Below are 138,509 nucleotides of genomic sequence, written 5' to 3' on the forward strand. Positions count from 1 at the left end.
TCTAATCTCAGCTCGTTACATACAGTGAAGATACCAGGTAGCCTGACATCTGGCTGGTTGATAGGGGATCAAATAGTGATTTCACCCATTCCCACCACCCTTCTGAGTAATACCCCTCCCCACAAGCAGCCCATGGGGGTCGTTTAACTGGCCCATGGACCCCTGCCCCCCACTCGGGGACTCCCGCCTCCCACCTGGTCGGCTCCTGTGTGCCGCGCTAGACCAGCATGGAGCAGAGTGCCGACCGTCTTCCATGACGCTGGCCGGCTTGCCATTGGCTGCAGGAAGCTACTGCAGCCAATGAGAAGCTGTGCACGCCTCCTCTGTGCCAGAAGGAGCACCAGAAATAGCATTTGTGCATTTGGGACCGTAAACCGGCCCAAGCCACAAAAACTTTGCCAACCCCTTCTCTAGGGGGGGGGGGGCAAGCCTGTGGCGTGTGCCATGAAGGCCGTTGCTCTGGCCAGAGGGCTGAAGAGCAGTGAGATAGAATGATTTTTTTATATACTTTATATGTTTCTTTATTAGACCAGTAGTATAATTTGTAATATTGCAAGTTCAACAAATTCTTTAAGCAGAACAGAAATAGGTGAGCTGTTTATTCCCACATGGGAGATGCCCAACAGATGAGCTAAACTGAGGACGAAGATTCTTGAAGATTTGCTGGGTGACTCTGCTGAATTATAAAAGGTAAAGGTAAAGGGACCCCTGACCATGAGGTCCAGTCGTGGCCGACTCTGGAGTTGCGGCACTCATCTCACTTTCTTGGCTGAGGGAGCCGGCGTACAGCTTCCGGGTCATGTGGCCAGTATGACTAAGCCGCTTCTGGTGAACCAGAGCAGCGCACGGAAATGCCGTTTACCTTCCCGCCGGAGTGGTACCTATTTATCTACTTGCACTTTGACATGCTTTCGAACTGCTAGGTTGGCAGGAGCAGGGATCGAGCAACGGGAGCTCACCCCGTCGCGGGGATTCGAACTGCTGACCTTCTGATCGGCAAGTCCTAGGCTGTGTGGTTTAACCCACAGCGCCACACGCGTCCCCTGCTGACTTATAAGGAACCCCAAAGGGAAGAAATGCCACCAGCAGGGCAATGGTCTGGGATGACACAGCTTTGTTCCATCTGAAGGTCTACAGAGATCGTTCATCCTTGGCTCACAGGGGAAGGTGCTCTTGCACTCAGTCCTACTTCCAGGATTCCCATGGGAACATCTAGTTGGCCATTGTGAGAGCAGTAAGTGGACCATGATCTAGTGGGGCACTAAAAAGGTACAGCTGGAAAGGCAGGGCTGGGGGACCTCAGCAACTAAGTGGGATAGAAGCCTCTTGGGTTTGATGGAGTCATCCAGGGGCAGAGATGAGGTCACGGACCCCAACACTCTGGCTTATGCTCACAAACGTAGGACACAACGTATGGGCAACGGTCAGTTCTAAATTTCTGAAAACCTGGAAAGAGAAAGAGAAACAAGCTTAGTCAGAGTCAACACTTGTCCTGAGCACATCCAGCCCAAGGAAAACAAACAGGTGGCAGTTCAGTTCTTTTTGGCAAAACACTCGGATCACAGCAAGGTATTTTGAGCAGCACGTCCTCCTTAGGTAAAGGTAAAGGGACCTCTGACCATTAGGTCCAGTCGTGACCGACTCTGGGGTTGCGACGCTCATCTCACTTTATCGGCCAAGGGAGCCGGCGTACAGCTTCTGGGTCATGTGGCCAGCATGACTAAGCTGCTTCTGGTGAACCAGAGCAGCACACGGAAATGCCGTTTACCTTCCCGCCAGAGTGGTACCTATTTATCTACTTGCACTTTGACATGCTTTCGAACTGCTAGGTTGGCAGGAGCAGGGACCGAGCAACGGGAGCTCACCCCGTCGCGGGGATTCAAAGCGCCAACCTTCTGATCGGCAAGTCCTAGGCTGTGTGGTTTAACCCACAGCGCCACCCGCATCCCCTGCTGACTTATAAGGAACCCCAAAGGGAACAAATGCCACCAGCAGGGCAATGCTCTGGGATGACACAGCTTTGTTCCATCTGAAGGTCTACAGAGATCGTTCATCCTTGGCTCACCGGGGAAGGTGCTCTTGCACTCAGTCCTACTTCCAGGATTCCCATGGGAACATCTAGTTGGCCATTGTGAGAGCAGTAAGTGGACCATGATCTAGTGGGGCACTAAAAAGGTACAGCTGGAAAGGCAGGGCTGGGGGACCTCAGCAACTAAGTGGGATGGAAGCCTCTTGGGTTGAAGGAGTCATCCAGGGGCAGAGATGAGGTCATGGACCCCAACACTCTGGCTTATGCTCACAAACGTAGGACACAACGTATGGGCAACGGTCAGTTCTAAATTTCTGAAAACCTGGAAAGAGAAAGAGAAACAAGCTTAGTCAGAGTCAATACTTGTCCTGAGCACATCCAGCCCAAGGAAAACAAACAGGTGGCAGTTCAGTTCTTTTTAGCAAAACACTCGGATCACAGCAAGGTATTTTGAGCAGCACGTCCTCCTTAGGTAATAGAGTTGGAAGAGACCACAAGGGCCATTGAGTCCAACCCCCTGCCAAGCAGGAAACACCATCAGAGCACTCCTGACATATGGTTGTCAAGCCTCTGCTTAAAGACCTCCAAAGAAGGAGACTCCACCACACTCCTTGGCAGCAAATTCCACTGTCGAACAGCTCTTACTGTCAGGAAGTTCTTCCTAATGTTTAGGTGGAATCTTCTTTCTTGTAGTTTGGATCCATTGCTCCGTGTCCGCTTCTCTGGAGCAGCAGAAAACAACCTTTCTCCCTCCTCTATGTGACATCCTTTTATATATTTGAACATGGCTATCATATCACCCCTTAACCTCCTCTTCTCCAGGCTAAACATGCCCAGCTCCCTTAGCCGTTCCTCATAAGGCATTGTTTCCAGGCCTTTGACCATTTTGGTTGCCCTCCTCTGTACACGTTCTAGTTTGTCAGTGTCCTTCTTGAACTGTGGTGCCCAGAACTGGACACAGTACTCCAGGTGAGGTCTGACCAGAGCAGAATACAGTGGCACTATTACTTCCCTTGATCTAGATGCTATACTCCTATTTATGCAGCCCAGAATTGCACTGGCTTTTTTAGCTGCCGCGTCACACTGTTGGCTCATGTCAAGTTTGTTGTCAACCAAGACTCCTAGATCCTTTTCACATGTACTGCTCTCAAGCCAGGTGTCACCCATCTTGTATTTGTGCCTCTCATTTTTTTTGCCCAAGTGCAATACTTTACATTTCTCCCTGTTAAAGTTCATCTTGTTTGTTTTGGCCCAGTTCTCTAATCTGTCAAGGTCGTTTTGAAGTGTGATCCTGTCCTCTGGGGTGTTAGCCACCCCTCTCAGTTTGGTGTCATCTGCAAATTTGATCAGGATGCCCTTGAGTCCATCATCCAAGTCGTTGATAAAGATGTTAAATAAGACTGGGCCCAAGACAGAACCCTGTGGCACCCCACTAGTCACTCTTCTCCAGGATGAAGAGGAACCATTGATGAGCATCCTTTGGGTCCGGTCAGTCAGCCATTTACAAATCCACTGAGTGGTAGCATAGTCAAGACCACATTTTATGAGCTTCTTTACAAGAATATCATGGGGCACCTTGTCAAATGCCTTGTTGAAATCAAGGTAGGCTACATCCACTGCGTTCCCTTCATCTACCAGGCTTGTAATTCTGTCAAAAAACGAGATCAGGTTAGTCTGACATGACTTATTTTTCAGAAATCCATGCTGACTATTGGTGATCACAGCATTCCTTTCTAGGTGCTCACAGACTGTTTGCTTAATGGTCTGCTCCAGAATCTTCCCTGGTATTGATGTCAGACTGACTGGGCGGTAATTATTTGGGTCCTCTCTTTTCCCCTTTTTGAAAATAGGGACAACATTTGCCCTCCTCCAGTCTGCCAGGACTTCGCCTGTTCTCCAGGAATTCTCAAAGATGAGTGCCAGTGGTTCTGAGATCACATCTGCCAGTTCTTTTAATACTCTTGGATGCAGTTCATCTGGCCCTGGAGACTTGAATACATCTAAACTAGCCAGGTATTCTTGTACTATCTCCTTAGTTATTCTGGGCTGTGTTTCCTCTGCTGAATCATTTGCTCCAAATTCTTCAGGTCGGGCATTGTTTTCTTTCAATGCAAAGAAGGCATTGAGGAGTTCAGCCCTTTCTGTGTCCCCTGTTTGCATTTCACCATCTTCTCCTCTGAGTGACCCCACTGTTTCTTTGTTCTTCCTTTTGCTACGAACATACCCATAAAAGCCTTTTTTGTTGCTTTTAACCTCTCTAGCAAGCCTGAGTTCATTCTGTGCTTTAACTTTTCTGACTTTGTGTCTACACGTGCTGGCTATTTGTTTGAATTCCTCTTTGGTGGTTTCCCCCCTTTTCCATTTTTTGTACACATCCTTTTTTAATCTTAACCGCTCTGAACCCAGTCTTGGCTTGGGAGAGCAGGGTATAAATAAAAATTATTATTATTATTATTATTATTATTATTATTATTATTATTATTATGCAAAGGAATGTGATCTTTCATGCCCTGTCTCCTCTGTTGATGGAGAATGGATTCCTCTTGATGATGCCAACTGAGTTGCAAGAACATTAGTTGATGGTGACCACATGCGGGAAAATTTGTGCCAGTCTTATGCACTTGTGCATTTGTGGCAGAAGAGGATAGCAAGGAAGGAGGATAGCATGAAGGAAGGTGGCACTAAACTTTAAATAAGGTTAAAAGGAGAATGTCTAGCTGCCCCAGAAGGTTGGAAGAGGGAGAAATGTTCAGCCTTCATGTTAGGAGAGAGGACCGCCTGTCCTTTTCTCACAGTGTGAGAGATAGGAAAGATAAGAGACCAGCCAGGGCCGCCGTTCCTCATCTTTCCTTAATTCAAATGTTTTCCAACTCCTAACGATATCTAGTGGAACATAAACTCTCCTGGGCCATCTCAACCAGATTGCCTCACTCTGAAAGACGGACCACTCACTTAGGGTGAGGGAAAGGGGTGGGGGGCTTCATTAGCTGGAGCAAATTATTCAAAATAAGAGGAGAGGGGAGAGAATCAGCAATGACCACATTTTGCAAAATGGGTGGGCAGATCCAACAGGACTCTTTCCACCTTCTTCCTTTCTCCTCATCTGCGATGGCTCTCCTCCTCTTTGCTCCGTGTTGTATATTTCACAATCCGTGGCAGCTTTCAGATGAAATAGATCTCTGAGTTTTTTCATGTTCAGATGCAAAAGATCTTGGTGTATGTTTGGGTTGAACTATCAGGCTTCCCTTGTCCTACCAAGTGTCTCCCACCACATGCCATTGCCCACCTATCAGGCTGTATATAACTGACGAACACCAGTTTTCTACCCTGGAGTTGTTCCACAGTCATCACTTTGAATAAGGAAGAATCATCAGCTCAGAGAGAGAGAGAGTGATAAACCAGGCGAGTTATCTTCCCCCTTCTGATCTCTTTGACTCTCCATGCTGGCCTTTGGATCACAGCTACATTTCTAAGGTAAGCAGCGCACTAACAATGGTGTACCTTTGCATATCATGACCCTGCTCCCCAGCAAATGAAAGAGTTGATTAATCTATAAAGTAAAATGATTTGAACTTGAGTATGTGTAGCTCCTGGAGGAGACTCTTGAGAGTCCCATGGACTGCAAGAAGATCAAACCTCTCCATTCTGAAGGAAATCAGCCCTGAGTGCTCACTGGAAGGACAGATCCTGAAGCTGAGGCTCCAAGAAGAAGAAGAAGAAGAAGAGTTTGGATTTGATATCCCGCCTTTCACTCCCTTTAAGGAGTCTCAAAGCGGCTAACAATCTCCTTTCCCTTCCTCCCCCACAACAAACACTCTGTGAGGTGAGTGGGGCTGAGAGACTTCAAAGAAGTGTGACTGGCCCAAGGTCACCCAGCAGCTGCATGTGGAGGAGCGGAGACGCGAACCCGGTTCACCAAATTACGAGACTACCGCTCTTAACCAGTGCACCACACTGGCTCACCAGACTTTGGCCACCTCATGAGAAGAGAGGACTCCCTGGAAAAGACCATGATGTTGGGAAAGATGGAGGGCACAAGGAGAAGGGGACGACAGAGGACAAGATGATTGGACAGTGTTCTCGAAGCTACCAGCATGAGTCTGACCAAACTGCGGGAGGCAGTGGAAGACAGGAGTGCCTGGCGTGCTCTGGTCCAGGGGGTCACAAAGAGTCGGACAAGACTAAACGACTAAACAGCAATGTGTAGCTCCTCACTTCTCTGTTCTCTGTGGGTGAAATAGGTGCGCATTGTCCTGCTGGAAAGAAAGAGAATGCCTTGTCTTTTCACCGATGAATACAGAAAACTCAGCCTAGCAATTGTGTGTTTTGTGTTTTCTGTCTCCAGGAACAGATGCAGCCTTCCTCTGACCCCAGGCTCAGACTCCTTTGCACCAGCCTTGTTCTGATATGTCAGCTCTCCCTTGTCTTAAACAGAGAAATAGTTGGCGACACCGGCGTCTACTCCCCAGAGACGGTGTAGCCTTTCTAGGCCCTTTAAAATGGATAGGAAAATGTTGCACCCAAGCAGGGACGAAAGGAGCCAAACGACGCCAAGGGGTTAAATCCAGAGACAGAGCTTTTATTCTGCCATGGGGGGGGGGGGAGCAGAGGCACCTGTGTGATTGAGTTCACAAAAGACAGGCCGCAGCAAAAAGCATTTTACATCAGGTTCTTATCCTGTTCCCCAAACCCCGCTTCTTCCCTCTCCCCCTTCACAGGTTTACATAGAAATGTTTCTTTTCGTTCTCTGGCTCTGCTCCCGGAAGTATGTTGCAAGTCAAATGTGCCAGAACAAGGGAAGCAAAAAACTTTGGATCTGGGAAGCAAAAAACTTTGCTGTTCTCAGCTCAGCTTTTTGTTACAGCTTTTTTGTTACAGCAGAGGAATGCTTAGCTAATGCTTTTTGTCTTAGAGGAAAATGCAGTTTTAAAAATGCTTGAGGCGAGGCTTTAAGACTTGGCTGGGGGGGATTCACAAACAGTTTTAGGGCTTTTTGGGGTAACCCTAACTGTTCCCCTTCAGTATCTTCTTTTTTGCTTTTTGGCAAAACTTGAGGTTTGACTTTTAGTCAAAGGAAACGAAAAGGTGTCTTTTCCTTCCTCACACGGATCATCCCCTTGCTGTCCTTCAGCACTGTCTTCCTCTGCTACTGTATCCACCCCCTCAGGATTAGGTGACTGTGGGCTCCCTTTTGCTCTGGTAACTATGAAAGTACTCTGCACATGTTCTAAAATGTCCCAACCAATGAGCACAGGGGCGGGAATTTCTTCCGAAAGGGCTACCTGCCTCTTCCCTGCCCAGTTTTTGAACCCGACATCTATTTCCGCCACCTTTAGGATCTCTGCCTGTTTCTTTTTTTTTTTTTAATGATATTTTATTATTTTTACAATCAATAAACAGACAATACAAACAAACAGATACAAAAAAGAAAATAAAAACACAGACAATATAAAGTACAATGTAAAAGAAAAAATAAAAGAAAAAGTTAAAAACAATCATTGTGTCTTTGCATTATTTAACATTAACCTGGGTCTGCGACTTCCCCAGACCTTCCCACTCTGTATTCTAGATCTTATATTCTGACAGTAAATTCTTTCCCTCTGGCTTATCTTTAGTTCAACTTAATCTTAATATCTTAGCATAATTACATTTCCATATGTCTTAAAACATTAGTCTTTCTTAATCATTAAGTTTTTATGCTAATATTCTTTTAAATTCAGTCTGATGTCATCAAACATTCTTTATCTTATAATGTTTCTGTAAATAGTCTTTAAACTTCCTCCAATCTTCCTTCACCGTCTCTTCTCCCTGGTGTCTGATTCTGCCAGTCAAGAATCTCTGCCTGTTTCAAAATTCCTTTTAATTTCATTACTTTTCCTGGAATTATAGCCTCATCCCTGATTATTTCCTGGTGGACTATAGTGACTTGCGATCCCGTGTCCTTTAATCCGAGATATCTTTTCCTGTCTAACCAGATATACTCTCCAGCGTTCTTTAGCAAGAGATTATCTTGTTGAATCACATAACAATGCACGACTTCGGCCTCTACTACCTCAGCAGGCTCGGGCCTAGTTGGCATGGCCGTTCCCTTGACAACCTGACTAGTTGGGCCCTGCTCCACAGGCTGCATACAATATGTCTGTTTCTGTGTGGTGCTATAACTAGATGTTTCTTTTCCTGGCTTACAATCAAAACTTTTATGACCTAATTTTCCACATCTCCAGCATGAGATGTCTTCGGGTCCTGCATAACTTGTTTTATTGACTTTTCCCTCAGAAAACTCTGTATGGGTGTGTGCCTTCTCATGTGGGCTTTCTGATGAGGGGCTGCTTCTCTTATCGGTTTCTGAGGTAATCTTTCCTTTGGTTTGCTGAAATTTATTCTTGTTTGTTTCCCATTATCTCCCACCAAATTTTGGCCCATCAAATCCATGATCTCTGATTTCATTTATTTTATCAGCTAAACCCGCTGCTTCCTCTATTGTCTTGGGGTTGCTTTCTTTTATTGGCCCCAGACACACTGACCAGATGTTTGGAAGCTGTGGCTGGATGGTTACATGGGAGCCAGTTGAAGATAAATCCTTCGAAGACAGAGGTCCTGTGGCTGGGACGGGACAATATGGGATTGGGGGGGCAACTCCCATTTCTTGCGGGGGCGCAATTTGTGCCAGCACCGTCCATTAAGAGTTTGGGTGTAATCTTCAACACCTCCCTCTCCATGGAGGCGCAGATTGCAGCTACAACAAAGGCGGCATTTTTTCATCTCCGCCAAGCTAAGCAGTTGGCTCCTTTCCTCTCTCGCCCTGATCTCGCCACTGTGATCCACATGACGGTCACCTCCAGACTGGATTATTGTAACTCGCTCTACGTGGGGCTGCCCTTGAGACTGACCCAGAAACTCCAGAGGGTGCAGAATGCCGCAGCGAGACTCCTTATGGGGTCTTCGCTGCGAGATCACATTCATCCAGTACTATACCAGCTGCACTGGCTCCCGGTGGAGTACAGGATCAGGTTTAAGGTGCTGGTTTTAACCTTTAAGGCCCTATATGGCCTAGGACCCTTGTACCTATGGGACCGCCTCTCCTGGTATGTCCCACGGAGGACCTTACGGTCTTCAAATAAAAACATCTTGGCGGTCCCGGGTCACAGAGAAGTTAGGCTGGCTTCAACTAGAGCCAGGGCTTTCTCGGCTGTGGCTCCAGTCTGGTGGAACGCTCTGTCACAAGAGACTAGGGCCCTGCGGGACTTGACATCTTTCGGCAGGGCCTGCAAGACGGAGCTGTTCTGCCCGGCCTTTGGTCGGGGTTCAGTCTGACTCCCTCCCCCCTTTCATAAGAACTTGCATGAAAGTGGCCTCCCAATTTTTTCTCACAGGCCCATATAAGTTTAGCACAAACAGTTGGGCCTGGTGAGCATTTAAGGTCCATGACCCTAATCTGCGGGTTGCCATCCGATTGGATTTTATTCTGATCCTGATCTGATTTGATGATGTATTTTAATTGATTGTCTGATTTTATGTTAATGTATTATACATTTGATGTTAGCCGCTCTGAGCCCGGCTTCGGCTGGGGAGGGCGGGATATAAATAAAAATTATTATTATTATTATTATTATTATTATTATTATTATTATTATTATTATCATCATCATCATCATTATTATCAGGTACTTCAATTGGCCATTTATTGTGTCGTAAAATTGCTCCAACGCTGTCACTTCTCTAATCTTAGGTACCATGTCTGCATTCTCTTGCTCTTGTGAGGTAAGTTTTTATCTTTGCACCCATCTGTGCATAGGTTTCCTCCCTCACCTTTGTCACACTTCTAAATTTTTTCCTCAACTGCTCTGAGGTAATCCCAAACCATGTATATACTAACTGCTTGTACACCTCAAAATTTCGGGATTGTTCCTCAGTCATTTGAGCGTATAATTCGGCTAGAGGACCGCTTATTCTAGCCCTCAAGATCATCATTTTTTCTTCCTCTCTCACTTGAAAATCGTGACAGGCCCTCTCGAAGGATACTAGAAATGCTTCTGGGCTATCCTTATCTCTAAACTCAGGAAAGTGTTTTAAATCTATCTTCATTTGATTCTGCCCATCGGTGTTATTACTATTATTACGATTTTCTAAAACCGTTAATTCCAACCGTCTCATCTCTAACTGAAACCGCTGCTGTTCCCTTTCCTGCTCAGTCCTCAATTTTTCTTTTTCCCATTCTTGCTCAAGCCTAAATTGCTCAATTTCTTGCTCAGCTCTCAATTGTTCAGCCCTCAATTTTTTTTTTCTAATTCCTGCTCCAGCCTAAATTTTTCTTGCTCAGTTCTATTTTTCTCAAGCTCTAATTTCAGGTTATATTCTTGAACTCATTTCCACTTTTCAAAATCCTCTGAAAACTGTGGAACTTCTACTTCAGCTGGGGTTTTAGTCATCTCTTCTATTCTGGTTTCTTCCCCCTGGGGATTCCCATTCTCTTCTCCCGAGCTTTCATGTGGGATTTCTCTCACGGGGTGCTTCGTCTTCTTGGTTGAGTCAGTATTTTGCACTAATTAAATAAGAGACTTTCACTCTCAGCACTGTTCCTCCAGGCTTGGCTTTCCAAGACCCTGGTCCTCAAAGTATAGCTTTAGGTTTTTTCCCCTCTAACCTTTCAAGCTTCCTTCCTCTGACCCTGAGCCTAAGCCTCCGCCAGAACAGTCTTTTGAGATCTCTTGCTCTTATTGTTATCTCGGCCACACGGCAATCTGTGGTTTATCCTCAATCACACCCTCGAGCCAGGTAATCTCTTCACCGATTTGCCCTGCCCCTCTCCAGGTGTATTGCTTCCCCTCACAGGCTCTTAGGCTTATCAAATCCCGCCGCTGCCGCCAATTTTGTGGCGTTTGTACGGAGCCCCCGGTCGTCTCACGGACTATTGACCCGTACACCACTAATCCGCTGCCACCAACCAGGTCCTCCCTGGTAAAATCACTTCACTCTCAGTCAGCTTCTCAATTCATAAAGAAGAGTGTATTTTATTTCGGACTTAAAACAAAACTATTACAGCATTCCAAACAGTGTTCCTCTTTACTTTCTTATTCTTATGTTCCTCTCTCTATCTCTGCTACCTCCCCACACTCAAGGACCAACTGCCCTAACTGTCTCTCTATTACCAACTGCCTTTCCCAACCAGCCAACCCATGAAACCCAACCAACTACCCACCAACAACTCCCAACAAACTAACTTCCACAACTCCTCCCAGAACTCCTTCCCAAGACAACTCATATTGACTGCAAAGACCATAGCGTCCACTAGCACCAATTTAATGTTGGCTGGGTGGCTGGGCCTTTTCTGAATGAGGAGATTCTTTGTGGCAACGATGGGGTGGGGATGCATGTGTGTGTTTTGGGGTGTGGGGTCCCACTGGCAGCAACATGCCATGGAGCCCCTGGTGTCTGCTGTTGACTCTCCCTGAGCTCGTTTCTCTTTTTCTTTACAGGTTATATGCTATTTAGAGCTCAGCAATGTGATAAAAAATATGGTTACATTTGTGAACATGAGCCAAAGTCTGAGCCCGAGTAACCTCTTCACTCTCTCTGACTGACCCCATCAAATCTCAGAGGCTTCCATCCAACACTGTCTTTCTACCTGTGCCTTTTTCAGAATATGACAACGTCAGAGGTGCCCTTCTGCCCCATTCCAGTAGCCCATGTATTCCAGCGTCCTACTCTCACTGTAGCGTGCAATAGATCTAATTGGATCCTGCAAGTAGCAAGAGCCCCCTTCCCTGGGAGCCCAGGATGAAGAACCTTTGTGGCCTTTCAGATGTTCCTTGAGCACCACTAGCATCATCCTAGACAACTGGCCACGATGAGTGGGGATGATGAGAGTGGGAGTCCACCAACGTCAGGAGGACAACAGTCTCCCCATCCCTAATAGATGCCTCAGCCCACTGTGAATTTAAACACATGCCCCTGAAACAAGAACCAATTACTTCCCTTTATTTACTTCTCCCCACTCGCTTCCCCCTCTGTCTCTTGTACCTTTTTTCAGATTGTAAGCTGTTTGGGATACGGAACTGGTCTCTTTTACTCTGCAATGAACCTGAAATATACTCAGAGTCGCAAAGTGATTTCATGCTCTTTATTCAGCTCATAGTGGTGAGGAGGAATGAATGAATGTCCCCTCAAAGTATCTGCTTTATATACATTATTTACACAATGGGCTGCACGTGATTGGCTAATTCTGGAATTCTACTGTAAGCCAATCAGGTTGTGGATTCATTTATATCTGGAGCATGATTGGGTGGTTTCTGCAAACCAATCATACTGCTGCATTGTTCTAGGACCAATCAGACTGATGCATTCTGAATCCTATTGTTCTAGGACCAATCAGACTGCTGCAATTTGGATCCTATTGTTCTAGGACCAATCAGACTGCTGCAGTTTGGATCCTATTCAACTTAGTACATAACAGAACCAATGCACTTTTGTGGCAATGCCCTGGGAAACCAGTTGGGCTGGATCCAACCTCCCCCACCAAGTATGTGAAGATGTGGAATTGAGTTGCTGAAAGCAAGCCCTTTGCAGAGAAGAAAAGTCTGTTTGCAGGTGTGGCTTGAATTGAAACCACACCTGCAAAAAGACAAAGTGGGACTTGCGGCCAGCCCCTTTGCAGCTGTGCTCTCAGCACAAACCAGCTGATTGTTGCTGAAAGGGTGTCTCCAAAGGGGCTGGGGTCCAGCACTAGTTAGATGAGAGCAAGCCCCCCCCCCCCTTGGCGGCAGTAGGACGTTCCCAATGGGGTTTGCTCTTAGCACCGATCAGTGGTAAAGAGGAGATGCACTTTCAAATCTGTAAGAGAAATCTATGGGGGGAAATCTGTAATGCAACCAATTCAAGGAGTGCTTGCTGTCCCCATTCCTGTCTGCAAAGGATTAATTAGGAGCTCACGTTCAGCTCCCAATTGTCCCATTGTCCACACCTAATGTTACACAACTGGGACGCGGGTGGCACTGTGGGTTAAACCACAGAGCCTAGGACTTGCCGATCAGAAGGTCGGCGGTTTGAATCCCCGTGACGGGGTGAGCTCCCGTTGCTCGGTCCCTGCTCCTGCCAACCTAGCAGTTCAAAAGCACGTCAAAGTGCAAGTAGATAAATAGCTCCGGCGGGAAGGTAAACGGCGTTTCCGTGTGCTGCTCTGGTTCACCAGAAGCAGCTTAGTCATGCCGGCCATATGACCTGGAAGCTGTACGTTGGCTCCCTCGGCCAATAAAGCGAGATGAGCGCCGCAACCCCAGAGTCGGCCATGACTGGACCTAATGGTCAGGGGTCCCTTTACCTTTACCTAATGTTACACAGAACCATAAAATTGTGGAAGTGGAAGGAACCCTGAGGGTCATCTTGGCCAATCCCCCTGCAATGCAGGAATCACAACAAAAGCATCCCTGTCAGACAGTCATCCAACATCTGCTTTGAAACTTCCAAGGAAGGAGAATTCACCACCTTCTGAGGGAGTCCATTCCACTGTCAAATAATTCTTACACTCAGAAAGTTCTTCTTTGTGTTTAGCTGGAATCTCCTTTCTTTCAACTTGAATCCAAGGTGCCCCATCCCTCGTATAATATATATAAGATGATAGGGACTGAGGTGAGATGCCAAGAGTTCTACTGGACAACGAGCAGATCCCTGACCTTTTTGTCATTCAGATAGGGAAGCATAACTTTTCAAATATGTACATGCCTCTACATATATGCTTCATTAATAAATGCTCCTATATTACATCAGCCTCAGTGGCTTCTCTGTCATGTGTGCACCCGCTTCAAAGTGCTGGCTGAGACCTTTGACACGTTGGCAATATGGTGCTGTCAGGGAACTGCCATCAGCTCCGAGGCGAGAGGTGGAAGGGCAGCTGGATTACAGAGAGCCTCCAAAGATCGTGGGAAGCAGCACTTCCTCAGCGGAGGAGGGAGGTCCCGCCTCTAGTGGGGAAGAGCTGCAGGGCTCGGAGGATGCAAGTAAGAGCCAAGGCACCATGCCTGAGCAAAGCGGGGAGGAGGGAGTCCCCCTTTACCCAAGCCTTCCCTGCGCAGTAGGTTTTCGCCCAGAGAGGGGAGGCGTCAGATGGGGGTCAAGAGACTACTCTGCTAGGGAAAGTTTAAGGACCGCCCACTCTCAGAGTCTGCTAGTGACTGAATCAGACATGGAATAGAGGCGTTCTGCATTGTAAATGTTTTTGCACCAATAATAAAGCCTTTGAAAAGACCAGTGAGGGATCTTGCCTGTTCGCTCTCGAGCAACCACACTGATAGGCATAACAGGTGCCTTGAGGGCAATCAACTCCTCTATAAGCTTTGATATTCTTGGAGGCATCTCAGGGAGTCTCCCCTTCAAGTATACCTGAAACCCTCCAAACAAGACGCATGGCAAAAAAGAGGCTAATCTGGAGTTCTGCGTCAGATTCCCAGCTATTTTCTGTGTCAGAAGTGGTGAGGAAACACACAAATTTACAGTACCAAAGAATGCAGAGGCCTATAACCAAGCATTAATGGCAAATAGTCTCCCAGGTGGAGCTACCAATTGAGCACAAGAAGATTTTTATTTTTCATAACAACACACAAGTTCAATATGCAGACTGTAAGAGATGATTGGAATAAAGTACTGGAACTTTCATTATTACCCAGACATTGGGGAAATGTATTAGCTCCAATACCTAAGGTGTTATTAGATTTAAAATTAGGACTAATACAACAGAAAATAATATTTAGTGTTTATTGGACCCCTTTATGGTTGCATAAAAAAGGGTCAGCTAAGATAGCTCATTGTTGTAGATGTGGCAAGGACAAAGAAAAGACTGGAAATTTTGGAAGAGATAAAGGAAAATGAAAAAGATTTATGCCAAACTCCAGGAAATGTGAAAGCAAAACAAAACATTTAAACTTTACAAACTCAGATTTCAATACTCTTGAACCAGGAAATTGAATGGAAAATAAAAATGTCAAAACAAAGAAACTTTGAATTCTCTAATAAACCGGGAAGAATGTTAGCTTGGCAATTAAGGAAAAAACAAAAATAAAAGGCGATAAACAAATTCAAAGATAGGGGAAAATTATTGATGATCCAAAGGAAATAACTAAAAAAATTGAAAACTGCTTTAGGGAATTGTATCAAGAAGGGAAAGAAAACCAAGACAAAACAGAAAAATACTTATGTCAAAATAATTTCCCAAAGATACCGGATGAGAAAATTAAATAGTTAAATTCTCCAGTTACTATGATGGAAATTCAGCAGGCAATTTCAAATGCAAAACTTGGGAAAACACCAGGCCCAGATGGTTTACCTGCTTCTTTTTATAAAAAATTGGAAGAATCCCTAGCACAACCACTTAAGGAGGTTATGAATGAGATATTATGTAAAGGGAAATTGCCAGAATTGTGACAAGATGCATTCATAACACTAATCCCAAAGCAAGGTACAGAATCAGCAACAGTTCAAAATTATAGACCAATATCCCTCTTAAATAATGATTATAAACTCTTTGCACATATTCTGGCAAATAGATTGAAAAGTATACTAAAAGACAAAATAAATGAAGATAAAACAGGTTTCCTACTGGGACACCAAATGAAAGATAACATAAGAACTATAATTGACATATTGGAGTACTTGGAGACAAGAAGTGACAAACAGCCAATATTAATTGTCTAGAACAAACTTAGTTGGTCCCTAAGGTGCTACTGGACAATTTTTTATTTATTTTGACTGCATCAGACCAACAAGGCTACCACCTGAAGCCGGTATTAATGTTTGTCAATGTGCAAAAGGCATTTGACAATGTGTCATGGAATTTTATGAAAAAACGATAAAATCAACGGGCCTAGGGAAGTCTTTTAGCAGGGGCACAGACACCATTTATGGGAATAAAAAAGCCAAACTGATTATCAACAATGGAATAACAGAAAGCTTTAAAATAACTAAAGGAACAAGACAGGACCGTGCACTGTCCCCATTACTGTTTATTTTGATCTTAGAAATGTTGAAAAGGAGGATAAGAGCAGGTGAAGGCATAAAGGGGATAGTGGTGGTGGGGAAATAATTTAACCTAAAAACTTTTGCAGATGATCTTATAAGAACAAGAGTCAGACACGACTAAACGACTAAACAACAACAACCTTGAAAACAAGATGTGGCCTTTGAATTGCACTGTTGGGGGTGTGAACACTCTGTACCTCTGCTGCAGAACACCAGGGGCAGTTCTTCTGAAACTAACACCCCCTTCCCCCAAGTATATCAGGATGTGCTCATAACAGCGCACAAACTGCATCAGCTGGTGGGCAGGATTTCAATATTCTGATTAGGCAAAGGAATGTGATGTTTCATGCCTTGTCTTATCTGCTGGTGGAGAATGGATTCCTCTTGATGATGCCAACTGAGTTGCAAGAACATTTGCTGATGTTGACGACCACGCAGCCCTGCCATTCCACTTCAGTTGCACCCTGCGCAGAAGGTGATATTTCCCCCAATTCCAGATCAGGAAACTGAGTGGACAAAAATCTCACCCAGCTATTCATGACCACTCTGGAGATGTGTTTGTGGTAGAGCAGACACTCTCCTTGTCCATCTCAACCAGATCTGAAGAAGGACCCCCTTTTTCTTCCTTAAAGTGAGGGAATGAGGTGGGGCTTCATTAGCTAACACAATACACTCAAAGTAAGAGGCACTGTGGAGAGAAGAATCAATGGCCACATTTTGTAAAACGGGTGGGCAGAACCATCAGCACTCTTCATACCTTCTTACTTTCTCCTTGCCTAACATGACTCCTCTTCCTCCTTGCTAATTTCCACTTCATAGAAGTTGGATATTTTTTAATCCACAGTGGCTTTCAGGTGAAAGAGATCTTTCTGTACTTCTGTGTTCTGATGCAAAAGATCTCGGTCTATGTTTGTGTTGAACCATTAGGCTTCCCTTGTGCTGCCAAGTGTCTCTCACCACATGCCATTGCCTACCTATCAGACTATAAATGGCACATAAACACCAGCTTCCCACCCAGGCGTAGCTCAACTGGAACACTTGAATAAGGAAGAATCAGCAGCTCAGAGAGAGAGAGAGAGAAGCTGAAAAAACAGGTGAGTTATCTCCCCCCTTCTGATCTCCTTGACTCTCCATGCTGGCCTTTGGATGGCAGCTATATCTCCAAAGTCCTATGCGGCCTAGGACCCTTGTACCTATGGGACCGCCTCTCCTGGTATGCCCCGCAGAGGACCTTAAAGTCCACAAATAACAACACTTTGGAAGTCCCAAGTCGCAAGGTGGTTAGATTGGTCTCAACTAGGACCAGGGCCTTTTCAATACTGGCCCCGACTTGGTGGAACGCTCTGTCCCAAGAGACTAGGGCCCTGCGGGACTTGACATCTTTCCGCAGGGCCTGCAAGACAGAGCTGTTCCGCCTGGCCTTTGGTTTGGCCTCAGTCTGACCCTTATGTTTCCCTCCCCTTATGGTTTTGATTTATGGGCTACTATTAAAAACGAGGCTGCATTTTTAATTGTATTTTAACCCGTATTTTAATAAACTGGTTTTTGTTTGTTTTTTGTTTGTTTTCCCCTATTATATTTAATTGTAATTTTATTGGTGTTAGCAGCCCTGAGCCCGGCTCTGGCAAGGGAGAGTGGGCTATAAATAAAACTTTATTATTATTTATTATTATTTATTAAAATGAGCAGCACACTAACAATGGGGTACCTTTGCATCTCATGGACCAGCCCCCCAACAAATCAAAGAGTTGATAAATCTATAAAGTGAAATGATTTGATCTTGAGGATTAGTAACTCCTTCCTTTGTTCTATCACCGCGACGGAGTGAGCTCCCGTTGCTCGGTCACTGTTCCTGCCAACCTAGCAGTTCAAAGCACATCAAAGTGGAAGTAGATAAATAGGTACCACTCTGGGGGGAAGGTAAATGGCGTTTCCGTGCGCTGCTCTGGTTCGCCAGAAGCAGCTTAGTCATGCTGGCCACATGACCCGGAAGCTCTACGCCAGCTCCCTCAGCCAGTAAAGCAAGATAAGCGCCGCAACCCCAGAGTCAGGGGGTCCCTTTACCTTTACCTTTACTTGATTCTATCTGGGTGAGATAATGAGTGTTTTTTCTGTTAGAAAGAAAGACAAAGCCTCGCCTCCTGACTGATGAATGCAGGAAACTCAGCCTAGCAATTGTGTGTTTTGTGTTTTCTGTCTCCAGAAGCAGATGCGGCCTTCCTCTGTCCCCAGGCTCAGCCTCCTTTTCACATGCCTTGTTCTGATATGGCAGCTCTCCTTTGGCTTCGCAATGAAAATAAAAAAAGCAGACAACCTCTACGGTCCCACTGGTAAGGTATCATTTCATCTCGGAGGTGGTTGATGTCTCCTTAGAGAAAGAGAAGCTTCTGGCAGCATTAGAAAGCCAAGTGTAGATCCATTGGCTGTTTGGTAGATCAAGTGTAGATCCATTGGCTGACAGAATCCTGTTCTGTTTACAGCACGCAGCTTGAATAGCACTTAGATCATACCAGTTTTAATGTCTCCCAGTGCACTTCAACGTGCTGACTTTAACCTTCAGGCCCCTGAATGGGATGGACCTATGAAATCTGTGGACTTGTTTGTGCCTGTATCCTCTTCCTTGCACACGGACGTTCCAGATGGATACTGGTTTGTCCACCATCTTCATCTGTCAGTTGAGCTATCACCAATAGAGGGGGTCTTTTCTGTGGTGACCCCACCCCAAGTATAGTTGCAGTGAACAGCTACACTTTTCAGAAGGCCTTAAAGAGCCAAAGAGCCTTCCCATGAATCATTTTTGGTTTGGTAGTATTTATTTCCTAGTGGTTTTTATTATTGGTTGAAATAAGATTATCTATTGCAGTTAGTCCCCTTAGCTTCCCTTGGCTGGAAACTAGGCAGGTAAATAATTTAATACAATACAATGAAAATATTATATGTCATATTAGACACCAAGAAAGTGGTGAACCCCGTGACCTGGGACGTCTTTGAGGCTGTTCAATTTCCCTTTGACTTTTATGGCACCCCAAAGATACCGTATTTTTAGGTGTATAAGATGAGCTGGTGGTGCTGTGGGTTAAACCACAGAGGCTAGGACTTGCCGATCAGAAGGTCGGTGGTTTGAATCCCCGCGACGGGGTGAGCTCCCGCTGCTTGGTCCCTGCTCCTGCCAACCTAGCAGTTCGGAAGCACGTCAAAGTGCAAGTAGATAAATAGGTATCTCTCTGGCGGGAAGGTAAACAGCATTTCCATGCACTGCTCTGGTTCGCCAGAAGCGGCTTAGTCATGCTAGTCACATGACCCGGAAGCTGTACGCAGCTCCCTCTGCCAATAAAGTGAGATGAGCACCGCAACCCCAGAGTGGGTCACGACTAGACCTAATGGTCAGGGGTCCTTTTACCTTTACCTTTATTAACCCAAAAATGAGGTTCAAAATTTAGGCTTGTCTTATACATGGGTAGTGCTGAGGGGGAAATCCTGAAAATCTCTCACCCGCTGGAACACAGCACACAACCACTCACATCGTAGCTGCCTGATTGCCACCATTAGCCCTCCTGCTTGCTGCTGTGGCAGCCAGAAGACAGCTGCCCTTGTCACAGCAAGCGGGAGCATGATTGGCGGCCACTGGCCACGGTGCAGAAACCACCTATCAGCTCCCTTATTGCTGCCAGCGGCCGCCAATCACGCTCCTGCTTCCTGCGACAAGGGCAGCTGTCTACTGGGTGCCACAGTGGCAAGCAGGAGAGCTAATGGCAGCGATCAGGCAGCTGCAATGTGAGCGGTTGTGTGCTCCATTCCAGTGCGCAAGCGATTTTCGGGATTCCCCCCACCCACAACAATCAGGTGGCCAATGCCGGAAATTGCTCACCTGCCAGACCGAAGCCTTTTTAAGCGGCGATTAGCCACTTGATTGTTGGGGAGAAGATACCAAAAATCACTCACTCGTCGGAACGAAGTGTGAGCCCAAGATTGTAAGCAGCAATTGTAAGCAACACGAGTGGTTGTGTGCTGTGTTCTGGTGGGTGGGCGATTTTCGGCATTCCCCCCAAATAATCCCCCCAAAAGCTCATTCCCCCCCTTTTCTCTCAATTTTCAGGCCCCAAAAGTCTTATAGATAGAAGAATACAGGTATTTTATTTCCACTGTTTCCTGCGCTGACATGACCATGTTGAATGCTAATGTTCTCCCTCTCTGTTACCTCAAGGCTGCCTCCGGGGCTGGACCAGAATAAAGGGAAACTGCTATCGAATCTTTTCTGACCCTTTGAGATGGCACGAGGCAATGGTAAGAGTGGCCTCTAGGTGCTTTGAGTGGGTCCAGAAAGAGCAAGGGCACAAACCACAAGATATTCTTGAGAGTCTCTGCAGAAGACCTGTTATGAATCTCAATCCCATGGCCATGTTTTTTATCCCAGGAGGCCATCTTTTGCATCTCAAGAGCTGATGAGATGTCATTTAGGCATCTGAAGTGAGGCCTTGGGCAACCAGTAGGCCTTGGGCAGCTCAGTTCATCAGTTTATCGTTCTTCTCAGATTCAGATGAGGCTGAGGAAGCTCAGGACCATTGCCTGGAACCCTAGGGGGCTGGATGAAGGCCACTGAAACTCAATCCTGGAAAGGTTGTGTGGGATAGTGATTTGATAGATACGCTGTTCATAGGCTGGAAGTAGGCAGGCCTTCTTTAAGATGGCTTGAGATGGTGGGCTCATCATCCCAGAAAAGACCCATTGGCCCCAAAGGTTGGAGTACTTACTCAGGTTTGATGAAGGCTCCAACATGTTCTGCTTTCAAGTGAGCCCCCAGGGACAGGTAGGTTCATAAATGATGCCCATTTGTTGGGAATAGCATGGAGAACCCAAAGTACGTTAGAGAGAGTCAGAACAGCTTATGCAATAAGGGATGAGGCAAGCAAGATCCACAACAGCCACTGAACACACATTTGAAGAACATGGCATTCCCCTAAGAGTCCAGGGAGCTGTAGTTGCTGTCACAGGGCTACAGTTCCCATGGTCCTTGGGTATAAGCTACATGTTTATTAAAGGTGCTTGAAATGTGTGGTGTGGGAGTCATTGAAGCCCACCAGGAAAATAACAGCCGTGTGAGCACCCTGAGGGACGCCATCTGATGCACCAGCTAGCTGGCTTGCTCAGCTCTGACCTCAAGGCTGCCCTCTCTAAATAAATAGCAATGATGTTCCTGCTATGGTAGGGCACATCCCTGGCATTCTCCTACCATGTCCTGATTAGCCAAGCTCATCCGAATAGAATGGGTATTTTGCCAGGTACTGTTCCTCCTTCGGGGAAGGAATATATTAACAGATCAACACAGCTACCTGCACTTTTTCATTCTTTCAAGGTAAGGCTTTTAGCTCTCCTTGGGGAGAGGTTGGCTGTTGTGTCCAGCTTCTGCACAAACATAAAATGACCACTACGTCACCAGACATTGCCCAAGCATGCTGCATGATGGATCTGGCAGCCTTAAAAGTGCACATGTAATTCAGTAGATGGGCATGATGGGGGGAAATTTGGCTTTGAAGCACATTTTAATGAGAGCAACTCGATTTGGCATGTCCTGAAATAACACACATCAAAACAGAGGCATCATTTGAAATTTCGTTCTCCCCAAAAATATTTGGAACAAACATACATACACTTCACACGACATGCAGTGTACGTGAGTAAGATAAGCATGTTAGGAGGCATGCACGCACAGACACCACAGAATTTTGAGGGGCCCCGGGCACATCCTTGAAGATTTGTGGGGCTCTTGGCCCCCTGCCCAGCAGTTGGCGCCACGGTATTAGAGGAAATTGTGGGTAAAGTGTATTCTTGAAAATAACACCCAAAGCTGCAGTATATGAGGTGAAATTGCAAACAAATGTTTTTATACTGGGGCAACGTACACTCAAATGCTGCTCAGTTCTCCTGAGAACTTTTCTTTTTATAAACAAAATCACAAACTGAAAGTGGAGAATGTAATAAAAAAATCAGACAATGAAGAAACTGAGCGAGACACAAATGGGGGTATTGCACCATGCTGGATCTCAGTTGGCCGAACAAAGCTTGCATTTCAGTCAGTCACATGTCCGGAGCTAGATTTCCACGTATTGCGACTGCACTATTCAACCTTGAGCCTGACTTTGAGGAGAATTCAAAGGTAAGTGTAGTTGCATAAAACTCATTCTTTTTTCCACCTCTCAGAAAACCTGCCGTGTATTTGACCCGACTTCTGAGCTTGCCTCTTTCCATGATATGAAAGAACTGCGTTCAGTGTCTGACATGCTTCTAATTCCAAAGGTACTACGTGTCTGGATTGGATTGTCAGTCAAGGATCAGGTGAGTCTCCAAGGCCTCCTCCTCCTCCTCCGTCAGCACTGTTGGAGCTGATAGTAAATGAATTCAGTGGGAAGATTCTTCTATGGGGCTTCCCCAGCTGATGAAATGCTACGAGAAGGTTTTCTGGACTCAACATACTGGAGGCCAATACAGTCATGGTGGGCTCCTGGCTGATGTCTTACAACTCAAATAATGCTGTCTGTGGTTCTTTTGGGTGGAATCATCAAGGAGTGTGCTGTGTCTTGGAAGTGTCTCCTTGTGATCTGTTCTTTCTAAAGAGCATACCAACTCTCTTGTCCCTGCAGGATGGAAATTGGGAGTGGACAGATGGCTCTGTTCCTGAGTTCCTACCGTGGACTAAGGGAGAACCTATGAGTAGTGGCATCAACTCATGTGTCTACTTGTTTCGTGCGGACGGTAAGGAGTCCGCTCTCAGGGCTGGTACTTTGGAGCTGCCATGCTCAAAGCAATGCGGGTTGCAGTATTTTCTTGATTTCTACTGCGGGTGTGCGATGTGCTCCTTGCCTGCTCTTAGGCCAAGAGTGAAGGACTTCCTTTAGAGCCCTTTCATCTGTTTGGTAGAGATATTCCCAAGCTTCCTTACAAGAATCTAGCCTTCCCAAAGGGCCTCAGACTGACAGGGAACACCATCCTAATCCACTTTTGCTTTCCACTCAAGGTCCTCCCCATAGATCCCACCACCCGCCTTGGCCAATTTAATATTGGATGGGTGGCTGGGTTTCTTCTGAATGGGAGAAGAAGAAAAGACATTCTTTGCAGGCACCATGGGGTGTGGGGGTGCATGTGTTTTGAGGGTTGGGGGTCCCAGCAGCAGCAGCATGCCAAGGAGCCGCTGATGTCACTCTCCCTAAGCTCATTTCTCTTTCTCTTCCCAGTTTTTTTGAGATTTAGAGCGGAGGATTGCCTATATGAAGAATCCTATATTTGTGAACATGAGCCAGCAACTGCATCCTTCTGACCTCTTCACTCTCTCTGGCTGACCCCATCAAATCTCAGAAGCTTCCATCCAACGCTGTCTTTCTACCTGCGCCTTTTTCAGAATATGAAAAGGTCAGAGGTGCCCTTCTGCCCCATTCCAGTGGTCCATCTCTTCCAGCATCCTACTCTCACTGTAGCCTGCAATATATCTAATTGGATCCTGCAAGTAGCAAGAGCCCCCTTCTCTGGGAGCCCAGGATGAAGAACCTTTGGGGTCCACCAACGTCAGGACGACAACAGTCTCCCCTTCCCTAATAGATGCCTCAGCCCATTGTGAATTTAAACACATGCCCCTGAAACAAGAACCAATTACTTCCCTTTGTTACTTCCTGCCCCTCCCAACTCACATGTCTCCAATATCCTGATTCATATTGCATTTAGGACATTCAACTGGTCTCTTTCCCTGTGCAAAGAACCAATGCACTTTTATGGCAGTGTCTTCTAGAGCCCTGGGAAGGGTGAGGCCTTAATGATAGCAATCGCTCTGCAGAGGAGAAATGACTGTTTGCAGGTGCGGCTTGATTCCAAACCACACCTGCAAAAAGACAAAGTGGGACTTGCAGCCAGCCCCCTTGCAGCTGTGCTCTCAGCACAAACCAGCTGTTTGTTGCTGAAAGGGTGTCTCCAAAGGGGCTTTGGTCCAGCACTAATTAGATGAGAGCAAGCCCCCCCCCCTTGGCGGCAGTAGGACATTCCCAATGGGGCTTGCTCTTAGCACTGGTCAGTGGTGAAGAGGAAGGCCTCTGAGGTGCACTTTCCAATCTGTAAGAGAAATCTATGGGGGGAAATCTGTAATGCAACCAATTCAAGGAGTGTTTGCTGTCCCCATTCCTGCTTGCAAGGATTAATTAGGAGCTCACTTTCAGCTCCCAATTGTCCTGTTGTCCACCCCTAATGTTACACAGAACCATAAAATTGTGGAAGTGGAAGGGACCCTGAGGGTCATCTAGGCCAATCCTCCTGCAATGCAGGAATCACAACGAAAACATCCCTGGCAGGCTGTCATCCCACCTCTGCTTTCAAACCTCCAAGGAAGGAGAATTCACCACCTTCTGAGGGAGTCCATGCCACTGTCAATAGCTCTTACACTCAGAAAGTTCATCCTTGTGTTTAGCTGGAATCTCCTTTCTTTTAACTTGAATCCATTGAGGATATAGTTGGGAGGGGAACAGCCTTGCAGGTGCCCCATCCCTCGTATAATAAGTATAAGATGATGGGGACTGAAGGCAACAGAGGCACTTGCAGAAAGAAATGTCACAACCATTTTGAGATGCCAAGAGATCTACTGGGCAATGGGCAGAAGAAGGAATCCTCCTTCAGTGCAGATCCCTGACCTTTTTGTCATTCTGATGGGGAAGTATAACTTTTATAATATGTACATGCCTCTACAAATATGCTGCAGAAATAAATACTGCTATATTGCATCAGCCTCAGCAGCTTCTCTGTCATTTATGCACCCACTTCAAAGACCTTTGACACGTTCGCAATATGGTGCCTTGAGGGCAATCAACTCCTCTATAAGCTTTGATACTGAGATGGAGGCATCTCGGGGAGTCTTCCCTTTACTTCCTGGTGCAATTGGACTTCTCCGTGACCCTTCCCTTCTGCAGGCAGGTGAGACTGATTTGGATGGTCTGCCCCCACCACTTAATGGATCCAAGTTGTTTCCAGAGAGTGGTAGGGGGTGTATTATTCCCATGTTGATGGTCTTTCAGCTGATTCCCTGGTGGCCCACTGGAATGCGGAGTTAACCAGGACTATTGACTGTCTAGCTCTGATGCGCCCTCTCCGATTGCATTATATATATATATATGTAGCTGATCACTGACTGATGTTGATACAAAGATTTTAACAGCAACCTTAGCAAACAGAATCCACCAAGCCATAGCGTCAGTTGCTAAGAATGACCAAACTAGTTTTATAAAAATGAGACAAGCAGCAGATTATATCAGATTACTATGGCTTTGATAGAATTAAACAAAAGTAAATATCAATTTCTAACTGTATCATTAGATGCTGAAAGGGAACAGTGTATGAAGGCAGCTTTCAGTAGATTTGGATTTCCTTTGGACTTTAAAAACCAATTGAAATATTGCGTGACTCGCCTACATCTACAATGAAAGTGAATGAATGGGACTTCCGGGTCGAGCGCCATCGGTAATGGCGGCTTCCCTCTGATCTGTGGAGGGAGAGCTCCAGAGAAGCCAGGGTTCTACCGCTACGGCGACGTGGTGAACCCTTGAAACTGTAGGCAGAGGAAGGCTATGACCGTGGGACTCGGCGGGCACCATTCACACGCCCCCAAAACGTTTTAGGAGTCCGGTACGGGCTCCGGAGCGTGGTGGGGTTGTGGCGCGGTGCTGAGAGTCGATCGCTACTTCCTCGGAGCGACGTCGCACAGCTGTTACCGGAGAGCGCCGGCTTTTTCCTGGGACAATTTGGATTACAAAAAAGAAGCACCCGTGAGTAGGGGAAATATTAAAGTTAAAGAAAACAAGGATTATAAATTCGGAATTGAATGGGACTCAAAGTAAAAGAAATAATTAATTGGAAACCGAAGCGGTAAGGTCTAAACAGGAAGTCAGCCTTCCGCTCTGTAAATAGTTTAAAGCAAAGACTCTGCAAGCTAAAACCTTTAAAGACGTCTTTGAAAGGAGCAAACCCGATGTCTAGAGAAAGATTCCCCCCCCCCCGGTAGCAGGGAAGGAGGGGGGAAGGACTGAAAGATATCTTGCCTGTTTGAAAAGACTTTTATGAGCAGAGGAGAAATGACTGTTTGCAGGTGCGGCTTGAATCCAAACCACACCTGCAAAAAGACAAAGTGGCACTTGCAGCCAGCCCCCTTGCAGCTGTGCTCTCAGCGCAAACCAGCTGCTTGTTGCTGAAATGGTGTCTCCAAAGGGGCTTGGGTCCAGCACTAATTAGATGAGAGCAAGCCCCCCCCCCTTGGCGGCAGTAGAACGTTCCCAATGGGGCTTGCTCTTAGCACTGATCAGTGGTGAAGAGGAAGGCTTCTGAGGTGCACTTTCCAATCTGTGAGAGAAATCTATGGGGGGAAATCTGTAATGCAACCAATTCAAGGAGTGTTTGCTGTCCCCATTCCTGCTTGCAAGGATTCATCATGTCTGCTACTTTCCCACTGTCTAGAGAAACAAGACAAGGATGTCCACTTTCACCTTTGTTTTTTAATATTTGACTAGATCCCATGGCCTCTGCTATTAGACAACATTGTGAGATCTATGGAGCAGATCACAACATAGCTGTCAACTTTTCCCTTTTCTTGCAAGGAATCCTATTGAGAATAAGGGAATTTCCCTTAAAAAAAGGAAAACGTTGACAGCTATGGATCACAATTGGTTTTATTTGCCGATGACACACTTTTGCTTATTTCGAAACCTCAGACTGCTGTTCCTATGTTGATAAAAACAGTAGATGCCTTTGGTAAAATATCAGGGAATTCTATTAATTGGTCCAAGTTGGAATTCGTGCCAATTGGTGAACATTTGATGACGCCCTCTGCTGTGTGGGACTATGGCACCACACTCACCTCCACCTCAGATCCCTTGCACCACCTTCCCCCCTGTAAGGTGTACAGCCCTGAGGTTATTTAATTACATATACCTTGAAAAGCAAGATGTGGGCTTTGAAATGCACTGTGTGGGGGGAGTGAACACTCTGTACCTCTGCTACGGAAGACTGGGGGCAGTTCTTCTGAAACCAAACTCCTGCTGGGTATATCAGGATGTGCTCATAGCAGCCCACAAACAGCATTAGCTGGTGGGCAGGATTTCAATCTGTACTCTGATTAGGCAAAGGAACATGGTGTTTCATGCCCTGTCTTATCAGATGATGGAGAATGGATTCCTCTTGGTGATGCCAACTGAGTTGCAAGAACATTTCCTGATGATGACGACATGTGGGAAAGTATGCGCCAGTCATGCATTTGTGCATTTGGATCAGAAGAGGATAGCAAGGACCGACACCTTGGGCCAGGAACAGTTTTCATGCCAGAGTGATGAAGTTCCGAAGAACAGATCTCACTCCTTCGTGTTTGGTTGATGCACGGCTACATCTGGCTCTGAAAGGAAGCAGCTCTCCAGGCTTCTAGCCCTACTGGAAGAGGGTGGGGAAACAAATCTGGAGTCTTCTGTCTCCAAAAGCAGAAGCTCCACCACAGAGTTATGCCAACCCCGGAAAGGATTTCTCACCAGTGGCTTGCCCTGAGCATGTGAGAGCTCCCTGCCTTTGATCAAGCAAGAGGTGATCACAGACACTGCTGTTATAGCAAGCACCTCACCTTTAAGGCAAGCTCTGACCACTGTCCCACAATCCCAGAGACCCAGTGGATCAGGGGACCACACAGCCCTGCCGTTCCACTTCAGTTGCACCCTGCACAGAAGTTGATCTCCTCCCTCCCATTCCAGATCAGGATACTTGACAAAATCTCACCCAGCCATTCATGATCACCCTGGAGATGTGGAACAGACACTCTCCTTGTCCATCTCAACCGGATTGTCTCACTCTGAAGAAAGAAAGATACACACATACACCACTTTTCTTTACTGGAGTGTCTTGCCGGTTCCTCCTCCAGGTGGATCACGTTTGGTCAAAACTCTCCACTATGACCTGTCCATCTTGGTGGCTCTGCACAGCATAGCTCATACATTCTCTGAGTTATTCAAGCCCCTTCGCCACGGCAAAGCAGTGATCCATGAAGGATCCATGGTGACAGCAGCCACGAAATTAAAAGACGCCTGCTTCTTGGGAGAAAAGCAATGACAAACCTAGACAGCATCTTAAAAAGCAGAGAAATCACCTTGCCAACAAAGGTCCGTATAGTGAGTGTTGGCAGTTGGAGGCAGTTGGAGGATGGATGGGGGCTAACAGATTGAGGTTGAGTCCTGACAAGACAGAAGTACTGTTTTGGGGGGACAGGAGGCGGGCAGGTGTGGAGGATTCCCTGGTCCTGAATTGGGTAACTGTGCCCCTGAAGGACCAGGTGCACAGCCTGGGAGTCATCTTGGACTCACAGCTGTCCATGGAGGCACAGGTCAAATCTGTGTCCAGGGCAGCTGTTTACCAGCTCCATCTGGTACATAGGCTGAGACCCTATCTGCCTGCGGACTGCCTCACCAGAGTGGTGCATGCTCTGGTTATCTCCCGCTTTGACTACTGCAATGCGCTCTACGTGGGGCTACCTTTAAAGGTGACCTGGAAACTACAACTAATACAGAATGCGGCACCTAGATTGGTGACTGGGAGTGGCCGCCGAGACCATATAACACCGGTCTTGAAAGACCTACATTGGCTCCCAGTACGTTTCTGAGAACAATTCAAAGTGTTGGTGCTGGCCTTTAAAGCCCTAAACGGCCTCGGTCCTGTATATCTGAAGGAGCGTCTCCACCTCCATCGTTCTATCGGGACACTGAGGTCCAGCACCGAGGGCCTTCTCACTGCGAGAAGCCAAGTTACAGGGAACCAGGCAGAGGGCCTTCTCGGTAGTGGCGCCCTCCCTGTGGAACGCCCACTCACCAGATGTCAAAGCGAACAACAACTACCAGACCTTTAGAAGACATCTGAAGGCAGCCCTGTTTAGGGAGGCTTTTAATGTTTGATGTACTACAGTATTTTAATATTTCTTGGAAGCCGCCCAGAGTGGCTGGGAAAGCCCAGCCAGATGTGCAGGGTATAAATAATAAATTATTATTATTATTATTATTATTATTATTATTATTATTATTATTATGATGCTATGGTTTCCCCAGAAGTGATGTATGGATGTGAGAGCTGGACCATAAAGAAGTCTGATCACCGAAAAATGGATGCTTTTGAATTCTGGTGCTGGAGGAGACTCTTGAGAGCCCCATGGACTGCAAGAAGATCAAACCTATCCATTCTGAAGGAAATCAGCCCTGAGTGCTCACAGGAAGGACAGATCCTGAAGCTGAGGCTCCACGACTTTGGCCACCTCATGAGAAGAGAAGACTCCCTGGAAAAGACCCTGATGCTGGGAAAGATGGAGGGCACAAGGAGAAGGGGACGACAGAGGACGAGATGGTGGGACAGTGTTCTCGAAGCTAGCAGCATGAGTCTGACCAAACTGCGGGGGGCATTGGAAGACAGGAGGGCCTGGCATGCTCTGGTCCAGGGGGTCACGAAGAGTCGGACACGACTAAACAACTCAACAACAACAAAGCGGCGATGTGGAGAGAAGAAGCAGTGACCACATTTTGCAAAACGGGTGGGCAGATCCAGCAGCACTCTTCCTAGCTTCATACTTTCTCCTCGCCTAACATGACTCTCCTCCTCTTTGCTAATTTCCACTTCATAGAAGTTGGATATTTTTCAATCCACAGTGGCTTTCAGGTGAAAGAGATCTTTCTGTACTTCTGTGTTCTGATGCAAAAGATCTCGGTCTATGTTTGCGTTGAACCATTAGGCTTCCCTTGTGCTGCCAAGTGTCTCTCACCACATGCCATTGCCTACCTATCAGACTATAAATGGCACATAAACACCAGCTTCCCACCCAGGCGTAGCTCAACTGGAACACTTGAATAAGGAAGAATCAGCAGCTCAGAGAGAGAGAGAAGCTGAAAAACCAGGTGAGTTATCTCCCCCCTTCTGATCTCCTTGACTCTCCATGCTGGCTTTTGAATGGCAGCTATATCTCCAAAGTGAGCAGCGCACGAACAATGGGGTACCTTTGCGTCTCAGGGACCAGCTCCCCAACAAATAAAAGAGTTGATAAATCTATAAAGTGAAATTATTTGATCTTGAGGGTTTGTAAGTCCTTACTTTTTTCTGTTTACCTTTACTTTATTCTATCTGGGTGAGATAATGAGTGTTCTTTCTGTTAGAAAGAAAGACAAGGCCTCGCCTTCTGAGCGATGGATGCAGGAAACTCAGCCTAGCAATTGTGTCTTTTGTGTTTTCTGTCTCCAGAAGCAGATGCAGCCTTCCTCTGTCCCCAGGCCCAGCCTCCTTTGCATCTGCCTTGTTCTGATATGGCACTTCTCCTTTGGCTTCGCAATGAAAATAAAAAAAGCAGACAACCTCTACGGTCCCACTGGTAAGGTATCACTTCATCTTGGAGGTGGTTGATGTCTCCTTAGACAAAGAGAAGCTTCTGGCAGCATTAGAAAACCAAGTGCAGATCCATTGGCATTTTTGCCCAACCTCTCGTGTGCCATTTTGGTTAAATTATCAGATCCAGCAATTCCAGCCTGTCTTGGATGATGCGTATTGTATTTCATCCTTTTCCTAGGGTAAAATAGTTGTATCCCTTTCTGAAGAGGTGAGTTTTAGCCACTGTGATCCATGTGCTGGTCGTGGTCCAGGCTAGACTACTGTGATGTGTCGTGTGTGGGTCTGGCCCTGTAGACTGTTTGGTTCAAAATGACAGAATCCTGTTCTGTTTACAGCACGCAGCTTGAATAGCACTTAGATCATACCAGTTTTAATGTCTCCCAGTGCATTTCAACATGCTGACTTTAACCTTCAGGCCCCTGAATGGGATGGACCTATGAAATCTGTGGACTTGTTTGTGCCTGTATCCTCTTCCTTGCACACGGACGTTCCAGATGGATACTGGTCTGTCCACCATCTTCATCTGTCAGTAGGTCTTTTCTAAGGTGGCTCCACACCTTTGGAACCCGCACCCTCAGTATAGCTGCAGTGACCAGCTACACTTTTCAGAATCATTCTGGGTTTGGTAGTATTTATTTCCTAGGTATTTTTATTATTGGTTGAAATAAGATTATCTATTGCTGTTATTCTCATTAGCTTTCCTTGGCTGGAAAATTGTCAGGTAAATAATTTAATACAATGAAAATATATGTCATATTGGACACCAAGAAAATGGAGGGCATCTTGGAGGACGTTCAATTTCCCTTTGGCTTTTATGACACCCCAAAAATATTTTATTTCCACTGTTTCATGTGCTGACATGACCATGTTGAATGCTAATGTTCTCTCTTTCTGTTACCTCAAGGCTGCATCTGGGGCTGGAAAAGAGAAATGGAAAGCTGCTATCGTGTCTTTTCCAACCGGCTAACATGGCATGAGGCAATGGTAAGAGGGGCCTCTAGGTGCTTTGAGTGGGTCCAGAAAGAGCAAGGGCACAAAACACAAGATATGCTTGAGAGTCTCTGCAGAAGACCTGTTATGAATCTCAATCCCATGGCCATGATTTTTATCCCAGGAGGCCATCTTTTGCATCTCAAGAGCTGATGAGATGTCATTTAGGCATCTGAAGCATCTGGCCTTGGGCAACCAGTAGGCCTTGGGCAACCAGCTCAGTTCATCAGTTTATCGTTCTTCTCAGATGAGGCTGAGGAAGCTCAGGGCCATTGCCTGGAACCAATAGGGGGCTGGATGAGGGCCACCAGGCTGAAACTCAATCCTGGAAAGATGCAGGTTGTGTGGGATAGTGATTGGATAGATACGCTGTTCATAGGCTGGAAGTAGGCAGGCCTTCTTTAAGATGGCTTGAGATGGTGGGCTCATCATCCCAGAAAAGACCCGTTGGCCCCAAAGGTTGGAGTACTTACTCAGGTTTGATGAAGGCTCCAACATGTTCTGCTTTCAAGTGAGCCTCCAGGGACAGGTAGGTTCATAAGCAACATCATTTTATCAGGAACAACTTGGAGAACCCACCATACCTTAGAGACAAAGTGAGCAAGATCCCCAACACCCACTGAACACACATTTGAAGAACATGAACTTCCCCTAAGAATCCTGGGAACTGTAGGTTGCTGTCCGCAGGGCTACAGTCCCCACAGTTCTTGGGTATAACCTACATGCTCTGAATGTTTACTAAAGGTGCTTGAAATGTATGTTGTGGGGGTCACTGAAGCCCACCAGGAAAATAACAGCACTGTCAGCACCCTGAGGGATGCTATCTGATGCACACAGCTAGTCTGCTTGCACTGCTCTGAACTCAAGCCTGCAGAGATACAGCAGCAGAGCCAGCTGCCCGTGGGACAAGGCTAGCTGGGGCAGGACTCTCAGCTGAGCCTCCAAGGAGCCTGCCTGTCTCCTCCCATTCAGCCACCCTACAGCTGGTGGGCAGGTGGTGGGCGGACCGTTTGGGGCAGCGCAGAGCCTGTGGACACCCAAGCCACCACGTCACTCCCAGGAGAGACGCATAGCTCAGGCGCACTACAGGCCCCCGTGCTGAGCGCTGCCTGGCATTTTGTCACCCCCCTCAGAGGTGACAGCTGGGGCAGCCCACACCCACCACAGAGATGCCTCTGCTATGGGAGGGCAATTTTCTGGCATTCTCCTACTATGTCCCAATAAGCCAAGTGGATCCCAATAGATTAGGCATTCTACCCTGTACTGTTCCTCCTTCGGGGAAGGAATATATTAACAGATCAACACAGCTACATGCACTTTTTCATTCTCTCAAGGCAAGGCTTTTAGCTCTCCTTGGGGACAGGTTGGCTGTTGTGTCCAGCTTCTGCACAAACATAAAATGACCACTACGCCACCGGACATGGCCCAAGCATGCTGCATGCTGGATCTGGCAGCCTTAAAACTGCACATGAAATTCATTAGATGGGCATGATGGGGGGAATTTGCCTTTGAAGCACATTTGAATGAGAGCCGCTCCATTTAGCATGTCCTGAAATAACAGAGGTATCATTTGAAATTTCGTTCTCCCCCAAAATACGTTGAACAAACATACAGTGAACAAATATACAGTGGTACCTCGGGTTAAGTACTTAATTTGTTCCGGAGGTCCGTTCTTAACCTGAAACTGTCCTTAACCTGGAGCAAAACTTTAGCTAATGGGGCTTCCTGCTGCTGCTGCACCACCGGAGCACGATTTCTGTTCTCATCCTGAAGCAAAGTTCTTAACCCGAGGTAATATTTCTGGGTTAGCGGAGTCTGTAACCTGAAGTGTATGTAACCCGAGGTACCGCTGTATAAGAGAAAGTGTACCAGCTTGCCCCCGTGATTGAGGGGGCCAGGGCTGTGCACCATGGTGATGCCATGCAGGTAGGTTCCTAATGTCTGTCGGGATTCACAGAATGTTGTGTGAGATAGTAAGTCTGCAGGCTTGAGTTTGCTAGCTGATGCCAACTGGCTGATGCAATCAGTCTGCAATACTTTCTATGGAGGTGCTGGGTCAGAAAGACTCAGCAGTAATGTGCTGTCAGTTGATTGGCTGTCATTGGTTTAAAAGGGAAACCTGTCCAGCAGTAAGGGTGGTGGTGTAGAGGACTGTGGTCAGAGAGAGAGAGAGTGTTAGAGGTCTTTCTGTTTGTCTTAATACCTGCAGCCAGGTACTCTGTTTCACTTTATGAACTGCCTGTGTATTAAAGTCTGTAGATATTTGTATATATAAAAGGGAAAGGGAAAGGGAAAGGGAAACCTGACCATTAGGTCCAGTCGCGGCCGACTCTGGGGTTGCAGTGCTCATCTCGCTTTATTGGCTGAGAGAGCCGGTGTACAGCTTCTGGGTCATGTGGCCAGCATGACTAAGCCGCTTCTGGCAAACCAGAGCAGCGCACGGAAACGTTGTTTACCTTCCCGCCGGAGCGCTACCTATTTATCTACTTGCACTTTGATGTACTTTAGAACTGCTAGGTTGGCAGGAGCAGGGACCGAGCAACGGGAGCTCACCCCATCGCAGGGATTTGAACCGCCGACCTTCTGATCGGCAAGCCCCAGGCTCTGTGGTTTAACCCACAGCGCCACCCGTGACCATTTGTATATATAGCTCACAATAAATATACTGCACTGAAGAACCTGGAACTCTGAGCATTTCTGCTAAAGCGCCGCAGAGAATTCACGACAATGTCATGCATGCATGCCATGCAGCACGCTGACGTGTTTTGCACACAACATGCAGTGTATGCGAGTGAGGTAAGCACATTAGGAGGCATGCACGCACAGACACCACAGAATTTTGATGGGGCCTGGCCACTTCCTTGATTTGTGGGGCTCTTGGCTTGCCACCCCCCAGTTGGCGCCACTGTATTAGAGAAAATTGTAGATAAAGTGTATTATTGAAAATAACACCCAAAGCTGCAGTATACTGGTATAAAATGAGCTCAAGATTTTGGTCACAATATCCCTATAGATGTTAGATATGAAGTTCACTGCATGTTACGCTTTGAAAGAAAATTTTATGAAGATGCAATTCCACTGTTCTTATGCCATCAAAACTATCTAAAATGTATAAAAACACCTCAAGTAAATGGTGGAGATGTGGGGAAGCGGAAGGTACAATACTACATATATGGTGGAACTGTAAGAAAACAGAGGAATTTGGGGAGGTAATCTATAATGAGCTCAAAAAGATGTTTAAGATTTCCTTTATTTAAAAAAACATTAGCTTGGGAATATTTTGTCCAGACATACCTTAGAAAGCAAGGTTTATTATTCTTGTATGCCGCGGTAGTTGCAAGAATGTTGATCGCTATGAATTGGAAAGGTGAAAAAATTCCAACTAAACTGGAGTAAATTAAGTTGTAGATACAGGATGAGGTAATGAGAAATTGACATAGATATAAGAAGAATTTATTGTTATATGAGGTAACAATTACAACTATTGTCTCTTTTTTCTGGATAAATTTTTTGTTTGCTGTTTCTTTTTAATTTCAATAAAGCACTAAAAAATTCAAAAGAAAATAACACCCAAAGCTGCAGTATATGAGGTGAAATTGCAAACAAATGTTTTTATACTGTGGCAACGTACACTCAAATGCTGCTCAGTTCTCCCGAGAACTTTTCTTTTTATAAACAAAATCACAAACTGAAAGTGGAGAATCTAATTAAAAATCAGACAATGAAGAAACTGAGCGAGACACAAATGGGGATATTGCACCATGCTGGATCTCAGTTGGCCGAACAAAGCTTGCATTTCAAGCAGTCACATGTCCGGAGCTGGATTTCCACGTATTGTGACTGCACTATTCAACCTTGAGCCTGACTTTGAGGAGAATTCAAAGGTAAGTGTAGTTGCATAAAACTCATTCTTTTTTCCACCTCTCAGAGAGCCTGCCGTGTATTTGACCCGACTTCTGAGCTTGTCTCTATCCGTGAAGCAACAGAACTGGACTTATTGGCTAAAGTCCTTAAAAGATCGTGGGACCTAAGTGTCTGGATTGGATTGTCAGACGAGGATAGGGTGAGTCTCCAAGGCCTTCTCTTCCTCCTCCTTCATCAGCACTGTTGGAGCTGATAGTAAATGAATTCAGTGGGAAGATTCTTCTATGGGGCTTCCCCAGCTGATGTCCTCGAAATGTTATGAGAAGGTTCTCTGGACTCAACGTACTTGAGGCCAAAACAGTCATGGTGGGCTCCTGGCTGATGTCCTGCAACGCAAATAATGTCGTCTGTGGTTCGTTTGGGTAGAATCATCAAGGAGCATGTTGTGTCCTTGGAAGTGTCTCCTTGTGATCTGTTCTTTCTAAAGAGCATACCAACTCTCTTGTCCCTGCAGGATGGAAATTGGGAGTGGGCAGATGGCTCTGCTGCCGAGTTCTTACCATGGGCTGAGGGAGAACCTAATCAACATGGCCACAACTCCTGTGCCTCCTTGTTTCGTCGGGACGGTAAGGAGTCCGCTCTCAGGGCTGGTACTTTGGAGCTGCCATGCTCAATGCAATGTGGGTTGCAGTATTTTCTAAATTTCTACTGAGGGTATGAGATGTGCTCCTTGCCTGCTCTTTGGCCAAGAGGTCGTTAGTGAAGGACTTCCTTTGGTGCCCTTTCATCTGTTGGATAGAAATATTCCCAAGCTTCCTTACAAGAATCTAGCCTTCCCAAAGGGGCTCAGACTGACAGGGAACACCATCCTAATACACTTTTGCTTTCCACTCAAGGTCCTCCCCATAGATCCCACCACCCGCCTTGGCCAATTTAGTATTGGATGAGTGGCTTGGTTTCTTTTGAATGGGAGCAGAAGAAAGGACATTCCCTGTAGCCACCGTGGGGTGGGGGTACATGTGTTTTGAGGGTGTTGGGGTCCCAGCAGCAGCAGCATGCCAAGGAGCTCCTGGTATCTGATGTTGACTCACCTAAGACCATTTCCCTGTGTTTTTCCAGGTTTTGAGAAATTTAGAGCAGAGAGCTGCAAGAATGTAGAGTCCTATGTTTGCACACATAGGCCAAATTACGGATCCCCCTGACCTCTTCACTCTCCCTGGCTGACCCCATCAAATCTCAGAGGCTTCCATCCAACACTGTCTTTCTACCTGCGCCTTTTTCAGAATATGACAACGTCAGAGGTCCCCTGCTGCCCCATTCCAGTGTCCCATCTATTCCAGCGTCCTGCTCTCACAGTAGCCTGCAATAGATCTAATTGGATCCTGCAAGTAGCAAGAGCCCCCTTCTCTGGGAGCCCAGGATGAAGAACCTTTATGGCCTTTCAGATGTTCCTTGAGCACCACTAGCATCATCCTAGACAACTGGCCACGATGAGTGGGAGTCCACCAACATCAGGAGGACAACAGTCCCCCCATCCCTAATAGATGCCTCAGCCCATTGTGAATTTAAACACATGCCCCTCAAACAAGAGTCAATTACTTCCCTTCATTACTGCCCCTCCCAACTCACATGTCTCCAATATCCTGATTCAGATTGAAAGCCACTTAGGACATTCAACTGGTCTCTTTTAGTTTGCAAAGAACCAATGCACTTTTATGGCAGTGCCTTCTAGAGCCCTGGGAAGGGTGTAGACTTGAAAGTCGATTAATGAAAGCATGCCCTCTGCAGAGGAGAAATGACTGTTTGCAGGTGCGGCTTGAATTCAAACCACACCTGCAAAAAGACAAAGTGGCACTTGCAGCCAGCCCCCTTGCAGCTGTGCTCTCAGCGCAAACCAGCTCCTTGTTGCTGAAAGGGTGTCTCCAAAGGGGCTTTGGTCCAGCACTGATTAGATGAGAGCAAGGCAGCAGTTGGATGTTCCCAATGGGGCTTCCTCTTAGCACTGATCAGTGGTAAAGAGGAGGGCCTCTGACATGGTTGATCATGATCTTCCAGACCACCGCCTCACCGACTTAGGGATACAGGGCATAGCCCGTAGATGGCTGTGCTCTTTTATCTCTGGTCGGGGACATAGGGTGGCACTTGGGAGGGAAATGTGGTCGCACCACTCCTTGGTGTGTGGAGTGCCGCAGGGCGCAATTCTCTCCCCGATGCTTTTTAACATCTTTATGCACCCCCTTGCCCAGATTGTCTGGAACTTTGGGCTGGCTTGTCACCAATATGCTCTATCTGCTGATGGATGGCCATACCAACTCGGCCCTGGACACATTGACCAGATGCTTGGAAGCTGTGGCTGGATGGTTTTTTTGGGAGCGGATTGAAACTAAATCCTTCAAAGACAGAGGTCCTCTGGCTGGGTAGGATGGCATGGGGATGAGGGACCAACTCCCTTCTCTTGCGGGGGGCCCATTAGTACCATTGCCTTCTGTTAAGAGTTTGGGTGTAATCCTTGACGCCTCCCTTTCCATGGAGGCGCAAGTTACAACAACAGCCAAGGCGACATTTTTCCACCTTCGCCGCATCAAGCAGTTGGTCCCTTACCTTTCCCACCCCGATCTGGCCACAGTGATCCATGCAACAGTCACTTCCAGGCTTGACTACTGTAATTCGCTCTAGGCGGGGCTGCCCTTGAAGCTGTCCCAGAAACTCCAGCAGGTGCAGAATGCTGCAGCGAGGCTCCTCATGGGGTCTCTGCCATGGGAACATATTCACCCAGTGCTTTTCCAGCTGCACTGGCTCCCGGTGGAATACGGGGTCAGATTTAAGGTACTGGTTTTGACCTTTAATGCCCTTCACGGCCTTGGACCCTCGTACCTACGGGACCGCCTCTCCTGGTATTCCCCACAGAGAGCCTCAAGGTCCATAAATAGCAACACCCTAGAGGTCACGGGCCCTAAGGAAGATAAATTAGCCTCAACCAGAGCCAGGGCCTTTTCAGCACTGGCTCCAGCCTGGTGGAACACTCTGTCTCATGAGACCAGGGCCCTGTGGGATCTGATTTCTTTCCGCAGGCCTGGCTTTTGGCTTAGAAGGCCTGGCCTTTGGCTTAGAATCTATTTGATTCCCTCCCCCCCCCCTTTCTTTTTTCCTTTCTCCTCCTGTGATGAGGCTGCATTTTAATGTTTTAATGTTTGAATTGTATTTTAATCTTGTTTTTAAGTTGTATTTCAATCAACTTGTTTTTATTATTGGCTGTTAGCTGTCTTGGCTGGGGAGGACGGGGTATAAGTAAAATTTATTATTTTTATTATTGCCCATCAATTCGGAAGGGAAATCTATGGGGGGAAATCTGTAATGCAACCAATTCAAGGAGTGCTTGCTGTCCCCAAGTCCTGCTTGCAAAGGATTCTTTGGAGCTCACTTTCAGCTCCCAATTGTCCCATAGGCTTACCTGCTCCACACCTAACACTGGATCTACTGGACAATGAGCAGAAGAAAACTCCTTCACTGCAGATCCCTGACCTTTTTGTCATTCTGATGGGGAAGCATTACGTTTTAAATATGTACATGCCTCTACAAATATGCTTCAGAAATAAATACTTCTATATTGCATCAGGCTCAGTGGCTTCTCTGTCATTTGTGCACCCATTTCAAAGTGCTGGTTAGGGCCTTCAACACGTTGGCCTTGAGGGCAATCTACTCTTCTATAAGCTATGATACTCATGGAAGCATCTCAGGTAGTCTCCCCTTCAAGTCTCCCCCAAATCAGAACTGTATTTGGGAAGCCAGTAGTGCCTGTCAAAGCTTCCGTTGCGACCGAGCTGAAATGGCTCTGCTCCACGTCATATCTTTGGACTCCATCAACCTCTGCTCCGATGGTGATTAACAACCTAAGCCTTTAATGAGGCTTCAGGCACGCTCCCATTACGCAGAGTATCCAAACAGCAGCAGAAGGAGAGATAAAAATATGTGCTACATCACTGCGTTTATTTCTACCTACTCAGGACAGAAAAAAATATGCATCTGCTCTCTGTGAGAGTCAGTGAACAACTGAAACAAAGAAACAGGAAACCAGTAACATCAACATCCGTCTCCCGTGAGACTTCCAACAGTCTGGAATGTCAGCAGAGTCTTGTGACTCCAAAAACTGCACAGGGGCGCAGGAACAGAAATCTAACAGTGCCATGGGAATAGGCACTGCTCTTTAGATATTGGAAGATAGCTATCATCTCTCAGTCTCCTCTTTTCCATGCTAAACATACCCAGCTCCTTCAACCATTCCTCATAAAGCTTGGTTTGCTGTCGTTGTTTATTTCGTTGACATTTGATGGGAGGGTGTTCCACAGGGCAGGCGAGGATATGAGAGAGAGAGAGAGAGAGAGAGAGAGAGAGAGAGAGAGAGAGAGAGAGAGAGAGCTGGCTGCAGACATGCAGAGAAGTGAATTTAAGAATTGAAAAATGTGAATCGGAGAAGAACCAAAATGGAGAGGGCCACCCCATCCCTACCTGAGGGGGCTACTGTACATTTGGGCCTCCCAGCTCCATGCTCACATTCATGTTCTCTGCATTCTCAGAATCTTCCTTGAGCACAATTGTGCTGGGCCCAGGGGTAACCTGTGAAACGTGGTCCAGGACTGGTCCAGAATTCAAAGGTTCTGCTAGGAGTCAGTCCAACAGGGCCAAGGCAGGACATGAGGCAGGAAACCAGGCAAGGACAGGTACAGGATCTCAGGCAGGATCTGGCATACAGCAATGTTGCTCCCACAACCTGGGGCAGGGTCCGACAGCCTTTTATCTCTGTCGGGGTAACAGCCGGTCCTGATCCCCGGACGACTCACCTCCTTGTTTCACCTGAAGGCAAGCACTCCTCCTGTGAGTACTCAGATCTCTCCTTCTCTCAGACCTCAGTCTCTGCAGCTCGGGAGATGTTGGTGGGCTACTAGACCCAGAGGCCGCCTCAGCCTCCCCTGACCCAACTGGTAGTGGAGCAGCTGTAAGTGATGGCCCAGCTGAAGGCAACAAGGTAATCCCTGCATCTGGAGCCAGGGCAGGCTCCTGACTCGGCCCAGCTGGTGTTTGTTGCAGGGGAACCTGTGCAGACTGGGACTCTTCAGGATCAGGCCCCAGTCTTGGTTCAGATGATGCCTGAGGCAGAGGATCCAGTGCAGACTGAGTCTCCTCTGCTCTGAGTCTGAGCCCAAGTCCCAGGCCATCACAACACCTTTCACTCCCTAGTCATCCAAGGATCCAACCGCCTCTCTAGCTAGTCCCTTTACCTTTACTTGCAGGTGTCCATTTGCAGGCCAGTCCTTTTTCAGGGAAGTGTCATCAGCATGAGGTCACAATGCGACCAAATCACCTCTCCTGGCAAGCAGGCAGGCACAGGCCAGAGTGGACGGGAACAGTCTCTAAACTGAGGTGGGCAACTCTAAGAGCACACAACCATCTTCTTTGCTGTGACTGAGGTTGGATTCTTTTATAAAAAAGATGTTGAAGGTTTTTTTCCCTCCCTTTTTAAAAGAAATATTCTAACACAAGCAAGAAAAGGGAAGCAAAATATGTACCAAAAAAACAGGGCGGTGGGTGGGGAAGAGAAGGCTGAATATTTTAAACCGGCAATGCAGCCAAGGAGCTTGTAAAGGCAAGCAAATTGCCCATGTGAATCTCTTGCTTTGGCTCTGACTTGCACAGGCCTGTGGCTGGCTGGCCCCTGCGAGAACAGGATTCTGGGTTAGGTGGGCCGTTGGCCTGACCCAGAAGGCTCTTCTGGTGTTCCTCTGTTCTGCACAGAGCAAAACCAAAGTGGAATCCCAGCACTCTGTGGTCCTCTGGCCCATTGGTGGTGTGTGACTCTGGACCACAGGCTAACCTAAAGATGATGTGCAATGATAGCACTATCTACTGGCAAAACCTATTGGTGTTTTACAACTTTCCAACTAGTTGCAGGACCTTAGACAGACCTAGCAGAGTAAACGCAGAATCCACGGAAGCAATTGGCGACTTGGCTGCAGACAGGACAGACGAAGCAGGAACCAGGAACTTGTAGTTAGGTGTTTATTATATACAGTGGACTATTTACAGGAACAGAACACGGATCTTTAGCTAGCTCTCTCATACACGACTCACAACTCCTACACTGACACACAGAAGTCTGAACTCTGAACTACTGAACCAACACATTCCAGTTAGTGGACCATTAATTGTCACTCCCTTGAGAGAACCTGACCAATCAGGAGGCTGTCTCCATGTCTCTGTTATCACCAGGCAGACTTACTCCTTCAGATTGCCTTCTGGCTGTCTGCCAAACTTTAATTGACTCTGTGTGAGTAGCTGCACGTATTCAGATTCCCAACATACCACCGTTCATTTATATGGTACAAATCAAGAAATCCCAAAGACATGTTGGTACTGAAGATGGGTCCTACCATCTGTTTCAGCCAGCATTGTGAGTCAAGGTTGTTTCATGAGAGTGTGGCCTGGATTAGAAACTAAGTTGGAAGCAAAATCCAGCTCACCTCCTTTTCCCCATCTCCCTACCCCAGGATTTACCTTACAGGATGTGATTAATAACTACAACACTCTTGTTTATTTTCTCCCAGAAAGCTGTTTCAGTTCTGGATCAGCATAATTCATGACAAGTTGATTTGGGTCCATTCGTCCTGCTCTGCAGCAACTGTAGCTGCCTCAGAATGATATGCATTTGACTTAAATTGATCAGATCCAGTTCAGGATTTGCATCCATTAGTTTCACAGCCCTGATAATCTCCTTTCTCCTCCTGATCTCCATTCAGGGCAAGAAGAAGAATAGTACAAAGATTTCAACATGTCTGCAGATGTGTGGGTGGGGTCCTGGCGCCCTCACCGGCCCAGAGGGCCAATCGCTGCCCTCTACAGCAGCCCCGGACCCAAATATGCTCTCCCAACAAATGTAGGTAAGTGAAAATCAAGGAGTCCAGATACTGGCCCTAGCCCGTTTCTGTAAGAGGTGATATAGTCCAGCATCAAAATCCTAGAATGGGAGAAGTCTGGGTTGCTGCTTTTGCAGATATTAATATTGTGCAGCTTGAAGCAACTGGATGCATAAAAAACAACTCCTTTGGGGGTAAAACGTTGATTCAAAGCTTTACTTGCAGAACTTTCTTCCAAACAGATCAAAAAGCAGTAAATGATACATCCAAACAGTTCCTTAATATCAAGAACATGTCCAGCACAAGCTCAGCATTTTATAAGAAATAAGTTTACTTCTTCCAGAAATCAAAACTGTGCCTCTCTCCCATTCTTGACTGCATTCACCTGCTTAAGGCTATGCATCTCCTGGAGGGCTTCATTATCACATCTTACTCCCACTTTGGCTGGGAACAAAAGACCAAAGACCAACTCCCCAAGATGCTGATTTGCAATTGAATACTTTAATCACCTGATCTAAGGTTAAACACTCATGTGTTAGTTGGCAGAGAACAAATACAGTTAGTTATCAGCCCATCTCAGTGCAAAGAGAGCTCTTCTTCTTCTTCTTTTGTTCCAATGGAATCTTCCAGTTAAACCCTTTCAGCAAAACACACAGGTGCTCTCCATTTCAGTTTGAATTAAGCAAATATACTTAACAGCTGCTTCTTTCCCCAGCATCGAATCAACTTGTGGAACTCCTCATCACTGGATGTTGTGATGAGCAGGGGTGTAGAAGACTGAACAAATACTAGAGGGTGGAAAGGTCTACTGCTTGCAAAAATGAAAAGATTGTCCCTGCTCTGAGGCAGTATAGCTCCTCCATCTCATGGAGGAAAAAAAGGGGGGGTTGGAAGTTACCACTTTCCCCTTGGTTGCTGTTAATGGACAAGATGGATTCTATCCATCTCAAGTTCTCCTCTTCCCTCTCTGTGCTCGCTCTTCCTTGCAGGCTACCCGCTACACGACCCTTCTCGCTACCGGGCTCCCGCGTACAGCTTTGGGATCCGCCGGCCCCAAGAGCTAGTGGGTTGCTCCCCTGGGCCAGGCTACCTCATCCCAACCAACATGACTATGAGGGGCAAGGACGGGATCCCTGCATTCTCCATCTATGGACGCCCCAGGGATGTGATGTCTTTTATGACTCCAGGCCCAGGTCAGTCTTGAAATCTGTTATACAACAAACCAACAACACCAAAACTGGCTTATGAATATAAAGGACAATAGGCTCCCTTGGACAGTAAAGCGAGATGAGCGCGGCAACCCCAGAGTCGTTCGCAACTGGACTTAACTGTCAGGTGTCCTTTACCTTTTTAAATGTGTTGTGGGGGGAAGTTGTTGCTTTGTTCATTGTTATGTTGTGCGTGTTTGTGTTTTTGTACTGTAAACTGCTCTTGCGATCCTAGGATGAAGAGTGGTGTATAAATTTAATAAAAAATAGTAACAGAAATGCAGGGCGGTGTTGTGAATTCAGCCTTCCCCGTGTGCTTTGCTTTTTGCAGGTCGGTATTCGCCAGAGAAAGCAAAGAATTTGGCCTACCCTTCTGCCCCCAACTACTCTCTCGCTTCCCGGACGAAGAACTTCGATTACGACCAGTCACCAGGTGAGAGAGCAGCAACCACAGAGAATCTCCCTCCATCTGGCTGCTGACCTCCTGTTATACTAATATAGAGTGCATGTGCATCAGTGCAGATCTATAAATGCATATCCCCTAAGCTTAAAAGAACAAGATCAATTGCAAAACAGCCCCATCTACAGGCTGCAAAAGAGCTCAGCTGAGCTGAAACACCGTATTTTTTGCTCTATAAGACTCACTTTTTCCCTCCTAAAAAGTAAGGGGAAATGTGTGTGCGTCTTATGGAGCGAATACAGGCTGTGCAGCTATCCCAGAAGCCAGAACAGCAAGAGGGATCACTGCTTTCACTGCGCAGTGATCTCTCTTGCTGTTCTGGCTTCTGAGATTCAGAATTTTTTTTTTATTGTTTTCCTCCTCCAAAAACTAGGTGCGTCTTGTGGTCTGGTGTGTCTTATAGAGCGAAAAATACGGTATCTGTCAGTTGCTTGCAGGTACTGTCAATCAATCCCTTTTTCTCAATGAAAGGGCCAATTTATCAATGAAACAATACTTTACTCGATTAAAGCAAGCAAATATACAGATGTATAGCCGCTAGTCGACCTCAGGAAATTCTTCCTGAGCCTCCCCTCTGTGAAACTGGTTTAACAAGCATCAGTAACTATCCAAGCAGACCAGTCTAAAACAGCAGATTGCTGTGTACGAATGAAACCTGCCTTTGTCAACGGATTCTGGAGCCAGGTTGTTCAACATTTCTAAAGGATGTCTGGGGCAGCCCAGGAAAAGCTTTGAGCAGGTCAAGCACCTCGAATGACAGAATTGCAAATATTGGAGAAAAAAATATATATTCTGTGGCATGTCCCGATTTACCTGTACAACCCATTATTGCGACTATTGTGTTTTCTGGGTGGTTTTTGGACACTGTCCAAGAATTTAAAAATTGTGACATACTTTTGTTTGGACTTCTTACCCTTCCTCTTGTTTGTGGGTGCCAGGGCTGCTGTTGCAACTGATCAATAAAGCTGAAAGGCTTAGTTGCCACCTTGCTTTTTATATACTTGGTTGCCATCTCTGATTTCTTCTGACCAACAAGAGGACCTTGAGGGGAATCATAGATCCCTTGAACTAAGGGGAAGAATTCAGAAGTCTCAGAGGTTTTTCTTGATCCAAATCAATTACCCCTGTTGGATTTCAGTCACATGTGGATCCTGTCTGGGTGCAGGATCTCTTTATTTAGCCAACTAAGAATATCACAAAATACGTATCTGAAGAAGTGTGCATGCACACGGAAGCTTATACCAAGAACAAACTTAGTTGGTCTCTAAGGTCCTACTGGACAAATATATATATATATATATATATATACACACACACACACACACACACACACACACACAGTGGTACCTCCGTTCCGGAGCTCAGTTAACAACCTGAAAGGAACGCAACCCGCGTCTGCACATCTTTGCATGTGCGGGTCGTGATTCTCCGCTTCTGCGCATGCGCATGACGTCATTTTGCGTGTCTGTGCATGGTCATGTGGCGAAACCCAGACGTAACCCTTTCCGGTACTTCCGGGTCACCACGGGACGCAACCTGAAAAAACGTGCAAACGTAACAAGAGGTATGACTGTATATATATTTCGACAAAATACTGTGCAAGCATTCAAGTTCTCTGGAACTCTTCCAGAGACGAGATAAACAGAGCAATTTGCAGGGGGTAGAGGAATAGGAAAGTTCCCCAGATGCCGTAACGTACTGAATCCCTTCCCTCCCATTTTCCTCCTCTAGGGCCTGCAGCCTACGGCCTCCCTCCCATGCTTGGGCCCAAGGTGATTGGCAAGAGCACCGCCCCCAATTACTCCATTTTTGGGCGCAGCATGATTGGGAGTTTCTATGAGGACCTCAGCAAGGTAAGCAGCCGAACAGCCAGGAGTGGGAGATTTAGGAGACCATGATTTGATGAAAGCAAAATCAAGAAAACGGGGGGTGTTCTTTAAATATGTGCTAAGGAGTCATCTTCTGCTTCTTCGGCGACCGAGGGGCTCAAGTGTGAAGTTTTCTTGGGGCTGGTGTGTGAGGAATATGTAGGACAAAGTGGGGGGCTATGCTTTGTGTTCAATGTTCTTTCATTTTTTTGCATGTAAAATTTTTAACTGAATCTTTCATAATGCAATAAGATATAGAAAACTAATCTAAAAAAACGGCTGCACAAAAAACACAAGCAGAATAAGTAGAATATGGATATAGAATAGATATTCTATAAGTAATAGATATTCTATAAGTATTTCACCACTTCCGCGCATGCGTGTGACGTCATTTTGAGCGTCTGCGCATGCGCATGCGCAAGCGGTGAAACCCAGAGGTAATGCAGTCCATTACTTCCGGGTCGCTGCAGAGCGCAACCCGAAAATGCTCAACCTGAAGCGTATTCATCCCAAGGTATGACTGGAGAATAGAGAATAGAGAATAGAGAATAGAGAATAGAGAATAGAGAATAGAGAATAGAGAATAGAATAGAATAGAATAGAATAGAATAGAATAGAATAGAATAGAATAGAATAGAATAGAATAATAGAATAGAATAGAATAGAATCTTCTTTCTTCTCCTTCTTCTTTGGTGATCACTCGTAGCCAGGTAAGATTGTCTTCCATAAACATGGTTTTAACAATGAGTCCATAAGTGACGGTGGAGGCCAATTCTGGATCCACACATCCTTCCACAGTGGGGGACACAGGTTTCCGGGTGGGAGTTGATCACGGTATCGATTTGCCAAGCATGCCTTATACAATCCAATGTGGAGCCTCCAAGACTGTTGGATAGTGCCTTGTGGTCAGTGTGGTGCAGTGGTTAAGAGCAGTGGACTCGTAATCTGGTGAACCAGGTTCGATTCCCCTGCTCCTCCACATGCAGCTGCTGGGTGACCTTGGGCCAGTCACACTTCTCTGAAGTCTTTCAGCCCCACTCACCTCACAGAGTGTTTGTTGTGGGAGAGGAAGGGAAAGGAGATTGTTAGCCGCTTTGAGACTCCTTCGGCTAGTGATAAAGTGGGATATCAAATCCAAACTCTTCTTCTTCTTCTTGTACACCTCCTTCTGGCAACTCCTGCAGCCAAGCTGGGGCCAAACATCTTCACACCACCTTAGCGAGGCTGAGAGGTCTTGTCGCCTGGGTAGCCCAGGACCTCCAGACACACAGCCCAGGCTTGCGCCCCACAGCGGTCCCTTTGGGGCTGCTAACAGAGCGGTTTGGCTTCACCCTCAAAAGTGCACTCCATTGTCTCTCGAGACAGATGGATGCCAACCATGATGAGTAGGGAAATGGGGTTCTTCTCAATGACTTTCACATGCCCATAATCAGAGAACATAGAAGCACCCTAGAAGGGGCTGGAGAGGTCCAGGGTGGGTGGCTGAGACTGATCTTGGGGATGCCTGGCCTAAAAGGTAAAGGGACCCTTGACCATTAGCTCCAGTCGCGGGTGACTCTGGGGTTGCGGGGCTCATCTCGCTTTATTGGCCGAGGGAGCTGGCGTACAGCTTCCAGGTCATGTGGCCAGCATGACTAAGCCGCTTCTGGCGAACCAGAGCAGTGCACGGAAACGCCGTTTACCTTCCCGCCGGAGTGGTACCTATTTATCTACTTGAACTTTGATGTGCTTTCGAACTGCTAGGTTGGCAGGAGCAGGGACCGAACAATGGGAACTCACCCCGTCGCAGGGATTCGAACCGCTGACCTTCTGATCAGCAAGTCCTAGGTTCTGTGGTTTAACCCGCAGCGCCACCCGTGTGACCCTTTTTCTTTCCTTGCCCAACAGACGCCAGGGCCCTGCAACTACCGCCTGGTGGATCCCAGCGTCTACAAGAACCGCCCGCCGCACTTCAGCATGCTGGCCCGCAACATGCCCCCAGGAGACAACACTCTGAAGCCAGGTCCAGGAGCCTACAGCCCCGAGAAGGTGAGGGCAGGTGGCAGCAGAAGGCCTGGTATTGTTCCGGGATGAGGGCTGCAGTTGTCCTGCAGCAAAGATGTGGGTCTTATGTGATGGTGGAAGAAGTGGACAGCTCTTGCCCCAACATTCAAATGTGAATGGGCAAGGTGATCTTCATTAGTATCACCTCCAGACTTGATTATTGTAACTCACTCTACATGGGGCTGCCCTTGAGACTGACCCAGAAACTCCAGCGGGTGCAGAATGCTGCAGCGAGACTCCTTATGGGGTCCTCGCCGCTGGATTACATTCACCCGGTGCTATACCAGCTGCACTGGCTCCCGGTGGAGTACAGGGTCAGGTTTAAGGGGCTGGTTTTAACCTTTAAAGCCCTATACAGCCTAGGACCCTCGTACCTACGGGACCGCCTCTCCTGGTATGCCCCACAGAGGACCTTACGGTCTTCAAACAAAAACATCTTGAAGGTCCCAGACCACAGGGAGGTTAGGCTGGCCTCAACCAGAGCCAGGGCTTTTTCAGCCGTGGCCCTGATCTGGTGGAATGCTCTGTCCTAAGAGACTAGAGTCCTGTAGGATTTGACATCTTTCTGCAGGGCCTGCAAGACGGAGCTGTTCCACCAGGCCTTTGGCCAAGGCACAGTCTGACCCCCTCCTTTGGTAACCCTCATAGAACTCTAGCCCAATGGTTGCCATTAATTTGACTCTGAATTGATTTTAGAATGAATTGATTTTAGAATGTATTTCAATTAATTGATTGTGATTTTATGTAAACATGCGTTACTTTTACTGTTGTTAGCCGCTCTGAGCCTGGCTTCAGATGGGGAGGACGGGATATTAATTATTATTATTATTATTATTATTATTATTATTATTATTATTATTATTATCCCTCCACAATCTCTGCAAGCAGGAGCATGCATGTTGACAACCTAACCAGAAATTAAATATACTCTCAGTCGCCCTCCTCTGCACACGTTCCAGCTTGTCAACATCCTTCTTAAATTGTGCTTCCCCGAACGGGACACCGTATCCCAGGTGTGGTCTGACCAAGGCAGAATAGAGTGCTACTATGACTTCCCTTGACCTGGCCATTCAGCTTCTGTTGATGCAGCCTAAAATTGCTTTGACCTTTTTTGCTGCTGCATCACACTCCAGGCTCAACATACCCAGCTCCTTCAACCACTCCTCATCAGGCTTGGTTTCCAGACCCAGGATCATCTTGGCCGCCCTCCTCTGCACACCTTCCAGCTTATCAACATCCTTCTTAAATTGTGCCCAGAATTGGACACAGTATTCTGGGTGTGGTCTGACAGAACAGAGTGTGAAGTGAGATCTTGGCCTGCCAAGAGCCTTCCGTGCCCCCACCCCTTCCCTTCCGCTGGCGGTGCCTAACCCTGTCCCTCTGTCTCTCCTTCCTCCTGCAGCACACCCCTCAACGTGGCTTGACCTTCGGGATCCGCCACTCGGACTACGTGGCTCCTCTCATTGTGGACGTGGCAGATTAAGCTGGCCCCACCGGCAGAGATGGTCTGGACAAGAAATGTTCCTTTGGAAACATACGGATCTCTTGGTGCTTTGTGTTGTCGCTGGAGATTGGGGCCTGGGGAGGGAAGTGGGGTTGTCAGTGTCTGAGGCCTGGGAGGGTCCTCAGAGCTGGGGAGCTGGGTTCAGCGAGGCGGCTGCACCTTTGGGTCTCCCTGTTCCCGGATTCTTTGGCTGGATTCTCCTGATTGAATCACCCCTTAGTCTATCCAGTTGTCTTAAGTGTGGGTGAGTTGAAGTGGGGTTGGGAAGTGTGGGTTTTCCCATTTCTGTGTAGTGGGCTTTATAGGGGGCAGGAAGGCAAAGATCTCCATAACTGCAATATTTGCTAATTTCCCTGTTTTGTGAGCTTGAAGCAAAAAAATCAAAATTCTGTGCCCATAAGGGCGAAATTCTGCAATCTGTATAAATTCTGGAGCCTGAGAAAACTGCACATACCTTTCCCAATTTGTATCATGTGCTCTCCTTCTGCCAGTCACTCAGGGCCAGATTTCAGTTTGATGCGGCCCTCAGCTACTGAAGGTAATGGGGCCCTTTATATGTCCAGCTGTCCTTTGTCAACAACAGGTGGTCACTGTTTTTTGTGTTGAATATATGTTATATGGTAATTTATGGACCCAATAGATATCTCAAGCCACTTGCACATAACATAAATGTATTTTATCAAAGTAATTGTTGAACTGAAATACAACTAAGAAGTATATTAATAGTGAAATAGTTATTAGGCTCTAACTTAAAATGATTTTTTATTCATAACGAACTTAATAATGCAAACACATGGGCATTTGGCAATAAGAAAAGTTCCTTTAGAAACACAATTTACAAAGACTTGTAATCTAGTCTCTAGAAACTTGCTATAACATGAAATGATAATAGGTGTAAATATGTGTTGCAAACTACTAATAATTATAAAGAGCCGAATGGAGGCACCCTATATATAGAAAGGAGAAAAGCAGTGATATTTTAGGGAGCATGCTAGCAGTTGGGGCCCATGACTTGCGTCATAGGAGCCTACACAACACAAAACACTGTTGCTTTATGTAGGTTTTATTTTATTTGTTTTTTATCTTGTATTTTGGAAATGTACATCCAGGGTTTTTTTCTTTAATTTTTTTTGAGGGGCCCAAGAGAATGGGGCCCTAAGCTATAGCGTCTTTACTTTATACATAAATCTGGCACTGCAGTCAGATGTCCTACCCCTCTGACTGCAGGAAGCTTTAATCAGCCAATCCTCTGGCTTCCTACAATGTGCTTGCCATGGCTCCAGTGCTCCTAAGAACATCTCCACAGCCATCTCGGCAAGGTGCTCAGGATCATTTCAAAGGGAAAGCGAGTTTCTTAGGAAGCTGAACTGTGTGCCTGACACCCTCTGTTCTTTTCACTCTGTAGAATCCAGGGCCTATCCACAACCTTGGCTAGAAAGACCTTTGAAGTACACAACCTGAATTTGCCAGTGTTGTAATCAAAAATCTGCCCTGTTCCCTTAAGGGGTATCCAAGAGCCCATATAGAGTCCTTACGTAGGTTCCCTATTGGTAGGAGAAAATAAGTGGCCAACCAGAGAATATTGAGAAGCAAAGCAGCTAGTAAGCCTGATCTTTATTAATCTGTTGCAACAGGGTCCTCACTCACCACACGCAGGAGGGAGGAGGAACCCAGAACAAAAGTGTGCCTGCCCTTATATAGACATTTTAAATTCCCTCCCTGAAGTCCAAGACCACCCCCAGAAACATCATGCATACATCACAGAAAGGGCGGTCTACATCAGAAATCTGAGTGCTTTACTTACCTCCTGTCTGCCAGGTTACCTGTTTAATGGTCACTTGATTGGATTGCCTGGGGGGCCTGGCCAGTCTTTTGTAATGATAAATACTTATTTCCTGGGCCAGGTCACAGCCTCACACCCTATTCATATCTTAAATGTGCCCTTAAGACAGGATTTGTGAAGGAAAAGACAATGGGGAGGCTTTTCCATTTTCCTTTGACCTTGCAGAGAAAACATTTGGTCAGTTTGGGAATCAAAAATGATTTCAGGTCTTCCTGTGCTGATCTATGTATGTGCTTGGTTGGTACATTTATGAACATTTAATATATATCAGAGACCTTAAAAATCTTATCACACCAGCACATGACTAAATTCCACCCGCGTAGTAGCAGAATTCTGAAAGTGCCCCTAATAACAGTTTTCTTAAGCATATACAGCAGAAACTTCTCAGAAATGGACCTGAGTGCCATTCAAGAATGGGCGTTATGACAACACAGGACATGGAAATATACTGCAAATTTCAAAACATGCAACAAAAATTGCATTGTGCCACCTCTATAAGGGAAGGGGGGGAGCATTGCAAAACTCACATTTTCTCTTTTCACATTTTTTTATTCAGTTTTACACTATACATTTGAATTAAAACGGTAATCATAATCATCAACATTTAGGATTCCCTAGACTTCCCTCCACCCCTCCCTGATTTCCATCCTCAAACTTTGTCTACTGCATCATATAATTTCTCCATTTTTCTGAAAGAAATCCATTTTTACCTTAGTTATTTTAGTACTGTTATGGAAAAATCTAGGTGTGAGGCTCCTCAGTCCCCCTGCTGGTTGGGCAGAGCCTGTGGGTCCCTGCGGAATAAAGGAAGGAGTCCGGCCACCAACCGGAGCAAATAGCTGTAGACCAAAGTTTATGGCGCAACAGGTTGAAAGAGGAATTGAACCCCGAGGATGGGGTGACAAGGACTTTTAAAAGTTTCGATCTTATCCCAGCATACAGTTCATGGAGCATCATCACTACATCATCACTACATCAGAAAAGGGGAGGGTTATACATGATTCACATCAGAGGAATGTGTCAGGGTAACAGGCAGATATAGAATATGTATTGGGAAGTACATTCTAAGCACCTACTACAAAGGGACAATAGAACTTTGGTCTGCATAGTCTGGCACCTGGGCAAGTCCGGAGGAGAGCTTTTGCCCAGCGATTGACACAAAGGAGTACCTTCCTGTGAGTACGTGACCTCCCGCTGGAGGGATTATGGGGGGGACCGGGTGGTTTCAAAGCTCTTAGCCAATGACGCAAATTGGCGGTGGAATGAAGGAAACTGGCAAAGGAGTTGATTTTATATGATTTTTAAAGCTAGATAACTTCCCTGAGCTGTCAAGTCGAAAGGATACATTTATGCGTAATATTTGTAACATTTAACAACTTTAAAGATGTGCCTTTCCACCCCCGCCCCCGGGTAATTCCCATAACTAGTACAAGTATTACTCAAATCCTGCCAAATCAAAACTCGCATTCTCTCATCCTGCCATGGGTTCAGTAAAAAATAGAGGAAGCTCCCCATTACAAGGCTGTAGGTGATTCAAGAGCTAAGCGCAGTGATCCTAACATGATCAGTCACATGGCCCATCTCGTCCCGCATCCTGTGGACAGTCGACAGGGGGCTGACTTTGTTCAGCCCTCTTAAGTCCTGCTAATATTTCTCTGGCCTGGCCCACTGGCCCTGCGGGAGAATAGTCCTTGCCACCTTTGAGCCAGGAACGAAGGGCTCAGAGTCTTCCAGGATCAATGCCTCCTGCAACTCACGCCGGCCAGCGTCACCCAACTCTGGATTCTCATAATGGATCCGGATCCACGGATCCCCTGGAAGGGAGGGGAAAGAAGCAGTTGTAAGTGTGGGATGTAAGAATCAGGTGCAGTCGAACACAACATTGCTAGAGTAGACATGAAGGTTGTCTCAGTCCTCCAGCCGGAACTTCCTGCTTTCCAAGACTGAGACTAAACTTCTTACGTGTAACTTGAGATAGACACGGCCTCTCCTGATGTAGAAATGAAGCAGAACCACAGGCTGGCGACCATCTTGGCTCTCTTGGCTCTATCGATGCCATCTTAACAGCAGCACTACTAAGATGCACCCTTGACTCCAGGCCAAGAGAAGAAAAGGGGGCTTTCTCCCATAAGGAGATAGTCACCACATTTAAACTATGTTCTAAGCTTTTAAGTCTGCCTTCTGGGAACCTTTGTGTGAACAGATGATTACTTGAGAGTAAACATTTTATACTTTACAGAAGACTGCGTAGCATCTTATTTCAGGAGGGATTGAACGGGGGAAATACCAGGAAATATTTACAGAGACTCTAACAAGTCTGAGCAAGCTACCTGCTGTGCGTGTGGTTTTTAAAAAGGGGAATGTTAACTCTGCTGATTTTGTTGAACTTGTAGAGATAAGTTGGTGAAGGAATGGGTTTCCCAAACCCAAAACTGACTGTGCAGGCAGTTTGAAACTGCACCAAAATCCCTATTTTTCCTTAGCTAAAATGCTTTAACTTGAGCTCTTGAGCCAAAATGCAGCTGTATAAACAAGTGCTCAGAGCCCTCTCCTTTATCAGTTTGTGACGGCAAGGATGGCCTTGACTGTACCAGTAGAACAGAGAAGACACGTCTGTGCCTTATCTTATATCCTGACCACAAAAGACGCACAGACCTAGTCTGGAAACAGCGTCAGAGGGTGTTCTTGGAGATGGTGACCTCTTGCTCCAAGATAAGAGTAGGAACAGGAATATCCTTTTATGGTCAGAAATACAGAAATACCTTTTATGGTTAAGAATACCGGAGCAGGAACATATGTGATGTCAATCTGCATATATAGGCTGACGTGGTTGGATTCCCGGGGAAGGAGGGAGAGGGTGCCTGGAGAATATATATACTGCATGAAATCTCTCATTTCTTTGGACTTGCTGTGGACTGACCACGCGTGTGCCTTTCTGCTGCTCCGGAGAGCAGAAATAAAGAACTCTTTCACTGAATCAACCCTCGGTGTCATTTGACTTCCTTCCTCCCATCCAGGAGCAACGCAGAGCCCACCAATTGGTAAAGTCTAATAAGGCTACATTGGGATAGGATATCTTAGACAATATATCCTCCCCCGCATCCCTAAACATTCCCACAGTAAGAACATAAGAAGAGCCTGCTGGATCAGGCCAATGGCCCACCCAGCCTAACATCCTGTTCTCACTGGGGCCAAACAGATGCCTCAAGCAGGATTCAAGCACAAGAGCAAATCTCCTATCCTGAGTCTTCCAGCAACGAGTGGCAGAGAAGAGTGAATGTGGTTCTTATAGCATTGATATTCCTCTCCATGGATTCGTCGAATCCTGTTTTAAAACCTTCTAGGTTGTTGCTTTTTGACTCGGCATCCTGGTCCTATGTGTTGTTTAGTCCTTCAGTCGTGTCCGACTCTTCGTGACCCCATGGACCAGAGCACGCCAGGCACTCCTGTCTTCCACTGCCACCCGCAGTTTGGTCAGACTCATGTTTGTAGCTTCGAGAACACTGTCTAACCATCTCGTCCTCTGTCATCCCCTTCTCCTTGTGCCCTCCATCTTTCCCAGCATCAGGGTCTTTTCCAGGGAGTCTTCTCTTCTCATGAGGTGGCCAAAGTATTGGAGCCTCAGCTTCAGGATCTGTCCTTCCAGTGAGCACTCAGGGCTGATTTCCTTAAGAATGGATGCGTTTGATCTTCTTGCAGTCCATGGGACTCTCAAGAGTCTCCTCCAGCACCATAATTCAAAAGCATCAATTCTTCGGCGATCAGCCTTCTTGATGGTCCAGCTCTCACTTCCATACATCACTACTGGGAAAACCATAGCTTTTACTATACGGACCTTTGTTGGCAAGGTGATGTCTCTGCTTTTTAAGATGCTGTCTAGGTTTGTCATTGCTTTTCTCCCAAGAAGCAGGCGTCTCTTAATTTCGTGGCTGCTGTCACCATCCTATGTGTTAGGATACCATTCTCCCATTGCTTGGGTCATGTGATCCTTATTTACATTCCACACTGCTGGAAGTCTGGGGATGGAAACTCAGATACAGAACTTCTGTTCTTTGTGCTTTTGTTTTCTGCTCTTTGTTCTGACAGAGAAGACGTGTGCGAGAGACGCTGCTCACACCCGCCATGTTTTGTTGTTTTGATTTCCTGTAAATAATAAAATTGCTACGCCACATATCTGCACAGCCTCGCTTTCTGCATATCTCTGCTAACGTGTGGCTCACAGGTTCCATCTGGATGTGAGTCACAGATCCTGTACCGGAGGAGATGTACGGAAACTATGGCCAAGAAAGAAAAGCGAGGCTGATGTCACAGGAGCTGATCCTCTGCTTGCTGAGGCTCATGGGAGCTGTAGTTCAGCAACAACAAGCTCCACTCCCTTGCTCTAGCTAATGTGGGTATGCTATAGATGTTTTGGACTACAAATCCCATCATCCATTTATCAGGAGCTCAGCCTACACTCAAGTAGGACCCTGACAGAGACACATGCCCAACTGGCATGTTCTCTCCCTCCTGGTTGATCGTTCGGGAGCTTCAAAAGCTTTCTTCAGCCCTAACATCACAGCAATCAATGCCAGCAGACTTCGGAGCTCAGCAACTCAGCATTTTGGCTAATCTACTTTATTTACATATAAACACACATGGAGCACTGCAAGATGGCTCCCTCTCTCTCTAGCATCAGACAGCAAAGAGAAAGAACAAAGGACAATAGTCCCACTTCACGGAACACAGTAACACAAACATCCTGTTTCCATCACTTCCCACTCTGTGGAGTCAAAACATATACTGTCATGTGAAAGACAACAATCCCATGACTGCAATCATGGAGCAGGAATTCTAACACCATGACCCCTATGCACACTGGCTAGGGCTGATGGAAGTTGTGATGCAAAACACTTGGAGGACACCCTATTGGCAGGGCTGGACCAAGAAACTCTGCTGTCTGAATCAAGATTGTGCCTCCCCTGTGTTGTAAGAAAAAAACTGCTCCTTTTCCCTTATGGGGTACCCAAGAGCCTGTATAGAGTCCTTAAGTGGGTCCCCTATTGGAAGGAGAAAATAACAGAGGCCAATCAGAGAATATTGAAAAGCAAAGCAGCTAGTAAGCCTGATCTTTATTAAACTGTTGCAACAGGGTCCCCCACTCATTCCACTCAGAATAATGGTGCACAGGCCCTTATATAGACTTTTGAAATTGCCCACCCTGTAGCCCAAGACCACCCCCAAAATATCATGCATACATTTCAAAAGCTCTACAGCAGAAATCCTGTTTGCCAGGATATCTGTTAATGGTCACTGATTGCTTTACCTGGGCAGCTTGGCCATTCTTTTGTAATGGTTAATACTTTAGTTCCTGAGTCCAGGTCATAGGCTCACCTTATTCATACGCAAATATGCCCTTAAGACAGGTAAGCAAAAGACTTTCCCCATTTCCTTCCTTCTTGCAGAGAAATATTTGCGGTCAATTTGGGAGAGTCAAAATGGTTTGGGAGAGTCAAAATGACTTTAGGATTGCTCTCCTGTACTGTTTCAGACATGAGGTTTATATACTTATGTATGTGTTTGCCTTGTACATTTAGGAACATTTATTTTATATTTGGGACCTTAGAATTCTTATAACACCTGACTGCCTCATCCCATGTACAAGAGCGGACCAAACTAGAAGATGAACACTCTCTCACACACACAAACACGCACACACCCCACTTGAAGTTCTTACCTTTCCTCACTTTCTGCCCCACAGAGACCAGCACCTCAGCTCCCACTCTGTGATTGATCATTTGCCCCTTCTGGCTGCGGCCGCCTCCCAGACCATGTATCACCCGGGCAATGGGGAGGCCAAGGATCCGCTGAACTGTCCCTGTGGAGGAAAGTCAGGACGGCAGTTAGCATAGGGTTACCAGACGTCCCCGTTTTCTGGGGACAGTCCCCAGATTTGCAAATAAGTCCCCGGACAAATTCCGTCCCCGGATTTCATCTAATGTCCCCGGGAAACGCAGCAGTGGCAGTCTCAGCAGCCCGGAGCAGTTGGCTCTGGCTGGCTTCAGGAACTGCTCAGAAGTCCCCATATGATGGTGGTACAGAGGCTCTAAGATGCAGCTTCCGGGCTGCCTCCACCTTCCCTGACCCCAGCAACTAAGCTGTGAAGGGAGGCTTCATGCTGCCTATTGGAGAAGCTTCCCAACTCCCACTTGTGTGCAAGCAGGAGGGGGCAGGGATCTCTCAGTTAGGCAACGGGAAGCCTCCCTTCCCAGCTGAGGGATCCCTGCAACCCTCCTGCTTGCACGAAAGTAGGAATGGGATTGGGGTTGCTCTGATGGGAAGGGAGGCATCACGCTGCCCGAGCCTCACGGCCACCGCTCTCGGCCCTCCTTCTCCGCCTTCTATGCCTGACCCACTGCACACTGCTTCCCCACCACCACCAAAGGACCAACAACTCAGGGGCTGCCGAGGCTCATGGAGAAAGGAGATAGAAGCCTTGGAGGAAGGGGAAACGTGGAGGTTGAGGTCGCGGCGGCGGCCGCGCCTCTGCCACCGCATCGCTGCAACATCAACATCCCGAACATGTAGATTGATTGATTGATTGATTGTGTCCCCGGATCTATTGAACAAAAAATCTGGTAACCTTAGGTTAGCACGGAAGGAGCGAGCTTGTTTTCTCCTGCTCTGGAAGGGAGGACCTGAACCGATGGCCTCAGATTGCAAGATAGCAGATTCCAACTGAACATTGGGAAGAACATTCTAAGAGTGAGAGCCATTTGACAGTGGATTCCTTACAGCAGGCTTCCTCAAACTCAGCCCTCCAGGTGCTTTGAGACTACAATTCCCATCATCCCTTACCACAGGTCCTGCTAGCTAGGGATCATGGGAGTTGTAGGCCAACATATTCTGGAGGGCAGAGTTTGACGAAGCCTGACTTATGGTTAGTGGGCTCTCCTTCCTTGGAGGTTTTTAAGTAGAGGTTGGGTGACCAGCTGTGTGTGTGTGTGTGTGTGTGTGTGTGTGTGTGTGTGAACACATTACAGAGCATCAATAATAAAAACATAATAAAAAGCATAATAAAATACAGCATAAAAATAAAACAATCATCAGAGAGCTAGTGTGGTGTAGTGGTTAAGAGCGGTAGACTCATAATCTGGTGAACCGGCTTCGCGTCTCCGCTCCTCCACATGCAGCTGCTGGGTGACCTTGGGCCAGTCACACTTCTTTGAAGTCTCTCATCCTCACTCACCTCACAGAGTGTTTGTTGTGGGGGAGGAAGGGAAAGGAGAACGTTAGCCGCTTTGAGACTCCTTTGGGTAGTGATAAAGCGGGATATCAAATCCACACTCCTCCACAATAGCAGATTTCTTTCCTTTGATTTCCCCCTCTAAAAACTAGGTGTGCCTTATGGAGCGAAAAATACGGTAACTTTTTAACAGTGCTGAGACTTTCTGTCTCACGCTCTCAGGCACTCACATGATATAAACAAACATAGTGCTACTTGCTGGAGCAGCACAGGTGGTTAAAAATCCTAACAGCTCACCCCCATCCTTACCATCACGCAGAGCCACCAGTTCCTCCTGCGCCCAGGCTTGCCCCAGCACCCGGAATCGCTCTTCCTGACCCCTGGCACATAGGGCATGGGCCACATTGGCTTCCACCCCTTGCGCTTCCAGCATGGCCTGGAAAGTCCTCAGGGCAGAGCCGTTGTCCAGGGCTTTGGCAATGCAGGCAGCGCCTTGGGAAACAGAACTGGCTCTCCCACACTGCCACAGTAAGGTTCCTCCTGGAGAGATGGAAGAAAAATGGATGAGTTGGGTGGTCCATGGAGAGAGAGGCTTCCTTTCCCCAGCCCCAACTCACACCCTCATGCCCTCCTCGTAAGAAAAGGGAAAAGTTGACAGCTATGGAAGTATCATGCCTTCGCTTGCTCCTGGCTGATTTGTTATTTGCTGGTGCTGGAGGAGACTCTTGAGAGTCCCATGGACTGCAAGAAGATCCAACCTCTCCATTCTGAAGGAAATCAGCCCTGAGTGCTATGGTTTTCCCAGCAGTGATGTACGGAAGTGAGAGCTGGACCATAAAGAAGGCTGATCGCCGAAGAATGGATGCTTTTGAATTATGGTGCTGGAAGAGACTCTTGAGAGTCCCATGGACTGCAAGAAGATCTAACCTCTCCATTCTGAAGGAAATCAGCCCTGAGTGCTCACTGGAAGGACAGATCCTGAAGCTGAGGCTCCAAGACTTTGGCCACCTCATGAGAAGAGAAGACTCCCTGGAAAAGACCCTGATGTTGGGAAAGATGGAGGGCACAAGGAGAAGGGGACGACGGAGGATGAGATGGTTGGACAGTGTTCTTGAAGATACCAGCATGAGTTTGTCCAAATTGCGGGAGGCAGTGGAAGACAGGGGTGCCTGGCGTGCTCTGGTTCAGGGGGTCACAAAGAAACGGACACGACTAAACAACTCAACAACAACAACAGAATAGAAGAAGCTGTTGTATGAGAGTTTTACTGCATGGCTGAGATTCCTTCCTCACAGGCACACTGCTGCTCAAGATACTCTGCTGTAGCTGGGAGAAGTAGATTGGCGCAATGGAAGTGGACTGGACGCCACAACAGGTCCGCTGTTCACAGCCTTGATGGACATTCAACAGAAAACTTCCCTCTCTCCCTCCCAACACAACATAGTGAAACGTTTTATAATGCCACTCGGGTGCCCCCCCCCCCAGTGCAGACCTAGCGTGGTCACCAGCTCACGGAGATCCCCAGGTCCTTGTCCTTCCAAGCACTCCAAGGATTCAAGGACCTCCAAGGAGTGACCCACTCGAGACCCCAAAGGTCCGTCCATCTTGCTGAGCACCGCCGATGTGCATATCCCTAGCTGGGTCCCAACACACACCTTTGAGAGAGAGAGAGAATGAATGAATGAATGAGATCGGAACATGGTAAAGGATAAAGTGTTCTATGATTTGCACCCAGGAAAGAAAGCACTGCTCCCTCTTTAGATAAAGAAAAGACATCCCTAAAATTTTTTAACTCCTTTGCACTAATGGGAAGTTAACGCAGACACGACCGCCCGGAATTATTCTTTTGCTTCTATGAAAATGTTGTCTCTCCTCAATGGGCTGCCAGGGGAGAATGTGGCACAAACAAAGGTGTTCCTGGATGCCACTTATGCCAAAACTCCCCTCAGCAAGAGGCATTTTCTGTCTGCCTTTCCTCTGTGGGATTATTATTATTATTATTATTATTACATATAAATTTTATTAATTTCTTTTTTAACACAATATTTCCAACATTACAATAGCAAATAAAATTACTCTTTGCTCTGCCGAGCTCGTCACTTCCCTCCATCCCTTCAACTGGTTTTTTTGTTTTCAATATAAAGGTAAAGGTCCAGTTGTGGCCAACTCTGGGGTTGTGGCACTCATCTCGCTTTACTGGCCAAGGGAGCCAGCGTACAGCTTCCGGGTCATGTGGCCAGCATGACTAAGCCACTTCTGGCAAAACCATAGCAGTGCACAGAAACTCCGTTTACCTTTCTGCTGAAGAGGTACCTATTTATCTACTTCCACTTTGACGTGCTTTGGAACTGCTAGGTTGGCAGGAGCAGGGACCGAACAATGGGAGCTCACCCCGTTGTGGGGATTCGAACCACCGACCTTCTGATTGGCAAGCCCTAGGCCCCGTGGTTTAACCCACAGTGCCACCCGCGTCCCTCCATCCCTTCAACTGGTTTTTTGTTTTCAAGACTTTATATCGCACTTTAAAACCTCCACTTATGACTTTTATGTCCTTATAGTCAACGCTGTCTCTTTGATCTAGAAAGTTGTAAAATGTTTTGAATTTCATTTCAGGATTTATTTCAATCCCGCTAGTGTCTTCCCATTTTTGCAATAATTATTCATATACCGAATAAGTTTATTCCAGTCTCTTTGAAACGTTTGGTCGCATTAGTTCTGGATTCCTCCGGTCAACTTTGCTAATTCTGCATAGTCCATCATCTTTGTCTGCCACTGGAAGGATTTAAGGAGAACATTCGGTCTCCAAATCCCCATCCCAAGAAGCAGAACATAAGGAGGGCTTCCTGGATCAGGCCATTTAGACCAGCATCCTGTTGTTCTTCTTCTCACCAGATGCCTGTGGCAAGTCCACAAGCAGGATTCAAGAGCAACTGGGATTCAGAATCACTGCTGCCCCTGACTAAGGCGGCAGGGCAGAGCTGTCCTGGCTGGTAGCCCCCCGATAGCCCTCTCCTCCATGAAGGAGCTGAAAGCCCCCAGAAGCCAGTGGCCTGTTATGTACTGAGTTGAATAGGATCCAAACTGCAGCAGTCTGATTGGTCCTAGAACAATAGGATCCAAATTGCAGCAGTCTGATTGGTCCTAGAACAATAGGATTCAGAATGCAGCAGTCTGATTGGTCCTAGAACAATGCAGCAGTATGATTGGTTGGCAGGAACCACCCAATCATGCTCCAGATATAAGTGAATCCACAACCTGATTGGCTTACAGTAGAATTCCAGAATTAGCCAATCATGTGCAGCCCAGTGTGTAAATAATGTATATAAAGCAGATACCTTGAGGGGACTTTCATTCATTCCTCCTCACCACTATGAGCTGAATAAAGAGCATGAAATCATTTTGCGACTCTGAGTATATTTCATGACCCTTCTCTGAGGACTCACCAGGCTCTCAGCCAGCTGCTGGGCACTCTCCAGGGTGGGGTAAAGGGCTGCGCTGCCAAACTTCACATCCAGAACCAGGGCAGAGATGTTCTCCGCAGCCTTCTTGCTCAGGATGGAGCCTGTGAGGCAAGAGAGAGGCAGTGTCAAGGGGCTGTCAGGAATGCAGGTACATCCGCAGGTCAGGAAGAGGACTCGAGACATGAAGTGCTATCGGCTTTTATTCACAGAATAAAAACTGTTGGGTTCATCTAAGCCAGTGTTTCCCAAAGTGGGCAATACTGTCTCCTGGGGGAGGGGGCGAGGGCGCTGGAACAACCCAGGGGGCGGTAGTAGCCTTGGGTGCAATTGGAGGTGTACACGCTAGACAAAGTAATGAATTCTTCAATTATGAAGAATAATGAAGTCAGTTATGCTACGGGCACATAACTGCTGCTGTCAGGATGATTAGTGGGTGCTAGAAGAGATAACAGCCCGGGACTCCAGCCAGCTTTACAGGGTTTATTTAGTCCATTATACTATTTACAATACGGAGCTCTTAAAAGCATGTCCTACTCATTCGGTGTCAGTTGCCAAGACTGGCCCCTCCTTTCTTCCTCTCCAGCATAACAACTTCCTGAAACCTCTCCTCTTCTTTCCTCCCTTATGTAAAGAGCGAAGCTTTGGAAGTTGCCCCTCCCTCCCTGATTCATTGTTTCCTGACAGCCCCTCCTCATCTTCCCTCTCTGATGAGGTGCAGCTACTCATTATCGGAGGCTGCTCTCTATATTTCCCAAGCGTTTCCCCCTTCTCAGCCCACAGTTCCCTGACAGCTGCCTGATTGTAATAATAATAATAATAATAATAATAATAATAATAATAATAATAATAATAAATTTTATTTATATCCTGCCCTCCCCAGCCGAAGCCGGGCTCAGGGCGGCTAACAACAATAATACAGTACAAAAGTACAGCACAAACAACACTCTAAAATCATTCATTATAAAATTAATTAATTCAAGCCACTGGCAACCATTGGGCCAGAGCTCTGCGAAGATTGCCGAGGGAGGGAGTCAGGCTGTGCCCTGGCCAAAGGCCTGGTGGAACAGTTCTGTCTTGCAGGCCCTGCGGAAAGATGTCAAGTCCCGCAGGACCCTGGTCTCTTGTGACAGCCCATAGCCAGGGCCTCAGCACCCGGAATTTCTCCTGCAACTGGATCTCACCCCATACCTGTGATGAGGGGCAAGCTGTCCACTGTGGCTGTTACATCTCTCAGGGCATAGAGGACCTTGTCTGCTGGGACCAGCTCTGAACTCTGCTCCACAATGCAGCAACCAACCTGTTCCAGAATCTGCTTCATCTGCAAGAGAACAAGTCCTGGGCTGTATGCATGGGCCACTCGTCATCAGAGTTCTCGGCCGACAGAAACAGACAGGCACATACTCTCAACACATACCGCATAAGCCCCTTTGTCTCCATCACAACCTGGGACACCTCACCTGTTCTGGGCTCTGGGAGACCATGAAGCCAGGTATGGACTCCAGCTTGTCCAGCGTGCCTCCGGTGTGGCCCAGACCTCGGCCACTGATCATGGGCACCTGTTGAAAGGAAAGGAGGAAAGTCTGCGTTGTCTTAGGTTATGAGCAGCATAGGAAGTTGGGTAGAGGGGAAGGTGTTTCTTTAAGAAGCTCAGAGGAGTCTGCTGAATGGCTGACCTAGTTCAGCATCGTGGCTTGAGAACGGACTGTGGGCCTCTTTCATTTTTGCCCAGGAACCAGAGAGGTTGGAAGAACCTTCTCAACTCACCTTACAGCCACAGGCAGCCAAGGCTGGTGCCAGAGGCAGGCTGACTTTGTCGCCCACTCCCCCAGTGGAGTGCTTGTCCACCAGGAGCCCTTGCCATTTCTCCGGCCACTCAAGGACCCTCCCTGATGTAGCCATTGCCTGCGTCAGCACCAGAGTCTCGTCAGGCTCCATGCCCTGTAGTCGGATGGCCATCAGCATCGCTCCTAGAAGACAACAGGTGATGAGGGTGAGGTGCTTAAGCCAGAGAGATATTCTGAGAGGGGCTAGCACAAGCCACAGACATGGCCTGGCATGTCACACATGCTGGATTTGGTTCAGTCAGCAGCTTGTGCAGGTTTTTGTATTGTTTTAAGAACCTGCCCATACTGTGGAACCTTGACCATTCTGATTCTGAGAACAGCGAAGTGTTGGATCACTTTGTTGTTGTTGTTTAGTCATTTAGTCATGTCCAACTCTTCATGACCCCATGGGCCAGAGCACGCCAGGCACTCCTGTCTTCCACTGCTTCCCACAGTTTGGTCAAACTCATGTTGGTAGCTTCGAGAACACTGTACAACCATCTCGTCCTCTGTCGTCCCCTTCTCCATGTGCCCTCCATCTTTCCCAACATCAGGGTCTTTTCCAGGGAGTCTTCTCTTCTCATGAGGTGGCCAAAGTCTTGGAGCCTCAGCTCCACGATCTGTCTTTCCAGTGAGCACTCAGGGCTGATTCCCTTCAGAATGGAGAGGTTTGATCTTCTTGCAGTCCATGGGACTCTCAAAAGTCTCCTCCAGCACCATAATTCAAAAGCATCAATTCTTTTGATCACTAGCAAGGTGATTATTCTAGGCCACAAGAGAGTCTTCTGTTGTGGCTGCTCACCCAAAGCTCTATTTGTAAAGACATGGCTAAAAAGAGATATTTGTACAGATATGATTGCACAAGTTTTAGGTAGTTTCCCCCTTTTTTTAGTTTTAAAGAAATCATCAGGTATTCTACTTACAACTATATAATAAGGAAAAGCATGCAAGATTTCAGGAGAATGCTATCCAGCTGCTCAAGATGAAATCAACCAGCTCTTGGTTTCCATAATTCCTTTGAATTAATTATTTCCTTGGCGGACAGAGTGCCTGAAGAACTATGGATGGAGGCTCGCAATATAATACAGGCGGCAGCAATGAAAACCATCCCCATGAAAAGGAAATGCAAGAAAGCAAAGTGGCTGTCCAATGAGGCCTTACAAATAGCGGGGGAGAGAAGGCAAGCAAAATGCAAGGGAGGTAAGAAGAGAAGAGAAGAAGAAGAGTTTGGATTTGATATCCCGCTTTATCACTACCCTAGGGAGTCTCAAAGCGGCTAACATTCTCCTTTCCCTTCCTCCCCCACAACAAATACTCTGTGAGGTGAGTGGGTCTGAGAGACTTCAGAGAAGTGTGACTAGCCCAAAGTCACTCCACATGCAGCTGCATGTGGAGCAGCGGAGACGCGAACCCAGTTCACCAGATTACAAGAAGACAGGACCAGTGGTTGTGTTTTCTCCGGCAGGAATGTCAGTCTGCTTCCACTAGGGCCTCCTTGTAAGTTAAGCAAACCCTATGAAGGCATCCTAAGTCTCCAGTGCTTCCTCATTTGAACCCTGTAGCATGATTCTTGTAGAGCAGTAAAAATAAGTTCTGGCTAAATCCCCACATAGGAAGTCATGGGAAGGGTTGCCTTGGCTGTGCCTGTTTGCAGAGTTTCCTCCTCATTCTTGAATGCATCCTCCTCTTCCCCCCACCCACAATCCCACCCCCCTGATTCCCCGGCCCCAGAACCTTCCTTACCAATTTGCCCTTCCTGCAAGGCCTTCCTGGACACAGCCTGGACAAAGCAGATGATCTCTTCCTGCTGCAGCTTCTCCCCATCCCGCTTCTTCCGGATTATTTCTGGGATGCTGAGCATGCTGCCAGAATTGGGGGCTCCAGAGCCGGAGCTGGTGGTGCCTCCAGAAACTGCAGGGGTATATGCAATGGCATATGCAATTCAGTGGAAACAAGTGTAAAGCGAGGATTTAAAAAATCTTAATTTCACAAATATGCTTGTGGGTCCCAAACTAGAATTGGCGGACCAGGAACGAGACCTTGGGCTTTACTTTTTCTTTTCTTTTTTAACTATCAATTCTTTATTGATTAGAATATTTGCATGTCTATACAAACATTATGCACTATCTCTTAACAGGTAAAAAAAAGAATATTATATAAAATAGAAAATTTATAAAGAAATAAAGAAGTAACAAAGATAAGAAACAAAGAAATCAAATTTTTTAAAAAGAGACAAAGTTATTTACATAGTAAAAGTACTCATCAGCGCAATCCTTCCCATCCTTCTCATTAAACTGTTCGATATAACATTCTTTTTTTCACAGGTTTACATTGTATAATATCATTTCTTTCTGCTTTGTATACGTTCCTTTCATCTTTTTCTTTACAAATATCACTCAGTTTCTGCTAATATGGAGTTATTTGTACAATAAAGTTTTACATAATTCTTAAATATTATCCATTCTCTAGTTGTTTTTTGTTTTGATATTCCTGTAACTGATCCCGTCAGTTTTGCTAATTGCAGATATTCTAACATGAGACCTTAGGCTTTCATTTCATTTATATATTTTTTATGCATTCTTTCCTGTCAGGGACTCAAGGTGGTTGTAGTGAATAGCTCAATGAAGACATTTTTCCATTGTGTGGCAGCTGTGAAAAGGGCAAATTCCATGCCAGGGATTATTAGGAAAGGAATTGAAAATCTCAGTGCCATTCTTCAAATCTATGGTGCAACCACATTGGGAGTACTGTGTCCGTTTCTGGTTGCCTTGGGTCAAAAAGGATATTGTAGACCCTGGTAGAAGTCCTTATACTGGACGTGTCCTGCAAGGATTCATAGAATCATAGAGCTGGAAATCACTCCCAGTGGTCATCTAGTCCAACCCCCTGCAATGCAGGAATCCCAACTAAAGAATCCCTGATAGAGGGCCACCCAACCTCCCGATGGAGACCATTCCATGGTTGAACAGCTCTTACCGTCAGAAAGTTCTTCCTGACATTTAGTCGGAATCTCCTTTCTTGTCACTTGAAGTCATTGGTTTGAGTCCTACCCTCCAGAACAGGAGAAAAAAAGTATGCTCCATCTTCCATGGGACAGCCATGCAGATATTTGAAGATGGCTCTCATATCGCCCCTCTATTTCCCTTTTCCAAGCTAAACCTAAGTTCTTGCCAGTGGCATAGCTGGGTTTTTGCTGCCCGGGGCAGTCACTGAGCTAGACTGGTGACTGGGAGTGGCAGCCGAGACCACATAACACCAGTCTTGAAAGATCTACATTGGCTCCTAGTACGTTTCCGAGCACAAGTCAAAGTGTTGGTGCTGACCTTGAAAGCCCTAAACGGCCTCGGCCCAGTATTCCTGAAGGAACGTCTCCACCCCCATTGTTCAGCCCGGACACTGAGGTCCAGCGCCGAGGGCCTTCTGGTGGTTCCCTCATTGCGAGAAGCAAAGCTGCAGGGAACCAGGCAGAGGGCCTTCTCGGTAGTGGCGCCCGCCCTTTGGCACACCCTCCCATCAGATGTCAAAAAGATAAACAACTACCTGACATTTAGAAGACATCTGAAGGCAGCCCTGTTCAGGGAAGTTTTTAATGTGTGACATGTTAATGTACCGTATTTTTCGCTCTATAAGACGCATCAGACCATAAGACGCACGTAGTTTTTGGAGGAGGAAAACAAGAAAAAAAAATATTCTGAATCCCAGAAGCCAGAACAGCAAGAGGGATCACTGTGCAGTGAAAGCAGCGATCCCTCTTGCTGTTCAGGCTTCTGCGATAGCTGCGCAGCCTGCATTCGCTCCATAAGACGCACACACATTTCCCCTTACTTTTTAGGAGAGAAAAAGTGAGTCTTATAGAGCAAAAGATATGGTATTTTTCATCTTTGTTGGAAGCCACCCAGAGTGGCTGGGGAGGCGCAGCGGGGTATAAATAATAAATTATTATATTATTATTATGAGCTTGCTCCCCCTCTTGCTCTTCCTCATCCAGGAGCCCCAACAGTCCTCTCACAGTCCTCCCCTCTGCTTGTTCTTATTACCATTTAAAAATATAAAAATACAAAATACCAACAAGTTCTCTCCACCACCAGCTTTTGTGCAGCTGTGAGAGCCAGTGTGGTGTAGTGGTTAAGAGCAGTGGACTCGTAATATGGGGAACCGGGTTCGCGTCTCCGCTCCTCCACATGCAGCTGCTGGGCGACCTTGGGCCAGTCACACTTCTCTGAATTCTCTGAGCACCACTCACCTCACAGAGTGTTTGTTGGGGGGGAGGAAGGGAAAGGAGAACGTTAGCCGCTTTGAGACTCCATCGGCTAGTGATAAAGGGGGATATCAAATCCAAACTCTTCTTCTTCTTCTGAAGCCTGGCTTCCACTCCAGACTTCCCCTCTCCCCCCCCCCCCCAGGAGATGGAACCACCCACTTTGTGAGCCACTAATCTAGGGATTTTGCACTATTCAGAGGTTACGAGGAGGAGAAGTTAGTCTTTGGGATGACTAATTTCTTATAAAACCTCTTTTCTGTTGTTCTGTTGTCTCTTCCTGAAAGTTCCTGCTTGTTTCTTATTATGTTTACTCTGCTTTGCGGAGTGGAAAGAGTATAAACCTAGTGAATAATGACTAACTGGTTCCCTTGTCTGTTTCCTGAGTTTAACACCAGTAGATTCTATAGTGTGTGTGTGTGTGTGTGTGTGTGTGTGTGTGTGTGTGTGTGGAATCTGGTGGCAGCAGCAGCACTGGGAGTTTAAATGAGGGGGAGAACCATATTTGCCACCTTGAGCCCCTTGGAGTAAAAAAAAGTGATTGTGGCATTCGTACGGAGCCCCCGGTCGTCTCACAGACTATTGACACGTACACCACTAATCCGCTGCCACCGACCAGGTCCTCCCTGGTAAAACGACTTCAGTCTCAGTCAGCTTCTCAATTCATAAAGAAGAGTGTATTTTATTTCAGACATAAAACAAAACCTGTACAGCATTCCAAACGGTGTTCCTCTTTCCTTCCTTAGACTTATGTTCCTCTCTCTATCTCTGCTACCTCCCCACACTCAAGGACCAACTGCCCTAACTGTCTCTCTATTACCAACTGCCTTTCCCAACCAGCCAACCCATGAAATCCAACCAACTGCCCACCCACAACTCCCAACGAACTCCTCCCAGAACTAGTTTTATAGACCCACTGACTCCACCCCCCTGGGTCCTGTCTGTGCATTTAACTATTTCCCCTCCAGCACCCTCTCATATATGTTAACGTCACAGTGATGTCCTAAGAAAATTGGCATTGGCTTTTACAGTACAAAAGGGACGCGGGTGGCGCTGTGGGTTAAACCACAGAGCTTAGGACTTGCTGATCAGAAGGTTGGCGGTTCGAATCCCTGCAATGGGGTGTGCTCCCGTTGCTCGGTCCCTGCTCCTGCCAACCTAGCAGTTCGAAAGCATGTCAAAGTGCAAGTAGATAAATAGGTACCGCTCTGGCGGGAAGGTAAACGGTGTTTCTGTGCGCTGCTCTGGTTTCGCCAGAAGCGGCTTAGTCATGCTGGCCACATGACCCGGAAGCTGTACACCGGCTCCCTCGGCCAATAAAGCGAGATGAGCACCGCAACCCCAGAGTCGGTCACAACTGGACCTAACTGTCAGAGGTCCCTTTACCTTTACAGCCCAACTCCCCATCAAAGGACTTAGGATCCCCTGAAGTCCACTAGCAGTCAAAGATACAAATGGAGGCTACCAAGGAAGCAAGGCAACTGTGGCTGATCTGGAAAAATGTTTAATGGCAAGTCAAGGATGTCAACAGGACTCTAAATAAGAAATGATGCAGCTAAGCGAGGGAATGATTATGATCATATGTTCGGAACAGGAGCGGGGAACCTGATTTTAAGAAATTATATTCATATAATTTGGTTTATTTTGTAATAATATGGAAAATTAATAAAAATAATTTGGGGGAAAATAAACTGCTGTGTTAGCAATACTGAAGTGACTTGCAGAAGTCTGAAGGTCTTGCCCAGAATGTGTAGTAATAGATATGTTAAAATCAGTGGCGTAGCGTGGGTTGTCAGCACCCGGGGCAAGGCAAGTAATTTGCGCCCCCCCCCCCGCTGCACTGTCCCTCCCCCAGATAGTCCCTCGCTCTCTCTCCGCACCGCACCGCACCGCACGCCTGGCACCCTCCCTTCCACAGTGGGCGGCGACCCGGCGGCTCGGATCGGATTCGCACAGCCTGCACTGCAGTGAGAGAGAGTGAGTGAGCCAGGTAGGGGCAGAGAGCTGCGAGTGCGAGCGCCCCCCCAGATGTTGCGCCCGGTGCGGCCGGCCCCCCCTGCACCCCCCACGCTACGCCACTGGTTAAAATTGTGGGCTGTTGTGTAACACATGTGGTTTTGCTGCCGTAAATGATAGCGTAACGTCCTCAAAGAACAACAGCCAAAGAATATCAAGATATCACGGCTTGGGAGCTCGAAAGGCGCAGCATTCCAGAAGCTGTCTCCCCAATTTGCAAGCACCAAGAGACCCACAGAGACAGGGGTGCTGTCCCTGAGGTGTTATGCAAAGCAATAGATTTGGGGGTTGCTCCTGAGGTGAGAAGCCTTTACAGATATTTTGATGAGGTGTGAATGAATGGATTTTATTATTTCGGTCACAGACCAGTTCCACATACAATATCAAGGAAGTAAAAAAATAGGGATACATTTGAATTAGCAATTAGGTATATCAGGGACAATACAGATATAGCAACAGTTAAAAAGTATATAAATTAAAACTTAGTCACTAACATATGGTATCCTAAAATTATCATGTAAGGCCTTAATCATTATGATAGCACAGCTTGTTCCCTACGTTTTATGGTGAGGTGTGTAAATGAGAGCAGAGAAATTTCTGAGGCGGGTTTCGTATAGACAGCATTCAAGCACATCAAGGCCAGATTTAGGTTTGATGAGGCCCTCAGCTACTGAAGAGGGACGTGGATGGCTCTGTGGGTTAAACCACAGAGCCTAGGACTTGCCAATCAGAAGGTCGGTGGTTCGAATCCCCACGACGGGGTGAGCTCTCGTTGCTCAGTCCCTGCTCCTGCCCACCTAGCAGTTCAAAAGCACGTCAAAGTGCAAGTAGATAAATAGGTACCGCTCCGGCAGGAAGGTAAACAGCGTTTCCATGCACTGCTCTGGTTCGCCAGAAGCGGCTTAGTCATGCTGGCTACATGACCAGCTGTACGCTGGCTCCCTCGGCCTGTAAGCGAGATGAGTGCCATAACTCCAGAGTCGGCCATGACTGGATCTAATGGTCAGGGGTCCCTTTACCTTTAAGCTACTGAAGGTCATGGGGCCCTTTCTATGTCCAGCTGTCCTTTGTCAACAACAAATTATCACTGTTTTTTGTGTTGAATATATGCTATATGGTCATTTATGGACCTAATAGGTATCTAAAGCCATTTGCACATATTGCACATGCAACCAGTCCATGCAGAATGTAGGCACCCTATATATAGAAATAAGCAAACCAGTGATATTTTAGGGAGCAAGCGAGCAGGCGGGGCCCATACTTACATCACAGGAGCCTACACAACACAAAACACTGTTGCTGTAGGTAGGTTTTATTTTATTTGTTTTTTATCTTATATTTTGGAAATGTACATCCAGGTTTACATTTTTTGGGGGCCCCCAAGAGAGTGGGGCCCTACAGTGGCATAGCGTGGGGGGTGCAGGGGGGCTGGCCGCACCAGGCGCAACATCTGGGGGCGCGCGCTCGCACTCACAGCTCTCTGCCCCTACCTGGTTAGGGGGCGCAAATTACTTCCCTTGCCCCGGGTGCTGACAACCCACGCTACGCCACTGGGGCCCTAAGCTAGAGCTTGTTTAGCTTATATGTAAATCCAGCACTGATGCACACTGTTATTTAACATGGATAGCAATTTTCTTCCTTGTCCTCACGAACAGTAATTCTTCCTTGTCCACATGACATTCTCCTCCAAATCACTGCCTTTCCTGACTACTTGACCCCTTCGATCAGTGGAACTGGCCCTGTCACACGTGCTACATAATACCTGTCAGGGAACTGCCATCGGCTCAGGGGCGAGAGGGGAAAAACCGGATGGATTACAGAGAGCCCCCAAAGATTGTGGGAAGCAGCACCTCCTCAGCGGAGGAGAGCAACCACGCCTCCAGTGGAGAGGAGCTCCAGGGCTCGGAGGAGGCGAGGCGGTGCCAGGACACCTTGCCTGGGCAAAGCAGGGAGGAGAGGGGTCCTCCATTACCCATGCCCTCCTTGCACAGTAGGCTTCTGCGCAGAGATGGGAAGCGCAGACTGGGCGTCAAGAAACTACTCTGCTGGGGAAGGTTTAAGGACCGCCCACTCACAGATTCTGCCAGTGAATGAGCGAGCCACGGAATAGAGGCGCTCTGCATGGTGAAGGCACCAATAACGAGGCTTTACAGCCGACCAGGGAGGCATTTGCCTGATTGCTCTCGAGTAACCCCCTGATATCCTTACAATACCCATGCTGCATTTTTAAGAAAATGATATATTTGAGTGTAGCAGCACCTAAGCTCGAACTCCCTACCATCAAGCAGCCGCTTTTGCCGTACATTTTGCTATGCCTGCTAAAACCATTTTTGCTTACACAAGTCTACCCAGGCATGTAGAACACGAATGAGTTTTCAGTTTATTGCTGGTTTCATTTTTTTCTGAATATTTTGAAGAGTTGCTTTCTGGATTCTTCCTGACAATGTTTTTATTCCACTCCCTTTGTAAACTGCTTTGAGGGTTTATTTTTTTAAACAATCAGGCAGTGCATAGATGTTATGGAATAAATAAATCCCTTGGGGGTGTGCTGGAGGTATAAATAACTATCAGACTTTGAAAGGCTGGTATCACTGGACCAAGTTCATCAGTTTTGTTGAATTAATTAAACTAAAGTTCTAATTGGATTTGGAACAGATGTGCAACTAATTGTTACCGATTCAAATTTTATTGTGTTACCTTCCTTGGTTGGTGGTGGAAACTATTATTCTGGATAATGCTTTTTTACAGGGTAGAGTTTGTGGAGCCAAGAGGAGGAAGTGGCCACAAAAGTTTTGGGAACCGCTGATCTAGCACACCCTAGAGCAGGCATGTCAAACTCCCTAAAGCAGGGCACAGCAAACTTTTTCAGCAGGGGGCCAGTCTACTGTCCCTCAGACCTTGTGGGGGACCGGACTATATTTTTTTTGGGGGGGGAGAATGAATTCCTATGCCCCACAAATAACCCAGAGTTGCATTTTAAATAAAAGGACACATTCTACTCATGTAAAAACACACTGATTCCCAGACCATCCACAGGCCGGATTTAGGCTATTGGGCCAGATCTGGCCCCTAGGCCTTAGTTTGCCTGCCCATGCCCTAAAGACCATGATCTACTCCTAGTATAAAACAACTTGCAGTGGTACTGGAGGGAGGAGGGAAACCAAAGTTGTTCAGCTTTTTTAGGGGCACTGTGGGTTAAACCACAGAGCCAAGGGCTTGCTGATCAGAAGGTCGACGGTTTAAATCCCCGTGACGGGGTGAGCTCCCGTTGCTCGGTCCCTGCTCCTGCCAACCTAGCAGTTCGAAAGCACGTCAAAGTGCAACTAGATAAATAGGTATTGCTCCGACAAGAAGGTAAACGGCGTTTCCGTGCGCTGCTCTGGTTCGCCAGAAGTGGCTTAGTCTTGCTGGCCACATGACCCGGAAGCTATACGCTGGCTCCCTCGGCCAGTAAAGCGAGATGAGCGTCGCAACCCCAGAGTCGGTCACGACTGGATCTAATGGTCAGGGTCCCTTTACCTTTACCTTTAAAGTTGTTGAGCTTTTGTGGGGGGGTGACAAAGTTGCCTAGCTTTTTTAGGGGGTGTCATAAGACACGCAAAACCAACACAGGCGAGTGCAGCAATACAGGAAACTAAACTAGCAATAACGACCGCCCATTTCACGTAACAGACAGACAGAGCGAGGACGGAGGTGAGGCGGAGACTTTAGACACAATGCTTTTTCCAACAAGCAATCGGAAGGAAGCGCTCAGAAGGGAGCCTGCAGTTGGAAGGGAGCCCGCAATCGACCGCAATTGACAGCGATCACTCAGGGATCGACCGGTATATTGCAGTCGACTGTTGGCCATCCCTGCTCCAGAGAATACCCCCAGGGATAAAGTTCCAGGCACTGAGGATACAATGCTTCCCTAAAGTACTCACCAGCAAGGGCAGAGTTGCCACTGAAGCCCAATCCAAGCCCAGCGTGGTCAAGCACGGTGAATCTGTCCAGGTCCAAGCAGAGATGAAGCCAGAGACAACCGTCCAAGACCTAGAACCTGGGGGAATTCAGGCAAAAGTGCCTGGGCGTCTAGACTCAGTAGCATTTCCAAGAATTAGAAGTCTCGAAAGGCAGACCATATATCTTCTGTCATCCTGAACCACACCCTGGCCACAAGTGCAGGCAGGGATTGCTTCCTCGTGAGTATCTCCCTTGTGCAGAACCCTGGGTCTGTTGGCGCATGCTGTGCAGTCACCCTTCAGCGCCGACCTAAAGCTTCTGGCACCCTCTCAAGGACTGGGTGATGGGGACTCCACCTTCTCCAGCAGCTCCACCTCCATAGGTTCTTCACCAGACGTCAGCCCAGAGGGCTCCACAGCACTCGATTCAGAAGGCCCTGCTTCCTCCTCAAGGCTGTTGACCTGCTGTCATCCTCCGAGGTCTCCAGGCCTGGTACCCATTCAGGACTAGGCACACAGCCTAGAATCATAGAGCTGTAGAGTCGGAAGGGACTTCCAAGGACCAAGTCAATCACCTTTTGAAAGAGTCCGTTCCCCTGCCAGGACATGGAGATGACGGCTCTTGAACAGATTGCTCTTTGCACTTGATCCCACCTACTTGTTCAAGCAACAAGCTGCTCGTTCCGCACGCAGCCAAGGCAGGTCAGTGACTTGTGGCTGGCTCTGCGCCAAGCTTGTCCACTCAGCCACAGGTTCTCCCCTTGCACCGCAAAATGCTAAAGTCCGAACAGAATGAGATTCGAGGCCCAGACAAGATTTGGGACCAGAAATGGGAGTAGAAAGGTGTGTCTTAAGAGTTTTTCTTGTTAGGTATATTCACAACAGACATCCCAAAGGATAATAAAAGAGTCTTTCCACATGCAATAACGGCTGCCAGGATTGTATTCTAGAAGTCAGATAGTTGTTTATTTCCTTGACATCTGATGGGAGGGCGTTCCACAGGGAGGGAGCCACCACCGAGAAGGCCCTCTGCCTGGTTCCCTGTAACCTCATATCTCACAGGGAGGGAACCGCCAGAAGGTCCTCAGCACTGGACCTCAGTGTCTGGGATGGAAGTTGGGGGTGGAGATGCTTCTTCAGGTCTACTGGGCCGAGGCCGTTTCGGGCTTTAAAGGTCAGTACCAGCACTTTGAATAAGTGTAACTGTTGTGCTTGGACCCTGCTTGTGGGTTTACCCCAGGCCTCTAGGTTGTCACTGTGAACAGAGGAGGCTGAACTAGATGATGGTCCATTGGCCTGATCCAGCAATCTCTTCTTATGTTCTGATGAGGGCAAATTCTCCCAGAGGCTAATCCCAGCCTCTGAGTGCTGAGTGCTCACTGGAAGGACAGATCCTGAAGCTGAGGCTCCAAGACTTTGGCCACCTCATGAGAAGAGAAGACTCACTGGAAAAGACCCTGATGTTGGGAAAGATGGAGGGCGCAAGGAGAAGAGGACGACAGAGGACGAGATGGTGGGACAGTGTTCTCGAAGAGACCAGCATGAGTTTGACCAAACTGCGGGAGGCAATGGAAGACAGGAGTGCCTGGCATGCTCTGGTCCACGGGGTCATGAAGAGTCGGACACAACTCAACGACTAAACAACAACAATCCCAGCTATTGCAAGCCCTCTGTGAGATAATAGCTCATTTGGGGAGGTCACAAAGTTCAACGGAAGGAGAGGGTATTGCTTAAAGTCTGCAGCAGCCCTATGTGCGCTGCTCAGCAGGACCTTCTGGGGCCCATTGTAGCTCTTTCAGCCTCTCTGAGCCCCAGATTCCTCTCCCACAAGCTGGTCATCAACCCGGAAAGAAGTTTGCAAGTTGGTCTGCTTGCAAAGTGCAAAAGCCAATGGTTTCTCTTGCAGCACCGACGCCCCGAGAGTGCCTTCGTTCCGTCCTGTCACTTACAAAGCGAAGGTCATCTGTGGTCAGGAGTCCTCCTCTTGCTTTCTCCTTTTCTCATTGGCTCCCTGGAGGTTGGGCTGTCGATTAACCTGCCGCAATCAATTATTGCACTGGTCTTGCCTATCGTTGCTCAATCATTTCATGAGAGGAGAAAATGAATGTCTGGGGAGCCCTGTGGACAACTCTGCAATTCTATGATTCTAAGGTAGAGCAGGGACGCGGGTGGGTTGTCCTCTCGGTCAGGACAAAGAAGTGTGATTACCTGACAGGGAAAACCAGGAACATGTCAATATTCCTATTGTACCACTTGTTGGGTGTGAGGTGGAGGGCAAGGGAGAGATGGGGGCAAACCTGATGATCAGGTTTCTGCCAGAAACCCCCTCCCATAATGTTACATAACCATGATGTATTTGTGATGTATGCATGATGCTTCACTAAGGGTGTTATGGGTATAAGGGGAAACTTATAAAAGTGGGAGCCATCCTTTGTTTGGGGCTTCTTCCTGCTTCTTTCATGAGGTGGGTAGAAGACCCACCTGCTTGGGCCGGCCTTTGACCTGCCCTCGGCCAAAAGAAAAGAGGCTGGCTCTTTTGCTGTTCTTCCTTCCAGGATCACCCACCCACCCTCCCTCAAATTAATAATTTCTTGCCTCCATAATTTCATCCTAGGTCAGCGGTCTTCAAATTAATGACTCTTTCCTTACAGGCTAAAATTTTGTGTTTCAGGTCGTAAGATGGTTGCTGTATTCAGAACCGGGAAGGAATTTTCCCTGCATTGGCAGGTTTCGCCTTCCCCGTAGCATTTCGTCACAACCTTGCCGGTTTTAGGCCTCGGCAAGGTATCCTTCAGTCTAGCATCAAGTCGGGGGTGATGCATTCATGCTCCCTCCCCATGCGGTGGCGTTTGCAGGGCCCATTAAAGGGCAAAACCCTAGAGCAGCGGTGGAAGGGCATGCTGTGTAAGTTTGCGCTTTGCAGTCCCCTCTCACTGGACCTCATCTGCCTGCATATCCTCAGCGAGATGGGCTGAGAGGGTTACCTGCCAAGGCCTGTGCCAAGTTTCCCACTTCTGAAGCTCAATAAAGTTGTGGCCAATTTGAACCCATACTCTGGTCTCTTATCTCATCATCTGGGGAAAAGGCGTAGGCACCACAGACAGGGTTTAGCGCGTGTGCCCGCAAGCTGCTGTTTTGCTCCAATATTCTTGGCTGGTGTCTTTGTTTGTCAAATCCAAGTGAGCCCAAGGATTTCCGTACAACAACCCCAAGACAAGAAAGAGTCACACACCATTTGTATCATCCCAATTGTCTTGCAAAGTATTTTGTTGGCACCGTTTCTTTTTAATCAATGAACCGGGGACTATACAAGCAGCAACCTTTGCACAGTCTCGGAAGGAAGAGTTCGCCAGCTGCAGGGCTGGCACCCAGCAAATGGGCTTAAGGTGATGAATGCAGGGAGTCAGAGCCAGGGAAAGGTCATGTCACTTCTGGGATGTGAGTCTACCTCGGAGGCATGGAGTCTGGAGAGGCCAGTTTGGCACAAAACTGAGGTGGGATCCCTTGACTGGCGGAAGGAGAGCAGAGGATGCAAACTGGGGAAGATCCGTAATGTTTTCTAACTATGTAATTCATACGGATTGCAGAATTCAGCCTTTCTGGGCACAGAATTTGGATTCAAGCACACAAAACCGAGATGCAGTGGTACCTCTGGTTGCGAACGGGATCTGTTCCAGAGGCCTGTTCGCATTCGCAACATGAAAAGCCCTCAACCTGAAGCGCCGTATCTGCGCAGGTGCGTGGCATGATTTGGTGCTTGTGCGCATGCGCGAGCAGCAAAACCCGGAAGTAACCCTTTCTGGTACTTCTGGGTCGCCGCGGGACGCAACCTGAAAAGATGTAACATGAAGCAAACGTAACATGAGGTATGACTGTACAGTGGAACCTTGGTTTTCGAGCGTCTCAGAAGCCGAACGCCAAAAACCCATAAGTGATTGCTTCCGTTTCTGAACACGCCTCGGAAGTCAAACGGCTTCCGGTGTGTGTTTTTCCATTTTTTCAATGGAACCACCCACTGATCCTTGGTTTTCGAACATTTCGCAAGTCGAATGGTCTTCTGGAATGGATTACGTTTGAAAACCGAGGTTCTGCTGTAATAGCTGTGAGGTACAAATAGGAAGATATTTTGCTCTTGCTCCCGTCTCACTGCAAAGCCTTCCTGGACCTTCCTCAGCGCACACATCCTTAGAGAAAACTGGGGTGACTAAGGGGTGAATGGATCAGAGCAATGCAGCCAACAGATATGGGAACAGGGAGAATCAAAGCTGCAACAGTTTCCCAAAGGAACTGAGAGGGTAGCCTATGAGCCTTGCTGAACCCAGGCCCCCCAGCTCTGAGGACCCTCCCAGGCCTCAGATACTGCCCACCCCACTTCCCTCCCCAGGCCCCAATCTCCAGCCACAACACAAAGCACCGAGAGATCCGTATGTTTCCAAAGGAATCTTTCTTGTCCAGACCATCTTCACCAATGGAGCCAGTTTAATCTGCCATGTCCACAATAAGAGGAGCCACGTAGTCCGAGTGGCGGATCCCGAAGGTCAAGCCACGTTGCGGGGTGTGCTGCAGGAGGAAGGAGAGACGGAGGGACAGGGTTAGGCACCGCCAGCGGAGAGGAAGGGGTGGGGGCACCGAACAATGGAGAGTAGCTGGAAAGCTGGTGCAGTGGTTAGTGTTGGGATGCTTCCAAGAGAAAGGGGGCAATTTGCAAGCACCCAGCTGGATCCAGCCCACCGGCCAGCAATAATAATAATAATAAATTTATTTATATCCCACCCTCCCCAGCCGAAGCCGGGCTCAGAGCGGCTAACCACAATAAAATGATACAACATTCTAAAATCAGTTCATTATAAAATCAGTTCAAATCAGATTAATGGAAACCATTGGGCTAGAGTTTGCATAAAATCACCCTAGTCTCTTGGGACAGAGTGTTCCACCAGATCGGGGCCACAGCCGAAAAAGCCCTGGCTCTGGTTGAGGCCAGCCTAACTGTATAGGGCTTTAAAGGTCAAAACCAGCACCTTAAACCTGATCCTGTACTCCACCGGGAGCCAGTGCAGCTGGTATAGTACCGGGTGAATGTGATCCCACAGCGAGGACCCCGTAAGGAGCCTCACCACGGCATTCTGCACCCACTGGAGGTTCTGGATCAGTCTCAAGGGCAGCCCCACATAGAGCGAGTTACAATAATCCAGTCTGGAGGTGACCGTCGCGTGGATCACAGTGGCTAGGTTAGGGCGGGAGAGGTAAGGAGCCAACTGCTTAGCTTGGCGGAGATGAGGGTAGCCGGGCGATCTCCAGTCCTTGGCTCAGCATGAAACAGTGACTCGCAGCTTCCAAAGCCTTCGGAAGCTGGAGTATGCTCTAATCAGCAGAGTAAATAACATTGCGCAAACAGAAGTGGCAGGAGATGGCTGTGAGAGCATATTTACAGGCTCACCTACCTTGCAGGGTTGTTGTGAAGATTTAAAAAAGGGGAGAACTATGCCTGCCACCTTGAGCTCGTTGGAGAGATGTGGGATATCATAGAATCATGGAAAGGGGAATGGTTAAGTAAACTATGTGACTACGTGGAGTTAGCAAAATTGATGGACTTAATAAGGCATAAATCCAAAACTATAATTCAGAAACAATGGGAATGCTTAAATGAATATTCAAACAAAAACAACTTGGAGGTCCCGGTCCACAGGGAGGTTACACTGGCCAGGGCTAGAGAGGGAGGTTAGACCAGAGCCAGGGCCTTTTCGGCCGTGGCCCCGATCTGGTGGAACGCTCTGTCCCAAGAGACTAGGCCCCTGCGGGACTTGACATCTTTCCACAGGGCCTGCAAGACGGAGCTGCTCTGCCAGGTCTTTGGCCAAGGCGCAGTCTGACTCCCTCCTTTGGTAATCCTCAAAGAACTCTAGCCCAATGGTTGCCATTAATTTGACTCTGAATTGATTTGATTTTAGAATGAATTGATTTTAGAATGTATTTCAATTAATTGATTGTGGTTTTATGTAAACTGTGTTATTTTTACTGTTGTTAGCTGCTCTGAGCCCGGCTTCGGCTGGGGAGGGCGGGATATAAATAAAATATTATTATTATTATTATTATTATTATTATTATTATTATTAGTAATAATCTTTGCTGCAGGACAGTTCCCCCTCAACCCCATAATGCCTTCTGCTGCCACCTGCCCTCACCTTCTCAGGGCTGTAGGCTCCTGGACCCGGCTTCAGAGTGTTGTCTCCTGGGGGCATGTTGCGGGCCAGCATGCTGAAGTGCGGCGGCCGTTTCTTGTAGACGCTGGGATCCACCAGGCGGTAGTTGCAGGGCCCTGGTGTCTGTCGTGCAAGGAGGGGGGAAAGTGTCACTAGGTGTCAGGGAATGGTCTGGAGACAAGGACTGGGGAATGCCTTCTATGGTAGTGAAATAAAAAATTCAAGGTCTTATATACCATATTTTTCGCACCATAGGACGCACCGGACAATAGGACGCACCTTGTTTTAAAGGGGGGAGAACAAGAAAAAAAAATTCTCTCCCTCTCTGCCCAGCGCCCCTTCAGCGAAGCAGCAGGAGGCGCTACGCAGAGAGGGGGAGAATTTCCCCCTCTTGTTTTCCCCCTCTAAAACAAGGTGCCGTTTAAGGTGCGTTCAGACGCCTTCAGGCGGCTACCTTGGAAGCCTGGAGATCGAGAGGGGTCGGTGCGCACCGATCCCTCTCACTCCCCAGGCTTCAGGTTCCTTTCGACCTGCTCTTTGGGGCTGGCGGGGGGAAGGCCTCCACCAGCCCCAAAGAGCAGGTCAGGGAGCAGCGCAAAGGCGCGCGGCTATAGAGGCTCCTGCCATAGCCGCATGTCACATCTCCAGCCAGCAGAGGGTCGCGGGGCTATGCTGTCTTCGCTCCATAGGATGAACACACATTCCCCCCTTTCATTTTTGAAGGGGAAAAGGTGCGTCCTATGGTGCGAAAAAGAGGTTAAGCAGGGCTTCTTTAGCCCCGCACGCGCTCTCCCAGCTGGAGAGGTGGCGCGCGGCTATAGAGGCTCCTGCCATAGCCGCGCGTCACCTCTCCAGCCAGCAGAGGGTCGCGGGGCTATGCTGTCTTCGCTCCATAGGACAAACACACATTCCCCCCTTTCATTTTTGAAGGGGAAAAGGTGCGTCCTATGGTGCGAAAAATACGGTATATAATAAAGGGATGTGGGTGGCGCTGTGGGTTAAACCACAGAGCCTAGTGCTTGCCAATCAGAAGGTCGGCAGTTCGAATCACCGCAAAAGGGTGAGCTCCCGTTGCTTGGTCCCTGCTCCTGCCAACCTAGCAGTTCGAAAGAACATCAAAGTGCAAGTAGATAAATAGGTACCGCTCCGACGGGAAGGTAAACAGCGTTTCCGTGCGCTGCTCTGGTTCGCCAGAAGCGGCTTAGTCATGCTGGACACATGACCCGGAAGCTGTACGCCGGTTCCCTCGACCAATAAAGCGAGATGAGCGCCGCAACCCCAGAGTCGGCCACAACTGGACCTAATGGTCAGGGGTCCCTTTACCTTTACCTTTATATATAATAAATATTCATAAATGTACCAAGCAAACACGTACATAAATGTATAAACCACATGTCTGAAGCAGCACAGGAAAACATCCCTGAAACCATTTTGACTCCCAAACTGACCAAATGTTTTCTCTGCAAGGTCGAAGGAAAATGGAAAAGCCTCCCCATTGTCTTTTCCTTCACAAATCCTGTCTTAAGGGTATGTCTGTCTGTGTATGAATAGGGTGAGCCTGTGACCTGGCTCAGGAACTAAGTATTTATCATTACAAAAGACTGGCCAGGCTCCCCAGGGTATCCAATCAAGTGACCATTAACAGGTAGCCTGCCAGACAGGAGATAAACAATGCACTCAGATTTCTGTTGTAGACCGCCCTTTTTGTGATGTAGGTATGATATGTTTGGGGAGTGGTCTTAAGCTACACCCCTTCTGTGATGGATGGATGTATGATGTTTCTGGGGGTGGTCTTGGACTCCAGGGCTTGCAATTTAAAATGTCTATATAAGGGGGGACACACCTTTGTTCAGGGTCCTCCTCCTTTCCTGCGTGTGAAGGGGGCGCATAAAGATCAGGCTTACTAGCTGCTTTACTTCTCAATATTCTCTGGTTGGCCTTTGTTATTTTCTCTGACAGATGGAGAACCTACAAAGGACTCTATAAGGGCTCTTGTGTCCTCCATAAGGGAATAAGGGCATATTTTTGTTTATTACAGATGACCAGCTTCTCTCTGATGAAGAGCTGGAGGGGGATGAGTCGCCTGCCCCTTGTCCACAGCATGTTGAGAAGCAGAGAGAGAGGCAGAAGCTGAACAGCTTATAGGGGAGTTACCCAGTTATGAACTGCTAAGTAGTTTGGATCGTAGGTTTTGGAAACTAAAGCAAAAAAAACCCTTAGGATCTTTATTAAACGTAGCAGAGGTGCTGAGACTAGACTTTACAATCATCAGCGACAGGTGAAGACTTAAGTCAGGGGTTGGCAAAGAGCGTGGCGCTGTGGGTTAAACCACAGAGCCTAGGACTTGCCGATCAGCAGGTCGGCAGTTCAAATCCCCGCGATGATGGGGTGAGCTCCCGTTGCTCGGTCCCTGCTCCTGCCAACCCAGCAGTTCGAAAGCACACCAGTGCAAGTAGATAAATAGGTACCGCTCTGGTGGGAAGGTAAACAGCGTTTCCGTGTGCTGCTCTGGTTTGCCAGAAGCGGCTTAGTCATGCTGGCCACATGACCCGGAAGCTGTACGCCGGCTCCCTCCGCCAGTAAAGTAGATGAGTGCCGCAACCCCAGAGTTGGCCATGACTGGACCTAATGGTCAGGGGTCCCTTTACCTTTACCGGGCATGAGGCGGATCACTCCCGCAGAGATCCTCCGTGAGCCAGGCTGGCACATCACGGCACTGGAAATCACTTCTGCGCATGCCCAGATGCCGAAAACCGTGCCTGGGCAGAAGCAATTTCCAGCATCTGGGCATGTGCAGAGGCAATTTCCAGCATCAGAGCATGCGAAGAAGTGATTTCCAGAGCCACAGAAGAGAGTCCCCACGCTGCGCTTTGCTGGTTTAGCGCAGCACATGGGGACTGGCCAAGCGGGCAGCATGCTTCGGGGGCGGCTTATAGGCTGATTAAGCGACCCTCATGGGCCACTTCTGGCCCATGGGCCTTAGGTTGCTGACCTCTGACTTAAGTGTTTGAAAATAATCTCCATTTTGAAAGTATTGTTACTCTTTTGTTTAAGAACCAGATCAATGCACTACCCCACCATACCTGAAGGAGCGTCTCCACCCCCATCGTTCTGCCCAGACGCTAAGGTCCAGCGCCGAGGGCCTTATGGCAGTTCCCTCATTGTGAGAAGCCAAGTTACAGGGAACCAGGCACAGGGCCTTCTCGGTAGTGGCACCCGCTCTGTGGAACGCCCTCCCATCAGATGTCAAAGAGATAAACAACTACCTGACATTCAGAAGACATCTGAAGGCAGCCCTGTTCAGGGAAGTTTTTAATGTGTGACATTTTAATGTATTTTTCATCTTTGTTGGAAGCCGCCCAGAGTGGCTGGGGAATCCCAGCCAGATGGGCAGGGTAGAAATAATTAATTATTATTATTATTACAGTGGTAACCCGCAAGACGAATGCCTCGCAAGACGGAAAACCCGCTAGACGAAAGGGTTTTCCGTTTTTCAATGCGCTTCACAGGATGAATTTCCCTATGGGCTTGCTTCGCAAGACGAAAATGTCTTGCGAGTCTTGAGATTTTTTCCCGCTCCCCACCCACTTTTGCTAAGCCGCTAAACCACTAATAGCCTTTTAGCAGCTAATCCGCTAATCCCTTAAGCCTTTAATAGCCGCTAAGCCGCTAATAGCGCTAATCCGCTAATCCGCTAATAGGGTTGCTTCACAAGACGAAAAAACTGCTAGATGAAGAGACTCGCGGAACGAATTAATTTCGTCTTGTGAGGCACCACTGTATTATTAACAATAATAATAATAATAATTAAAATAACTACCCTGGATTTCTTGGTTGTGCGTTCATCAGACAATTTCAAGGTCACCGGAAGAGGATTTCCTAAATCTCTCACTCCACGGTCTTCAAAACCTGTCCGTTCTGCTACTCACCTTGCTGAGGTCCTCATAGAAGCTGCCGATAGACTTGCGCCCATAAATGGAGAAATTGGGGGCTGAGGTCTTGCCAACCACATTAGGCCCCAGCATGGGGGGGAGCCAGTAGGCTGCAGGCCCTAGAGGTGGGGGGCAGGAAGTGGAGAGAAGAGATTCAGTGGGGCATATGGGAACGTACAGAAGCGTGTGAGAACCTGGAACCTTCTGCGCTCAAAGCAAACCTTCTATTGCTGAGCCGCAACGGCCTTTCCAAAATAGAGACGTATGAAACTACCCCATACAGAGCCAAACCACCGGTCCAAGTCCAACAGAGGTATTTTAAGGGTAACGCGGCCGGTTTGACAGCACTGGGCGCAGCACTGCTGGGGGCACCACCATAATGCTATAGAACGGAGAGCGAAAGCCGAGGGGGGTACTGAATTTTCACACTGCACAGGGCACCACTGAAATTTGAGAGGCCATAGTCCTCCACTGGGTCCATGTCACTCAGGCCAAAGCGATGTTATAAGAATTCTAAGGTCTCAACTATAAATTAAATGTTCATAAATGTACAAGGCAAACACAGATGTAAGTAAACTGGTGCCTTGGTTTAAGAGCAGCTTAGTTTATGAACAACTTGGATTAAGAACGCTGCAAACCCGGAAGTAGGTGTTTGGGTTTGTGAACTTTGCCTTGGAAGCAGAACAGGTTGAGTGTGTTCCATTTGTAAATTGAGTCCCCCGCTGCTATGGGAAAGCACGTCTTGGTTTAAGAACGCTTTGGTTTAAGAATGGACTTCTGGAACGTATGAAGTTCGTAAACTAAGGTACCACTGTATATAAACCATGTATCTGAAATAGTACAGGAGAGCAAACCTGAAGCCATTTGGACTCTCCCAAATTGATCTCAATATTTCTCTGCAAGGAGGAAGGAAATGGGGAAAGTCTTTTGCTTACCTGTCTTAAGGGTGTATGAATAAGGTGAGCCTGTGACCTGGGTTCAGGAAGTAAAGTATTCACAAAAGAATGGCCAGACTGCCCAGGTAATGCAGTCAGTGACCATTAACAGATATCCCGGAAAACAGGATTTCTGCTGTAGACCGTATTCTTCTGTGATGTATGTATGATGTTTCTGGGAGTGGTCTTGGGCTACAGGGTGGGCAATTTCAAAAGTCTATATAGGGGCTTGCGCACCATTCTTTGGGGTTCTCCCTCCTGCGTGTGGTGAGTGGGGACCCTTTGGCAACAGTTCCTTGACTAAAATCAGGCTTACTAGCTATGGTTTTCCCAGTAGTGATGTATGGAAGTGAGAGCTGGACCATCAAGAAGGCTGATCGCCAAAGTATTGATGCTTTTGAATTCTGGTGCTGGAGGAGACTCTTGAGAGTCCCATGGACTGCAAGAAGATCAAACCTCTCCATTCTTAAGGAAACCAGCCCTGAGTGCTCACTGGAAGGACAGATCCTGCAGCTGAGGCTCCAAGACTTTGGCTACCTCATGAAAAGAGAAGACTCCCTGGAAAAGACCCTGATGCTGGGAAAGATTGAGGGCACAAGGAGAAGGGGACGACAGAGGACGAGATGGTTGTACAGTGTTCTCGAAGCTACAAACATGAGTCTGACCAAACTGCGGGAGGCAGTGGAAGACAGGAGTGTCTGGCGTGCTCTGGTCCAGGGGGTCACAAAGAGGCAGACACGACTAAACGACTAAACAACAGCCGCTTTTCTTCTCAATATTCTCTGGTTGGCCTCTGTTATTTTCTCTTACCAATAGGGAGCCCGCTTAAGGACTCTGTACGGGCTCTTGGATAAGGGAAAAGGAGCAATTTTTTTCTTATAACCAATAAATGTCATTTATACCTTTGTCTGCAAACCCCCTTCCCACCTGGCGTCCTCTCTCTCACCTGGTGTCTGGTCGTTCCGGAATTCCTTCGTCCGGTAGGCAAGGGAATACATGGGGGCAGAGCGGTAAGCCCATCTCCCTGCCTTCTCCGGGGAATAGCAACCTGTTGGAAGCAGAGAGCCACAATCTGATCAGGATGCAGAAGGGCACGGGGGAGGGTTGACATTCAGTCCCTTCCAGCTCTTTAACTCTATGATTCTCTGTATGAACCCCCTGTTGAAAAACCTCCGATGGAGAGTCCACCACCTTCTGAAGAAATCTGTTCCATTGATGAACAGTTCTTTACCACCAGGAAGTTATTCGTAAGGTTCAGTCACAATCTCCCTTCTTGTAACTTGAATGCATCTCCTATGGAGCCGCAGAAAAGCAAGTTTGCTCCACCTTCCCCAATGGAAGAACATTGGAATACGGCTGAGTTAGAAAGGGGAGTTTTGGTCTTGTGGCTGCTCCCTTTCTTCCCAAAAGAAAAATGGGAAGTGCCTCTTCACTAACTCTAGCCCCCTGTCTCACTACTAATTCCAATTGTTGACTTCTGCTAATAAAAGGAGCCTCTGCAGAGCAAGTCGGCAGCTTGCTTGGAGCATGCTTGCCGGAGTGCTTCTGTAGCCTTGTTGGAGTTCACCGATTGGGTCTGCATTGCTCCGGGACAGGAGGAAGGAAGTCAAATGACACCGAGGTTGGTTCAAAGAAAGAGTTTATTCTGCTCTCCGGATAGCAGAAGGCACTTCAAGTCCACAGCAAGTCCAAAGAAATGAGAAGTTTCATGCAGTATATATATCCTCCAGGCACCCTCTCCCCCCTTCCCCAGGAATCCAGCCATGTCGGCTTGTATATGCAGGTTGACATCACAGATGTTCCTGCTCCGGCACTCTTAACCATAAAAGGGATTTCCTTCCTACACTCCTGACCATAAAAGAATATTCCTCTTCCTACTCTTATCTTGGAGGAAGACCCCATCATCTCCGGGAACACGCTTCTGGCGTTTTTCAGACTTGGGTCTGTTCGTCTTTGTGGTCAAAACATAAGATAAGGCACAAACGTGTTTTCTCTGTTCTACTGGTGCAGTCAGGGTCATCCTTGACGTCACAAACTGATAAAGGAGAGAGCTGTGTTCTTGTTAAGCATTTGCTCAATGGCTCAAGTTTATGCATTTTAGCTAAGGAAAAATAGGGATTTTGGTGCAGTTTAAAACTGCTTGCACAGTCAGTTTTGGGTTTTGGGAAACACATTCCTTCACTTCTGCACAGCTCACTTGCATTCAAACTCCCGTCGTCCTAGTCATTCCTACATGGTGTGATGCCCTGGGAATCGGATTCAGAGGCTGAACCTGAGGTATCCCAGCCTGCACAGGAGTCCCTGCCTCCAGGGTCGGCTGAGCCGGGGCTGGGGCTTGAACCTGAAGCGCCCTCACCTGTGCCGGATCCTCAGGAGCAGACACCAGCAGAATCCGCTCTGGCTCCGGAGGTGATGGAGGACCCATTGCCTGCAGGTGTGCCTCTCTCAGCCCTGTCAGGGGAAGGTGAGGTTGCGTCTGGGTCCAGTAACCGTCCAGCCTCTCCGGAGCTGCAGAGGCTCAGGGCAAAGAGGCGGAGGGAACTAAGTTCTCGCAGGAGGAGTGCTTGCCTTCAGGCCAGGAGAGGCAAGTCACCTGTGGACCGGAGCCGCCCTGTGCCTCGGGGCAGATAAAAGCCAGCCAGCCCCAGGTTGCAGGAGCAACATCGTTGGTAACCTGTTCCTGCCGGTATCCTGACCTGCTCTCCTGCCAGAGTTCCTAACCACGCCCAACTCCTAGCTTTGGACCTCGCTTCGCCCTTGACGGACAGCCTCCATACCCTTGACCTAGGACCAGACTTAGACCACGCCGCACGGTAACACCCCCCCCCCCGGGACCAGCACGAATGGGGTGTCTCAGGCCCAGATTTCAAGACAGACCTGGCCCCGGGGTCCTAAAAGGCGGCACGTCCTTGGGGCGTCCGTAGATGGAATAAGCAGGAATCCCAGCCCTGCCCCTCATGGTCATGTTGGTTGGGATGAGGTAGCCCGGGCCAGGGGAGCAGCTCTCTTGGTCCTGGGAGTGGCGAGTGCCAAAGCTGTAGGCCGGGGCCCGGGTGCGAGAAGGGTCATGCAGTTGGTAGCCTGCAAGGAGAGCAGAAGCAGGAATGGAAGGTTAGATGTTGAGCCAGAGAGACATGGCGGGAGTGGGTGGGTGATGCTCTACCCCATTGTTCGCCAAACATTTTGGGGCCACTGCCTGCTAGGTTCCATAAACACACCCCAGGGCCCCTTCCCAAACCCTATGAAGGTGACCCCGAAACTGCAACTTATCCAGAATGCAGCAGCTAGACTGGTAACTGGGAGCGGCTGCTGAGACCATATAACACTGGTCTTGAAAGACCTACATTGGCTCCCATTATGTTTCCGAGCACAATTCAAAGTGTTGGTGCTGACCTTGAAAGCCCTAAACGGCCTCGGTCCAGTATACCTGAAGGAGCGTCTCCACCCCCATCGTTCTGCCCAGACACTGAGGTCCAGAGCCGATGACCTTCTGGTGGTTCCCTCACTGTGAGAAGCAAAGCTACAGGGAACCAGGCAGAGGGCCTTCTTGGTAGTGGAATGCTCTCCCACCAGATGTCAAAGAGAAAAACAACTACCAGACGTTTAGGAGACATCTGAAGGCAGCCCTGTTTAGGGAAGCTTTTAATGTTTGATGCATTACTGTATTTTAATGTTTTGTTGGAAGCCACCCAGAGTGGATTGGGAATCCCAGCCGGGCGGGCGGGATACAAATAAATTATTATTATTATTATTTATTATTAATTATTATTAATTATTTATAAATACATTATGCAGAATAGCGGCTTTCATCACCCGCTAGGGAAGCTAATAACCCAACAAAATTCAAAACAGTAACCATTAATTGCACATTTGCTCAAAATCGAATTGAAAGCATTTAGTCGATTTTAAAAAAATTAAGTTTAATACAAGATATTGCATGAGAAACATTTTTATGCATTCTCCCTAACGAAAATATATGGGGGAAGGGAATTTTTAGCATAAAATATTGTTTTGGTACAGTTTCTTCCCAACCACCACTTTTCAAGAACCAGTTTTTAAAATCCTGTGAGCAATCACAGCAAAGCTCAAAAGCAGGGAGAGAAATGACAACTGGCTGCCCCCTCTTGCTTGTCCCAAGAGCGACACTGTCTTGGAGAACTGGTTTTTGTTTTCTGCAAGTGGTTGTCATTTCCCTCCTGAGCTGACACCTCCTGTCCTTTTTCAGCCTTTTATTCCCATGCCCACCGCAACATCCAGCGGCAAGGAGTTCCACAAGTCATTTCTGTGCTGGGTAGACTGCTCCTGTTTAGCCCGTTCTAGGGTTTGAAAGCTGGACTTTGTCCCCACCCCAAATTCACTCACCTACGTTTGATGGGAGAGCATATTTGGGTCCAGGGCTGCTGTAGAGGGCAGCGATTGGCCCTCTGGGCCGGTGAGGGCGCCAAGACCCCACCCACACATCCGTAGACATGTCCAGGTCTTGGGAGAGGAAGGGAAAGGAGATTGTGAGCTGCTTTGAGACTTTTTAGGGTAGTGATAAAGCGAGATATCAAATCCAAACTCCTCCTCCTCTTCTTCTTCTTCTTCTTCCTGCTGTATAATAGGGGAATGCACTCTGGTAAGTGAAGAAACTTGCTAGTGCGAGTTAGGAAGGATAACACTAATCAATATAGCCTCTCCTGTTACTCGCAACATTCCCACAAAGTCATGCATCCACAGCAGTGACCAGAGGAGGAACGACTGCTGGGAGGAGCACAAAGATAAGAAATGTCATGGTGCTCCCACAGCTGTACATCAGACGCCTTCCTCTGCCCAGCTGCAACAAAACATGTCTCTCCCGCATTGGTTTCTGCAAACCTCTATCAGTTTGACTTCACCCCGCAAAGACGCACTCGTCTGTTGCCTCCCGAGAAATACGGATGCCAACAAACAACGCTGCAAAATCCAACTGTTTAGTTTAATTAATGCAACAAATCTGGCGAATTGGCTCCAGCTGTTCAAAGCCTGATAGTCATTGACCCTCCCAGCTCCCTTGCCTCTTAGTTCAGTGGCGTAGCGTGGGTTGTCAGCACCCGGGGCAAGGCAAGTAATTTGCGCCCCCCTCCCCGCTGCACTGTACCTCCCCCAGATAGTCCCTCGCTCTCTCTCCGCACCGCACCGCACGCCTGGCACCCTCCCCTCCACAGTGGGCGGCGACCCGAAGGCTCGGATCAGATTCGCACAGCCAGCACTGCAGTGAGAGAGAGTGAGTGAGCCAGGTAGGGGCAGAGAGCTGCGAGTGCGAGCGCGCCCCCCCCCCCAGATGTTGCGCCCGGTGCGGCCGGCCCCCCCTGCACCCCCCACGCTACGCCACTGTCTTAGTTGTCAGGTCAGGTCAGGCTGTGACCCAGAAGCAGTCCTGGAGCAGGTGACAATTTCCCCCTACAGATAATAACACCACACACAAATGCCATCTGTTCTGGATGCTTTAGCTGAGATTGCAGGGGGCTGGACTAGATGACCCAGGGGGTCCCTTCCAATTCTACGATTCTATGCATGCATAATGATAATAATAATTTAATGATAATTTTTTTATTTATACCCCACCCTTCTCGGTTCAGAAAACTGGGCTCAGGGCAGCTAACAACAAATTTAAAACAACTGATGCAAGAAAAAACATCATATAATACAGTACAGAACATGAATAACAATAAATTCAAAATCAATTTAGGGGGGAAATCCATCCAATAAGCATTAGATGATCACCAGGGCTAGCTGGCTAAGTTAGTCCTACTTGGGCCAGCGAGGAGACGAAGGGAGAATTAGCTGTGGGGTCTCAGAGAGGGTGATCTTCATAAAAGGGGAGGGGGAGGGAAGAGAAGGGAAAGAAAAGATCAGGCTGAATTCAAATTAAAGGCCAGGCGGAATAGCTTTGTCTTACAGGCCTTGTGGAAGGAGGTTAAATCCTGCAGGGCCCTGGTCTCATGGGACAGAGCATTCCACCAGGTCAGAGCCATCACTGAGAAGGCCCTGGCCCTGGTGGAGGATAGTCTGACTTCCTTAAGGCCTGGGACCCTAAGATAATTCCAGGCATCTGATGAAGTAGACAGAAGCCTGTGCCATAATCGGTGTGATGTTCCTTAATGCACTTTTGTATTTGCTTCTTTCTCTGTGTCTGCCGGGTTAGTCTCCCACATAGTTTCCAAACAAAACCAGCAAACACACGCCATTGTCTGGTTCTCGATCTCTCTCTCCCTCCTCTCTCTAGCCCAGTTGCCATGCCAGCGGGGACAGCAAAACAGAGATTGACCATGCGCTGGCGACAGGCGAGAGCAGTGTCCTTCTTTGCACAAAAGCACCCACATACACAGCTAAAGAATGCCTAGCAGATGCCCACCCAGCCCGTGCCCTTTAAAACTTCCTGGAATCGCAGGACTGTAGAGTTGGAAGGGGCCACAAAGGCCATCCAGTCTAACCCATCCAGAAATGCAGGAATCTATTTTTTTTTTTTAATAATAATAATAAAAAGGCAGTCTCTAGCCCTCCTGGAAGAAGAGTTATTACGCAAAATGCATAGTAAGCGAGAGGTGGCCCAGCTTGGCTGCTCCCGCCTCTTAAGTTTGTTCTTTTTTAGCCAAAGTCAGATCTGTCCTGGACAAGTGAGTTGTTTGGATACCAGGCAATGAGGAATCCCCAGGACCCTATCTGCCAAGAAGAAGAAGAAGAAGAAGAAGAAGAAGAAGAAGAAGAAGAAGTTCGATTATTGCAATAATTATTTCACATTTTTAAGTCCTTGGATTTTCTGTTGCTTCAAAGTATTTTGTGCTATCTTATTTTAATTCATCACACACAGAGCGAGAAACCCAGCCAGCCTAGCTCTGGGAGCTGGAGTACACTTCTTCATGCATGTACGAGAGAGAGAGAGGGAAATACTTGGATGAGAGGGAGAGCATAGTAGTTATAAGCAGTGCTCTTTTTTCCCTCTAAACAAATGTTTAGGGGTGCTCTCATTTTCCTACTCCTATTGAAATGCTGCCCCTCAATGAGGCCAAACTTAATTCACAAAATGTTTAGGGGTATGCGTACCCCTGAGTACCCCCAGGAAAAAAGCGCTGGTTATAAGGAACCCAAAGTGTCCACACACACATACACACCCCGCCCTGTAATGCAAGAATCACGGCTAGAGAGAGATGCAGGGAACATGATAGACCCCTATATAAAGCATATAGATCTTATTGCAATTTAGTTCTAAGGCGGTGTTTCGGAATGACCCCTCCTCACCTGATCTCTTGAGGCTATTGGAGGATCACCTGGCCAGGTCCTCAGGTGTACGCAGGGAAGCGTTGGCGCCGGGGCAGCTTCAGCTAAACTCGCCTAGCCGTTTGGATGAGTCCCTTCCGTGGACGGTCCAGGCGAGGGAGTCCCTGCAAGGGAGAGTCATTCCAAGGAATCGTAGAACTGTATGTAACGTCGGAAGGGACCCCAAGCTCTTTGCAAAGGCGGGAAGGACAGCTTAAAAACCCCAGCCTATGCTGGAAAACCTCCGATGAATCGCTAGAAGCGTAGAGTTGGAAGAGACCCAAGAACCATCTAGTCCAGGCATCCCCAAACTCGGCCCTCCAGCTGTTTTGGGACTACAAATCCCATCATCCCTAGCTAACAGGACCCGTGGTCAGGGATGATGGGAACTGTAGTCCCCAAACAGCTGGAGTGGCCGAGTTTGGGGATGCCTGATCTAGTCCACACACACACACACACGCTACGCGCCACGCAGGAATCTCGGCTAAAGAACCCCAGTTGCCTCGATTCCACCACCAGTTTCTCCCCCAATATTCTGCCACTCGTCCCAGCCAGACATGCGGCGACGGACGAGGGCACCCCCGCCGCCTTTCCAACCAGCAGAGGACAGATCCCAGGAGATCCAGCGGGGTTGGGATGGGGAGATCTTGGAAGGAGAGGGGGAGCCTTTCAGAAAAGCGATCCCCGACGGGGTGTGGGATCCCCGCCGCTTAAAGGTCTCATCCCCAGCCACTGAAGAGGCGGAGAAGGGATGGATCTTGCGGGAGACGGGGCTGGGATCTCGGAGCACCGACCTGGGGCTGGGAGCGGACGGCAGGGAGAGCCGCTGGACCGCCGCTCGGCGCAAGGCGGACCCCGGAGAGAGAGAGAAGCAGCCGGACTGAGCCGGCCCGGAGCTGCCCCAACCTCCGTCCCTCCGGCCCGCAGTGTGTACGCTGTTTCCCGGCAACGGCGCCTCCTCCTTTCCCCGGTCCCGGGGCGGCCCCAGCGCAGCGCCCGCTGCGTCCCTAACCAGCGCCTCCGGTCTGCCTGCTTAAAGTCTGTCCTGGGTTCAAGAGAGCGGGCGGAGAGGGGAGGTGTCAGACGGGCTCCTAGTAGGTCTCGGGTTTCTCACTGTAACATTTTTACGGGGTTTCTCTTTTGTTGCAATGTGATTGTAATTGAGTTTCCAATTTTTTAAAACAGCTTTCCCCATCGAACGGTTTTATGAACAATTGTTGCAAGCGGCTCTGGTTTGTTTGGTATTACGAATAACTCAGTACAGTGGTCCCTCAGGTTACATACGGTTACATGCGCTTCAGGTTACAAACTCCGCTAACCCAGAAATAGTGCTTCAGGTTAAGAACTTTGCTTCAGGATGAGAACAGAAATCGGGCTCCGGCGGCGCGGTGGCAGCAGAAGGCCCCATTAGCTAAAGTGGTGCTTCAGGTTAAGAACATTAAGTACCTCACCTGAAAATTAAGTACTTAACCTGATGTGCCACTGTACTTTTTTTCTTTTAAAAAATGTAGAAGGGGAAGAAATGGAGGCAGTGAGAGATTTTACTTTCTTGGGCTCCATAATCACTGCAGATGGTGACAGCAGCCACGAAATTAAAAGACGCCTGCTTCTTGGGAGAAAAGCGATGACAAATCTAGACAGCAACTTAAAAAACAGAGACATTACTTTGCCGACAAAGGTCCATATAGTTCAAGCCATGGTTTTCCCGGTAGTGATGTATGGAAGTGAGAGCTGGACCATAAAGAAGGCTGATCGCCGAAGAATGGATGCTTTTGAATTCTGGTGCTGGAGGAGACTCTTGAGAGTCCCATGGACTGCAAGAAGATCCAACCTCTCCATTCTGAAGGAAATCAGCCCTGAGTGCTCACTGGAAGGACAGATCCTGAAGCTGAGGCTCCAAGACTTTGGCCACCTCATGAGAAGAGAAGACTCCCTGGAAAAGACCCTGATGTTGGGAAAGATGGAGGGCACAAGGAGAAGGGGACGGCAGAGGACGAGATGGTGGGACAGTGTTCTTGAAGCTACCAGCATGAGTTTGACCAAACTGCGGGAGGCGGTGGAGGACAGGGGTGCCTGGCGTGCTCTGGTCCAGGGGGTCACAAAGAGTCAGACACGACTAAACAACAACTTTCCTTTTGACTCAAGAAAACCACCATTTTATGGTTTGAATCGGGGAAAATAAATACAGTAAGTGGACAAAAGTACAAAGATTCACAAAATGTTTAGGGGTATGCGTCCCCCCCCCCCGAAAAAAACACTGTGAATAACGCTATATAAATTTAAAGAAACGAAAACCACTGGCTGGAGTTACGCAGAGAGGGAAGGGCATTCCACACATGCTCAGAGAACTGCCTTTTCTGTTTTCTTTGCAAATGAACTCACATCTGAGTTGACGGCAAGAGCCGTTGGACAGCGGAATGGTCTCCCTCGGGAGGTGGCGAACTCTCCTTCCTTGGAGGTTTTTAAGCAGCAGCTGGATGGCCACCTGTCCTGGATTCGAGAGCTGAGATTCCTGCCTTGCAGGGGGTTGGACTAGATGACCCATGGGGTCCCTTCCAATCCTACAACCGTAAAATCAATAGGGTCACACAACTCGCTTCTGCTACACCAGGCATAGGCAAACTGGGCCCTCCAGATGTTTTGGGACTACAGTTCCCATCATCCCTGACCACTGGTATTGTTAGCTAGGGATGATGGGAGTTGTAGTCCCAAAACATCTGGAGGGCTGAGTTTTCCTATGTCTGTGCTACAGGCACCTTCTGGGGAAACAACAGGCAGACTCAAGCCCAACCCTCTACGCATCTGCTCAGAAGTGCATCCCGTTCTGTCATTAAAACTACTGCATTCCTTTTTTTAAAAAAATTTATGCTTTTTAGCCTTATACAGTTCAACTTGACTTCCTTCCCTCTCTTTCTGCAGTTCCTTAAATTTATTTTTAATGTATTCTGCATATCCAAATGAATTTAATTTGCTCATTTATTTATCTATTTTAAACATATACTATAATCATAATCATAATCATAATATATTATTTATACCCCGCCCATCTGGCTGGGTTTCCCCAGCAACTCTTGGCGGCTTCCAACAGAATATTAAAATACAATAATCTGTTAAGCATTAAAAGCTTCCCTAAACACGGCTGCCTTCAGATGTCTTCTAAAAGTCTGGTAGCTGTTTTTCTCTTTGACATCTGATGGATGGGCACCAACACCGAAAAGGCCCTCTGCCTGGTTCCCTGTAGCCTCACTTCTCACAGCGAGGGAACCACCAGAAGGCCCTCGGCGCTGGACCTCAGTGTCCGGGCAGAAAGATGGAGGTGGAGACGCTTCTTCAGGTATACTGGACCGAGGCCTTATAAAACTTCAGATTATTGCATTAACCGTGTCAATGCATTTTGATGCATACTCCTGCCAGATGATTCTGTAAGTCGATATGATTGATTTTAGGTGATCCTATAAGTTAATGTTTTTGATTTTAGGACAGTTCCTTGCAATGGCTTTTATATGGCAGGTGGTTTCGGAATCAAATCATGGCCTTGATTGATTTATGCCTCTGCCACTTTATAGAACCATTGGCCAGGAGCCATCTACTGGGTCATGTTGGGACACGGCCCTTGAGGGCTGGTCAGCTGGAATGTATACTGATTTTACCTGAACTCAGCCTTTAGAACAGAGCACATAGCACTGTGGCAAAGAATGGAGGACCAGGCAATTATCAGTTTTTAGCACCTGTGGGCACTGCTCTGTTGTTCTCAGATTATGCACCTGGGCACAAGGAATAAAGGACCAGGAACAAGGAAATCACCAATGTGCATGTCGGGTGATAATTCTCAATCCATGTTCCTGGAACAGAGGCTTCATGCCAGGGCTTGTTCATTGCAGATAAATGCCACAGAACTTTACCTAAATGCCACAACTTCGCATTGAAACAGAGGGCCCTGCCCTGGCTAGGGGTGTGTCTTGATTTTGGAAGAATTAGGACAGCTTGCCCCAACCTTGTGCCCTCTGGATGGGAGGAGCAAAATATATGCTCAAAATAACAATAAAGGTAAAGGTAAAGGGACCCCTGACCACTAGGTCCAGTCGTGGCCGACTCTGGTGTTGCAGCGCTCATCTTGCTTTATTGGCCAAGGGAGCCAGTGTATAGCTTCCGGGTCATGTGGCCAGCATGACTAAACCGCTTCTGGCGAACCAGAGCAGCACACGGAAACGCCATTTACCTTCCCGCTGGAGTGGTACCTATTTATCTACTTGCACTTTGACGTGCTTTCGAACTGCTAGGTTGGCAGGAGAAGGGACTGAGCAACGGGAGCTCACCCCGTCGTGGGGAACAGAACCACCGACCTAGGCTCTGTGGTTTAACCCACAGCGCCACCCGCGTCCCAGAAAAAGGACTGCTATTCCCCCCCCCCCGCTATTTTCCCAGAAAAAGAAGTGCTGGAACTTATCGTGAATACCTCCCTCATTCTCTTAGAACAGCAATGGCGCCAACCTGAGAGTTCTAGTGCGTTCTGGCTGAAAAAAGCCCTGATGTTGATGGTTATACCATTTTAGAAGTACAGTGGTACCTTGCTTCTTGAACGTAATCTGTTCCGGAAGTCCGTTCGACTTTTAAAACGTTCAAAAACCAAGGCGTGGCTTCTGATTGGCTCAGGTGCCCCAGAAACAATAGCCGACAGTCGCATCAGACATTCGGCTTCTGAAAAATGTTTGAAAACCAGAACAGTTATTTCTGGGTTTTCGACGTTTGGGAGCCAATTTGTTTGTCAACTAAGACGTTCAAGAACCAGGATTCTACTGTACGTTTTTCCTAGAATTTCCATCGTATGGGTTTAGAGAGGATGACATCTAGACTAACACACACATACCCCAAGCTTGCAGCAATATATAGACTCAACAATGCAGCTGCCTGCATTTTTCTCTGTAGGGATTGTAGCAGGAACACCCCCCCCCGCCATCATTCAGTTTGTACAAACTTCACACACACACACACACACACACACACACACACACACACACTCACACACACACACACACACACTCACACACTACATACGCTACACTTCTGTTATAAATTCATAGAAAATCAACCATACATCAGATTTTCACTGTTCCACTTTTATTTTACTCCATGAAGGAAAGACTACAAAATGGGGAAGGTTTGATACAGGGCGCCATAATCCCTTCACCATACCAGCACATCCACAGGAGCCCTGCCCAGTTGCTATGCCAACCCTGATGATCCCAGACAGAAGACAATCAAGATCACAAAGAACTTGCATATGGGAGTGGATTCAGCACAGACTGGAACAAAGGACAATGATCAGATCTTCCCTCAGTGGGCAGGAAACTGAGATTACCTTTTGTCTTCAGAAAATGACTCATGGGGAGGGGTAGAAGGGAACCAGCCAGGTGACAGGACACTCAGGTTACCACCACAACTCCTCCCTCAACCCCTCCTTTCTGTAATGTATGCATGATGTTTCTGGGGGTGGGCTTGACCTAGAGGATGGGAATTTCAAAAGTTTTTATAAGGTCTTGCACACCATTTTTCTGTCTTTCCTCTCTCCTGCAAGTGAGGGGAACACCCTGTTGCAACAGTTCAATAAAGGCCAAGCCTACAGGCTGCTGATTTGCTCCAATTTACTCTGTCTTTACTTTTTGTCCAAGGGAGCCCTCAGATTTTTCTGGTAACAGGATGTTGACCTCAAGATGAGTTCTTGAGCTTCCAGATTTAAGAACGACGGGAGAGGAGAGGCCACTCATGCCCCACATGGGCTTCCCCACATGCATCTGGTAGACCACGAAAGAACAGGGCTGAATCACAATTTATCACTAAACTGAAAACTATGGAGGGCATTGCTTCGCTTGTAGTATTTATTTTACTTTATTTTATTTCTCCAGAAAGAGCGGGGAGAGCATCGTTTTGTAGCCTTTTTAGCCTCGGGTGAGAAGAGCTTTGCGCCCGGGAGAGGGAGATGGGAGTCAACAGACACTCAAGGAATAGTTTCAGAGAAAAAGCTTTATTTCTACCATCCGGCTGGTAGAAGGAGCAAACTCACAAACAAGCACGAGTTCACAGCCATTTACACAGAGCATATATTCCCCTTCCAGTTCCCTCCCCTTTCTCCTCCTCTTCAAGAGTCCTGCCCCATGAGTTCCCCTGAGCATGAACAGAAAGCTCCTGTCTTGGAACTCTTTTGGATTCTTCCCAGCAAAGAGAGATGAGAAGCCTTGCATTCCATCGTGTCCAAGATATGTTTCTTTTCTCTTGCTCTATTGGCACAGTTCCCAGAAAGAAAAGTGGCATGTTGAATGTACCGTATTTTTCGCCCTATAGGACGCACTGTCCCATAAGGTGCACCTATTTTTTTGGGGGGGGATTATTTCCCCCCCGGGCTTCCCCCGACCCCAGCCTCCAAACAGGCAGCTCTCTGCAAGCTGTGGGAGCCCAGCGCTGGCTCCCGCTGCTTGCTGAGAGGTCCGCGAAGCCTGGAGGCGCTGAGCTCAGCGCGCGCAAGCTTCAGCATGCAGGCAACTCTCCGCAAGCGGCGGGAGCCCAGTGCTGGGCTCCCGCTGCTTGCGGAGAGGTGCGCGAAGCCTGGAGAGCGAGAGGGGTCAGTGCGCACTGACCTCTCTCGCTCTCCAGGCTTCAGCGAAAGCCTGCATTCGCCCCATAGGACGCACACACATTTCCCCTTCATTTTTGGAGAGGAAAAAGTGCGTCCTATAGGGCGAAAAATACGGTACCTTTTGGCAAGGTCAGCTAGCCTGAGAAGCAACCTTTGTTACAACAGAGCGAAATGCTTCTGATGCTTAGCTAATGCCTTTTAGCTGCTGAGAAAATGATTTTGAAAAGCTTTGAGAAGCTTTGAGCCTGCTTTTTTTTGGGGGGGGGGGTGACTTCGGGCCTAGGTGGGGTCACCTGTCCTCACCTCCTTCAGTTTCACTTGCAGTATTTATTTTATTTTATGTCTCCAGAAAGAGCTGAGAGAGCATCGCTTCGATTGCAGTATTTATTTTATTTTATTTTGGCTTCAGAAAAAGCGGGGAGCGCCTCACTTCGCTTGCAGTATTTATTTTATTTTATTTTATTTTATTTTATTTTATTTTATTTCTCCAGAAAGAACAGGGAGAGCATCACTTCGATTGCCGATTTTATTTTATTTTAATTTTATTATTTTACTTTATTATATTTTACTTTACTTTATTTTATTATTGCTCCAGAAAGAGCAGGGAGAGCATCGCTCCGCTTGCGGTATTTATTTCATTTTAGTATTTCACTTTCTTTTCCTTTCTTCCTTCATTGCTCCAGAAAGAGCCCGGAAAAGCCCCGCCTCTCGCGCAGCAGCCCCGCCCTCCCCTCGCCACTCTCGCTGGCCTCCTTTCTCCCCTTGGGAACTACCACTCCCGTCATGCCGCGCGGCAGCAGGAAGCCCGTCCCGGAAGTGCGCCCGGGCTGCAACCGGCGCCCGGAAGCGCGGTTCCCGTGGCGCCCATGGCCGAGCAGGCGGCCCCTCCGCCGCCTCCGCCGCCGCCGGTCTACGTGCACAGCGCCGAGTACCTGGCGCGATGCGACGCCCTCTGCAAAGTCCCCGAGCGGGTGCGGGGCCCGGGGGGGAGGGGCGAAGAAGAGAGACTCGCACTAGCCAAGGCGCTAGTCCTCAGCGGGATCCTTTGGATCCTTAGTCCTCAGCGGGATCCAGCGAAGGAAGGGGGGCAGAGGGCAGTCCCGGGGGGGGGCTGGAAGGGGGGGATATGCATGGGGGGGGGGAAGAACCCACCCATCTACCCAAGGCGCTAGTCCTCAGCGGGATCCTTTGGGCTAGCAAAGGGGGGGGAGAGGGCAATCAATGAGGGAGGGGCTGGAAGGGGGGGATATGCATGGGGGGGGGACCACCCACCCATCTACCCAAGGCGCTAGTCCTCAGCGGGATCCTTTGGGCCAGCGAAGGAAGGGGGGCAGAGGGCAGTCCCGGGGGGGGGCTGGAAGGGGGGATATGCATGGGGGGGGGGGACAACCCACCCATCTACCCAAGGCACTAGTCCTCAGAGGGACCCTTTGGGCCAGCGGAGGAAGGGGGGCAGAGGGCAGTCAATGAGGGAGGGGCTGGAAGGGGAGGATATGCATGGGGGGGGGGACAATCCACCCATCTACCCAAGGCGCTAGTCCTCAGAGGGATCCTTTGGGCTAGCAAAGGGGGGGGGGGAGAGGGAAGTCAATGAGGGAGGGGCTGGAAGGGGGGGATATGCATGGTGAGGGGGGATACAAAAGGCACTAGACCTGTCAGGAGATTTGCATTACCACAATACTTTTTAAGAAGATAATAATAATAATAATAATAATAATAATAATAATAATAATAATTTATTATTTCTACCCTGCCCATCTGGGTGGCTTCCAACAGAACATTAAAATACAATAGTCTCTTAAACATTAAAAGCTTCCCTGAACAGGGCTGCCTTCAGATGCCTTCTAAAAGTCTGGTAGATGTTCTTCTCTTTGACATCTGGTGGGAGGGCGTTCCACAGGGCGGGCGCCACCACCAAGAAGGCCCTCTGCCGGATTCCCTGTAACTTGGCTTCTCGCAGTGGAAACCGCCAGAAGGTTATAAGAATAAGAATAAGAATAAGAATTTATTATTTCTACCGCACGCATCTGAGTTTCCCCAGCCACTCTGGGCGGCTTCCAACACAACATTAAAAATAGAATTCCTAAGCGAATTCCTAATCTCTTATCGATCAATAAGTATTTTTTAAAAATATTTTTTTCTGTTTTGCCATTTTTTCTTTTTCTTTCCCCCCTTCCCCCCTTTTTCTTTTTAATGGTATTATATTTATATACCTAGAGCTACAGTCATACCTCAGATTACAGACGCTTCAGGTTGCGCGTTTTTTGGTTTCAGTACTTCCGGGTTTCGGCGCTCACGCATGCGCAGACGCACTAAATCACGCTTTGCACATGCGCAGAAGCGCCGAATTGTGACCCGCGCGTGCAGACACAGCACTGCGGGTTGCGTACGTGCCTCCCGCACGGATCACATTTGCAACCCGAGCGTCCAGTGTATCTTAGATTTTTAATTAATTTTGTCATGTACAACGTAACATTTATTTCAGTCTAAGAATATCTCATGTAAAATCAACTTATCTTTCTTTAGGCTTTTCTATGGAAGTTTTGAAAATAAAATATGAAACGAAAACAAAACAAAAAATAAAAACAGAATTCCTGCATTGCAGGGGGTTGGACTAGATGGCCCCTGGGTGTCCCTTCCAGCGCTGCAGGTCTCTGATTCTGTGAGGATGGTCTGGTTTGGCTTAATTTCTCTCTCCCTCCCTTTCCCCACAGGCCAGCATGGTGCATTCCTTGATCGAATCCTACTCGCTGCTTGATCACATGAGGTAGGCGCAAGCACCACAGCTTGCCATGGGGCAGGTGGGGGTCTCTTGGCCAAAGGGGGGGGGTGTCTCTGCCAGGGGCTCCCTCAGCTTCCACCTCTTCTGGAAAGGGGCATTTTATTCCGGATTGTTTTGTTTGATGCTTTAAGGCAGGTTGCAAACCGCTCAGATTTTTTCCTGAAAAATATAAAGCGGCATAGAAATTAAATTGATGATAAAAATATTTCCTTTAGGCCATATTTCTCAGAGCTCTTGAAGAATACTTGCTAAGCAGCTGAGATCTCTTTGACTGACAACAGGGGGACGTTGCCTGGGGGGAACTTTGCTGTAGTCCAGGAGATACAGAGGGGCAGCCTCAGAGGACTTCTCTTCTGCTCCTAACCCATCCCATAGCAGCAACACCTGCTCGGTTTGAGGCTTATCCATCCTTCTTCTTGTCCCACGGTTTTCCTCCTGAGGAAACTGCTCTTTGGCGCTCAATTGGAGCAAAAAACCATCTTTGGTGCTCAATCAGAGCAAAAAACCGCTCTTTGGTTTCAATCGGAGCAAAAAACAGCTCTTCGGCGCTCAGTCGGAGCAAAAAACCACTCTTTGGCTCTTAATCAGAGCAAAAAAACGCTCTTTGGCGCTCAATCGGAGCAAACAGCAGTTAGGGTTTTAAAAAATGGATTGCCGTTTATTCCAATTTAAAGCCAAAGAGCAGGTTTTCCTTGCAGAGGAGCATGGCAAGGGAACCACGGGAAGTTTGGGCGATTCCTTGGAGCGGTTGAGGTGCTGCCTTCCATATTCTGGGTCTGCCCCACCCACCAAGTTCTTCATTTCCGTAGGATTGTCCCGCCCAAAGTAGCTTCCATGGAGGAGATGGCCGGCTTCCACACTGATGCCTACCTACAGCACCTGCAGAAAGTGAGCGAGGAAGGCGACGATGACCATCCGGAATCGGTGGGATTCGGATTAGGTGAGGAGGGGGCCATTTGGGTTTTTTTCCCTGGAGAACTCCAAGCAAGGAGCCAGGGAAGATCTGCTGCCAGGCTTTGGGTGCTGAAATCTGTCTCACAGCTGGGGCCAGATTTAGGTTTGATGAGGCCCTAACCAGGCATCCCCAACCTTCAGCCCTCCAGATGTTTTGGCCTACAACTCCCATGATCCCTAGCCAACAGGACCAGTGGTCAGGGATGATGGGAATTGTAGTCCAAAACATATGGAGGGCTGAAGGTTGGGGGATGCCTTCCCTTAATCTACTGGAGGTAATGGGGCCCTTTATATGTCCATCTGTCCTTTGGCAAAAACAATTTGTCGCTGTTTTATGTGTTGAATATATGTATATGGTAATTGATGAACCTAACAGGTATCTAAAGCCATTTGCACATCACAAAATACGTTTTTTAACAAAGTAATTGTTGAACTGAAATAAAATTAAGAAGAAGTACAGTCTTACCTCTGCTTATGTATCCCTCTGGAATAAACGATGTTACTGCAGTCACACAATCCATCCATCAGGAGCTGAACTGGGTGCCACACGGTCACAAAAACGAAACGGGAAAAAAAGAGCCACAAGAATGCAAAATACCGTATTTTTCACTCTACAAGACGCACCAGACCACAAGACGCACCTAGTTTTTGGAGGAGGAAAACAAGGGGGAAAAATATTTTGAATCTCAGAAGCCAGAACAGCAAGAGGGATTGCTGCGCAGTGAAAGCAGCAATCCCTCTTGCTGTTCTGGCTTCTGGGATAGCTGCGCAGCCTGCATTTGCTCCATAAGACGCACACACATTTCCCCTTACTTTTTAGGAGGGAAAAAGTGAGTCTTATAGAGCAAAAGATACGGTAAATAGCAAAAACAGACAGACCTCAGCATAACACTCAAAACAGAGCAAGTTCAGCATCCGAAAAAAGTTCGCAAACTAGAACACTTACTTCCAGGTTTGCAGTTTTTGGGTTCCAAGTTGTTTGAGCACCAAGGCGTTTGAGAACCAAGGTTAAATGCAATTAAAGTGAAAAATTGTCCAAATAATAAAAATATACACCTGGTGGGTCTCTGATTCTTCTATCATGCTCACCCCTTTCTCCTGCTCCCTCCAGGTTACGACTGCCCAACCTCGGAAGGGATCTTTGACTATGCGGCCGCCGTGGGAGGAGCCACCATCACAGCCGCCCAGTGTTTGGTGAATGGCGACTGCCAGGTTGCCATCAACTGGCCCGGAGGCTGGCATCACGCAAAGAAGTAAGGAAGTTGTCTCGTTGCTTCTCCCAGAGCCTTCATTGTTAGGCCTAGTCCACCTTGCCATCCGTCAGGCCTGCAGGGAGAGGAATCACAGAATCACAGGACTGTAGAGTTGGAAGGAACCCCAGTGGTCATCTATTCCAACCCGCCTGCAAGGCAGGAATCTCAAGCATCCATGACAGGTGTCCATCCAACCTCTAAATTTGACATAGATTTGGAACCTACTTGCCATTGATTCGAAATTTGATTTTCCTGCATTTGTCTGGTTTGGTTGTTTGTCGTTCTGTTCGTTTCACTTTCACGCACCTTAAACTTGATGTGAAAACTTAACAATTTTCTATTTATACTTTTCAAATTTATACATTTCATTAGTTTTACAACCCATTTAACATTTCAAAACTTGACTTCCTTTATTTTTAAACCTTCGGCGTATCCAGATTCATTTAACTTGCTCATTTGATTTATCGACTGTAAATAGATACTCTTATAAAACTGCAGGTTACTACAATAATCCTGCTAATGTAAAAACCTAATAATAATTTTTATAACTCCCACCAGCGTCCAAGGGAGGCTGTTCTGCGGTCGAACGGCTCCTACTGTCGGAAAGTTCTTCCCGATGTTGAGTCAGAATCTCAACGGAGAAAAGCAAGCTTGCTCCATCTTCCATGGGGCAGGCCCCTTGAGATACCTGAAGATGTCTATCATATTTCCTCTCAGCTAGCTAAGCAGCTCAGCGTGATGACCAAGAAGGAGGACAAGCAGTCCTAGCTGGTTAGAAACATGACAGGTCACTTCTGCGGCTGGGAATATTCCTCTTGCCTACCAGAGGGGGAGACTTGCCATCAAAAATTTTCCGTCTTCTGCTTTGTCACTATATATATTTATAATGTTTATGAGTTTTCCATTTATCGATATCTAATCACATCACTGGGACGCGGGTGGCGCTGTGGGTAAAACCTCAGTGCCTAGGACTTGCTGATCGTATGGTCGGCGGTTCGAATCCCCGCGGCGGGGTGAGCTCCTGTCGTTCGGTCCCAGCTCCTGCCCACCTCGCAGTTCGAAAGCACCCTTAAGTGCAAGTAGATAAATAGGGATCGCTTTATAGCAGGAAGGTAAACGGCGTTTCTGTGTGCTGCGCTGGTGCTGGCTCGCCAGCTGCAGCTTTGTCACGCTGGCCACTTGACCTGGAAGTGTCTTCGGACGGCGCCGGCTCACGGCCTCTTGAGCGAGATGAGCGCGCAACCCTAGAGTCGGACACGACTAGCCCATACGGGCAGGGGTACCTTTACCTTTAATCACACCACTGGGACGTGGGTGACGCTGTGGGTTAAACCACAGAGCCAAGGGCTTGCCGTTCAGAAGGTTGGAGGTTCGAATCCCCACAACGGGGTGAGCTCCCATTGCTCCGTCCCTGCTCCTGCCAACCTAGCAGTTCGAAAGCACCCTTAAATGCAAGTAGATAAATAGGTACCACTCCGGCGGGAAGGTAAACGGCGTTTCCGTGTGCTGCTCTGGTTCTCCAGCAGTGGCTTAGTCCTGCTGGCCACATGACCCGGAAGCTGTACACCGGCTCCCTCGGCTAATAAAGCGAGATGAGCGCTGCAACCCCACGACTGGACCTAATGGTCAGGGTTCCCTTTACCTTTTAATTACATCATTATTTTCCACTTTACCTCTCTAGCTCTCTAGAGCCTGTCAACTTCCTTCCCTCCCATCTCATGGCTTTCAAAATTAACCTTTATATCATAGCATTTTATGCATTTTCCAATTCTAATGACACTCGTTACAAAATGGCTCAAAATTTAAATACATATAGGAAGATAGAAAACTTCTCCTTGCAAGTCATCGGGCAACCCTGCTGGTGATGTTTAATTGCTTGCAATAATCTTTCAAATATTGTATAAATTTACTCCAGTCCTTTTGGAATATTTGATCATGCTGGTTTCGGATTTTCCCCCTCAGTTTTGCCAGTTCTGCAACGTCCATCGTCTTCACCTGCCCCTCTTCTTTCGTTGGTACTTCTTGTTGTTTTCATTTTGGGGCTAAAATAATTCACGCAACAGTTGTCACATACATAAACAGTCTTTTATCTTCCCTTGGTATCTCTTAACCCACTATACCCAGTAAAAAGACTTCAGGTTTTGTAACAAAAGTATTTTTAAACATTTCCTTTAGCTCATTATATACCATTTCCCAGAAAGCCTTTCCCTCTTTGCAAGTCCACCACATGTGGTAGAAGATACCTTCCTTTTCTTTATATTTCCAGCACTCATTGGCTCCTGTCTTGTACATTTTAGCCAGTTTAGCTGGTGTCAAATATCATCAGTACATCATTTTCATAACATTTTCTTTTGCTGCCTGCAGTAAAATTGATACCTTCCTTCCACAACCTTTCCCAGGATTTTAACTGGATATTTTATCCGAAATCTTATATCACTATAAGATTCATGTCACTATAACTTCTTCTTCCTCTCCGTGTGCCTAATTTTCCTCTACAAAATCTGCCGGAGTGGCGAAGAGTGCCACGTTCTTTGCTTGAGACCAGCTTCGTTTGACAGCTTCTGAACCTTCACATTTTACCAGTCATGTTTTATTTGCAGGGACGAAGCTTCCGGCTTCTGCTACCTGAACGACGCCGTCCTGGGCATCTTGCGGCTCCGGCAGAAATTTGGCCGCGTTCTCTATGTGGACCTAGATCTTCATCACGGGGATGGTAAGGTTCCTTCCAGCACACAGGTTGACATGGCTTGACTTGTTCCTGCTGCTTTGTTTTTTTGTGTTTTTTCTACATGGTGCTTAGAGAATAGCTTGCACCTAAATACAGTCATACCTCGGGTTAAAGACGCTTCAGGTTGAGCGTTTCCAGGTTGCGTCCCACGGCGACCCGGAAGTAACCGAACGGGTTACTTCCAGCTATTTTTCATATTTCATATTTGTATTTCTGTTCGTATATTTGTATTTGTATTTGCCAACCGGGATCAACTCCCGCCTGGAAACCAATGTCCCCACTGTGGAAGGACGTGTGGATCCAGAATTGGCCCCCACAGTCACTTACGGACTCATTGTTAAAACTGCGTTTATGGAAGACAGTCTTACTCGGCTACGAGGGATCGCCAAAGAAGGAGAAGAGGAATCAGCGTACGGGGGGAGGTTCAAAAGGTAGCTACGTGGTGCTTAGAGAATAGCTTGCACCTAAATATTAGCAAGACAAAGGAGATGGTGTTGGACCTTCGGAGGAAGCTGTGGCGATCACACAGGGCCCCCGGACGTTTCACGGTCTGTTGACCCTGTGCCACCACTGCGTTAGCTTTCTTCGCTGCCACCACCCCACTTCTCACGGGGACACACGGAGTCCAGACAGTTGTTAACATAAACAAATAATCAAGTTTATTTTTAAATGCAGGAACAAGCGTATGGTTAAAGGTAAAGGTACCCCTGCCCGTACGGGCCAGTCTTGCCAGACTCTAGGGTTGTGCGCCCATCTCACTCAAAGAGGCCAGCGCTGTCCGAAGACACTTCCGGGTCACGTGGCCAGCGTGACATCGCTGCTCTGGCGAGCCAGAGCCGCACACGGAAACGCCGTTTACCTTCCCGCTAGTAAGCGGTCCCTATTTACCTACTTGCACCCGGGAGTGCTTTCGAACTACTAGGTTGACAGGCGCTGGGACCAAACAGCGGGAGCGCACCCCGCTGCGGGGATTCGAACCGCTGACCTTTTGATCGGCAAGCCCTAGGCGCTGAGGCTTTAACCCACAGCGCCACCCGCGTCCCGCGTATGGTTACAGTTTACTATTCTCTTGTCAGTTTCCTAATCTTAGTTCCTAACAACCTCAGACTGAATTATTCCCAACTATCTATCTGACTCAACCTAACAATTCCTCTCACTCTCTTACAATACAACTCTGCCAATCCCACACCTAAGCCTCCCTCTTCCTTCTCCAACACCCAAGCCTCAACGCCCAACTGACAAACCTCAACTGACTTTCAAAACCTCCCACTCTATCACATCATACCCATTTTAACCCTTTCCTTGACCCATCCTAGGAGGCCAACGCCACAGAAGCAAGGGGAACTAGCCCCGTTGTATATCAGGGGGTGTTGTGTGGAGAGAGTCTCTTCCTTTAAATTCCTGTGAGTTTACCTTAGTGAAGACCTCACTTGGAAATTCAATACGACCCAGGTGGTTAGGAAGGCCCAGCAGAGACTCCATTTTCTCAGGGTCTTGCGAAAGAACAATGCTAAACGACAATTGATGACCTCCTTCTAGCGGTCCACAACAGAAAGTGTCCTCTCGTATTGTATCACAATGTGGCACGTTGGCTTGAAAGCCATGGACAGAAAGTCTTTACAGAGGGCGGTGAACACAGCACATGATCTCATGGGCTGTCCCCTGAGCCCGCTAGACGACATCGCAAAGGATTGTTGCCTTAGGAGAGCGAGAAAAATTCTCAGGGACAATTCACACCCCGGCCAGCAACTCTTTAATCTTCTACCCTCGGGCAGGAGATATATAAGTAATCAGCCGAACCAACAGGCTAAAAAACAGTTTCTATCCGTGGGCTGTTAGGCTGCTGAACGGAAAATAATATAGTGCAACTGATTTTGGGGTTGGTGTGTTGTGCGACAAGCACACAGAGTGCAATGAGGTTGAGTGTGTGGTGGGGCTCAGTTAATTTCAGTGTACACAGGTTGTACATTGACAATAAAGATGGTATTATTATTATTATAATTTTAAATAATATATTTTTTATTAAATTTCCATTTTAGCATTCCAATAAAAACCACAATAAAACATTCCAAATTATAATACAATAAAAAAGCCAAATATTCAATGCCGAATTATATATCTTTTGGGTGACTTCCCATGCTCTGAAGTTCGGGGAGTGATGATCTAATATCATATTGCATTTCTTAATTAGTCCAAATAAAACATTTCCGATGTTGATCCTTCATTTATTTTTAACAGTTACTGAATTGATTTAGGAAGCGAGTTTGTAGTTCCGTGTGAAATACTTTTACTTTTCTTCTTCTTTATTTTCTATTGTAATCCAAAGTCCTCAGTGACGCCACTTTCGGTTTCTGTACACAAGGGCAAATCTCGGTGTGTTACATGCAACACATACGGTATATATTACTGTTTTCTCCCCAGGTTAGGTCGTCTCTCAACTCCATTCCCAGAAATCGAAACACCAAGACCTGTTCCACACACTTCCCCTCAATAATGAGTGGCTGAATATTCAATTTACATTTCCTAAAGTCCACAATAATCTCTTGTTTTCTTTAAGTTAAGGAGTAAGTTGTTTTTCCTGCACCACTCCCCCAACTGCTCAACTTCCTTCCTATAGGCCGCCTTCCCCTCTCCAGCCGTGATTAAACCAACCACCGTTGTATCATCTGTATCATCATATTTTAATCAACTGTTGTTGTTTTTTTTGGGGGGGGGGTTGTTTTGTTTTTAATGTTTTTACTGTATTTATATTCGATGTTAGCCGCCCTGAGCCCAGTCTTGGCCGGGGAGGGCAGAGTATAAATAAAAATTTATTATTATAATATCATTGGGGGTTTTGTCCAGAGCCTTACTGAAATCAAGATACACTATGCTCCCGCAGCATTCCCCTGATCCATCAAGCTTGCGACTCTGTCAAAAAAAGCTATGAGATTGTGTTGTCTTTCAGCTTCCTTCCCTGATAAGCCCCCTGGCTATAGGGTCTCTGGCCTCCAGGACTAGACTCTGCGGCAGATGGGCAAGGAGCCTGTCACAATTATTTCACTTCTCTCTCTCTCTCTCTTTCTTTCCATCCAGGTGTAGAAGATGCCTTCATCTTCACCTCCAAAGTGATGACGGTGTCTCTGCATAAGTTCTCTCCAGGATTTTTCCCAGGCAAGTGATTATTATTTATTTCTTTTACTGTGCTTGAGTGTTGCTTCCCTTAAAGGTAAAGGGACCCCTGACCATTAGGTCCAGTTGTGGCCGACTCTGGGGTTGCGGTGCTCATCTCGCTTTCTTGGCCGAGGGAGCCGGCGTACAGCTTCCGGGTCATGTGGCCAGCAGGACTAAGCCGCTTCTGGCGAACCAGAGCAGCACACGGAAACGCTGTTTATCTTCCCGCCAGAGCGGTTCCTATTGATCTACTTGCACTTTGACGTGCTTTCAAACTGCTGGTGGGCAGGAGCAGGGACTGAGCAACGGGAGCTCACCCCGTCACAGGGATTCGAACCGCCAACCTTCTGATTGGCAAGTCCTAGGCTCTGTGGTTTAACCCACAGCGCCACCCGCGTCCCCCTTTACCTTTTTAGTTTTTTATACACCTAGTATATTTATATTTTGTGCATATAATTACACAAACAGTACCCACTGTTTATTTCCCCTGTTCTCGGTTCATATCATTCTCTGAATCCCAAGAGGCATAAGAACCTGAGAAGAAGCCGCTGGATCAGGCCAGAGAAGGCATCATCCTGCTATCATAATGGCCAACCGGAGGCCCCTCGATGGGCAGTCCGCAGGCAGCACCTGAGGTGTTGCGTTCCAAGAGGAAGGAAGGATTGGACCCTGATTAATAAAATACACATGAGGCTTGACCAGCAAGACTCTGGGGGGAGTGCCAGGAATAATCTGTCACACCCTGGCCCAGGCCCCTTTTATTAACGAAAGAACTTAGAGCACAGTGCTTGTAAGAACCAATCAGATGTCCTCTGAGCATTTCCAAAACCTACCATGTGGGTACAAAGTTGATCAAAGAAATCCTTTTAACTGCAAAGAAACTATTTCCTACTTGAGCATGCATACGTAGTTCAGAGTAAATAAAATAGGAATCAATTAGGAATGCTTTTAGCGAACCCCAGAGGCCATAAACAGGAGAGCAAGGATGGCAAGGAAAGATTGTTGTTGTTGTTTAGTCATGTCCAACTCTTTGTGACCCCATGTACCAGAGCACGCCAGGCCCTCCTGTCTTCCACTGCCTCCCGCAGTTTGGTCAAACTCATGTTGGTCTCTTCGAGAACACTGTCCCACCATCTCGTCCTCTGTCGTCCCCTTCTCCTTGTGCCCTCCATGTTTCCCAACATCAGGGTCTTTTCCAGGGAGTCTTCTCTTTTCATCAGGTAGCCAAAGTCTTGGAGCCTCAGCTTCAGGATCTGTCCTTCCAGGGAGCACTCAGGGCTGATTTCCTTCAGAATGGAGAGGTTTGATCTTCTTGCTGTCCATGGGACTCTCAAGAGTCTCCTCCAGCACCAGAACTCAAAAGCATTATCACCTCTATGTGAAACTATTTCCTGGCCCTAAGATTAGCAAAATCAAGGAGAGGTACATCAAAGCTGACTACTATCTTTATGTACTGAGGATGCCTGGTGAAGCATCTGTTCTGTGTTTTAGAATGCTTATACGTGCTTGTCATGCGTAGAGAAATGGGCAGTAGATAAAATGGGGCAGAGATGCAGAGGCTTGTGGGATTTGATCAGAAATTATTGTCAGTGACTCAAGCCCAGTCAACGCAATGCTTTCATTGCAGACACAATGGCTTGCTCCATAGTTTCATAATTCCTCGTAGCAGTCCCACCTGATCACTACACTGAGGCACAATAACATCCTTCACGGTCCTGCTTCCTGGTCCCAAGTCAGTAAAAATAACTCTCTTCTGCCTCTTGCTCAGGAACAGGAGATGTGACGGACGTGGGCCTGGGAAAGGGGCGCTACTACAGCGTCAATGTCCCCATTCAAGACGGCATCCAGGACGACAGATACTTCCAGATCTGCGAGACGTAAGAACCCAAAACCCGGTGGCCCTTTGGGAGCAAATGTTTTCGGTGGTTCTCCCACAGTTCCTGCTTTCTGTCCCACCTTGCATAACTCACACTCGGGGCTCGCTCTGTCTTCCCATCAGATTGTTCTAGCTGAGCTACTGGAATTGGCTCTGCGGCTTTTGAAACATGTCCGGGCTCCACAAGGAAGCAGGGCCGTCTTTAGCAATAATAATAATAATAATTAATCATAATAATAATTTATTTATACCCCGCCCATCTGGCTGAGTTTCCTAGTCACTCTGGGCGGTTCCCAGAGTGTTATAAACAATACAGCATTAAATATTAAAAACTTCCCTAAACAGGGCTGCCTTCAGATGTCTTTTAAAGATATGATAGCTGCTTATTTCCTTCACATCTGGTGGGAAGTCTTCGCCGTCGCTACCGCCACTTGGCAGGCTCAACATTGAGCTCTAACCCGTGTCCAGTCAGCTTCAGAATGGTGACTGGGAGCGGCCGCCGAGACCATATAACACCAGTCTTGAAAAACCACACTGGCTCCCAGGACGTTTCCAAGCACAATTCAAGGTGTTGGTGCTGACCTTGAAAGCCCTCAACGACCTCGGTCCAGGATACCTGAAGGAGCCTCCCCACCTCCATCGTTCTGCCTGGACACTGAGGTCCAGCGCCGAGGGCCTTCTGGCGGTTCCCTCGCTGCGAGAAGCCAAGTTACAGGGAACCAGGCAGAGGGCCTTCTTGGTAGTGGCGCCTGCCCTGTGGAATGCCCTCCCACCGGATGTCAAAGAGAAAAGTAACCACCAAACTTTTAGAAGACATCTGAAGGCAGCCTTGTTTAGGGAAGCTTTTAATGCTTAATAGGTTATTGTATTTTAGTGTTTTGTTGGAAGCTGCCCAGAGTGGCTGGGGAAGCCCAGCCAGATGGGCGGGGTATAAATAATAAATTATTATTATTTATATTATTAACCTCTGCAGCCACAGGCTCCCTGCCCGGCTGCTCTCCGGGTAACGGGGGTCTTCGTTCCTTTCTCTGCAGTGTCCTGAAGGAGGTCTACGCAGCGTTCAGCCCTGAGGCCGTTGTCCTACAGTTGGGGGCGGACACCATCGCTGGTGACCCCATGTGCTCCTTCAACTTGACCCCCGAAGGGGTTGGCCGGTGCCTGAAGTATGTGTTGCAGTGGAAGCGTCCGACCCTCGTCCTGGGAGGAGGTGAGTAGAGGAGGTCGGGCGAGGGCTGAGTTTTAGCACACATGAAAAACTTAAAACTAATCCTTATTTCCTGATGAATAGCCTTTGGACTACAGTCATACGTCAGATTGCAGACGCTTCAGGTTGCGTTTTTTCAGGTTATGGACCTGCCAAAACCGGGAAGTACCGGAACGGGTTACTTCTGGGTTTCAGGAATCGCACTTTGCGTGTGTACAGACGCTGCGTCCATGGTATAATGCAACTTCTCTTATTTTCCAAATTTTTTTATTTTCCAAATTTATTACAAACACAACACAAAAAACAAAACATATAGAAAAAAAACAAAAAACAAACATACATCTTCCAATCAAAGATCCAAATTAAATTCCAGTGTTAAATGACTTCCTCAAATCCTTCCTAACTGATTTTCATTAAATCTCATTTTGGCAGTTTTCCAATATCCACTTTCTAATGAAATTAACTTGTTCAAATTACTAACCTTTGTATAATGCAACTTCAGTAGAAAACTATCTTTAGAAAGGTTTTTCCTCCAAAAGCATTTTATTTTAAAAATCCAATTATTTTTTTTAAAAAATCCGATTTTTAATTTTTTTTTAAAAAAGAAATCATTGATTTTTATCCACCCTGTCCTCAAGCGACAGCAAAGGACCCAGGAGTGCCCCCAAGCTACGTGCCTGCTCCTTCAGAGGGAGTGTAACCACATCAAGGGCAGGTGATTTCCCACCCATCCAGTTTAGCATCCGTCTTACCTGCATGGAGCTTCAGTTTCTTGGCTGTCATCCGGTCCATTATCGAGTCAAGACAGCAGTCCAGCTCACCTGTCGCCTCACCTGCAGATGCAGAGGAAAGGCAGAGCCGCTCGCAACGGGCTCCTTTCCTCCACACCCCTCACGCCTCCTCTTTCTTTCTTTTTTTAATAATATTTTTAATCAGGTTTCCATTTCATGATAGTTGAATAAAAAGGTAAAGGTAAAGGTACCCCTGCCCGTACGGGCCAGTCTTGACAGACTCTAGGGTTGTGCGCTCATCTCACTCTAGAGGCCGGGGGCCAGCGCTGTCCGAAGACACTTCCGGGTCACGTGGCCAGCGTGACATCGCTGCTCTGGCGAGCCAGAGCCGCACATGGAAACGCCGTTTACCTTCCCGCTAGTAAGCGGTCCCTATTTATCTACTTGCACCTGGGAGTGCTTTCAAACTGCTAGGTTGGCAGGCGCTGGGACCGAACAGCGGGAGCGCACCCCGCCACGGGGATTCGAACCGCTGACCTTGCGATCGGCAAGCCCTAGGCGCTGAGGCTTTAACCCACAGCGCCACCTGCGTCCCTGATAGTTGAATACATCCTTGTTAATCACATTGGTTTTTTCTCATATGAGCTGGCCGACTTCCTCTCTCCCGCCTCGTGGTTTTCATAATTCCTTTCTATGTCTATGTACCTCTTCCTATTTACATTTCATTCCTTCCAATTATCACGTTTTTAATTAAATATAAAAAGGTAAGAATCCTTATCTTCTTAGCTCAACCCTGCTGATGTTGTTAATTGTTTGCAATTGTCCTTCAAATATTGTACAATTTTTTAAAATTAATAATTTGGCTGTTTTTTATTTTATTTTATTATTTTGAATTGGATTATGATTTGATGGATTTGTTAATTGGATGTTCTTATTGGAAAACTAATAAAAATGAGTAAAAATGAGTACTGCGCCCATCACCTCCTGGCAAATAGAAGGGGAAGAAATGGAGGCAGTGAGTGATTTTACTTTCTTGGGCTCCATGATCACTGCAGATGGTGACAGCAGCCACGAAATTAAAAGACGCCTGCTTCTTGGGAGAAAAGCAATGACAAACCTAGACAGCATCTTAAAAAGCAGAGACATCACCTTGCCAACAAAGGTCTGTATAGTTAAAGCCGTGGTTTTCCCAGTAGTGATGTATGGAAGCGAGAGCTGGACCATAAAGAAGGCTGATCGACAAAGAATGGATACTTTTGAATTCTGGTGCTGGAGGAGACTCTTGACTCTTGCAGACTCTTGGACTGCAAGAAGATCAAACCTCTCCATTCTTAAGGAAATCAGCCCTGAGTGCTCACTGGAAGGACAGATCCTGAAGCTGAGGCTCCAAGACTTTGGCCACCTCATGAGAAGAGAAGACTCCCTGGAAAAGACCCTGATGTTGGGAAAGATGGAGGGCACAAGGAGAAGGGGACGACAGAAGACGAGATGGTGGGACAGTGTTCTCAAAGCTACAAACATGAGTTTGACCAAACTGCGGGAGGGAGTGGAAGACAGGAGTGCCTGGCGTGCTCTGGTCCAGGGGGTCACGAAGAGTTGGACACGACTAAACGACTAAACAACAACAACAACAAAAATGATTTATTAAAAAAACAAAAACAAATATTGTACAAATTTACCCCCGGCTTTTTGGAAAGCATGATCGCACTGGTTTTGGATTTTCCCGTCAGTTTTGCCAGTTCTGCATATTCAGTCATCTTCACCTGCCAGTCTTTTGTCGTCAATAATTCCTGTTGCTTCCATTTTGGGGCTAAAAGAGTCCTTGCTGCCGTTGTTGCAAACATGAACAGTTTTTGGTCTCACTTTGAAATTTCTTCACCTACTAATATACCTAATAGAAATGCTTCTGGTTTTTTTAACAAATGTACTTTTGTACAATTTCTTTAACTCATTCTTTAACTCCTCTTTCTTCCCTTTCCGGACTTCCTGCTCCTTCGCTCCTGGAGGCAGGAGGCTACCATCTCGCCAACACGGCTCGCTGCTGGGCGTATTTGACGGCAGTCATCTTAGGAAAAACATTGCCCTCCGAGATCCCGGATCACAAGGTGAGGCCTTGGCTAGCCATTCCCTTCGCTGTGCAGAAGAACCGACCCATTTCTCTTGGGCAGAAACCCCTCCCAGCCTTTTGCTAAGGGTCCTTCTAGTAACAATAATAATATTATAATCTTATTATTTATACCCTGCCTATCTGGCTGGGTTGCCCCTGCCACTCTGGGTGGCTTCCAACAGAACATATATAAAAATAGTGAAATGTCAGGCATTGAACACTTCCCAATACAGGGCAGCTTTCAGATGGCTTCAGAATGTAACACAGCTGCTTATTTCCTTGGCATCTGATGGGAGGGCATTCCAGAACGCAGGTGCCACTACCGAGAAGGCCCTCTGGCTGTTTCGCTGTGACTTCGCTTCTCACATTAGGGGAACTGCCAGAAGGCTCTTGGAAGTGGACCTCAGTAAGAATACAGTGGTGGCTTGGTTCTCAAACTTAATCCGTTCCGGAACACCATTCAAAAACCAAAGCGTTCCAAAACCGAGGCCCGCTTTCCCATAGAAAGTAATGCAAAATGAATTAATCCGTTCCCTCCCTGCAAGAAGGGAGGTTACAGGGAAGCAGGCAGAGGGCCTTCGCAGTAGTGGTGCCTGCCCTCTGGAACGCTCCCCCAGCAGATGTCAAGGCAATAAGCAACTATTTTACTTGTAAAAGACAACTGAAGGCGGCCCTGTTTAGGGAAGTTTTTAATGTTTGATGTTGTAATGTTTTTAATACAGTGGTACCCCGCAAGACGAATGCCTCGGAAGACGAAAAACCCGCTAGACAAAAGGGTTTTTCGTTTTCTGAGGTGCTTCGCAAGACGGATTTTTCTAAGGGCTTGCTTCGCTAGACGAAACAGCCCTGCCTCTCCTGTCATGGCGACGGTCACTGCACGCACGCACGCTCGTTTCCCCGCTCCTCCGGCTCCCTCCCACCTTTCTGCTGACGGCTCCTCCGGCTCCCTCCCACCTTCCGGCCGACCTTCCGGCTGCCTCGCGCCGCTGCCCACCGCCCTCGCGCACTCCCCTCAGGAGCCGTTGCCGCCCTCCTGAGCCCCGCCGCCCTCCAGCAGCCGCGTTTCGCGGTGTCCACAAGGCGCAGGTGAGTCCAAGGACCGGCTGCGGCAGCTGCCCTGCTTCTCCCCACCCCTCCCCGCCGTGGTGCTTCGCAAGACGAAAAAACTCGCTCTACGAAAAAACTCGCGGAACGAATTAATTTCGTCTTGCGAGGCACCACTGTACTTGGTTGGAAACTGCCCAGAGTGGCTGGGAAAACCCTGCCAGATGGGCGGGGTGTAAATAAGCTGTTGTTGTTGCTGTTGTTGTTGTTTTGCTTGTGAAGTCAGAAGGTCGCATGCAACATGGGTTTACCTCCCTGGGTGCGTCTTGCCTCGCTTAGATCTGCCAGGAGTGGCTCCTTTTTCCTTCCTTCACCCTTTCCTTCCTCCTCTGGCAGTACTTCACGGAATACGGCCCCGATTACGTCTTGGAAGTTACACCAAGCTGCAGGCTGGACCGCAACGAGCCGCAGAGAATCCAAGAAATCCTGGGCTGCATTAAAGGTGAGTCCTGCCCTCCTCACCTGGGAGAAGGAGGTTGCAGGTTGCCAATGAGCCTGGCTCCCAGCAAAGGGGCGCCGTCCCCTGGCAGAGCACCTCAATTGTGCGCAGAAGGGATCAAGTCCCAGTTGTCACAGTCCAGTTCATGGGTGATCGAAGTCCTGGCTGGGGACGTCGGGACCGGGGGCAAGATGGCGGGGAGGGAGCAGGAACGGGGAGCTAGAAGCCAGGAGTCAGGAAGCCAAAAGTCCAAGGGTCAGAAGGCAAGGAGCCAGGAAGCCAAGGGTCCAAGGAGCAAGGAGTCACGAAGGCAGGGGTCCGAGGATCAAGAAGCAAGGAGTCACGAAGTCAAGAGTCCGAGGATCAAGAAGCAAGGAGTCACGAAGTCAGGGGTCCGAGGGTCAAGAAGCAAGGAGTCACGAAGTCAAGGGTCCGAGGATCAAGAAGCAAGGAGTCAAGAAGTCAAGGGTCCGAGGATCAAGGAGTCAAGAAGTCAAGGGTCCGAGGATCAAGAAGCAGGGAGACACGAAGGCAGGGGTCCGAGGGTCAAGAAGCAAGGAGTCACGAAGTCAGGGGTCCGACGATCAAGAAGCAAGGAGTCACGAAGTCAAGGGTCCGAGGATCAAGAAGCAAGGAGTCACGAAGTCAAGGGTCCGAGGGTCAAGAAGCAAGGAGTCACGAAGTCAGGGGTCCGACGATCAAGAAGCAAGGAGTCACGAAGTCAGGGGTCCGAGGGTCAAGAAGCAAGGAGTCATGAAGTCAGGGGTCCGACGATCAAGAAGCAAGGAGTCACGAAGTCAAGGGTCCGAGGATCAAGAAGCAAGGAGTCACGAAGTCAGGGGTCCGAGGGTCAAGAAGCAAGGAGTCACGAAGTCAGGGGTCTGACGATCAAGAAGCAAGGAGTCACGAAGTCAGGGGTCCGAGGGTCAAGAAGCAAGGAGTCATGAAGTCAGGGGTCCGACGATCAAGAAGCAAGGAGTCACGAAGTCAAGGGTCCGAGGATCAAGAAGCAAGGAGTCACGAAGTCAGGGGTCCGAGGGTCAAGAAGCAAGGAGTCACGAAGTCAAGGGTCCGAGGATCAAGAAGCAAGGAGTCACGAAGTCAAGGGTCCGAGGGTCAAGAAGCAAGGAGTCACGAAGTCAGGGGTCCGACGATCAAGAAGCAAGGAGTCACGAAGTCAGGGGTCCGAGGGTCAAGAAGCAAGGAGTCATGAAGTCAGGGGTCCGACGATCAAGAAGCAAGGAGTCACGAAGTCAAGGGTCCGAGGATCAAGAAGCAAGGAGTCACGAAGTCAGGGGTCCGAGGGTCAAGAAGCAAGGAGTCACGAAGTCAGGGGTCCGAGGGTCAAGAAGCAAGGAGTCATGAAGTCAGGGGTCCGAGGGTCAAGAAGCAAGGAGTCAAGAAGTCAAGGGTCCGAGGATCAAGAAGCAAGGAGTCAAGAAGTCAAGGGTCCGAGGATCAAGGAGTCAAGAAGTCAAGGGTCCGAGGATCAAGAAGCAGGGAGACACGAAGGCAGGGGTCCGAGGGTCAAGAAGCAAGGAGTCACGAAGTCAGGGGTCCGAGGGTCAAGAAGCAAGGAGTCACGAAGTCAGGGGTCTGACGATCAAGAAGCAAGGAGTCACGAAGTCAGGGGTCCGAGGGTCAAGAAGCAAGGAGTCACGAAGTCAAGGGTCCGAGGATCAAGAAGCAAGGAGTCATGAAGTCAAGGGTCCGAGGATCAAGAAGCAAGGAGTCACGAAGTCAAGGGTCCGAGGATCAAGAAGCAAGGAGTCACGAAGTCAAGGGTCCGAGGAGCAAGGAGTCACGAAGTCAGGGGTGCGAGGGTCAAGAAGCAAGGAGTCATGAAGGCCGAAGGCAGAGGTCTGAGGATCAAGGAGTTAAAGAACTAAACACAACAACACAGGGAACGTGCTGCTGTGGCAAAAAGCCGAAGGAAAATGCTGACCTTATAGCCCTTCCCGGCTCTTGCCACCTGGTGCTGTGAGTTACCAAGCAGCCTCACCTGTGCAGTTGCGCCTTGCCTCTTCAGAACAAACTTAGGAAAGCCCCAGTCCTGCGAAGCCCTACTGGTCACAGGGCCTGGCTCCTGCTCGCACTCCTGACACCAGTGTCTCCAGATGGGATTGTAGAGGTGGAAGGGGTCCCCGGGGCCATCTAGTCCATCTAGTGCAGGAATGTCAGCTAAAAAATTGCTCCAGCCCCTCCTTTAAAAAACCTCCCGCCTTTCTTCTCCAGGTAAAAGGGAGGGCTTTGCGAATGTTGCCCAGGTGGCCTCAGTGGCCCGGAGTGCCTTCCATCAGCTTCGGCTGGTGGCCCAGCTACGCCCCTATCTGGACAGGGATAGCCTAACTACTGTTGTCTAGGCTCCGGTGACTTCAAGGTTAGATCACTGCAATGCCTTAAATGCCAGGCTGCCTCTGAAGACGGTTCGGAAACTCCAGCTAGTGCAGAATTCAGCAGCCAAGTTGCTTACCCGACGGTTTCACTGATCCTGATCCGACTGCACTGGCTACTGATTAGTTTCTGGGCCCAATTTGGCTATCCCTGCCCTATCTGGACAGGGATAGCCAAATTACTGTTGTCTATGCTCTGGACCGTATAGTTAAAGCTATGGTTTTCCCAGTAGTGATGTATGGAAGTGAGAGCTGGACCATAAAGATGGCTGATTGCCGAAAAATTGATGCTTTTGAATTATGGTGCTGGAGGAGACTCTTGAGAGTCCCATGGACTGCAAGAAGATCAAACCTCTCCATTCTGAAGGAAATCAGCCCTGAGTGATCATTGGAAGGACAGATCCTGAAGCTGAGGCTCCAAGACTTTGGCCACCTCATGAGAAGAGAAGACTCCCTGGAAAAGACCCTGATGTTGGGAAAGATGGAGGGCACAAGGAGAAGGGGACGACAGAGGACGAGGTGGTGGGACAGTGTTCTCGAAGCTACCAGCATGAGTTTGACCAAACTGCGGGAGGCAGTGGAAGACAGGAGGGCCTGGCGTGCTCTGGTCCAGGGGGTCATGAAGAGTTGGACACGACTAAACGACTAAAGAACAACAACATGCTCTGGTAACCTTAAGGTTAGATTACTGCAATGCATTATACGTGGGGCTGCCTTTGAAGATGATTCGGAATCCTCAGCAGGTGCAGAATTCAGCAGCCAGGTTGTTCACTGGAGCAAGACGGTTTGAGCATATTACACCGATCCTGGTCTGGCTGCACTGACTACCGATTAGTTTCTGGGCCCAATTCAAAGTGCTGGTTTTGACATATAAAGCCTTAAATGGCTCAGGACCGCAATACCTTAAGGACCACCTCTTTCCATATGAACCTACCCAGAACCTAAGATCATCTTGTGAGGCCTGTCTTCCTGTGCCTCCTCCTTGAGAGGTCCTGAGGGTGGCAACACGAGAACGGGGCCTTCTCTGCAGTGGCTCCCCGTCTCTGGGATGCTCTCCCCCGGGAAGTTCGCCTGGTGCCTTCATTATACACCTTGAGGCGCCAGGCAAAAAGGTTCCTTTTAAACTAGGGCTTTGGTTTAATCTTATTGACATCCAACACCCTTTTAGAATGTGGCTTTATGGGGGTTATTGGGTTATTACTTTTGGTTTGATTTTATGTGTTGTGGTCTTGTTGTGAACCGCCCTGAGACCTCCGGTGGTGTATAAGTTGAATAAATAATAATAATTATAATGTTTGCAGGCAACCTGAAGAATGTGGTGTAGCAGAAGAGGACGGATCCTGTCTTCGCTCCTGCCGAAGGCCTCCTGGGAGAGCAAATTCGCTGGTTGCCCCTGCCGGATCCTTGAAGAAATCCTCTGGGGGTCTCCGGAAGCCCCCTGGCCACCAACCCATCACGGCTCCAACTCATTGCTCCCTTTTATAAAGCGGCTGGCTCTTGGTAGGAGTTCGATGGGGTTGGAGCTGGTTCCTTTTTTTTAACAGAGGGGTCATTTCCTTCCATGGCCTGGTTTGGCTGTTAGAAAAGCCTTCTCTCCCCCTCAGCTAACTAAAATGTCCTGCGCAGCCGAGGTGGGTTGTGTCTTGTTGTTGGTTGTCTGCTCTGAAAATAAAAGTGTTTGATATATTTCCTCTTTGTCCTTCCTCAGTTCTCTGCCGTTTCCCCAGTTGGCTGGGGAAATGATTTGCAGCAGCAAAAAGTCTAAGCATCTCCCGTTTCTACTCTCTTCATCCCAAAGTGAATTTTCAACTTTTAAGGAAGGCTACAGCTACATGCTTGCCTCCAACATCTAGTTTAGACCTAAGTGGTTTAGGTTTAGAATATGAATAATGCACTGATAAAAAGAGCTTGGAAAACTCTTAGGGTTTTTGCTGTTGTTGTTCTAAACATTTTGTCTCTCAAACTCTTTTGAGTCTCAAACTCCTGCCCGAAAAACCTGACTGAAATTTGTCCTCTAATTCCTGTAAGTACTAGGTCCCTGCCTGTTTGAAGGAGGCAGTGGTAAAACTACAGTGGCACCTTGGTTCTCAAACGCCTTGGTATTCAAACAACTTGGAACCCAAACACTGCAAACCCGGAAGTAAGTGTTCCGGTTTGCGAACTGTTTTCGGAAGCCGAACATCTTCCGTTTTGAGTGCCACACTTCCGTTTTGAGTGTTACACTGAGGTCTGTTTTTGCTATTTATTTTGTGTTTTTATGGTTCTTTTTGTTTTGTTTTTGTGACTGAGTGGAACCCAGTTCAGCTCCTGATTGATTGATTGTGTGACTGCAGTACATTGATTATTGCTTTCATTTTATGGATCTGGTCTCGTTCGATAGTAAAATGGTCTGAGAACCATGGTTCCACTGTATTCCTTAAGAAACCTTCCCTGGATTCAGAAAACCTAACCAACTGCTGGCCACTTGCTAATCTCCCTTTCTTGGGCAAGGTTCTGGAACAAATGTTCACAGACCAGATCCAGGCACTTTTGGAAGAAACTGGTTTTCTGGATCCATTTCAGTTGGGGTTCAGCACAGAAACTGCTTTGTTCGCCCTGTATGATGACCTCTGTCGAGAGAAAGACAAGGGAAACATGTCCCTGTTAATTCTCCTCGACTTCTCAGTGGCTTTCGATACCATCGACTGTGAAATTCTTCTGGAGTGACTCTCCAAACTAGGGTTGGGGAGAACCATGCCTGCCACATGGACCTTCTTGGGGGTGGGGGGGAGACTAGGATCTGAATGTCACAATAAACAACTATTTCAAGAATACAGAGGACATGGACGCAGAATTGCATGCACAGAAGGAGGTTTATTGTCACTACGGAGGAAGACGGGAGCTGGCCAGAGAGAGGGAGAGCAGGCAGCTTGCAAAGGTTTGCATTTCCATGATGTGGTCTGGGAAAGGGGGTTCCACAGTTGGCCCCATCACTTTGCAAAGCCCAAGGAAAGCTTCGTTTACTCAGCTAACCAGTCCACAAAAGCATCTCATCTCTTTGCAGAAAAGTGAGACAGGTTTCATATCTCATGGGGCAAATTTCCCAGTTGGGGGGGGTTGTACTGTTGCTCACACCCTCAAGCTTTGGATTTGGTTAGGTCTTAGTGGAATCAAGAGTCCAAATTGGATTTATTTGGGGGGAGCCCCTCTTGTTTGTTCTGCTCCAGGCCAATAGAGGAGGGGAGGGAATAGATTTCCTGCAGATGGACAGAGCAGGTGGGAAAGGGGACTGGCCTTGGATCTGTTGGGAAGCTGGAGGTCTGTGGGTGTTCCTCTCAGGCCCAGGGTGGCATTTCAGGCCTAATAGGTGGCCTTGTATTTGCAAAGGTATGGCAAGGTGGTTGTACAGGAACGCTGGATCCATTTCTGGGAACCTGCAGGGCAGAAGGTTGAGAGAGAATGTTAGGGAGTGTCCAGAAATTGAGAGAAAATGTAGACTTCCTTTTGGGTAAATAAAGTATTTCCTTCCCTGTTTTGGAGAGGGGGACAATTACGAGGAAAAGCAACAAAGAGATTTGATAAATACGTAAGCAGAAGTATTTTGAACAAGCCATCCTGCTTTTGCCAGTAGGGTGTGTGGGTGTGTGGGTGTGTGGGTGTGTCATACAGAACCCTTGGTTTGTGAGATCTTTGTGATGGTTGAGATGTTTTCTAGCATTCCCCGAACCTGCATGAATGAAACTTCACTGAAGCCGCCTATCAAAATGCTGAATTCTGCATTTAAATTAAGTTCCAACTTTTTCCATGGGGCAGAGTTCCCTCTTCCCTACTCTGAGCCAAAGAACCACTCTAGACTTTGCCTACCAACCCCAGTGGAGGTAACAGTTCTAAAACAAAAATGCAGCCCAGGTGATACGAAGTGCCAAGTGTAAAGAGGAAACTAGTGGGGTTCTCTCTCTGGGGCCCCTTCTCTCCCTGTCCTCAGTTTCCTTGCCAAGTCCTTTCCACACAGGAATAAGTAAGTCTGTCCTTTTCATTTTTTGCCCGTTTCCCATTTCCCCATTCTTGAGTTCTCTATATTTCCACATCAGTTTGTGATTCTTGGTGGGGCTGGTTACCGTATTTTAGCTCCTCCTGAACATTCATCAGCACAAGGCCAGTAAAGGGAGATGAGTGCTGCAACCCCAGAGTTGTCCATGACGGGACCTAACGGTCAGGGGTCCCTTTACCTTTACTATCAACCAGTCAACACACTTTTGCAAGGCAATTCCCCCATATACAATGGACCTTTGCACGTTACTTTTGCAGATGTTAGCATTTTAAAGCACACTGGTCTAAAACACTGAGCCTTGGGCTTGCCAGTCAGAAGGTCAGCGGTTCAAATCCCCGCGATGGGGTGAGTTCCTGTTGCTCAGTCCCTGCTCCTGCCAGCCTAGCAGTTTGAAAGCACATGAAGTGCAAGTAGATCAATAGGTACCACTCCGGCAGGAAGGTAAACGGCATTTCCGTGCACTGCTCTGGTTCACCAGAAGCAGCTTAGTCCTGCTGGCCACATGACCCGGAAGCTGTCTGCGGACAATCGCCAGCTCCCTCGGTTTATAGAGCGAGATGAGCGCCGCAACCCCAGAGTCGTTTGTGACTGGACTTAACTGTCAGAGGTCCTTTACCCAAGTATATGTTTTTGCGCACACTTGGTTGGAGAACTGAATTGCAACATCCAGAGTGTCTGAGGGTGGATTTGTTTTAGGTCCCCTCAATTCCTTGAATGGAATGGGGTTTCCTTCCCCAGTCTCTCCTCCTGCATACCTGAATAAGAAATGGAGACACATTCACTTGAAGAGATTGAGTTGCTGATGCTCCGGCCGTCCCAGAGGGGTTGAGAGAAGACAGATCCATCGCTCCATTCCCAGATCATATTCTGGAGAGAGAGAAGGAGAAAGGAAGATCTTGTGATAAAAGGGTAATGCAAGCCCATTGCTCCCCACATCCCCAGAGAAGACACAGCTGGGGAATCAGCGCAACTGACAAGGCCAAGGGGCTCCCATCTTAGCTTCAGGAAGGTTGCTGTATCCAGTTTAGAACATATTGTTGAACCACCACAATTCCCCTAAGAGCCTAGAGTTATTTAAACTTTATATGTTGTTATTTCTGTCCTGGCATCCACAGCAGGAGGTCAGAGCAGCATTTTAGCTTGACAAGAGCTTGGTTAGGTAGGCTGGAAGATAAGTGGCTTGTCCAAGGCCAACTAGTTAGCTTCATAGTCGGGAAGATTTGAATATCCACAAAGATTTGTGGTGTAGTCCCTACACCACACCAGCTCTCATATGGCTATGAACTACAAGTCAGCATAATTACACCTTTTGCCCAGGATAAGGTCTTGTTGTTGTTTAGTCGTTTAGTCGTGTCCGACTCTTCGTGACCCCATGGACCAGAGCACGCCAGGCACTTCTGTCTTCCACTGCCTCCCGCAGTTTGGTCAGACTCATGTTTGTAGCTTTGAAGACACTATCCAACCATCTCGTCCTCTGTCGTCCCCTTCTCCTTGTGCCCTCCATCTTTCCCAACATCAGGGTCTTTTCCAGGGAGTCTTCTCTTCTCATGAGGTGGCCAAAGTATTGGAGCCTCAGCTTCACGATCTGTCCTTCCAGTGAGCACTCAGGGCTGATTAGGTCTTAGGGCGTGCTAATAAGACCCACATTGCTGCTGCTAAAAGGATCTGGGTCTGGTCAGTACCTGATTGGGATACTGGGCATACTCCAATGTGTGCATCATAGAAGATGCAAATGTATTAAATGGAACAAGCTATAAATTGCAATGTGAATTATAGTAGAGTTATATTGTCCCACATTGATATAAAAGACCACAAAGATGATAGAAAAGGTCTCATCTAACATTCCTTCCACTCATCTGAATTTACATATATTTTTATTTTCATGATCAGAACCTGCAATCCCATGTATACTTACCCGGTAGTAAGTAACACTGAACTCAACTGGGCTTTACTCAGGACATGTATAGGATTTCAGTGTTAATTTATTTTTGCCGGAGCCATAGAGGTGAAAGGGGACTGACAATTTGTACGGTGTTGGGGAGATGTCACAGAATCTGTGACTTTATAGATAGCGCAATGAGAGTTGGGAAGGAGGAAAGGCAATGAGGATCTGGAGCTGGAGCTTCAGAACCTCCCACAGAGCCACTCCGAGAAATAATGCCATCTCCAAATGAGGACTTCAAGGTTGACGTTTGGGGAAGGAAGTGGTTTCAGAGGGAAGTGAGAGCCGGGGAGCTACATCTGAAGGACCTCAAAGGAGCTGAGGGGCTCATACAGTCAGCATCTTCAGAGAGTCCTAGAGGCACCTACCGAAGTACCACGGTCAGCTACCAGGCCGATCCAGACGTTGCTGGAGCCATATCGTCGCAGGTAACTGTAAACCACATTTGCTTCCCTTGCAGAAAGAATGGAGGCCAGCTGGGACCCGTGTCTCCTCTGGCAGCTGATCTGCAGAGAGAAGAAAGGGAGAAACCAGTGAGATGCTGCCCAGAGCCAGGATTCCCAAGGAGTCGGCCCTTGCTCCTCTCTCTCTCTCTCTCTCTCTCTCTCTCTCTCTCTTTTTCACAACTCCTTTTTTATTATTGCAAAGTAAGTACATCAATACCAAACCATACATAAAGAATACAGTCAAACCTCGGTTTACAGACGCTTCAGGTTGCGTTTTTTCAGGTTACAGACCGCCGAAATCCGGAAGTACTGGAACGGGTTACTTCCAGGTTTCAGCAGTCGCGCATGCACAGAAACATGAATCACAACCTGCATGGATCACATTCGCAACCCGAGCAACCGAACTGTAATATAAAGGGGGGGGGGATAACAAAAAGGGGGGGAAATACAAAGAAAAGTAGACAGTAAAAGAATAAAGAAAAGTATAATATTTCAATACAATAATACTATTTTACAAAATAATAGTAGTAATAGACTTCCATCACTATCACAACACTTCCTTTCACGTTTCATATTTTATCTGTATTTCAGTATTATTTTCATCTTAATAAAAGGATATTGTAATGGTTCTAGGGGTTGCTCTTTCAATGCATCGTTCTGCGTTGCCATTAGGGGCCTGATCCATTCGCGCGCCCATCCTGCAGATGTCCCACAATGTAAGCCACCCTCTCCCCATCATCCGCAAAGTCATTTTTCTGCAATTCCAAAGCGTACTGAATTTCTGTTCGGAGGGCATTGTAGTCTTGGGGCTTTCCACCAAACTTGTGTACCAGACCCGGGACCTTCCTCCCTATCAGGGTGGCTCTGACCTGTGCATCCTGAGCCCATCTCTCCTCCAGCCGTGCAGACAGGGTAGCTACATGTGCCTCCAGGTCTCGGTTCCTCTCGACCAGACCTCGCACCATGGTTTCTTGCTCTGTCTCTCTGGCCGGCCCTGTTTGGCCCATCGTGCTGCCTCTCCGGGGCTGCACACAAGCAACGTCAGGGACTGACGGATTGCTGTAATGGTTCTAGGGGTTGCTCATGTGTAAGACGGTGCCAACATCTGGCTGGGTTGCCTGAGTGAACCTTTTCTGTCCGGGCAGCCACTCGCCCGTGACTGTCTCAATCGCTGGCAGAATCCGTCAGTGGGCGTTTCTTAAACTTCTTCCAGCAAAGAAGCTCTTTGACGCCTAATCTTCTCCTACTTTCCCTGCGCAGAAGCCTTCTGCGCAAGGAGGGCGTAGGCAGCGGAGGACCCTTACTCTCCCCGCTGGTCCCCGGCAAGGAGTCATGGGACCACCTTGCTGATTCCCCCATCTGCCCCCCTTCTCCACTAGCGCTACGCTGATTCTCTTCCCCAGAAGATGGGCTGCCTCTCCCAATCCCGGGACGCTCTGTGGAATCCCTCTGGATTTTGCTCTCTCCCTCCGGCACTGATGGCAGTTCCCTGACAGATATGTATATATGTCATAGCTGTCAACTTTTCCCTTTTTTAAAGGGAAATTCTCTTATTCCGAATAGAATTCCTCGCAAGAAAAAGAAAAAGTTGACAGCTATGATATATGTATGTTTCCCCTTTTACATTCATGAGATCATTCTAGACACAGCCAAATTTTTACATTAGAACCTTGTCTTTCTAAATAATCATTCAAGCACTTCCATTCCTTCTTGGCTGTAATCACTGGCTTTAGTCTTACACTGTCTGTCAATTTGGCCAGTTCCAAATAGCCACATAATTTACCGTATTTTTTGCTCTATAAGACTCACTTTTCCCCTCCTAAAAAGTAAGGGGAAATGTGTGTGCGTCTTATGGAGTGAATGCAGGCTGCACAGCTATCACAGAAGCCAGAACAGCAAGAGGGATTGCTGCTTTCACTGCACAGCAATCCCTCTTGGTGTTCTGGCTTCTGAGATTCAGAATATTTTTTTTCTTGTTTTCCTCCTCCAAAAACTAGGTGCGTCTTGTGGTCTGGTGCGTCTTATAGAGCGAAAAATACGGTACATAACCATTCCTCTTTGGTCGGGACCTGGTTACCCTTCCAGTACTTAGCCACCAGGATTCTCGCGTCACATACAGAAAGAATTTAGTATTTTCTCTAGAAATATCACTAGTCAATATTCCCCAAAGGCATGTTTCTGGTCTTTTGTTATGTGAAGTTCTTAGTAACTTTATTCTTTCTTCTCACTCCCCCTGGTGAAACTTACCTCGGCATCATCCCACGAGCGGCTGGAGCTAAAATACTCGTAGCAGTACTTTCTGTAGAAGACGGTTCCTGCAGGGCAGTGAGTGCGAGCGCTCCGGGTGCGATTGGCGGCACCTGTGAGGAATTGGATTGAGACTGGAATAGCTGCCCCAGACCACCAACCCTTTCCTGGACAGATGGAGCCCCTCGAGGAAGCCCTGGCGTTAGGAATCGGGAGGTAACTTCTGGCTCTTTCCAAACTAATCTTTCCCCCTTGACCTGCCACCTGCTGACACTCCTCTTATGGGAACCCAGACGTTACGGCCAAAATGGTTGCAGCACAGTGTTGTCCATGCAGCTCCAGCAGGGGCTTTTCCACATCTGATCTGTGATATTATTATTATTATTATTATTATTATTAATATGGGGGTGGAGACGCTCCTTCAGGTACACTGGACTAAGGCCATTTAGGGCTTTAAAGGTCAGCACCAACACTTTGAATTGTACTTGGAAATGTACTGGGAGCCAATGTACAGTACAATTGCGACAGCCATCCAACTAGCGTGGCAAGATAAGGTGCCGCTGGTGCTTTCAAATAAAATTGCTATACTTTTCTATTTATATTTATTTTTCAAATTTTCAAAAAGACAACATATTTTTTTTTGAAAAACAGACATATACACTTAAGTGTAAAATGGTTATATCAAGCTGAAAGGTTTCTATTATTGCAAAACAGCACTCTTTCTGGATTAATGGAAAGGGGAGGGAATGGTTTACATAGTGATGGTGATGGAAGAAGCGCACTGGTGATTTAACAAACATACACAGGACGAAAGCAAAGACCCAACACTTATGCCAGAAGGGGACAGATTTCAGGAGAATGGGAGGCTGGTGCAGCTCCCCCCCCCCCCAGCCTTTGAGTGCTGCTCTTCCATCATTTTAAAAAGGGGCAGAGAGCAGCTCCAGACAGACAGCTTATTGGAAGAGACTCAGTGCTTTTCTCAGTTAGGAACAATCATTTCCTTTATTCATTCATCCAGGCAAAAGTGTTAACTCATACCTTCTATTAATTTACAATATACAGAAGTGCTGTAGATCTGCCTCTTTAAAATAAACATGCAGCAAAGCCTTAAAGCATAAAGCAAGAACGTTTTTCATTTCCACAGCGGGGACCAATAAGTCCCCCTCTGGGAGGAAATTCCACAGATGGGGAGCCACTACCACGAGCAGCAAGGCCAGGAAAAAGCTGCCAGCTTTACAAAGGGAAACCTACACAGATCTAATGAACTGATTATAAACAGAACCACAGAATTGTAGAGTTGGAAGAGACCCCCCTACTCCCTGCGCTGCAGGATCCTGCCCACAGTTGGGCTCGAACCCCCAACCTCCTACTTAAGAGCCAGAAGCACCAACCCGTTTGCACTGCAAAACCAACAGGTGCAGCAGCTGGACCTCCCCCTTCTACTAATGCTCACCTTCTGCCAAAGGGTTCAGGATCAGGCAGCCCAACAGGCAGAGTCCCAGGTAGACCACTTGCCCCATCTTCTGGTTCTCCTGGGAAAAGAAAGTGTCAGCAACATTCATCCCAGCTAAGGGCCTGGCATTTCCAGAAATGATGGGTCCATTGTGTGGCACAGGGTGTGTGTGTATTTTTTGGGCTTTGAGCTTGTGATCATTCAAAATTCAAAAAACGGGCAATGCTAAGTTGCTTATAAGACCCAAACTATCTCATCTGCTTTGACAACATCAAATATTGCTGCAGCACAGCAGCCAGGTCCAGTATTTTCCAAGTCAAAGTTAGCTGTGTTGCGGTTTGTAAGAAAAATCTCCAGAACAGAGATCTCCCTCCCACCATTCTTACTCCTCGCAAGCAAGGAGCTCATTGCTTACCTGTTTTCACTACCTTAACAAGAAAGGCAAGGATGTCAAGTGAGGAAGGAGGGAATTTTGGGGCTGCCAAGAGACTCACCTCTCTGCTTGTCCCTTCCTGGGTGGCTAGTCTGGAGTGGCGCAGTCCGAGGACCAAATTCTGATGGATACTCACCCACCCTTGGACCATTTTAAAGGAAGGCGGTCAGTGATGATGGCTTCTAAGCAAACAAACCCGAGCATCCCACCTGTCAAAAAGCAAACAGGTGAGAAACCACGCGATTGATACCAGCAGGAAAATTTGCTCTTGAAAAACACCGTTTTATGGTGAGACAACATGCAAGGCTCACTTTCAGAGGTAGCAGCTGGGAGATAAGCTGGGAATGATTTGTGGCAGGGAATGATAGGTTCCAGTTCTCGGAATTACAGGAAATATTGCAAAGAAATAGCAAGAAATTCAATTGGCAAACAATGCTCCTTTACCTTGGAGACCCACAGCTGGGATGTGCAGAATCCTTTCCCTTATCATTCTTGTCCAGCTCTGCTAAACCCTCTTTGTGGATTCCACCTGCTCTCCTCCCCTTTGATCTGAGCTCTTTCATCAGCCCTTTCATCTCAGGAAACTCCACCATCCCGGGTTGAGGGGGACAAGAAAGGGTTCTCTGCCCAATTCTGCTGCCTTCCGGGAACAGATACTGTTGTTATAAGAAAAAAAAAATCTGCTCCTTTTCCTAATGGGGTATCCAAGAACCTGTATAGAGTTCTTATGTAGGTTCTCTACCAACCTTACTGTCTGCTTGTGAAACATGGACCACTTATAAACGCCATCTCCAACTTCTCGAAAGATTCCATCAACGGTGTCTCCGAAAAATTTTACACATCACTGGGGAAGACAGGCAAACTAATGCCAGTGTACTGGAAGAAGCAAAGATCATTGAAGCGATGATTCTTCAAAAGCAACTTCGTTGGACTGGTCATGTTGTGCAGATGCCTGATGATCGTCTTCCAAAGCAACTACTCTACTCCGAACTTAAAAACGGAAAGCGTAATGCTGGTGGTTAACAAAAGAGGTTTAAAGACTCTCTCAAGGCAAATCTTAAAAAGATGTAGTATAAACACCGACAACTGGGAAACACTGGCCTGCGAGTGCTCCAGTTGGAGAACAGCCTTTACCAAAGGTGTCATGGGCCTTGAAGACGCTCAAGCTCAGGACACAAGGGAGAAACGTGCTAAGAGGAAGGCACGCTTGGCAAACCCTCACTGTGATCAACTCCTGCCTGGAAACCTATATTCCCACTGTGGAAGGATGTGTGGATCCAGAATTGGCCTCCACCGTCACTTACAGACTCACTCTTTAAATCGTGTTTATGGAAGACAATCTTACTTGGCTACGAGGGATCGCCAAAGTAGAAGAAGAAGACTGTTGTTATAAGAAAAAAACTGCTCCTTTTCCCTTATGGGGTATCCAAGAGCCCGTATAGAGTCCTTAAGTTGGTTCCCTATTGGTAGGAGAAGATAACAGAGGCCAACCAGAGAATATTGAGAAGCAAAGCCACTAGTAAGCTTTATCTTTTATTAAACTGTTGCAACAGGGTCCCTTGCTCACCCCACGCAGGGAGGGAGAGGCATCCAGAACAATGGTGTGCAAGCTCTTATACAGACTTTTGAAATTGTCTCCCCTGTAGCTCAAGACCACCCCCTGAAGCATCATACATACATCACAGAAGGGGCGGTCTACAGCAAAATCCTGTCTGCCAGAATACCTGATAACGGTCACTGATTGCTTTTACCTGGGCATCCTGGCCATTCCTTTTGTGATGGTAAATACTTTAGTTCCTGAATCCAGGTCACAGGCTCACACAGATACGCCCTTAAAACAAGAGTTGTGAGCAAAGAGACAATGGGGAGATTTTCCCATTTCCTTCCTCCTTGCAAAGAAATATTTGAGGTCAATTTGAGAGAGTCAAAATGGTTTCAGGCTTGCTCTCCTGTACTATTTCAGACACATGGTTTATATACTTATGTATGTGTTTGCCTTGTAAATTTATGAACTATGATTTATATATATATATGAGACCTTAGAATTCCTATAACACTGTGATCGGGCATTTTTGGTTGCTGCGTTTTCCAAAACGCCAAAAGAGACAGGGCCAGCTCAAGACATTTTGTGGCCCAAGGCAGAGGACAAGATAGCGCCTCCTCACGGGAAGAGGTGGATCTGTCAATGCACAAATCTGCATGCTGCTCTTTTGAGGGGCAGGGAACACAAAAAAGCCTTGCAATACCTTAAGAAGTAACAAATTGAGTGTTGGGTGAAATAAAAAAGTTAAGGTCTTATATATATAATAAATGTTCACAAATGTACCAAGCAAACACGTACATAAATATATAAACCACATGTCTGAAGCGGCACAGGAAAACAGCCATGAAGCCATTTTGGCTCCCAAACTGACCAAATGTTTTCTCTGCAAAGTCAAAGGAAAATGGAAAAGCCTCCCCATTATCTTTTCCTTCCCAAATCCTGTCTTAAGGGTATGTCTATGAATAGGGTGAGCCTGTGACCTGGCTCAGGAACTAAGTATTTATCATTACAAATGAGTGGCCAAGCTCCCCAGAGTATCCAATCAAGTAAGCATTAACAGGTAACCTGCCAGACAGAAGATAAACAACAACAGGAGGCAACCAACGCACTCAAATTTCTGTTGTAGACCACCCCTTTCTGTGATGTATGTATGATGTTTCTGGAGGGTGGTCTTGGATGCCAGGGCAGGAAATTTAAAATGTCTATATAAGGGCAGGCACACCTTGGTTATGGGTCCTCCTCCTTTCCTGCGTGTGAAGGGGGCACCCTGTTGCAACAGATCAATAAAGATCAGGCTTACGAGCTGCTTTGCTTCTCAATATTCTCTGGTTGGCCTCTGTTATTTTCTCTGACCAATGGAGAACCTACAAAGGACTCTATAAAGGCTCTTGTGTCTCCCATAAGGGAATAAGGGCAGATTTTCGTTTATTACATTGGTACGGCCGTTCTTTGCCCTCTTCAGGCAGGGTACAGAAGACCCTTTTATCCCAGGTTGCTTATCCCAGTCGGCTCATCCAATGGTCCTTTGTAGTCTGCGGTTGCTGATAAGGCTTTTGATTATGATGTTTTACTGTCCTGTTTTACTGCTGTTTTATAGTTAGGTTTGTGGGTTTTTAATTTTGGCGCTTTGCGTTTTCGTTTGTAAGAATCCTCCAGCTTGAATTTCTTACAGAAAGGCAGGCTGTATAGATGGATAAATGCACATTGTAGCTCGCGAAAGGTTTGCCACAGGTAGCCTAGGACAGGTAGCTGAAGAAAGGAGTGCCTGGCGTGCAATGGTCCATGGGGTCACGAAGAGTCGGACATGACTAATCGACTAAACAACAACAGCCTAGGACCCTTTCAGCATAGTGGGGTGGTCGGGGCACCTCTACCTATATCTGTCTTTGAAGATGCTAAGATAGATGTTTTGTGGAAGCTTAAGATCTTTATATATTTTTGGCAGCAACCAAAGACCTTCCTTTCCCCCCAGGCTTTTCAGTCTGAAAACAAGCCATTGTGGCCTCATTTAGTGGGATGGGATCGGTAACTCCTGCTCTTTATACAAGCTGTTTTTAGACTTTTATTGGGTGTTCTTCATTAGTTTTAATGTTAGTCATTTGGGGTCACTTTGTAAAAGCAACTAACAAATATATAATACATAAGTGGACATTCTATGATATTCTTTCCCCCCTTCTGATTATAGTTAACATAATATTTGAGTTCCTTCTTTTGTTCTAATATCAGCCCCTGGAATAGTTCAGTTGGTAGAGTATGAGACTTAATCTCAGGGTCATGGGTATGTATCCCATTGTCTTTGTAAGAGTCAACTTTATTTTTCCTTATATATATATTTGAAATCGTTTTTATTTGGTTTTACGAATACAATGTTATAAACAAAGAATCATATAGAATCTCAGGACTCCCCCCCACCTCCATGGGGTCCCATTTTAAACATCAAATACTGAATAATAATAATAATAATAATAATAATAATAATAATAATAATAATAATAATAAAATAAATTATAATTATTCTTATTCTTATTCTTATTCTTATTCTTATTCTTATTATTTATACCTCGCCCATCTGGCTGGGTTTCCCCAGCCACTCTGGGCGGCTCCCGACATAACATTAAAAACATGATAAAACATCAAACATTAAAAACTTCCCTAAACAGGGCTGCCTTCAGATGTCTTCTAAAAGTCAGATACAGTCATACCTTGGATTGAATGTGCTTCAGGTTGAGCGCTTTTGGGTTGCGCTCCATGGCAACCCGGAAGTAACAGAGCACGTTACTTCCGGGTTTCACCGCTCGCGCATATGCAGAAGCTCAAAATGACGTCACTCGCATGCGCGGAAGCGGCAAAACGCAGGCCATGCATGCGCAGGTGCGACGTTGTGTCTTATGTTCTATTCAGGATGCGAACGGGGCTCCGGAACGGATCCCGTTCGTATCCCGAGGTACCACTGTAGTTGTTTATTTGCTTAACAGCTGATGGGAGGGCGTTCCACAGGACGGGCGCCACCACTGAGAAGGCCCGCTTCCTGGTTCCCTATAACCTCACTTCTCGCAGGGAGGGAACCGCCAGAAGGCCCTCAGCTCTGGGCCTCAGTGTCCGGGCAGAACGATGGAGGTGGAGATGCTCCTTCAGGTATACTGGACCGAGGCAGTTTAGGGCTTTACGGTCAGTACCAACACTTTGAATTGTGCTCGGAAACATCCTGGGAGCCAATGTAGGTCTTTCAAGACTGGTGTTATGTAGTCTCGGCGGCCGCCCCCAGTCACCAATCTAGCTGCCACATTCCGGATTAGTTGTAGTTTCTGGGTCACCTTCAAAGGTAGCCCCACATAGAGCACATTGCAGTAGTTCAAGCGGGAGATAACCAAAGCATGCACCACTCTGGCAAGATGGTCTGTGGGCAGGGAGGGTCTCAACCTGCATATCAGATGGAGCTGATAGACAGCTGCCCTGGACACAGAATGGACCTGCGCCTCCATGGACAGCTGTGAGTCCAAAATGACTCCCAGGCTGCGCACCTGGTCCTTCAGGGGCACAGTTACCCCATTCAGGACCAGGGAGTCCTCCACACCTGCCTGCCCCCTTTCCCCCAAAACAGTACTTCTGTCTTGTCAGGATTCAACCTCAATCTGTAGGGACGAAACTGCCAGTTGTGAGTACCTCAAGCAGGGAGCAGCTGCCTCCCAGCTCTGTGTGTGTCTCAGGGAAAGGGGGGGGCTGCTCTGTGTGTTTTGCTAGAAGTTAAATTGCACATTTTGTGGGGGAGCTTTCTTTTTGTGTGTTTTGCATTGAGGCTTGTGTCTCCAGCTCAGCCAGGGGGAGCTGGGACTGGAGGGCCAGCTGTGTGTGTGTGTGTGTGTGTGTGTGTGTGTGTGTGTGTGTAAATGTTGTAAACAAAATCTGCCCTTATTCCCTTATGGGGTATCCAAGAGCCTGTATAGAGTCCTTATCTGGGCTCCCTATTGGTAAGAGAAAATAACAGAGGCCAACCAGAGAATATTGAGCAGCAAAGCAGCTCGTAAGCTTGATCTTTATTGATCTGTTGCAACAGGGTGCCCCCTTCATACGGAGGAAAGGAGGAGGACCCAGAACCAAGGTGTGCCCACCCTTATATAGACATTTTAAATTCCCCCCCTGGAGCTCAAGACCACCCCTCCATACATCATACATACATCACAGAAATTTGAATGTTGTTGTTTTTCCTGTCTGCCAGGTTATCTGATCATGCCTTATCTGATTGCCTTTTCCTGGTAGTCTGCCCATTCCTTTGAAATGGTGATTACCCAATTCCTGTAACAAGGAAGGGTTTTTTTTCCCACTTCCTCCTTCCTTGCAGAGAAACATTTGGTCAGCTTGGGAGTCAAAATTGCTTCAGGACTGTCCTCCTGTGCTGCTTTGGACAGATGGTTTATATATTTATATACGTGTTTGCTTGGTACATTTATTATATATCTAAGACCTTAAAATTCTTATAACAGAAACCACTCACCCACCCAGACAACACAACAGGCTCCCACCTCTGTGTAGGTTCTATGTATTTTATTGTCTCTATCTCTTTTTGTGTGTTTTTCATTGAGGCTTGTGTCTCCAGCTCAGCCACGGGAGCTGGCCACGGGAGCAGCCACGGGCCTAGCGCTGTGTGTGTGTGTGTGGACGCCAGGCAACAGCGGGCTCCCACCTCTGTGTATGTCTACATATTGTCTCTAGCTTAGCCAAGAGGGGCTGAGGCTGTGAGTTTTCTCCTATGTTAATCATGTATAACCCTCCCCTTTAGTGATGTAATAGTGATGATGCTCCATGAACTGTATGCTGGGATAAGGTTGCTGTTTAGTCATTTAGTCCCATATGCAGGTCCTTTGTGAGTGTAATGATCTTCTGTCTAGGACCATCAAGGTTGGCATGCCAACTGGGTTTTACTCTGTGTAATTCAAAGCTGGTGATTTCTCAAGCTGGAACATTTTAGCTGATAAGGGAGTTTCCTTTCTGCTGAGAGCAGGTGGTGGGATCAGTTGTTATGAGATTATACTGAACCTTCTTGTCTTTGGGAACCATAAGAAGCTGGTTTAAACTGGAGTGAGTCAGGCTTGTTATCCAGTCCCAAGGTTACTCTGACATGGAATTGTTTATAAATCGCAGTATTGAAGGGCGCCTGGTCCCACTTCCTATTCTGCTATTCTCTACTCTGCTTGTCTGTTTCTTACTTGAGTGCTGTTTTGACTGTAAGTTAAGTTTTTGCTATCTTTTGCCTTCAGTGCTAAATTTCTCTGCAGAATGAATATTTTGCTGCCTCTGAGTGTTTTTTCCTACTCTGCTAACTATATGTCGGTCTTGGAGATCATTATGGAGGAGCAAGATTTGCGACCTAGAGCCCTAAACAGCCTCAGCCCTGTAGACCTGAAGGAGCGTCTCCACCCCCATCCATCACTCTGAACACTGAGGTCCTCCTCTGAGGGTCTTCTGCTGGTTCCCTCCATGAAAGAAGTGAGGGTACAGGGAACCAGGCAGAGGGCCTTCTTGGTGGTGGCGCCCGCCCTGTGGAACGCCCTCCCTTCAGAGGTCAAGGAAATGAGGTACCTCGTCTTGCGAGGTACCACTGTTCCATGAATCGTATTGTTTCCTCCGACTCTCCAATACTGTATAGAAAACTGTAGAAATGTCAAATAATAGCCACGTCAATGGTTTGACGGATTTCCTGGTTTCCAACGCCTAATGACTCCTCTGGAATTGGGGGATCCGATTCATAATCTATAATCCTTTAGGAGGCAGGAGGCGATCAAGGACAGCACATGCCCCAGGCAGAAATCCATCGGGATGGTGGATTGAATCCCGATATTTAAAGCAAAACAGTTAGTAAGCCTGATCTTTACTGATCTGTTGCAAGAGGGTCCTTGCTCACCACACACAGGAGGGAGGTGGAACCCAGAACAATGGCACACAAGGCCTTATATAGACATTTTAAATTCCCTGCCCTGGAGCTCAAGACCATCCCTCCATACATCATACATACATGACAAAAGGGGTGTAACCCCAGACCACCCCCCATACATCATACCTACATCACAGAAAGGGCAGTTTACAACAGAAATCTGGATGGTTTGTTTACCTCCTGTCTGCCAGGTTACCTGTTTAATGGTCACTTGATTGGATTGCCTGGGGAGCCTGGCCAGTCTTTTGTAATGATACTTAGTTCATGTGCCAGGTCACAGCCTTACACCCTATTCATATCTTAAATGTGCCGTTAAGACAGGAAAAGACAATGGGGAGGTTCTTCCCATCTCTTCCTCTCTTTTAAATTGGAACCAGTGAAGGCCGTGAATTCCCTGTGTGCCTTTCTGGAGGTGGTTGGAGGATGGATTGCAGCTAAGAGATTGAGGTTGAATCCAGACAAGGGAGGCAGGTGTGGGGGACTCCCGGTTCCAGTAACAGTGCCTCTAAAGGACCAGGTCATCACCTTTGAGTATTGCGGTCAGTGCCCCTATTCCTCCAGCAGGAGCGATTGTGGGGCTTCCTTGCCCACTTCCATTCAGCTCCGCCATTCCCAAAGGGCAATTCTTCTTTAGCCATTGTGGGAACAGACAGGCTGGAAGCTGGAGCGGCTTCCCTGTGAGTAGGCATTGCTTTGCTTTCTGCTGACCTCAGTCTCTTGGATTGTGGCCAGCTTTCCTCTTCCATTTCCCTGAATGCTGAGCAGTGTTAGATGTGTGGGGAAGCAAAATTCACCCCAGAACTTTTCTGCAGGGTTCCCTCCGCAGCACAGAAGGATGGGGGGAGGGAGGAACACGTATTAATAAACGAACACTCCTGTGAATGGAGAGAAGCAGAAAGTGGAGTCCCCTATAGATCAGT

General features: G+C 47.5%; 7 protein-coding genes and 1 long non-coding RNA gene across 16 annotated transcripts; 5 read left to right on the plus strand and 3 right to left on the minus strand.

Moving 5' to 3' along the window:
• Positions 1-11,278: 11,278 nt before the first annotated feature.
• LOC310659304 lies at positions 11,279-24,797 on the plus strand. The gene is made up of 2 exons (XR_014502738.1): positions 11,279-11,774; positions 23,536-24,797. It is a non-coding gene; the product is annotated as an uncharacterized lncRNA (long non-coding RNA).
• LOC310659225 (C-type lectin LmsL-like) lies at positions 16,471-24,797 on the plus strand. Of its 2 annotated transcripts, XM_083402473.1 has the most exons (6): positions 16,471-17,130; positions 18,240-18,366; positions 20,241-20,320; positions 22,235-22,369; positions 22,675-22,786; positions 23,266-24,797. In XM_083402473.1, exons 2-6 carry the CDS (start codon positions 18,246-18,248, stop codon positions 23,346-23,348), a joined length of 531 nt encoding a protein of 176 aa, XP_083258599.1. In that variant the 5' UTR covers positions 16,471-17,130; positions 18,240-18,245; the 3' UTR covers positions 23,349-24,797. The 2 variants fall into 2 exon arrangements, with proteins under 2 accessions (XP_083258599.1, XP_083258598.1); XM_083402472.1 differs by lacking the exon at positions 16,471-17,130 and having other exon boundaries at positions 18,149-18,366.
• A 4,790-nt stretch (positions 24,798-29,587) lies between these two features.
• LOC310659226 (ovocleidin-17-like) lies at positions 29,588-37,334 on the plus strand. Of its 3 annotated transcripts, none has more exons than XM_083402475.1 (6): positions 29,588-29,970; positions 30,311-30,437; positions 31,359-31,438; positions 35,373-35,507; positions 35,823-35,934; positions 36,428-37,334. In XM_083402475.1, exons 2-6 carry the CDS (start codon positions 30,317-30,319, stop codon positions 36,508-36,510), a joined length of 531 nt encoding a protein of 176 aa, XP_083258601.1. In that variant the 5' UTR covers positions 29,588-29,970; positions 30,311-30,316; the 3' UTR covers positions 36,511-37,334. The 3 variants fall into 3 exon arrangements, with proteins under 3 accessions (XP_083258601.1, XP_083258602.1, XP_083258600.1); XM_083402476.1 differs by lacking the exon at positions 29,588-29,970 and adding an exon at positions 30,018-30,147; XM_083402474.1 differs by lacking the exon at positions 29,588-29,970 and having other exon boundaries at positions 30,219-30,437.
• Positions 37,335-40,659: 3,325 nt separating this feature from the next.
• Positions 40,660-49,341, plus strand: LOC310659212 (ciliary microtubule associated protein 1A-like). Its single transcript, XM_083402450.1, has 7 exons — positions 40,660-40,773; positions 42,100-42,240; positions 43,206-43,409; positions 43,756-43,857; positions 45,616-45,737; positions 47,640-47,780; positions 49,198-49,341. Exons 2-7 carry the CDS (start codon positions 42,132-42,134, stop codon positions 49,276-49,278), a joined length of 759 nt encoding a protein of 252 aa, XP_083258576.1. The 5' UTR covers positions 40,660-40,773; positions 42,100-42,131; the 3' UTR covers positions 49,279-49,341.
• Positions 49,342-50,879: 1,538 nt separating this feature from the next.
• TYMP (thymidine phosphorylase) lies at positions 50,880-76,910 on the minus strand. Of its 3 annotated transcripts, XR_014502648.1 has the most exons (11): positions 73,849-76,910; positions 65,395-65,562; positions 63,593-63,795; positions 63,286-63,384; positions 63,017-63,146; positions 61,811-61,929; positions 59,860-60,022; positions 58,677-58,907; positions 56,859-56,999; positions 52,567-52,956; positions 50,880-51,868 (listed from the first exon to the last, which is right to left on the minus strand). XR_014502648.1 is itself a non-coding variant. In XM_083402275.1 (10 exons), the coding sequence occupies exons 2-10, from the start codon at positions 65,510-65,512 to the stop codon at positions 52,787-52,789; spliced, it is 1,374 nt and encodes a 457-aa protein (XP_083258401.1). In that variant the 5' UTR covers positions 65,513-65,562; positions 73,849-76,910; the 3' UTR covers positions 50,880-52,786. The 3 variants fall into 3 exon arrangements, 2 of the variants coding, with proteins under 2 accessions (XP_083258401.1, XP_083258402.1); XM_083402275.1 differs by having other exon boundaries at positions 50,880-52,956; XM_083402276.1 differs by lacking the exon at positions 63,593-63,795 and having other exon boundaries at positions 50,880-52,956.
• Positions 76,911-77,130: 220 nt separating this feature from the next.
• Positions 77,131-93,161, minus strand: LOC310659213 (ciliary microtubule associated protein 1A-like). 3 transcript variants are annotated; one of them, XM_083402451.1, is made up of 9 exons: positions 93,006-93,161; positions 92,194-92,336; positions 90,277-90,354; positions 89,296-89,548; positions 87,811-88,014; positions 85,880-85,981; positions 83,996-84,117; positions 80,049-80,189; positions 77,131-78,426 (listed from the first exon to the last, which is right to left on the minus strand). In XM_083402451.1, exons 4-9 carry the CDS (start codon positions 89,402-89,404, stop codon positions 78,346-78,348), a joined length of 759 nt encoding a protein of 252 aa, XP_083258577.1. In that variant the 5' UTR covers positions 89,405-89,548; positions 90,277-90,354; positions 92,194-92,336; positions 93,006-93,161; the 3' UTR covers positions 77,131-78,345. The 3 variants fall into 3 exon arrangements, with proteins under 3 accessions (XP_083258577.1, XP_083258578.1, XP_083258579.1); XM_083402452.1 differs by lacking the exon at positions 90,277-90,354 and having other exon boundaries at positions 89,296-89,526; XM_083402453.1 differs by lacking the exon at positions 90,277-90,354 and having other exon boundaries at positions 89,296-89,523; positions 92,184-92,336.
• A 6,517-nt stretch (positions 93,162-99,678) lies between these two features.
• HDAC8 (histone deacetylase 8) lies at positions 99,679-121,252 on the plus strand. Of its 2 annotated transcripts, none has more exons than XM_083402344.1 (11): positions 99,679-99,813; positions 101,557-101,609; positions 102,434-102,564; positions 103,690-103,831; positions 106,432-106,544; positions 109,635-109,712; positions 111,481-111,589; positions 112,623-112,795; positions 115,530-115,628; positions 117,071-117,176; positions 120,868-121,252. In XM_083402344.1, the coding sequence occupies exons 1-10, from the start codon at positions 99,709-99,711 to the stop codon at positions 117,172-117,174; spliced, it is 1,107 nt and encodes a 368-aa protein (XP_083258470.1). In that variant the 5' UTR covers positions 99,679-99,708; the 3' UTR covers positions 117,175-117,176; positions 120,868-121,252. The 2 variants fall into 2 exon arrangements, with proteins under 2 accessions (XP_083258470.1, XP_083258469.1); XM_083402343.1 differs by having other exon boundaries at positions 115,534-115,628.
• A 1,147-nt stretch (positions 121,253-122,399) lies between these two features.
• Positions 122,400-130,338, minus strand: LOC310659223 (lithostathine-like). Its single transcript, XM_083402467.1, has 6 exons — positions 130,179-130,338; positions 129,685-129,763; positions 128,232-128,344; positions 125,907-126,044; positions 124,352-124,463; positions 122,400-122,979 (listed from the first exon to the last, which is right to left on the minus strand). Exons 1-6 carry the CDS (start codon positions 130,266-130,268, stop codon positions 122,906-122,908), a joined length of 606 nt encoding a protein of 201 aa, XP_083258593.1. The 5' UTR covers positions 130,269-130,338; the 3' UTR covers positions 122,400-122,905.
• Positions 130,339-138,509: the final 8,171 nt, after the last annotated feature.

This window comes from Podarcis tiliguerta (assembly GCF_965153285.1).
Source record: "Podarcis tiliguerta genome assembly, chromosome: 10".
NCBI classification, from domain to species: Eukaryota; Metazoa; Chordata; class Lepidosauria; order Squamata; family Lacertidae; genus Podarcis; species Podarcis tiliguerta.

Bases quoted from the DNA above. Each gene is read 5' to 3' on its own strand.
- LOC310659225 (XM_083402472.1), top strand. From the start codon at position 18,189: ATGCAGGAAACTCAGCCTAGCAATTGTGTGTTTTGTGTTTTCTGTCTC. The intron at 18,367-20,240 runs GTAAGGTATCAT...TGTTACCTCAAG, and splicing joins CAACCTCTACGGTCCCACTG to GCTGCCTCCGGGGCTGGACC. The intron at 22,370-22,674 runs GTGAGTCTCCAA...TTGTCCCTGCAG, and splicing joins GATTGTCAGTCAAGGATCAG to GATGGAAATTGGGAGTGGAC.
- LOC310659226 (XM_083402474.1), top strand. From the start codon at position 30,260: ATGCAGGAAACTCAGCCTAGCAATTGTGTCTTTTGTGTTTTCTGTCTC. The intron at 31,439-35,372 runs GTAAGAGGGGCC...TCCACCTCTCAG, and splicing joins TAACATGGCATGAGGCAATG to AGAGCCTGCCGTGTATTTGA. The intron at 35,935-36,427 runs GTAAGGAGTCCG...GTGTTTTTCCAG, and splicing joins CTCCTTGTTTCGTCGGGACG to GTTTTGAGAAATTTAGAGCA.
- LOC310659212 (XM_083402450.1), top strand. From the start codon at position 42,132: ATGTCTGCAGATGTGTGGGTGGGGTCCTGGCGCCCTCACCGGCCCAGA. The intron at 43,410-43,755 runs GTCAGTCTTGAA...TGCTTTTTGCAG, and splicing joins TTTTATGACTCCAGGCCCAG to GTCGGTATTCGCCAGAGAAA. The intron at 43,858-45,615 runs GTGAGAGAGCAG...TTCCTCCTCTAG, and splicing joins CGATTACGACCAGTCACCAG to GGCCTGCAGCCTACGGCCTC.
- TYMP (XM_083402275.1), bottom strand. From the start codon at position 65,512: ATGCTCAGCATCCCAGAAATAATCCGGAAGAAGCGGGATGGGGAGAAG. The intron at 63,796-65,394 runs GTAAGGAAGGTT...GTTGTCTTCTAG, and splicing joins CTTGCAGGAAGGGCAAATTG to GAGCGATGCTGATGGCCATC. The intron at 63,385-63,592 runs GTGAGTTGAGAA...TCCTTTCAACAG, and splicing joins TGGCTGCCTGTGGCTGTAAG to GTGCCCATGATCAGTGGCCG.
- LOC310659213 (XM_083402452.1), bottom strand. From the start codon at position 89,404: ATGTCTACGGATGTGTGGGTGGGGTCTTGGCGCCCTCACCGGCCCAGA. The intron at 88,015-89,295 runs GTGAGTGAATTT...CTCTCCTTGCAG, and splicing joins TGCTCTCCCATCAAACGTAG to GCTACCAACTGCATGACCCT. The intron at 84,118-85,879 runs GTGAGAGAGAGG...CCCCACCTCTAG, and splicing joins CCGGAACGACCAGACACCAG to GGCCTGCAGCCTACTGGCTC.
- HDAC8 (XM_083402343.1), top strand. From the start codon at position 99,709: ATGGCCGAGCAGGCGGCCCCTCCGCCGCCTCCGCCGCCGCCGGTCTAC. The intron at 111,590-112,622 runs GTAAGAACCCAA...CTTTCTCTGCAG, and splicing joins TACTTCCAGATCTGCGAGAC to TGTCCTGAAGGAGGTCTACG. The intron at 117,177-120,867 runs GTGAGTCCTGCC...TAATGTTTGCAG, and splicing joins AATCCTGGGCTGCATTAAAG to GCAACCTGAAGAATGTGGTG.
- LOC310659223 (XM_083402467.1), bottom strand. From the start codon at position 130,268: ATGGTCCAAGGGTGGGTGAGTATCCATCAGAATTTGGTCCTCGGACTG. The intron at 129,764-130,178 runs GTGAGTCTCTTG...TTCTTTTCCCAG, and splicing joins AGGAAGGGACAAGCAGAGAG to GAGAACCAGAAGATGGGGCA. The intron at 122,980-124,351 runs GTATGCAGGAGG...TCTGCCCTGCAG, and splicing joins TGTCTCCATTTCTTATTCAG to GTTCCCAGAAATGGATCCAG.